This window comes from Stigmatopora argus, chromosome 13 (assembly GCF_051989625.1).
Source record: "Stigmatopora argus isolate UIUO_Sarg chromosome 13, RoL_Sarg_1.0, whole genome shotgun sequence".
Classification (NCBI taxonomy): domain Eukaryota; kingdom Metazoa; phylum Chordata; class Actinopteri; order Syngnathiformes; family Syngnathidae; genus Stigmatopora; species Stigmatopora argus.
Window position 1 is genome coordinate 11,211,678 of NC_135399.1, and position 143,402 is coordinate 11,355,079.

Here is a 143,402-nt window from a genome sequence, read left to right on the forward strand (position 1 = left end):
CGTTTAATTATTGGGATGGTTATAGCTAACTTTAAGTTTTTTTCCCCATCAAGTCTTATTACAGTCTTCCAGGATCATAAAATAAAGGTATGATGCAATGTATATCCTACATTTTGAACCATGACACGTCTTATGTTTTATCACTTTTGCTACTATTTCCACGTACTCTCTCGTTTCATTCCTGTTTCAGGTCCAATTCTCGTTGTGATGACTTTACAACCACGGATTGTCATTTTGAATACAGAGAAGCTATAGAAATTGAAAAAAAGATTGCATGAATGTAGCTTTCTGATGCTCCAAATGATTGGAATTCGGCTCACAAATCTTTCTAGGCCTTATAGTACAATATGGCCACTCATTTACAGCCGATATTGCAGCATTGACTTTATATTTATTTATTTTGTCAAATCTTACCAGGTTCTTTGTCTGCAAAATGATATGACTCAAGTACTCAAGAGTCCATTATTACTCTTAAAGTTGTTGCTGATGAACATATCGATCTTATGAAAATACTCCTTTTCTTGCCATTGGTTAACACGTAAAGAACCACAGCTCCCTCTAGTGCCCCGTGGCTTCTCTATTTTTCAACATCATGTCGTGTAAATCTGCACAAATGTTACTCAAAAGTTAGTTTTGTCTCGTCATTCACCATCCGGTCCTGACAATTTGACACAGAGCCAAAAAAAGTGCACGTACAAGTGGAGTTTAGTTTCCCATCAGTGGGAAGCAGTTGATGAATTAACATGAGCGTCAAGATGTGGGGGTGATTTCCTGTCCAACAATCCATCGGCCAGACACCCCTGTGTCCACATTTTGATGGTCAGCAACACGCGCACAAAGACAAGAAGGGCCCGGAGAGGAAAAAGGAACTTTCAAAGGGACTCGCTGTAATTACTGACTGCGAGGGCCTATAAACTCATTTAGGCCAGACGTCTAGCCATCTCCTGCATAGCTTTGTTTCTTCCTGCTCTCAAGTCATTAGAAGCCCACGACCTGGACAATGATATCGCCCAATCATAAACACCCCCACATCACCAAAAAGTCACTGATAAAAGTTTACAGGCCTGCCACTTTCTAACATACCTTGTTTGGGATTTTGTGGAAATATTTTTGCCTTTTTAAGACCCATATTGGAATACTTTAACTCAATCAGCACCTTATAGGTATTTGGTACCTTTTTTTTACATGTGTATATGGTATGGTATATATATATATATATATATATATATATATATATATATACATATACATACATACATATATATACATACATATATATATATATATATATATATATATATATATATATATATATATATATATATATATATATATATATATGGTTGAAGTTTGTTCAATTTGTTGTTTTCTTTCATTCTTTCACAGATCAATGCTATATTAGTAGCATCGTATATAAACAGTACATAATATTCCCACACCTGTGTTTTCTTTTTAAATTAGCGAATCAGCATAAGGAAAAGATAATCAAGGACATCCAGTGTAAATATATTAATATATATTGAACAACCACATACATATAAATATTATATATATACATGGGCGTGTGAGTGAGTATGATTTTTTATTTTTATTATAGTCACTAAAAGTACTTTTTGTTGACTAGCCAAATGCCCTCTTCTATTTTATGCATGCACTCCTGTCTCCAAATAAACGTGTGAATTCCAACACAAAGGTCAAACGAATAAATTGTGAAAATTCTTTATATACACACTAAAAGCAACACATACAAAACACACACACGTATGCAGAGGCACACTCCCTTTTGTGATCTTAATCCAGGTGTGGAAAAAATGAGAACATGTTCACTTGGCATGTAAAGTATTCCTTACTGTCGCTCAATATTAGCCTGCTTGAAAAAAAATCAAATAAGAGTGCTTGAAATGTGTCAAGAGGAGTCCTCAGTGCTGCTCCTTGATGCCCCTGTCTCGATTCATCTTCTTCATTTTCATCCTGCGGTTCTGGAACCAGATTTTCACTTGCCTCTCGCTTAGGCTGAGGATCCGGGCCACCTCATAGCGACGGTCCCGGCTCAGGTACATATTGTAGAGGAATTCCTTCTCCAGCTCCAGAGTCTGATACTTGGTGTAAGGGCAGCGTTTCTTCCTACTGGAGCGCGCGTAGATCCAGCTAGCTGCCGGGTTGCCTGCGTGCACAACATGACAAAGAGCAAGAGTCAGGGTGGCTTTTTGGGGTAAACACATCTTTGGCTTTGGGGATAGTATACAAATTCAATCCAGGTGTATGCCCAAAGGCCTTTATTTCACCAGTAGTGTGACTCTGTGACCCCCACGTGCACAGAAAAGTGTAGAATTCTTGTGTAGTATCTCCCAAAAAAACAAGGGCGGTTTCTGTCCCTACTGGAGCAGTGGACTCCAGGACACTTTTATGGGTCAGTAAAACATGGCGTTTTACACAGTCAGCTCACACGGTTATAAATCAGCACCAGGGGCTATTTGCATGCATGCGTTTATACTTACTCGGGTCAACTTGTTTCTCGTCTTTGGACTCGCTGGGGCTGGAAAGATCACTTCCACTCTGCGCCCTTTCCGGGCCCTCGGAGAGCTCCGCCACCGGAGCCCGAGTCCGGAGCTCCTGGGCCGGCTTGCTGTCGCGGATCTTGGCCGGAGAGAGCTCCGGCTTCGGGTCGAACGGCGCCGCGCGTCGAATCGGCGGGAATCCGGCAAAGCGAGAGACGTGGTGGGGAACCGGCTCGATCCAGGGTCGCGTCCCGACGCATCTCGCCTCTGAATGGTGCGCGTAGGGGTTCTGGTAGAGTCCTTGCGGCTGGACCGGCGGCCACGACGGGGAGAAGACGGCCGATTTGGGGCCGAAATTGCAAGAGGCGAAGTCGGCGTGGTGCTCCACGGAGCCTGCGGGCGGCCTGCCCGGGGCTATCGTGTGCGGGGGAGGCGGCATGAAGCGAGCGCCGTACACGTCCTCCGCGTCCGGAACGAGGACGGAATCCGTATAGCAGCTGGCGAGGGCGCCGCTGGAAGACATATTTTTTTGTTGTTGTTTTTATTTTTTTTGTCTTCTTTGGATGGGCCAACTCGAAATAAAAACGACTTGCACTGTTAGGGGAAGCTCCCCTCTATGAACAATCATAGTATTTTTTGCTGGCCTGCGTCTGCACTCATTGGTTAGGCGGATCACGTGATCATATTTACCAATACTGCCAGTAAATCAAGCCTGCCCCCGCGCAAACCCTTTGCTATTTTCTTTTGATTTTTTTTCCCTCCCCGATTCGGATGAAGAAAAAAATGGAGAGGATATGTTAGGGTGTCAACAAATAACACCCCCTCACCCCACCCCATCGCATCCCACATCAGCCCCTCTCACACAGTCACTCACTTGCAATTTCAAGAGCTCGTTTCGTTGCTCATGCACTCAGTAAAAGAGGTTTACAGACTTGGAGAATTCTCGTAAAATAGATGCAATAAATTGTTGTAAAAATATAATAACAAAGGCCATTCTTCCTTTTTGACCCAGGAAACATTCTTTTTTCCCCCCATTTTTAAATTTTCAAACCTACTTGGAAAAAATGGCAATGAAATATTCATTGGAAAGAGAGTACAATAATAATGGCACATCCAGCTTAATATATACATGTATTTATGTGTATCAATAAATGTTTTACGAGGGTGCGTGTGATTATACATAACACCTATAAAATGGCTCGAGGAAGTTCACGGCACGCTCCGGTTTAAATATAGTCCTGATTTTTGTTTGTTTTGAAACTTTTATATTATGTTTGCAAGAAAGGTAAAGGAAACTGAATTCCTCGATAAAAGAGAGCAACAATTTTTGAGATTAAAAATTCCACATTTGCTGTATACATATATACTGTTTGTATTAAAAATAATCTCCCGATTAAAGAAGCAATGTTGATACTTTTATTGCCAAAGGCTTGCCACACACATGCAACATGAATCTTGATTGGATACCCAACAGCAGGCAAGTGGTGAGCTAATGTTTCACACCCAAACACATGGAGTACGATGACTCACCAAAATACACTGACAACTATAAAACAGCTCAAAACTTGGGCCTTTTATCTATACTCACCATCATGTGTGCTGTATTGAAACTTTATTTTTTTAAATACTACATACATGTGCCATGGTAAACAATGTGGTGGAGTGCACAAGTGTACCTAAAAAGGGACCGGCGAGTGTGCAATAATTTAGGCCCCGAAAGTTTGACAAATAACAACACTGGATGTCCAAAAAGATGAACATGAACATAGAAAAGATAATAACGCTCACATTATTTAACAATAGGCGTGATGGTTCAAGAGAAGGTAAGGTTGCAGTTGAGTTCCCGCGCTCGACATTCTCGGTTCATCTTCTTGAGCTTCATCCTGCGGTTCTGGAACCAGATCTTGACCTGTCTGTCGCTCAAGTTGACGCTCCTGCTGATCTCCAGGCGGCGCTCTCGGCTCAGGTACATGTTGAACAGGAACTCCTTCTCCAGCTCCAAAGTCTGGTGCTTGGTGTAGGGGCAGCGCTTCTTCCGGCCGCTCTTGGCCGTCAACCAGCTGCCGCATTGGGGGTTGGCTTTGAGCTCTGTGTGGGAAAACAACCACATCCTGGGTTTTAGACCTGAGGTCACGCCAATCAAGGAGGAACTGCACAAGCTCAAATAGGGCTAAAGTCCAAGTTGGCTACTGTCCTGTACTGAATGATGAAATACAACGATATTGGACAGAATAAATGAATGTTTTCTACATCCATAGTGTCGGAATGCATGCTGGGCGAGGCACGAGTAGCATCGTTTGTTGGACGACAACAGTATTGACAGCAGACTGCAGCAGAGATTACACAGAAATTGCCAAAATTAAGCTTCTAGAAGCAATGAAGCCTTGCAATCAGTTGGTTCGAAGCTTTATATGGTGGTTCATTTGCTCTATGGCGCTATCAAGTGGTCTTGAAGAGCAACAGTGTTGAGAATTCTATAGCTATTTGTTTAAGAACATTAGGAGCTTTTAATGCTAACTGGCTAAACAAAATGCAACAAGTACGATAAGAGTACTTTGTTATTCATTTTTACATTTAAAAAAAATAGCTATCCCAAAGAGTTTGGCTTTAAACTGTAGCTTTTTTTGGCAAAGTAAATCCACAAAACGCTTTTTGTGTTTCACAATGTCAATCATCTTTGTAGGTCTGGAATTAGTTTAAAGGCTTTGCTTGTCTGAACACAGTATATTTATTAAGCCTGTGGCATAATATCTCTTGAACAGTAGCATATTTTTTCAAACATACTATTTTGAAAATAGCATTTGTGATTTTCTCCTCCCCCCCTTAATAACAAAGTATTTGGGGTAAAAGTTTCAAATTGCATTGAAATTAATTTGATCCAATCGGATTGAATATGTTCCATTGGTAACTATTTTTTTCATTACTACAACCGTACACTGAAATTAATTTTGAATCGAATTGTCTTTTGAATGAAAGATTCACACACCTAATATTTATATATAATATCTTCTGTGATACCAGTCTTGGAACATTTCTTCCATTTCCTATATTTGAAGGGCAAATATGTACATGGTTAATACCTATGAGGCGGTTCTACAATGCATAGAGACAACCACTTCTAAATATATGCCTGCTCAATGTACTTGGATGAAAATAGATGGGCAGTATACGTCGTAAACAAGTCCATTTATGTGCTTCATCTTAGCTGTCTAACAATCTTTAGGATTATTTATACCTTTTTCCAAGGCCACAAAGTTATAGTCACATGGTGTGTGTGTCATGGTGTGTAGTATATTTTCTAATAAATTACAATGTTAACTACTAATTGAATATTAGTAAGAAGGGAAGTCAGTATTGTACTGCTTATTCCTCAAACTGCACTATACTTGAGAAGCTAGTGCATAACACACACACACACACACACACACACACACACTCACACACACACACACACTCACACACACACACACACATGCACAAACTCAAGTAGTTAAATAACACTGTGTTAAAATGTGCATTTGATAATAGACAAATAATTTGTCTAATTTCAAGTCCGTGCAAAGGAATTTGAAGATGAATACGATTTTTTTTGTCAAGACCTGAAATGAGTCAAGAGTCCCATAAATAAATCTTTCATAATAGCAAGCCATTTCAATTAGTGTCTTCTAGACTAATTAGAGCAAGTTTGGGAATTAGGTGCCCCCTTTCAAGGCCAAACTGCTGTAAAAATAAAGTGTGAAGGGTTTTTAAAAAAGACGTTTGAGTCTACAAGTGACAATCCACACCCTCAAACTCGTACATTTTGGCCTTTTAAAACAGTATTACCTCAAGCAAAGCCATATAAGCAGTTGTTTTTCTTTCTCATATAAGTCAATGTATTCTGGCACCAAAAAAGAAGAAAATATTTTTCTGGACAAAATACACAAATGGGATGGCACCATGAAAACAAATTTAACCCTATAAACACTCCCTGGGAATTAAGTATAGCTTACTGGTTTGATGAATGAAACGAGAGAAAAAAAAAAAATAATTGGGGCTCTGACTGAGTTTATTTGTTTTGAACCTGATTATGCAGTACTTGTTAAGTGCTGAAATTACACTATTTCAGGTCACATACAATTCACATGAGTAAATTGAATAAGGTATACAATCATATAGATATAGATATAAAAGGTTACAGGCCATGTGTAGGTGTGTGTTGATATATAGAGACACATACACGCATACATATGTACACCTTTTCCATTGAGAGCACATGTTCCCTGTCCAAATGGATCCATGCACGATTTACTATAGGAAAAGTGTAAACATGTGGCAGGATTTTAGTGAAATGATGAATAGTTCCTTGTGGGCCAATAGCCAATTTCACCTAACACTGCATGGACAATAAATAAAAACGTGCATTTGTTCAAAGCAAAATAGGCACCTTTGCCAATATATTGCAACCACCACAACTTAAAAAAAAAAACTTTCAGTGACTGTCCACGTTGATCACTTTTTCCAAGCGAAAATAAAAGTTCAACTGGCCTCTAACCATGCAGAGGCGCCCTGTACATATATTTACCATTTCATCCAACGTCCAGTCATCAAATTTGTAATGTAGGGACTAAAAAAGTCTCGCGAACGTGCACGCAGGCCTTTGTGTGAGCGCGAGAGCGCGCTTTTGCAAAGCCTCTCATCAAACATTACGAGTGCGGAGGCTTGTTTGTGTTTTATTCGCGATTTTACGACACTGGAGGCCAAACCCACCTTTCCCATCCGACGGCTCTCGCAGGGACTCGGGGCTGCAGGACGGTCGCCTCTTCTTTTCTTCCTCCTCCTCCTTCTGTTCTTCTGCTTCTTCCTCCTCCTCCTCCTCCTCGTCCGAGGTGGACGTGCAGCGTTCCGGGCTCCCAGCGGGCAAGGGGCTCCGCGGTGGGGCGTCAGTTCGGGGTTCCAGCCGCATGAGCGTTGAGCCGGGCTGCTGCCGGTAGAGCTCCTCCTCGCGCCCGCCGTCGACGTACGTCTGCCCCAGCCGGAAGTAGCCCGGCACCGGCACCGGGACTTCGGCTCGGTTGGGTTCGGCAGCGAGGGGCGAGTACGCGCGGAGGTCTTTGGTCGCTCCTTTCTCGGAGAACATGCAGCAATTCCCCTCCTCCTTGATGCCTTGCGCGTACGTGCAGTCGGGACTGACGGGAGCCTCGGCTCTGCACGGCCGGCTCGATGGCCCCCACTGCGGGGCGAAATAGGAGGGGACGCCCGGGTGGCCCGGCTCGGCTCTCCTGGCCAAAGATGGCGCGAGTCCAGCACACCTTTGCATGGCGTAGCCGCCGTGGGCGTCCGGGTATGTGCCGAAAGCGTCCGAGAAGAAGGGGCTCGCCGCGGCGGGGGCGGCGTGGAAGGACATTTTGGCCGTCCTGGAAGCGGACATGTCTGGGTTCGGAGGCGGCGTACGCGAGGACCACATGATGAACCCACCAATGAGCGTTGGAAGTGGCCTTGACACGCAGGCTCGCGCGCACTGCGGCGCAGCACAAAAGGCGCAGTCTGCAGCGACACCTAGAACCAGCACTTGAAATTGGTTGGCAGAGAACAACTGGAGGGAGGGGGGGGTGGACAGGGATCTGCCAGTACACGCTGCATGTGCTACATTGCCGTTTAGGGAAGAAAAAAAACCCTAAATGCAGCTGCAAAATGTCATTACACATTACCAGACAATCCCCAGTTTTATATATTTAATGCACTTACCTGCATTTCAAAAGCAACCATCAATTCACTCAATTTGAATCGTTTTTTAGTCATTAACTCTGCAGATTTTCCCTTTTCTGTCGTTTTTCGTGTTCCACTTGGCATTGAGTTAAACACGTATCACGTTTGCATGGAAGGATTTTGATACCTTTTATTTCTGTTCTTGATATAGCGAAAATGACAAGAGGAACACTACTTTTTTGTTCACTTTCCTCCCCCAATAAAATAATCAAATACATACAGCAGGGTACAATAGCATTTTTGTGTGAACTTGTGGCAATTAAAAACCAAGTCAAAAATTGAAAATGGGGTAAAAATGGTAGTGTGTAGCAGTCGTCAAAAAAGTAAGCAAATGCCATTCAAAAAGAAATGGTGTCATTGTTGTATAATAGGTTACATTTACGCACGTCACTATTTCCTAACATTTGAATTAAACAATGATTATTTAATTTGGTACGTTGTGGATATGTTCCTTTTAATTTTCCAAATACCAAATTGTAAAGAACTATTTTCATTTTCCTTTTAATGGGTGGCCAACCGGCCCACCACCCCCAAGACACACACTCAAACACAGTCAGTCGCTCTCTCTCTCACACACAACCTACAACGTCTAAATGACAAAAAAAAAAAAAAAAAAAGAATACACCAAAGTAAATAATTGTATTTGTGGAAGCCACATTTTAAATATGTTTTAAAGCAAAATACAAATGGACACCATTTACCATTTGGTGCATCCATTTTCAGAATGAAATGAGCCCAGCATGAGAAAAAAATGTGCATTCAAGTAAAAATATGATTGCATCACTTTTTTGCACAAGCCCAAAATTAAGCTGAAATGTTTAAATAAAATCATGTTTTTTTAAATACATTTTCTGTACCGAGTTGAAACCCCAAAGCGAAGACGTGTAGAAAGCATCAAGCGCTTTTGTTCTTTGGCTGTCCTCTCCCCTTTCCAAAACTACAAGGCTGCCCTCATGTGGACGTGTTGGACAACATGATATCATTTCACTGCTGGACTTTGACGGGACGGCCACGCAATTAAACGCCTTATGAAACGTGTTATTTAATACCGTTTCCCTGCAGATAGTGGATGTGGTGCTCGGCTTCAATTAAAAATGCATGATTACAAATTACCTCAGGATCATATCTGACCACATGGATGATCACAACGAAGCACTCACGCGCAAGTCCATTGACAAAGCACAGTCCAAGTCCACATTGGTCCACGTTGAACATCCAACAGCAACAACAGAAAAGATGTCTCCAGCTCCCCAGATTTTGCAACTGTACTTTGAGGCGGGGGAAAAAAGGGGTTGACTTGGATGATGGGGGGCTCCAAAGTCCAATAGCCCCTATTTAGACATTTACAGCTGCTTTTATGATTGTGTCTAGACGGTTCAAGGTTTAGTAAACAATCCAGTGTTTGAAAGAAGAGGAACTAAAGGCCTGAAGACGCATACTCGCACACATACACACTGTGTCAGCTGCGTGTTATTTATACAATTTTTTGTCTGACACACTGAAACCACATGACATGCGTCCTTGAAATGCACATAGAATAAATAATATTGTTTGTTCCTGATCAGGTGAGGATTAATTTATAAATACATGCAGTCGACACGTCGGCGACTGATAGATTACGCGAGAAGAGCAGTCTTTGGCGTGTTTACATAGTGATATATAAGGAATATATATATTTATATGCATACTAGATGTGTATCAGAAGAGCGGATTGCCAGTGAAGTACTGTAGACGGTCACGATTGAGCTTCTTCTCCTTCATCCTCCTATTCTGGAACCAAATTTTTACCTGGCGGTCGGACAGGTTGAGCATCCTTGACAGCTGCAGGCGTTTCTCCTTGTTGATGTACACGTTGAAAAAGAACTCGCGTTCAAGTTCGCGGATCTGGTACTTGGAATACGGACACCTTTTCTTCCGGGACTTGCTTGATGTAGCTGGTGTCAAAAATGAGAAAGAAAAATCAATTTCATTATCATCAAGTAGAAGGTAAACTAAAAACATATCAATACAAATATTTTTAAGTACGTGTGCGTGTGTATCTATTGTGTAATGCGGTGAAAACTAATATTTTATTTTTTTGGTTTGGCGCCATTAACATTAGGAATTGTACTTCATAAAAAGAAAATAGCATTATAAACTAGTTTAAATTATACTACACTACCAGCAACCATCTTCCATTGAAATAATTCCTTAAAGCGATATTTCCCACATTGGCTACTTCTCCAAACTGTGTTTTGGTACGTAAAGTGGCCTTTATCTAAAATGGCTGCCGAATGCTACATGTTTTCAAATAAAAAATCCACTTATTTTCTATTTTTTTTCGAAATTTGAAGCAATAGTTAACCTAGGCAAAATATTACACTTACTGGGATTTATATCTATTAAAATCAAAAGGTGCATTTAAATTGGGAAATATTTTTTGCAGAAATCATTATTTCATATCACATTGCAAATAAACCCCTCAAAACATATACTTAGCATTGATTTTTTTAAATAAAAAGTACACTTCAATGAAATTTATACCAAGATATACGGAAGCCAGTTTTCTATGTTTTTGCAAAAAAATAAAGCTTCTTTGCTCCTCGCAATTGAGTTTCTATCTCAAAAGTCATATAAAAGCCACTTATTATGGGCACTGTTTGTTGGATATACACTTAACAGAACACCATCATGGAAGTCTGCCACAGGGAATGAGGAGAAAATGCAATTGTGCTCAGACTAATACACAATTTGGAAAATAAAAATGAGCACAGCGTGTATTTTAAAAATGAAAAAAAAAAGAATACAAATTGGGGAAAAACGTGATGAGATAACAGTAATCATGAAAATGTAGACGTTTTTTTATGTGCCACTAAAATAGTTATTTGACCTCATATTTATTCTTTTCAATTTATCAGAAATGTGGCAAACTGGCATTTTGGCGTCCTTTTTTGGAGGAGTACTAAATCGTCATGGTGGAAATAAACTTTTTGAATTGGATAATAATACTTTCAGAGGGAATTGCAATTAATCTTGAATTTTAAGGTGGAAACTAAGCCGTCGGTTTAAGAGAAAAAGTTAAGTGTGTAAAAGTTGTCTTTAAATCCACGAGGCTTGTTTAGCTCTTTTGCATGCGGACCTGCCACTGTAAGCCACTTGAACACTTTCCTATTGTAAATACCTTTACAGCCGTAAAGGACATCTTATTGGGATATAAAACCCGTTTGCATGCTTATAAAGCGGCAGGCGAGTGCAGGCGGCCACGGCGAAGGACACGCCATTGTTCTCCACGGCAGACCCCCCATTTACATTTAAAAAAAAAGTGACAAAACAACCCACTTTGCTGTTGACTGCTCTTGTCCCCGCAGTTGGACGACGAGTCGTCGTCCGCACCGGCCGCCATCGTCGTGGTTGTCGTCGTGGTGGTGGTGGCGTTGGTGGACGCCGCCGCCGGGTCGCCATTTCCGGCTTCTTCCGCCTTGGCGTCGGCGTCGTCGTCCCTGTTCCTCGCAGTGTCGGCCGCGGCTTTCTCCGAGTTAGAGCCGTCGAAAAACTGGTCGAAGCCCTGCGGCAGGACACCGTTGCGTCCCACCCCGGGGAAAAGGTTGCAGGCCGGCGATCCGGCGCCTGCCCCGGCGTGGGGACCGCCGTACAGCGGCTCGCTCTTGAAGGACGACTGCAGCAAATCCCGGTGCTGCATGAGCTCCTCCGACGAGTAGTAGGAGGCGTAGTTGCCCCGGTAGTGCCATTTGCTGGGGTGCTCCAGCCCGTAGTCCCGGAAGGAGACCTCCCGGACGGGTTGGCCGAGGTTGGCCGAGTAGGGGAAATTCACCTGGCACGAAGTGCTTTGCGGCAGGAAGGACGAGACGGAGGTGAAATCGGGCGTGGACACGTAATAAGTGCAGCTAGGCAGATACATGTTGGACGCGCGCTCGTCGTAGTCCGTCATGACTGCTGGCGGCCGGACAGCCGACTCCGTGGGGGGAGGAGGGCGACCACACTCGGGCTCGGGCTCCGGATCGGGCTCCGGCTCGGGCTCGGGCTCCGACTCGGGCTCCGACTCCGGCGTGTGCTCGCGGGCTCCAGCGCGGTCAAACTTGGACCAGAAAACCGCGAAGGGGCTCGCCGCTATACATCTTGATCGATTCCGGAGGTAATTGTGTCATGTGATCCCCGGCCAAGAAATTACCATACATCAATATCGGCCATTAAAAAAAAGAAAGAAAAAAGTCGTCCTGAGGAAACTCATGTGAGGCCATGGGAGAGCCTCCATTGGCTCCTCGGAAGCTGGGGGTTGGGGGGGGGAACTCCCTAACAAGCAAGAGCATGCGCCACCACCATCACAAGAACAAGAACAAGAAGAAAAAAAGGAGAGCAAGAGAAAGAAAAAGCACGTAAAGGTGATATTTTCCCTCACTTGCTCATTGACAAGCAGCCGGTCAGCGAGCGTCCGTCACGGACGTCCGAGCATTGACGTTGACCTCCAGCCTTCTTAACGAAGGGCGAGTCAGACGGGAGGGGGGGAAAACGCCAAGGCCACATGCACGTCCATGTTAGGACAGCAAGCGGCACAAAGAGCCACATGTGATTACGCACTTGAAGCCTCATTGCGCCGACGCGATGATATGATGCTTGGCGCAGTTAAACCGACGCACGATGGCTTCTAATTCGACATTCTTTATTGTCCCCGGCGCAGTAAAAGTGACGCCCGCATAAATACAAGGCGAGCTTCCCCGCGCGCCTCGCGTTCCTTCCCCACAGGAGCCAAAAGACATAAGCAATCATACAAGAAATTAACTCCAGCAATGTGCACTTAAAGCGCAATTAAGATGCTTGATCATCTTCAAATAAGGAGACGCACAAATGACCGTGAACGACAGGGCTTGCTAAACATATTCCCAAAATGGAATGGGGATGATGTAAGAGCAACTGTTTGCATCTAAAAATAAACGAGGAGATCAACAAAACGAATAAAAATCTTATTTTTTACATTATTTTTGTTGCAGAGGTGAGGGTCATAAGTTGCCACAAAGAGAAATTATTCATCAAGGTAGTATTTCAAAAGTATTGTAACCTGAATGCCATATATTTGTTGTTTTTTATTGAACACTTTAGGACAGCAATGTGAGTATATTTGGTGTCTCTGGTCACCGTGTGAGTTTTGGACAAAAATGTACTTGAATGGATTTAATTGGAGTATTTCCTTTGTGTGGAAAAGTGACCTAATTTTCGGCGAGAAATAACTATGACGTCACTCGACCACACGCCTAAATCATGAGCAGCCGCCTTTTAAAGTAAGTAAATACAAAAGACCTTTTCCGTGTAAGGTTACGTTGTAAAAGGGAAAAACAACACTTTTTAAAAGTGAAAATTGAAAGCACGTTTAGAGGAGAAATGTGTGTTCGACTATGTGTGAAGGCCTTTATTGTTATTGGGGGGACATCAGCTCTGCGTTCACCCTTCACTGCACCACACACACACACACACACTCTCACACACCCAAACACACAAACCCAAACACACACACTTAAATGCATCATGCACCTTTAAAGCTTGAATTACAACAGATTATTAAAAGATGGTTGGAAGAGCATTGTTGCTGATAAATGTTCGAATTCTATTATTAAAATGTAAAAACACAATCAATGCATTTCATTTAGCCCCTTTAATGCATTTGCTCTGTTTTTTAAAATCTATTTCTGACCCTTTGGTGGATAAGTAAAAACAATAACAAATGCATAAACTCTTGTATTTTGGTGGTTTTGGTTTTTTATTCTGTTAAAATATATGCAGTCAATCTTGTAAATTATTTCCTATCATTCCATGTTTATTTAGATGATAACCATTTTTAATGTGTGTTAAACCATTAGGCCATGTGCTTGGATGGACTCTATTAAAGTGCATTGGAATAATAATAATAACATTTCGCCTCCAAATGACAATAATTAATTTTGTCTGTAGTGTGTGAGAAAATATTTAATAGATGAAGAAACAATGCATTCTAATAAAATCATCTTCAAAATAAAGGCAGTCTATAGCGAAATGAGTCATTGTTTCCAACCCTGTTGTATTTAATTTTATTTACTGCAATGGGTTACTGTGTTTAGACATCCTCTGCTTTATTTATCGACTTATAATTTTGTTATTTATTCGTTATAAACCCTGCAATGACGTCTGAAGAAATATAGAGTGCATGCAGTGCAAAAAAAGCTACTTTGCTCCTCTTTTCAAGCATGAACTGGCGATATTTGGGCAAAATATAGTAATGTACATTAGTATTTTTTTTCAATGAAACTATGTCGTGTGTTTATATCATTCTAAGGTTTAAACAAAAAAAGGAGGATGCATTGTAACTAGAAATGTATTTTCGACTGACTTCTCTCATTACCCAAACGATATGCTTCATATTTCAGCCATATTTTGTATATTGAACAACATCGGAATGTTAGGACATGACCATCATTTGAATGCGTGGGAAGCGATAGCAAAGCACTGTCCACTAACTTGACCTTAACTTTGTTTTGGCACCCCCTCTGTCTTTAGGGCCCAGAGCTAAATGACGCTGTCTGGCCGCGTTTTGCCGCAATAAAGCAATAAAGTCACAAAATGGGGGGCAGAAAAACGTCGCACAGAGGAAGCGAGCCTTTGCCGCAGCAGTAAAAAGTCCAAACACACACACTGACAAAAAGATGCCTGCTCTAGCGTCTTCTTTGACATGGGGAAGGCATGCTAAGAAAGGTGCATGTGACCTCTTTTAATATCAGATATCAAGCACGAGATTCAATTCATTGAAAAAGTGAAAGATGTGTACTTATCCACACCAAACTTGCATTGAAACTTAGTAAAGGAAAACCACGAGAAGCTAATTTGTGCTCACGAATTAGTATAGTTCCTGTATTTTCCTTTAAGAGCATTTTTTAAATCATATTTTGGTCTAAATATATTAATTGTGAATTTCATTTGACTAAAATGCAGCTGCAGTCACCTTGAAGTGACTTTGCAACAGTGCAGCTGCAAAGCAAGCAGGAATGTGCTACAAGACAAAAGGTCTCAGTTTGCAGTATTTTGTCTATGAAAAGCCTATTTGTGCACTAGCCTGTTGTACTGTGCTTTGAAAGTTATCCCAATTATTCTTTTATTTTTGTTTTAGGGATACTTCAAACGTGGCTGGTGGAATTCAAAGACTGAAAAAAGTAGAAGTGCATTTTATCCATCAAAAATACACTGAAAAGCGAATACATGATGAGCAACAGTATTTATTATAAACAACATGTCACCCTGTTCCACACAGTTGTATTTTGTTCGACATGGGAACAGATTGACCAAATTGAAAATGAAAGGGCAAAAGTAGGGAGGAGCCATTCCTTAAAATCTGGTATTGAAGTATTGCGTAAATATAATATTCATTTTCAAATCTACAAATATCATTGACATATACTAATTATGGATTTTCATTTAAAAAAAAGTTCACTGTTTATTTACACATTTCCTTTTGTCAGGCAATTTCGGGTTGCTTTAGAATTTCTTGAATCTTTATTGTCATGACGAATTAGCTAAAATTCTTCACCAGAATGGAAAACATTTTAGCAAGCAAATTGCTATCAATTGTTCTCGTTATTCTAGAATTATTGCTGAAGGTATTTTGGACTTCAAAATAACCAACGCGTAAGAATGATTGGCAGGATTCTCTGTGCGTGTGTGTGTATGTGTGTGTGAGTGTGTGTGTGTGTGTATGTGTGTGTGAGTGAGTGTGTGTGTGAGTGTGTGTGTGTGCGTGTGTGTGTTTAGATTCTCAATCGTAAAAACTATGGACTCGTTTTACGAAAACGTTCAAAATCGTCTTAATTTTAACTATGTCCATCCAACTGCAAAATAAACATTTTAGCAGCAATTCTGACATTGCCATCAGAATTTTTCACATCACAGAGCGTGTTTTCACGCAAAATAAACCCACCCCACCATCATTTATTTACAATAAAAGGCGTACAAACAAATGGTAAACAAGCATGCATAAGTGTACTATGGGCGTCAACGTGAACTTGAGATCACGCGAGACAATAGAGGGGGGGAAAAGCACGACGTGTGCATGGTCAAAATAGTCATTGCAGAGGCTGACGGGCCTCTGGGACGAATCTGGCTCGCCTTAAGACTCCCAACGCCAAGTACGAAATGGCTGCCGGGACGGGGATTGGAAGCATTTCACAAGTGTTTATAAATAAAAGCCACAATGCGCTGTCATCGTGGCACATCGGCTGCTTCTATCCACAACAACCCCCCACACCACCCCTGTCTCGCAACCCAGGTCAATCAGTACGGAGCGAAGACTTGCTCTCGCATCATGAGTCGCTTCTTCTTCATCCTTCGGTTCTGGAACCAGATTTTGACCTGTTGGTCGCTCAGGTCTAGTCTGTCCGATAGCTCTTTGCGTTTCTGCCTGTTGATGAACTCGTTGAGCAGGAATTCACTCTCCAGCTCAGCCAGCTGAGGCTTGGAGTAGGGCTTCCTCTTTTTTCGGTTCCTCACCTGCTGCAGGGACGAGCACCATGGACTACCTGCACCAACACACACACACATATTCAACAACCCTGAAAGACGATGATGCACATTTTCGCTACAAAAAAAACATGTAGCTAATATCATTTGAAAAATAAAAAAGCACGTTAAAGGATGCAAAATACTACAATTTGGGCTTTAAGAATAACCATGACTATTATCAACAATGTATTCAATCAAAGAGATGGAGTAGTAGTATTCCTTTTTAGTTAGAATGAAACTTTATTTGGAAAGAAATAGCAAGGTTTTAATCGAATTGAAATAGTTTGATTTAAACAATTGCAATTGATGACAATTGCACAAGGGGGGCTAAAAGGAACTTTAAAATAAAATTGAAGGGCAATTGTGGATAGCGTTTGGAAGACTTTCTATGTGAAGTGAATCAAAGAAAAGCAAAAGTAAAACATGGTGTTCAATTAAATTACGACGTGGAATATTTCTAATACCACGAAAGACTCATCAAAATGTCCCTATGATGGGATTTGAGTGTCTTCTATGATCTGCTCATCAATGAATGGTAATGACAAACATATGGTGAGTGAGAACTATAGCTGTTCCATCTATGGCAGAAAGTATTTAAACAAAGAACACGCGATGCACTAAAAGGAGATGATTTTTAGAGGCTACAATTATGATAATGCTGATTTGACATTCCTAAAAATAAGTGGTGTTTTTTTTTTAAACCTACGTTTGACTATTGCTTCGCTATAAAGCGCTTGCAAAACTGCCTTTAAAAAATCCATTGATCCGTGTGAAATAAAGGGAACAAAGGACTTTAGGGTCGCCCACATCAATATCTTTACGTCTATATCTGCCGTCCGTGACCTTGAAAGGTCTTTAAAAGAGCTTGAATTTGATCTTGAAAAGGGTGTCCGTGTACTGAAAGTGCAGCCCCATCGCATCTGAGTCACCGGATGTAGGAAAGCGGTCATAAAAGGTTGTAAATAGAGCGAATTGCGGGCGCTATTTCCAAAAGAGCGAACAATAATAATCCAAAAATAAAAGGGAGGGGTGATGGTGTAGGTGGTCGGCTACTTGACCTTCAGCGAAACAGGCGAGAGTAGACGGCGGCCGAACTGTCTCGAGATGCTTGCTGTTGACGTGCAGTCGTCGCGCGCACTCTGGATCCAGATGTCCGGGGGCCGAACCGAGCCCGTCTGGGAAGCCCCGCGGACCCCCGACCTGGCCTTGCAGCTCCTCGGCGGCGGCGTATAGCTCGTGAGCGGCGGCGATGGTGGCGAGGCTCGCCTGCGGCGGCGCCTTGTCCTCCCGCCGGGGGGACTTGGCCGCCTCGGCCGGCTCGGCGGCCGAGTTGGAGCGGAAGCTCGGGCAGAAACCCCCGAAGGCACGGCTCTGCTGGGCGGGCGGCGCCGAGGTGGACGAGGGCCACGGGAGCGAGCACAGCTCGGCCCTCCTGTTGTAAGGGAGGTGGTGGTGATGGTGGTGGTGGTGGTGCAGCGGGGCCATGTGAGCACCGCCGTTGCCACCCCGCAAGTTGGACAAGTAGAGCGTCTCAGGGGTCGGCGCCAGATTCAAGAGGGGTCCCACGTAGCCCGGCGGGCTCAGAGGGTTCCGTTCGCACATTGCCATGGAGCTCGCCGCGCGCACGCTGCCCCGGGAGCTCCTTAAGCAACTTCTCAAGACGGACGGCTAGCTAATTGGTGATTTGTCAACGGCCGCTCACGTGATATGCAAAGTGCGCACGGCGGACCCACCCTGCGTACCCGCGTGCGTGCGTGCGCGCGTGCGTGCGTGCCTGGGCTCCAAAATAGTGCTCGACCTGTGGGCCGCCGCCGCCGTGATGTTCACACTCTATGTGTGTGTGTATATGAATATGCGTGTGTGAGTGTGTGTGTGTGTGCATAGTGTGTGTGCATGGTGTGTGCGTGTGTGCGTGTGTATTCATCTCTTTTAACCTTTCGTCTGATTTATAAGCATAAAAGAACCGTAAAGCCGCCATGACAGGAGCAAGGGCTTTTGCTGCGTGCACATGCAGATGGAGAGCACAAGGCATTCTTGTTGGGTCAACCCCCCCACCCCCAAATAAAGAAAATACTCAAAGTCGTCATACCACGACCAAAACAACACATTTCTTCACACTTTTATTTTTCCACCACATATTAATAGTACACTAATTGCATTGCAGTATATGAGATTGTTCAGAAATGTATCAATCTGAGTGGTTTTTGCTTTAACATGTCAAATGTTTTCTTCCAACTTAGGTGGAAAAACTTCACACCCCCCACAATTTTTCCTATATAGAGACTTCTTAAAATCACATACTTTCTGATTCGTCATGTAAAAATTGGATCCATCTACGATTTCAGCTCTTAACATGTCAAATGTTCCACGTTTTTACCTTGTGTGAAAAAAACACACCCTCATAATTTCCCTGTAGAAACCACTTAAGTGGACAACTTTCTGACTCGTTTTTGTGAAAACTGGATCAACATATGTTTCAGTATCTATTAAGAGGAAATATTATTCATTCTGGGGGAACGAGTAATCTACAAATCTTAATGAAGCCAAATCCAATTGCTATATGAATAAAAATACGTCTTTAAACAAAATGTTCACGTTAAAAGGACGCCCTGCACCCAAATTTCGTAGGTATTGAGCCTCCAATTTTCGTTTTCTGTTACGTGCATGTGTGAAGCGTTTTGTCTGGCAGACATTTGAAATATTAAAGTAAAAAGGCAATAATACAAATTCTGATTTGAAAATGTGTCATTCATGTTAATAATAACGGCAAATGTTCCCAAAAATACACACGTCTTGAGCACGTAATGTGTGCACATCTAAAGTCAAGGTTAAAAAGAATAGCATTTGTTGTCCAAAAGCCTGAATCGATGTGTGTGTTGCATATGAAACGATGACTTTGATATTTTTTAACCTGAACGAAAATAAAACACAGTGCTTAAAAAATGTTAATAACGCCCAAATCATTTTACAGCACTTTTCTTATCATTGCAATATAACAACATATACATGAGACTATGAATAGATTTCAGTCTAAATACAGTTTCATTTAGGCACAAAAACATGCAAGCACTATACTATATAATACGTTCAATAGATTAAAAATAAAATTCACAATATAAAACAGAACCTCCATGAAAAATACTTATCCAAAACGCTGGAGCAATTCAAATATTTTGGGAATGTCATCAATTTTGTTGTGTCCATTTTGTTTGCACCATCTCGTCACTCAACCTATATTATCTTTATTCATTTTATTTTTTGTTAGCTTCAACAATGAAGCCATTCTGCACAAATTCTACACTTTCGGCCTTGAGACGGCCACACACCTTTTAAATGACGCCCAACAGAATAAAATAAATGGAACAATAGGTTCATTTGTTTTATTTTTGTGTTGGCAAACACTGGATCAAGTCAAGGAAATGTGCATAAATTCAAAATCAAACCAGAATATAGAAAACAAGAGGTGCAGGACAAGCAATTGTTATGCTCACGTAAATAGGATGATCGTCTCAAGTTATCATTATTAATATCAATATTCGTGTTTTGGAAGCAAATTTGCTTTCGGTGCAAAGTTAAAAACTTAGCGTGCTTCATCCAACATCCTGGTTAAAGCCATAAAAGTCTTTATAGGTCCAAGAAAGACGGAAAAAAAGGTTAATCAGAAAAACAGATGCACACGTTGTTTTTCTTTGAAACTAATGCCAAATCAATGATCATCTCGCCATTTCAGTTTAAGCAAGCATATGATGAAAATTGCAATTTGGAAAAAAGGGGTGCGGGGGCTTCTCACAAAGGAATTTTAAGCCACAGATGTGGATTTTCCAGGCACTTTACCCTCGTTCACTTGCCTTGTTGTGTATTTGTACTGCTTTTTTCCTCTTTTTTGAAATGAACGTGTCAACTTGGTATTCGTCTGCAAGTAAAATGGGTGAAAAAGTGTTGGTGTTGTTTACTGCTCTTTGTGTGGGGGTGCTTGACTGTTTCCTATCCGCCGCACTATTGTCCTTGGTAATAAACTTGCTTGCCTGTGCTGCATGCATGCTGCTTCTCTCGTTCAAGTTCTCTGCTGCTCTGCACGTCTGTCTGCAGCACACACACACACAATGCATACACACACATATACACACTACACACACACTGCACACAGACTTCACAAATGCATGATAAGTTTAGAGTGAATTTCTGTTTCTTATCAATAAAAGAAATTCAATGACTCACTTTTTGTGTCATAACAATTTAATGGGACTGCTTTCTAAGGGTTTACAGACACTTTTTACAGACTTGGGTGTGTAGCAGTTGGGTGGGGGGCGTAAGGGTTTAAAACAACAACAAGTTGAATCGTGTTTAAAGGGTTAACCTTACGAGGTTTAACTGAGTTAAATGTGCTTTTGGATTTGGAAGCCAAACAAACGTTTTGTCGTCGTTGTCACGTTTGGTTTCCAAAGGGAGGAAATGACAGATTTGGGGTTATTAATTTCGAGTTGAACAACAAATTCAACTAAATTACCTTTTTTTCATTCAGTGCAGATTACGTGAACCAACAAATAAACACATTTACTAGAAAGCTGGTAATATTTATGTTGCTAGAGTAAAAAAATAGACTCTAATACGCAAAAAACGTCAGTGTTATTAGAGTCAGGATTTTGAGGACTGGATGGAATGTTTTTTTAAATTATTTTTTTCATTTATTTTGGTTCCAGAACGAAGGCAAGTGCTGTTCAAGTTGTTACGGTAATATTAATCTTTTCTTGTATGACTAGCCTTTCTGAAAAGCATGTGTAAAAGGTGCAATCGCGTTTGCTCGTTTCGGCCTGTTTTGTGAAGTTGAAATAATGATAAATTCAAGAACCATAATATCACTAATTTCTTTTCGTTCCTTTTTTAGTTCTTAAATTAGTTCTAATCTCAAAGGCCAAATGAATTATTTTAAACCCAAGGCTCAAAAGAAGTACAATTATTGTTAAGGTGTTAATAAAATACTGCAAGGCTCATACCATTTACCATTCCTTTAAAAATAATACAGCACTAATTATTTACCTTATGTATCTTATACCTTTATTTATATGTTATTATTAAAATGGTTCGTTTGTATTTTGGATTTTAAATCCATTAACCATTTGGTTCTTATTTAGCCTTCTAAATTAAATGAAGATGAATTCTTTCTAAATAAAGAACATTTGTTGTTGTTGCATATATACAATGCAAAATACATTTTCGAAACCAATACAGCTGCAACGTATGAGTACCATGAATGAGTGTGGTGACCAACAAATGAGTGCATCACGATAGATGGTTACATTTTAAAATGAAACACACACCAAAACATTTCTAACGAACCTTCAAAACAATATAATGAACACTGAATATAACAAGGAGAACACAGCAGAGACGATTCAACAATTGCATGTTTTTAAATGATGAAATGGGAGGAAAAAAGCATGGCAAGTCTATGCAATTTCTTGCCATTTCCCTTTAAATCTGAGTCCTGTAACATTGACGATTTACAATATTGTAGTGTCCACCTGTGCCACTGCATTGCAAGAATGCAGAGGAGGAAGCCGACTGTGGCCCAGTTAAAACAATTACTAATTGGCTCCTAAACTGACCTGTCAGCAACTCGAATAGAAGCAAAGGGCAGCCTTTAATTCTCCCACTGCCGATCATTTGTATTCCGCAAAGTACAGTGTCATCCGCGAGGAACCACTGCGCATATTAATAACACTTTAGCACCCCCCCAAGCCCATTCCATTAAAAAGTGCTACTGATTCACACTTTTAGTAGTCAATCAAGAAGAAAGCTGGAGCTGGATAATGACCAATGCTCACCATTATTGCCAAGTGTGTACAATACCTATGAAGCTATTCATCCATCATTCCCATTAGAACTCATTCCTGGTGCATTTGCAACCACCAGTTAAGCATGCTTGAACCCTTAATGGGGAAAACAACTAGAACTGGGTTCCAGTTGGGTGTACTAATTGTAACGTGGGACCATTTGTTGAAACCATTAAGGGTGCTGTTTCTTTTAATGTGATGGCTGTGGACTGTAGAAGCAGAAAACCTCCACGAGATGGTAGTCTAATGCAAGAAAATGTGACCACAGACGCCATGCTATCATAAACAATGTCATGTTTGAATTGGACGGATGTCATGTGGTTAGTTAGTATAGGAGTAAGAATAAAGTGGGGATTTTGAGACTTTTCTGCTATTTATTGATGGTGGTAGATGTCAAAACCATTCAAACCAGGGTTTTCACCTTGTATGAAAAAAAATCAAAGCAGATGAGTTAGATGAGCTGAAAGCAGTCACAATGTGGACACAGACGCCACAGAGGTACAAGTTTAAAGCCCTCCAACTTGCAACCCAAATGTCAGCCAGAATGGTGAGGTCATCTGGTATTTGCAACTCTCCAAATATGCGCTAGGTGACGCTGAGTCCACAGATATCCAGCTCGTCAACGTTAATGGATGTGACTCAGTGCCACTGTTGTGAATTTTTAGGGGTGTCGAAGTCGAGTTAGACTGCTAAAATAGGCTAATGACCTGGTAGGATGTTTTTTTGTAATTTTTTGTCAGAATTTGCCCAAATCCATTTTGGAGCATCTTAATTGCAAATAATCTCTTGTATTTATATATACTGCACCTGAATTTTACATCTCTCGAATCTTCAATCAGCTACCCGATGGTGAAGTGGTTCTTCTACCTGATTTTGGTCTGGTTAGTCTGGGTTCGAATCCTACTCGGTGGCTGTGTGATTGGTTGTCTGTCTTTCTGTGTGCCCTATAACTGACTGGCGACCAGTCTAGGGTGTAGTTTGCATTTTGCCCGAAGACAGTTGGGCAATTTCCAACACAACACGAACTAACCGTTTTCCAATAAAACAATGGGATTTATTGGAAGAAGAAAAAAACTAAAATGCTGGCCACCACAGCAAAGAAACTAAATGGATGAATAGGCTACCTTTCCTACATCACTTATTGTAACTAATGCTGGCTGACTGGTAAATTGTGAAATGGAATTAAAATGGTGTTTTGTGCTTTCTTGGGTTTGTTTTACAAATAAAACAGGTGCCAAAACCCCAATGTGTCAGAGGAAAAACTGCAGTCAGAGATAAAATAAAGAAAATCGTGTACCCCTATGTTAGATGACCAATGAGCAGTCAGGGGAGTTTACATGCACTGTATGATAAAACCCGTAGAGGGCGCCAAATGACGTGTTCTAATGATAACTTCACGGTCCTATGGTGAAACAAGAGCCCAAGGATGCACGTATTCCAAATATACTACCAGACTGTTAAAAATATTCCAAATATTTAAATGTTTTTTAAAGATACATGAGTGAAAAATAACAATTTCTAAACATATAAGATCCGTCAAAAGGGTGTAGCAGTATAGAACTTAAAAAAAGGAAATGAGTGCTATAAATGTGATGCAAGATCATTGGCCCTCTCCAAAAATCAAGTCAAAATGGAAGCAATAAAATGTGAGGAAGAGGAGGGGAGGGCCAAGTGGGCTGCGAGGGGAGGAAACAATGGAGAATCAAAGCATAATAATATTCCTAAATGAAGAGGGAAATGTTGCAGAGCTCATTTGACGAATCCGACTGTCAACGTGAGGCAGCAGGCAACCAAGAGGCCAAAGAGCTGGCGAGGGGCGCCCCCCACTCACTCACTCGCTCCTCTTCTCTCCTCTCCTCTCCTCTCCTCTCCACTTGGATATTATTCGTCTGACCGAAGGCCGGCTCCATCATCAACTGACAACCCTCTCCTATTTATTTGCTTATAAACCTGTTACAATAAATGATCATTGGAGCCGCGTCTGGCCGCAGAAAGCTCTTTTCGGGGGGGATGAATGACACATTGCCGGCGTGCAAGCGAGGATGCGAGGCACATTTTGAGCGCTCTCTCCTCCATTTCTTCCATTTATTGCGTCTTGCTTATAAAAAGCTTTAGAGACATTGCAGAGACACTTGCATGCGGATTGAGCTCCCGCATCCAGTCAGTGCTGTGCAGGAGCACTTTTCTTTTTCTTCTTCTTCTTATATCACATCCTCCTGCCCCTCCTTTTCTCCATCCTTGCACGCCTCGATGATGGAGAGGATAAGAAAGGAGATGATTCTGATGGAGAGGGGGCTGCACAGTCCGGTGGCCGCCAAGAGGCTGGCGGATTCGGCCGGGAATTCCGTTCTGGAGGCCCTGGAGAACTCCCAGCACGGGGGAGGGCGCCTGAGTCCGAGGATCACTTCGGCTTCCCTGCATGGGAGCCTGGCGGACATGCCGAGTAAAGGCAAGTTCGAGATCGACAGTCTCTTCGGGTCACACCAGGGCAGCGACCATAGCCCCCCGGCGGACATTTCGTCGTCGGAGAGCCGGAAGAAGATGAGCCTCTACTCGGAAGTTTCCCAGGAATCGGACATCAACAGTGATGTGGAAGTGGGATGCCCTGCGCATCGCTCCCCAAGCCAGCACAAGGAAAACAACAAAGGTATATCCTAATAATACTAAGAAAAAAAATACTATTATGGAAATTCCTTTAAAAACAAAACAAAAAATCTGAGCTCGTAAGAGAGGCCCTGGTTTTATATTTGATTCACTACAAGTGCTGCATTTTCCTCATTTCTAGGTTATTCCGATTCTGGCTCATCCAATACAAGTTCGAGCTCCCTGTCAGGTATGAACGGAAACTCTACGGGGATGTCCAATAACAACAACTCCAATGCGGATCAAGTGAGGAGGTACCGCACTGCCTTCACCAGGGAGCAAATCGGCCGGCTGGAGAAGGAGTTTTACCGGGAAAATTACGTCTCTCGACCGAGAAGATGTGAATTGGCTGCTGCTTTAAATCTGCCTGAAACTACCATAAAGGTAAGCAAAATGACGAATATGGAGAAACTGTTGCATTTTTCCTTCCTCAGATTACTTTGTTACTCACCTGATGAATTTTGAAATTATTTTTGTCTATTAGTAAATTCAAAAGGATATTTCAAACAATCCAGCTCTCAGACTATTCTTTTTTTGCCCCAAATATTTTAATCGATTACATTAAAAGTAACGGTTTCTTTCTATTTTTTTGCAATAATTCAAGAAATGCATGTAAAAGAAAACAATGCACGAATTTGACCCTATTTAACCAGTTTAAAAATATTTCTCCAGCAGGCATCATGAATATCATATAGTTTTTTTCTTGAATGCACACATAATAATTTTCTACTCGTGCAATATTTTCTTCATTTTCAACATATACACTCAGTGTTATCTACAAATGAACGTGTCGAAACATTGATTTACTATTTTATGTCGTTCTTGCTTCAACGTGCAGTCTAATTTTTTTAAAGTATATTGATATATTAATTATTATATTATTGACGGTGGTGCTATTGGTCTCCTGGTTGCAGGTCTGGTTCCAAAACAGGCGTATGAAAGACAAGAGACAGAGGCTAGCCATGTCGTGGCCCCACCCGGCGGACCCGAGCTTCTATACCTACATGATGACCCATGCGGCGGCCACGGGTAGCCTCCCGTACCCGTTCCACTCCCACATGCCGCTGCACTACTACCCACACGTGGGCGTGACGGCAGCCGCGGCTGCCGCCGCCGCCTCGGGGGCCGCATCGTCGCCTTTCGCCACCTCCATCCGTCCCCTCGACACTTTCCGAGCCCTCTCGCATCCTTACTCCCGGCCGGAGCTCCTGTGCAGCTTCCGCCACCCGGGACTCTATCAGTCGCCGGCGGGGCTCAACAGCTCGGCGGCGGCGTCGGCTGCCGCAGCGGCAGCGGCTGCGGCGGCGGCGGCGGTGGGGTCGCCGTCGTCCGGGGCGCCCTGCTCCTGTCTCAGCTGCCACAGCAGCCAGGCGGCCGGCGCCTTGGGCTCCAGGGCCGCCGGTGCCGACTTCGCCTGCACGGCCTCGGGACAGAGGTCCGAGAGTGGATTTTTGCCCTACTCGGCAGCCGTGCTCAGCAAAACGTCCGTGCCGTCGCCGGACCAACGCGAGGAGACGTCACTCAACAGATAACTGTTAAAAAAAATTCCTTAGTGGAACCCCTCGACTTTTCGCCATTATTAACAAGAGCCTATCTGAATTATGTTTATTCCCTCTTTGTTAAAAAAATGATTGGAACTCGGCAAAAATTACACCACTGTTGAGGATTCATTTTTCTAAAAATACTAAATGCTTCTCCAATAATTTCTTACTCTCCAAATCAACGTGCTGTTTTGTAGGATTTTCATTTTTAAACACAGCCTTAAAGCACCCACATACACATCGTGTTCGTGGACCACAATTATTATTGCATTTCAATAATTCTCCACTATAATGTGTAATTTATTTTGAAATTCCCAAATTGTCTATGTTTTAAAAAAACATTTTTCTAAGCACCAATGTAAACTAGCAGTTAAAAAACATCTGTGGCTCATCTCATAAATTACAAACATTTCAGAATAGACTGTCTGAACAATTCATAAAATATTCAATATTTTTAAATTAATGATAAAACTACAAACATCCACATGCAGACTCAATTTATACTTAATTTTCATTTTGGGAAAGTCTGACTGATTGAAGCTGGAAGTCGTAAGAATAGTTCTATTGGATTAAGCACAGCCATATTCCATTGGTAGACATTTCTAACCATCACAACAACAACAAATATCTGACGTGTCATATTGTAGTCAATTTTATTATTTGAAGCAGAGCCTTTCAATCACACTCAAATTGTGTCTGCATCTAAAAAAAATCTACTTTTAAGAAGCCAATTTTATACAAGTCAATGTTAATTTTTATTTTTTTATCTAAAGGGTTACATGTTATTCCATGTAAACTAACATGATTGTTTAGCCTCAATCATTATGAACATTTTTTGAAATCCTGAAATTCTCAAACTTCTGTTTATATTACCTTCCAGTATGGTTATTATTATTTTTAAATGATAACCTAAAAAAAACACATGTCTACAAGCCTCAATCAACATTGACACATTTGTAGAATTTGGCCTATTTTTTAGGTAGATCCTTTTGGCCTAATTATGTATTATTAATATTTAGCTTAAAATAACCTTTTAAGCTATTATGATTGTTGACCTTTTTGTATTTAAATAATTCTAAATATGTCACCTATTGTGAAAGACCTATTTTCCATTTTAATTTATTTCCCCCATGCAATTCTCCAAATTGCAGCAACTGTGAATTACCTTCAATTTTTAAATTTTAGCTCATATTATAATTTAAAATGTAAAAAAACACGACCACTTTTCATCCTTTTGATTCTCCTATATTTTTGCACATTGAAAATTGCCACAACTGTGAATCACTTTGTGTACAATAACCTTCAATTCTCCATCCTATTCTTTTTAAGCTCACCATTTGCCTCCGATTCCCAATTTCAACCCAATTTCTGCATTTAGTCTGACGTAAACCCCATTTAGCTATGCTAAAAACAGTTCATATTTTGTACAACGGTTCAAATTTTAGCTCTATCTATTTCCCAAAACGTCTATTTAAAGAAACAATAATAATAAAAAAAGAAGCAAAAACCATCCGAAATGTTTGGCTGCTGCAGCAGACAGCATGCGTACTCTGTGGGGACCCTTCTAATCAGCTCGTAGGCTTGCATCATTTTGCATCACCTCTTTCTTGTCAATTCCTCTCTTAATAATGCGAGCATGATGACAAAAATTGCCAATCATGCACCCTCGATGCAGCTCCTTCTGAATAGGCGTCTGCGAGGCAACTGGCTCGTTTTGAGACCCGCTGTCAAGTCCTAACAACCCGCGCAGGGAAGTCATTAGACATACAAAAGAGCCAAGGCGAAGGAAGACAAAGAAAACTCTGTATATATGGTGAATACGTCAGTGGTGAAGGCTTGCAAATATGAGTGCGAGGACGAAGCCCTGCACCATTCTTTTTTTTTTTTCTTTTCTTTTGCTGTCTGCAAAATACCTCAAGAAAAGCCACTTAGTCCTGGTTTATTTACAGTCGAGTGAAGGCCGATGGATCAAGCACACTTTTCCATTTAAAAACACATGCACAACACAAAAGGAGAGACATTTGAATATAAATTCATCTTATTGATTCCTATGTGGGAAATCTGCGATATGTTTAAGATGAAAATTGTGGACTGTATAGTCCTCAAGATGGCTGACTAGGAGGAAATGCTTTATAAATGTGGATGTGTGATTTTTTTTTCATTTTTATTTTGTGTGACTTTCTGAATGTTGTCAATGTTGAAACACTGGATGTGAGCCAAACAAAACAATCGCCCCTCTTTGAAAAAAAAATTACAAAAGACTGATTTTTTTACAGTCCACCCAGTCTTTTTTAAAAAGAAAAAAAAAGTCTGATAAATGAGCACTGACATGACTGAAAATAATGTTGACCTTTTTACCTTCTGGGGTCTCTGTAACTATTGCTGTATTTAAAATATCGACGACTGTATGGATTTAAATATTTTAACTTGGAAAAAAATGTGCAATATGAAATGTAAATGCTGTTATTTATTGATCGTGTTTGTTCTTGGGCAGGGGGAAAAATAAATGGAAAATCTTGACAAATTTTCCATCTTTTTAGACTGCATGATACATTTTATTTGCATTGGCGTGACACAGTTGCACCACGTTGTTAATTAAAAATACATGCCTCGGATGAGGGGTCAGTCCAGCCCTATCATTTACCATTATTTGTACATTACCTTTAAATGATACTTGCTGATCCTGTCGTTAATAGCACTGGGTTCGAATATACGCGGCAGAATGGCCCCCGGGGACTTGAAGATAAGTTGCTTTTTTGAACGTGCCCATTAAAGAAGCAGGATTAGGGGGATCGTGCGAACATGGGCGTGATGTATCGCTGTGTTTCCTGGCGTTTTAAAGAGAGCCTAGCATTAAGATAGATGGGGGTGGTGGGGGGCTCCAAACATAACCCCACTGGCCACAATAACGCTATTAGTTTTGCATCCACCGAAGAAGAGAGTGGAGAAAAAAAATGCATCATAACACCGTCGAGCGGCTGTCACCTTCACTGAATGTTTTTTGACACGCGAATAAATCTTTCCCTTGTTTAATATTCTGCTATATTCTGCTTTATTTGGGCGCTAATAGAAAAGCCAAATTAAACGTCCACATGCAGACGGCGAGATAGAAAAGCGAGGATCGATGATGCGGCCCCTACTGTCCAATCAGGCCGGCGCTTAATTGACTGTATTTTCAGGGTAATTGAACTGCTTGTTGTAAATGGAGGGATTTTATAGAAACGACATGAAAAGTGCATTTACTGACATTCATCGCGTCTTTGACATTGATTATCTGATCAGCGCCGTGTCACGCTCACCTCCAATTCTTCATTACACACTGTTTATGAGCTGTTACTGCACAACTCGCTTGTTCCACCGTGATTGATTGCCTTATTAACGCGTGTTCTTGTAAGTGTGACCGGACTGATTACGATGCATATGTTTAGAATAATGTTTCATTTAGCTGACTGCGAGTAATGCGGGGTGACAGCTGCTGCGGGAGGACAAAAAGATAGAGAGGGGTGGGAGGAAACTACAGGGAGCAAGGGGGGCCAAAACGCCTTTAAGGTGGAACCGTCATCGCCAAGCGTGCAAGTGCCAGCTCGCTGTTATTGGGGCTCGACTCACAAATAGATAGATTTTTTTTGTTATATGTGCCCATGTCAGATGGAAATGGAAGGTCACACCTGTGGAAGCCAGCCAACCATCGTGGAGCCTCTGCATTACGGCAAAACTAAACATCCGTTTAAAAGACGCCACTTGTGGGGAATAAGAAAGAAACAGAATCCCTCATCATTTCAAGAAGCTGTCTTGTTAATTCGTCTGCGTCAAATCGCAGTTGAAAACTTCCTGCGATTGTCACGTGACCAAACAGATTCCCTAGATTCAACCCCCATTCTATTCATTTACAACACTGCGTAATCAGGTTCAGGGTCACGGACTGCTGGAGTTCATTCCAGTTGACATTAGGGGAAAGGTAGAATGTACCACTACACCATCGGTGACCTGCTTGAACCATGGCGTTTTAAATATCATGTCATCAATCTGCTGCAATGCAGGGAGTATGCTAATATTTTTACACTGCAACTGATAAAAATAAGGGAACAAAGCATGGGCCCCAATTTTTGCTATGTGTCATCTCTAGTATTTTTTAAGAGACTGCAGCTATAGCTAGTTGACAGCTACCTAACAATGACTTTCATAGCAAATTCAACATAAACCAAAAGGGATTGAGCGTCAACTGGCGAAACCCTAAAAGGCCTGGCTTCACAATACAGATTTGATGTGGAACATCAAAATAATCATGCCGGAAAAAGAGCTGGAGTTATCAGGGAGGTGGTAAGTACCATTCCTCAGTCAATGCTAAGCCTCAATAAATGTACAGAACTGAACGGTGGTCATCTTAAGCACCAGTGATTATATAACTTTTTAAAAAAGATCTGAACAAATGACCTACTTACATGTCCAGTCTCTTTTCATTCTTCTTATTATATATATTTGTACCTTTGTTTGTAGATTCATTTGCTCATTTTTTAAAAACTCAACTCAACTAGTTTTAATCAGAACGTTCCATTGTTCCACCCCCTCGTGTAGGTGCATAGTCAAGCAGAAAATGATGCTCCCGTCAATAAAAGTGGAAGTTGCACTAGAGGCAATAATCAGATCTTTTGCTCCTAAGAACACATACACTGGCAGATGATCCTTCAAATGGAGTAAATGAGACTTAAAAACAAATGAGTTTCTAAATACAGATGGTGAATGAGGACCAATTTTGCTGTGTAGTTCCTTATTATTACTTCCAAAGCCAATGAAAGCCTATAGTATTTCCCTCCCACTCGGTGCACTATTTGCATCACCCAGCGCAGCTGTTACATGGAGCCTCACACCATCAGGTAGCTTCCAACACCTATAAGATCCCATTTAATGCTTTCCAATGTTCCCCAAACGTGAATGGAAGACGAGAGCTTAATGAGATTTATGCCGCCATTACGCTTCTAAAGTAGTTTCTGCTCTGTTTGTCTCCAATCATTGCCTCTGTTCAAATGTTACCTTCATATATTACATGGCATTAATTCAACTATAGCTCATTAAGACAGAGCGAAATGGTTAAATTAGCTTATCAAGTCATAATCATGATGAATGGGCTTTTAATTCTGATACAAGCTGGGCAAATTGCAATTTTGTGCGTTTTGATGGTTCGCAAATAACATTTAATATAACGGGTCATCCCCTCAATCAATTACTGGAAGCTGCGAGCGGGTTTTATACGGGCTTTTTTTCCTCATGCATATGTATTGAAATGTGTTCTCAATTATCTTTAGAAATTGCTTTTATTGGGTTAACGATTAATTCTTCCAGAGGTGCTTTTTCTGTGCATATGGTTAGGGTGGGGTAACAAATTAATATTACGAAATTATCTTCAACGCTTTTGAGTTGGTACATTTTGGGGAATTTGCAAAGAATTGAATGAAGAGTCAATCTCTTGTTGAAGAAAAAGAGCTAAATAGTGTCTCTTCACATATAACAGATGTGGTATATTCATAGTGTACACTGACAGATGGAGTACATATTACAAACAAATAAAGAGTAATGAGTACTTCAAATACCAAATGTATCACAGCAACTCCCAATATTATAGAAAATAAACAAAATTATTCTACATGTAAAATGCATGTAAATACCTTTGATGAAAGTGTTACCCATATATTTTGCATGACTTAGTTGAGAACCTGGCATCATTAACCATGTGATATGGAATTAACCAACAGATGAAACAAGTCAAACTGGAGGCTTAAAAAAGTCAGAACAGTTGTTTTATTAAAATACATGAACAATGTACATAAACAAACAAGGATCAATCATGGTCCAGCAGAACAAAGATGGAGAAAAATATTCGCCTCAATAATTGGAAGAAATGAATATCTGTGCAGAAAAAAAGCTGCAAAAACAAAGTATTTATACAGCAATATGGATTATACTCACCATGTCAACAAGAGGGAAATTGTCATTTAATCTCAATAAGATAAGAGATTAAAGATAAAAACTTTAAAGTGCACTTGTTATGTAGTTGTTAGTCTTACCTGGAGGTCCCAAATACAGCGCCATTTCTTTTCTTGATTGTTCAAACTTGAAAATGTAATAATGTCAACCGTTTTAATCCAGCGTGAATAAATCTTTGGAGCGCATATTTAAAAGCCAAAACATCATTCTTAAAATATGACCCAGATTACACGGCAAAAAAAACATATAATCGGACAATAAATTCTACATCAACACAACTAGAGGCTAAGCAGAGAGATGCTCTACACAATGGAAATATTAGTTTGTTGAAAACACACTAATATTTCCATCCGATGGTGCAGTGGTTCTTCCGCCTGATTTAGATGTGGGCAGTCTGGGTTCGATTCCCACTCGGTGGCAGTGTGAGTAGTTGTCTGTCTCTCTGTGTGCCCTACAACTGACTAGCGACCCATCTAGGGTGTCGTCTACCTTTTTCCCAAAGACAGTTGGGTTAGGCTCCAGCAACCCCTGCAACCCTTTCCAGGATGGGCAGTATGCAAGATGAATGAATGAAAACACATCAATATATATAATTAAGGCCAAATTGTAAAGAAAGGAAGACAGTACTTACTGTAGATAACCTATTGAAAGTTGATGTTTTAAATAAGGAACATTGCAGCAGTGGATGTCGAAAAGTACAGTTTGTCCATTTTCATGTGCCTGGTTGTAGTAAGGGAGGACACACCCCCAACACCAGACTTGAGCCCATCAAAGAAAGCCCAAGGAGGGCTGCACACAGTCAGACACAGCAACAGGCAGTTCAAATCAGCCGGATCCATCCAAGGTATGTTCTTCATCACCATCAAATTTGACTGGTTGAAAATCCCTCACACGCATGCTAACGTAGGTACTCTATTAGGAGCTTTTAAAGACACCTCGCTTACTTGTGAAAGTTAGCTCGTCAAGCTATGACTAGTTGGAAAAGTGGATCTACCTTATTAATAACTAATTCTACCACATCACTCGATGTTAGCACTCTGATAGAAAGAATCCGACTTTGTGTGTATCGTTTTGAGCCGCGAAAGAGCTCGCAATGTCCTCTTTTTCGGGATGGTAGCCCTAGTTAGCTAGCAGCTAATCGGCGGCTAACGAGCAAAGTTGTCACTTCCCTTTCTAAGTTTTTCCCCCCAATAAACGACGTTTTCAGTACATGTAAGTGTCACTGCATTCAAAACCATTTCTTACGAATGGTAGGCCTACCTGATCTGTCATCCCGTTTTGGCAATTTGAGTGACAAACGATTTTTGTCCACAGGTGGAAGACGTCAAACAGCATAGAAGGACGGAGACGCACTGAACTGCTTTCAGCACTATGGGGGCTGTCATCTCACGGTGGAAGGTGTGTTTTTTTTAAACCACATTGCTTTAAAAAATCAGCCAAATGAGTAGCTTCTACGTCACTGTACAAACAACTATTTGTTCAAATAATCCCCCACGGAATTGACATTAATCTGCCAAATTTCGTACCACCATGTCGCTGCACATGCGCAGATTCATGACTTCGAGATAAACAGCAAGTTCTATGTTTACTAATTTTATGACTGTAATGTATTCATTTTCCCCCCTTGCAGGCCAAACCTTCCACTGTGGCGATTTTGGAGGGTATAGATAAGGTATGCATCATATTTGGCACACTTTGCATTTTAATTAAATGCTTTGAGGTACTTGTTTTCCAAGTGGTAATAGATGATACGCTAAATCCTGACGTGTAATTGGCTCTATGGGACCCATGCACTATGAGGCAGGCCATCAGGTGTGACAGTTTTAATGGCAATTGCAAAGCTTAAGGTACTGTCAAACTCAGCTCACATTGGTAAAAGACATGTAGTCAAAATTAATCGTGGACTGAAAAACACTTCCTCATTTGATGTGTGCTGGGGCTTTACTGCTCTACTACAGTTAAGCTTGCAGGCTATTTTCAGACCGCCCTTCTTGGAGTACTTAACACTGCTTGGGTCAAGTAGCAGCAACAATTTCCACTTAAAAGCATCTGATTTCTCACAGTGAAATTTTATTTTGACTTTGTTTTGTCTATTCTAACATCATGTTACCTCATTGGCATGATATGACTTTATGTACTTGTTCTGGAGCGACATATCTGCATGGTAATCGGGACATTGTAGTTGGAGACATTGACCTTATTGGCTATTTTTGGATTGGGTAACCAATACTTTAAAGAAATACTATATCATTCTATAAAGGCCTGCAGTGACTTCCAAGATGCTATTTTACAAAGTGTCTAATGAATAGTTACCTTCCATGTACATGCTTTAAACAAAAACAAAACAAAATATTTGTTTGCTGCAATCCTATGTTTTGGATTTGATGTCAGGTTTTTTTTTTAACTTTCAGGACATTCAGCTTTATGAGGAACACAGCGAAAAATACCAAAGGCAGCTGAAAATTTGGCTCGGCCGACTGCTTTTGTACTCTGCTCTTCTCTACCTGATCACCTGTGTAGTGGTGTATTGCTGGTACCTCCCAGAACGACTCATAGGACGCTTCATTCTCGCTCTTCCCTTTCTTATATTTCCTCTTTTGTAAGTAGAACACTGTAGTCCGCATGGCGAAAGACATTGCAATAATGAAACTAATATTTGTCTTTTTATTCTGTGCCATTTTAGAGTCTGGTTGCTTCGGAAACTCCTGATTGTAATATTTTTGCGAAGAACTGAAAAGAATAGTAGGACGATTATTGATTAAGTTTTTTAAGTAAAAGTTGTTATGAAATTGATTATGTTTTTGTCTCTTTCAGATGAAAAACTTGAGAATCTTAACATTCAAAAGAAGAAAATAGTAAGTTTAATACAATTGATTGAAATGCTTTGCATTGTTGATTTAAATTCAAAAACATGGTAGCTTTTTTTAAGACTTACATTTTCAGTGGCTATAAATGTCAAAAACGGTCTTAGCCATGAGTTATTCAAAACTTTAATGTCGTTATTGTATGTTGCCTTGCAAAATACATGATCATTTAAAGTTACAGTAGTCATAGGTGACGAGACCATCTCACCACAAATCATGCCAGAACTTGACAGTATGGCTCCTATTGATCCTATCAGTAGTTTATATTTGTTAATCAAGGTTCTATGCAGATGGTATTTGATTGGTGTGAAGACTTAACCCAGTAAACTACTCCACTAATGTCACAGTAATTAATAGCTCGTGGTGCCTCCATGAAATAAATCTGAGAAATGACTTGTCATCCTCTGTCAGGTCTAATAACTTTCAATAATTAGGGCTGATGGATTTTCACCATCTCCATTATCGAAGTCGTGTATGTAATTATTCTTCATATTACATGTACACATGTAGAAATGTTTGGTATTTACCGTAAATGAAGATATGCACTTTCTGTCACTTCTAATGTCACGCTAGGTGTTTTTAAAGCTGTTTATTACAGCTCCATAATGAGACATTAGAAGATCATTATTTGAGTGTATTTTCGTTTCAGCTTGAAGAAGTTATGGAAACGGAGACCTATAAAAATGCAAAAATGATTCTGGAAAGATTTGATCCTGATTCCAAGAAAATGGTGAGCATGGACGGCAATCCATTTGAACTGGAAGGACTGTCTTAATTAAATATAAGTTTTTGTATTGTCTGTATAGGCATTTATGTAGTGCAGTTACTCACATTTTATTTATTCACCTTCTTTAGCTGGAGTCGACTCCACTCAGACCTGAGATGACTCAAAAACAGGGCCAAGGTACTAATGAATAATAACAGCTCAGTTTTCTTCCTGTAAACCTGCAATTGTTTTTTTTTCTTTCTCTTTTTTTTATCCATCCAGAGCTTCGCCAGCGCCATGTCATCTCGAAAACACCCGCGGCGGCAAATCCTTCGAGCGGCGTGGTGGTCCTCCCTCCTCCTTCCGGCGGGCCCTCCTACCCCGGACGAGCTCCCCACTCCGCTCCGGGAGGACCCCCAGAGAGGGGCCTGTCGGCTGCGGCTGCTCAGCAGAGCCTGATGAGGAAGTCTATGACCCTCGGAACACCTGCTCCAGGATTTGGTGAGTTACACGCACACAGGGGGACCGCATCATAATGTAGCCGATTAAGGTGTTATTTACCCTTCCATTGTTTTCTCCCTCTTGTTGCACAGGTGTGTACAGTTCTATGCTTTTAAACTAAACAATGAGGCAGCAATATAAATTACATTAAATTAATTAAAGCTTATACTTTTTTTAAATGACATTGAATTTTATTCAGGCAATAAAAATCCCAAACAAACTTTCCATCAAACATTTGTCCTGTATAGAAGACATCTGTGTATATAGAGGCAGTGACTATTCAATATAAATTATTTCTGGACTATGAGTGCTGAATAGAAGATGCAAATGGGTGCAAACAGTAAAGGAAATGCGCTCCTAAAGGAAGCCGCGAGCTGTAATTGCCATGTGGAATGCCAACTGTGAGCAACGCACGAAGCAGGATTACATTAACTATGATTAATTAGCCAGAGCGCCATTTGTTCTCTGGGCGATGGTGGTGGAATCTCGGTAAATGTCTTCTTGGCAAAATTGCCTTTGGCATTGGCAGCACCTCGCAAATGGTTTACACGACTTGATATCACCTGCTTCTGCTGAAAATTGAAAGTGAAAAGCAATTTGATACACACAGTCGCCGCAGAGTTTCCATATGTCGACGAATTAATATCCAGCAGGGTACTGAGACGGTGCCAGGCCTCACAGAAATGACCAGTCATCTTCCTATGATTGCTCTTGATGTTAGATTATATTAATTACTACTCTCCGACGCCGTGGGGGATCTGGACGTGCTTTGAAAGAGATGCGAGTCATTAACGGCAAGGTTTTTTTCTCAAATTCATCTTAGTTTGCGCAGAAATGATCGTGAACTTCTTATTTTTTAAGTTGCTCGCTCATGTTTTATATTCTCAACACCATAAATGATTTGTTTTAAAAGGGATGCACCCTCCAGGCCCACCCTTGGCCAGACCAGTACTTCCAAGGCACCGAGGGGCCATGGACAGAGTCATTGAGTACCTTGTTGGAGATGGCCCACAGAACAGGTAAATTACATTAGTGTATTAAAATTTACTCTGGCTTTCCTCATAATGAGCTAAATTCTTTCGCAGGTGACTGATTTATTATTTATTTTTTTCATACCGTTAAATGCATATTTATTTTTGGTATATGTCTTGACTTTTTTTACAGAGCTTGGTTACGCAAGCAGATTCAAATTGTCTACTACGTGTAGTATACAACAAAAACTTACGTATCGTCCTAAATTGGCCTTCTGTAAACATTTCAACACACAGTTTCAATACTTTTGGCTCAACCTGGTCTTATTTTACGAGGAGCCAAGATAACATTATTAATAGGGGAAATACCTTGTTTAGATGTTTGTAAACTATAAACTTTTCATATATATTTGGCGGATACAAGCAACGATGTGATTAATCTGCGGCAGTTGAGCCGCAAAGTGGCGAGGTATTACTGTACTGTTCAACATTGTTTTTGGCTGTAAGCGCGAATCAATATCCAAGCTTGATATGAAAATGCCCCTCTGGACAAAATGGTCAAATCCAGTTTTCTAGCCCAGATCACGCGCAAAATACTACTAGCAACCGTTAGTCCCAATCTGCCTGGTAGATTTGACGCATTCCCCGTCAAAAGTGAGCTACAAGAGCTTCGGGCCCAAAGTGTGGCTTCACTCGAGAGGCTTTCACACACTTCCTTATTATTTATTCCATTCACGACTCCATCCATCCCTTGAGGCTTTTTTTTCACGAGTGATTGGGTCAGATTTTACCTGTTAGTCCTTGTTTTGTTCATTCAGAAATTCCACTCAGATCAGTTTGTTGGTACTACTTTATCTAATGGTGTTCAAATATAAAGCAGCATGGTGTAGAAAGTGTTTATTTAATGTATTCTTTCTCTGCTTCCTTCCTCAGATTCGCTCTCATATGCCAACAGTGTTTGTCCCACAATGGCATGGCATTAAAAGAGGAATTTGAATATGTCGGTAAGACTCTGAGAAGCACTCTGCTCTTTGTCATTCTGCCTCAAAGCTGCAGCTCCATTTGCCCTCTAGCACTTGGCAGCACACTATATCATGTGGCTTTTAAATGCCTCCATCACCGCCGACCCCTGTGAGCAAATTCACACCAAGATTGAATATGCAAAACAATGTTACACATCCATCTTGCATGTTTATGCATCTCGGGCTTTAAAAAAAAACTCAAGTGGCTTATATTCATGTATATTTGTTTGTCAGATGATATTTAAGCATTATTTGATGTTTTTCAGCCTTCCGATGCGCCTATTGTTATTTCCTCAACCCTGCCAGAAAAACCAGACCTCAAGCTCCCGTACTCCCCGAGGTCAACGATGAGCTGAAGAGCTCGTCTGAGGCACCTTTCTCACCGTCCAGTGCCGAAGAAGACTCCCCGCAAACTTCCAAAGGTGAGAACAATGCATAGTGGATTTAGAAATCTGGGATAGTTCTCTTTTTCTAACTTTCTGGGGAGCATTAAAATTATCGTGTGCGGTCGATTGGTCGCCGTCTTTTGGTCGCCCCGACCGCGACAACGGGCGACCAAAAGACCGGCGACAAAACTAGGCAAAACAACACGGTCTACACATCAATAAAAGCCAACAATGGCCATGAGCAGTTTCACTGAGCTGGCTCGTATATGTACATGCGTTGTCCCTTTAAGAAGCTACGTCAGTCAGGGTCTTAACAAGTTCTTCAACAAAAAACAATAAAAGTCTGGGAAATTTGGAGCTTTTCTTTAGCCTAATAATTACTAGGGCATTAAGTATGACTAAATAGTAATTCACAGTTTGTATTTATGGAATTTGAGCAACGATTTAAATGGTAATTATCAATAACCTTCCGGGCGACCAAAAGATCGGCGACCATAAGACCGTGTACCGCTAAAATGGCCTACATCCTCAGTTAAACAGATTGTGCCTACCGTTTTGATTAAAATTGCTTGTAAATATCATATATTGAACAAATGGTTCCGTTTTTTTGTGTTTCCCCCCCCCAAAATGACTTGTCGATGTTTTGTCAGCAGAGGACATCCAGGATGTAGCACCCCCAACCCCTCCGGAGTCCAGTCCAGAATCTGACCACCAAAGCACTCACGATTCACCAGGTGAGCCCTCCGAGAAATCGGATGGAGAGCAGGATTTGTCTGTCATGGAGGTGGAGTAAAGAAGGCGCATTTCACACCCTCTGAAACTTGGATGGGAAAGATATGCTCAAGATTTTGGAATGGCGTAGTTATCACCGCATTTCACGGTGCTTTTCAATGCAATGCACAAAGCCCTTTGCTCTGGTAAGCGCGTTTTATATCATAGAGATAAATAGTTGGCACCGGCATCTGGGAAACTCCTCATCAACCTGCTTTCAAAACGGAGCACTGAGTGATGATATTCTATAGAACATGTTTACATCTGTATTTTGACTGATTGTCTTAAGAGGAAACTTCATGAATGGCATTTTTATTTATAAGGTCAGTTTACTGCTGTGCTTTTACATACAGAGTGTGCTGTTTAGCAAAATTGTGAAACCAGCATGTTTACACATGACGGTACGTAAAGCAGAACGCACTTACAATGTGTATTTATTTCTTCAAACAGAATGGAGATTATTGTTGGTACTGTGCACCTGCTGGAAGTGCCTTTTACATTTTAAATGGCTTCCTCACCAGTATTTTTGATGCAACCTATTTATATTCGGACAATCTCTTTAACCGTTTTCACCCGCATCAATGAATGTCTGTTTGCTGTGAATGTGTCAGTTTGGTCATTGTTAATAATAAAATACGATTTTGAAAGAATGTGTTTTATTTTGATAAAACGCACTACCTGATCTGATGATGAAGAAATATAAAATCTGTCACAGTGCAATTAGGTGATGCTTCTAGTTAGCAACAGTTATTGGCCTCAGAGAAACTAAAAAATCTTAAATGGGAAATAGAAAAAGGTACAGCATGTAAATGGCCGTGATGACATTACCTGGTGTGTATTCCCGATGCCTGTTAGGCTTTACAAATTGCCGCACCGTTTCAGGTCCTCACAGCCAATGTTTAAACAGTCTGTTTTCATTAGCTTGCCAATTTTAGCTTGTGATCATTTTATTTTAGCTCATTGATCATTTCAGACAGCGTAACATAATGGTGTTGACACCAAACCCGACCAGTCTTGATTGCTTGACCCTCTTCATTTGCAAGCAGAAAGTCATTGCGGCTACAAAGTTGCTTCGCCGCCACCGTCTGACCCCCCTCGCCTCAACGTGCACTGTAAACTATAAGGGAGGTCAACGTGCCACATCTTCTATGGGTTTTGATAATGTATGTTTACAGAGACATGACCTCCGGGTCCTTGTAATGCATCAATGTGACATCCACAGTAACGCCTGATTCCACCGCATGCTGTTTGGGGTTGACCTCTGACAAGAGTCGAACGGGGGGGAAAGATGGGACATCAATAGGACAATGTTTGGATGTTTTCGCACCACTGGGAGCTTGTTCTGCCATACACGAGCCGCGCATGTGCATGCGTGTCATCTGTAGTCCTCCGTGACAGTGACTGATATATAAAGTCTTGTTTCGCCCTCTTACATTTACGTCTAAGATTATGTCCAACGATCACTTTTCAAATGAAAATAGATTCATGGAAAAAAAACCTTTTGAAAAGGCAAAAATGCAGTGTTTCTTATACTAAAGACCAATTATAATATGTTGACAAACATTTGTGGATGAGACAATCGCCATTGTCCAGACTAGAGAAGTGATAACTCAAACTCAAACTTCTTTAATCAGGTTTGCTGTCATGGCAACAGTAAAAGATTCTCAGACACGAAACAAATGATGAAATCCAAAGCCCCAGTGTCGAGGTAATTTTGTGCTGGCGCCGAAAAGGCACAGTGGAGCTGTCCCAAGGTTCATAGTTCTATCTGGCTCCCATCTCTCACACCCGCATTGGAGGCCACTTGACTGAAATTTATACTGATCTTTTATTTATACCCAGAAAAAATGGCAGATAAGAAACATAAGCGTTCTTGATATTGTGTTCTGTCATATCTCGCAGCCAAAGATTGAAATCCTGCGAAACAATTTTCTGTAGAAATGAAAGAGCGTGCCCTCCTGAACCCCGGAGGAAAATAAGCCCGCCGTGCGAAGCGGAATATGAAACAGAGGCTCCGAATAAGTAAAATAGACAAGTGCACCAGGCTTGTCACTTTTCCATTTGCTGCCCCCGAGTGAGAGCACTTCAAAAATTCCCCCCTCATCTCGGCAGAGACCTTTATCGTTATGCTCTATCTACTGTACTGAATACGAAGAAAGAGCATATCGGGCGAAGGAGGCTTTTAAAGATTTGCCTTGATTCTCCCAATCATTAAGAGGCAAACAACAACAAAATGTCATGATGGAGGCGATGTGCTAAACGCTGAGATGAGCGTCACAGCCGCAGTTATCGCGCCGGCGATATTAGACCTAACGACGGGCTCTCGACAACGGCATCATTACACCGTAATAAGAGCAGCATCTCCTTGAGAGTGGCATTAAAATCGCATTAGAGTACACAAGAGCCGGCCTTGATGAGCACTGAAGGGGTGACGCTCGCGAGCAGCCGGGCCCATTATTGTGCTAACTCTCACTCGCCTGCTTCTCGATTGCCACTTGACAAAAAGCTCGGCACAAAAGGTCATCAGCCTCTTCCGAGAAATTAGCTGGGGAACGTCGAGCCATTTAAATGCTCCGCGCGCACATTGGATTGGAATCGTTTTGTTGGGGGAACGAAAAAAAAAAGTCCTTCTATCCTGTCAATGACAAATGCGTGACAAAATGCTGTTTATATAGCAGAATGACATTCAGGGTTCAGGGAGCATTGTCATTGTCCGCTCCATCTTGAGGTCATTACAACGCAAGAGCGATGTCATCGCTGTTATTACTGTCGACAATATGTCACTGCATTGTAATTATGAACTCAACTCTGAGGATACGCTTGTATTACAAACTCGATGATCTGATGAAGAGTGCACGCAGTTTGGATAGCACAGAATGCGACGTTGAATATGCTCACTGAGTTTTGTTGTGAAAGGTTTAGTGTTGTGGCCTTTAGTATTGGTTATTGACGGTGCTGGTGAACAATTAGGGCAAGTCGCATCCTATCTCAGCTGACTTTTGGCCAAAGGCACCCACTCGTTTTCCATCTCAGAGCCTTCGTACAAGGGCCAGTTTTTGCTATGGGCAATGTGGGCAACTGCCCAAGGCGCAATTTATTTGTGGGCGTCTATAAAGTGTCACTGCATCCAGTCTAAAAATGGCACAATATTTTTCTAATGAGTTAGTTAGTTGATGATTTGACAGTACATTGAGACCATCTCATCATTATCGCTGCCTTCATTGATTTTCCTGGGAGAAATCCCATGAAAACTGTTCTATAGCAGTGAGATATTTAGCGGCCTTTTCAATTTAGCGTTATTCAAGATGGTTGCATGCTCTATGAAGGGTTACAGAAGAGAGGAATAAGGAGGAGAAGAGCCGGCGCTGCATAAGTAGCTCATGTGGAAATCATACAAAGTGTCCTGCAGGCAGCAGCTTCATTTTATGGCTCCATCTATTACCACTCTGTCATTGTTAATTGTCTTCTTTTTACCTCGGCAGGATTCTCCAAATTGGTCCTATCGAATGTGACAGGAGGAAGAGCATTAAGCATCTGACAAGATGATATCTAAGTTCAATTTCCTACTCCTCACCTGATTTATACCTGCAGCACATCATTTTCCTTTCTGTCATAAAGACCTCGATAAATCAGCGGTGCTCATGGAAGCGCTCCACCAACAGCCTTTCTTGGATTTGTGTCCCCAGCGTTTGCTATTAGGAAGCCATTACAAGCACATTTTGCTCTCTCAAACAAAAATGATCAAATCTAATGCAGGCGAGATTAAAGAGATAAAAGGAAAAAGAAGGTGCAGGTGGAGATCCTCTAAACAGCCTAAACAATATGTTCTAAACTCAATCTAAAAAAAGAAAGGAAGAAAAAACGCCCTCTTTTTTCCTCTCCTTTTTTTTGCCAGTGACACCATTATCCATCTGTTTGGACAAAATTGCTGTATCATGGTATAAATCTGGCATACAAGTGACATATCCTCTAAAATAAAAGGCAACATTAACTGCTCTATCTTCTAGAGGCCATGGGACGAGCGGGCCATAAGCTCAGTCAAGTGTGATGGCAGTTATACTGTGTTTTTACTAGACTGCAGACAATTATACTTTGCTCCTTTCGCCATAAGAAGACAAAGTGCCCGGGCTTCAGCTGAAATGATTTCAAATAGATTTTCCAAAATGTCTCTTGGCAGATTGCTTCCATACATTATTTCACTTAAATGGAAAGGGGAGGGAAAAGAGAGGCAGTCTGAAACACAAATCAATCGTAACACTTGGAGACGATGTGTGTGTGTGTGTGTGTGAGTGTGTCAATATACATATAAATATAAGGCTGCCGGGCGGACGCGTCAACCTCACAGTTCTGGGTTCGATCACACGTCGGTCCAGACTGTGTGGCTCTCCGGGCTTTTATGGGTTTCCTCCGGGTACTCCAGTTTCCTCCCACATCCTAAAAACATGCAGGGTATGCTTATTGAATATTCTATATTGCCCCTAGAGCACATGTGTCAAAGTGGCGGCCTGGGGGCCAAATCTGGCCCGCCGCATCATTTTGTGTGGCCCGGGAAAGTAAATCATGAGTGCCGACTTTCTGTTTTAGGATCAAATTAAAATGAAGAGTATAGATGTATATTAAATTTCCTGTTTTCCACCCTTTTAAATCAATAATTGTAATTTTTTAATCATTTTTTTTCTGTGTTTTTAGTTCAAAAATCATTTTTTAAAATCTAAAAATATATTTAAAAAAAGCTAAAATAAACATTGTTTTAGATCTATAAAAAACTGAATATTCAGGGCTTTAAATCCAGTTCTTTTAATCCATTTATATAAAAAAAATCTAAATATTATATCTAAAATGGTCCGGCCCACGTGAAATCAAGTTGACGTTAAAGCGGCCCGCGAACCAACCCGAGTCTGACACTCTTGCCCTATGTGCATGGATGGTTGCCCATTGGCTGACCACCAATTCAGAGTGTCCCCTTCCTGGTGAGCGACGTCAAATGGGATACGCTCCAGCACCCCCTGCGACCCTTGTGAGCATAAGTGGTTCAGAAAATCAATGAATGAATATATAAACTCAAAGATATGCATACAACGATGCTGATAGTCACATCTTTGCCGAATTATTTGTTTGTATTTTTTATTTTTTCCCCCTCTGTGTCATTGCGATTGTCCATTGTTTTCACCTGTTGTCCCCATGTGTCTCAGCCAATCAGCTGCCTTGCGTGTCACCCACCTGTTTACCTGTCTCGTTACACCAACTCTGTGTATTTAAATTCCCTTCCCTGCCCTTCTTTGCTTGATTATCCAGCTTTTGGTTCACACTGGCTAGCCGCACGATGAAGGTGAGCTCAAATATTTCCTCCAATATTTCATTATGACACTAAGAGGCCCACAATATTAGGAATACGTGAACAAGGTAGTGCATAAACTCGTGCCCTAACAGTCAAGGTGTCTTTTCCCGTCGATGGCAACCATGAGACAATGATCAATATTAGCTTTATGGTTTACCATGTAGCAGACAATCCACTTAGTACATTATTTTTTCGATTGCAAGGAGAAATTCTTCAGAAACCTTACAAATGGCAATTTTGCTAGTGTCCTTGATGTTTTAACGTGTGATACTCGTCACATAAAAGTCAAAGCGAGTGTATAGTATTGAGGATTTATAGCTATATTTTGCCCGTAACTGCTCTCTGGGTCCTCTTTCACTTTGCAAAGTCAAAAATCTAGGACCATTAATCAGTGAACAAAAGGGGGGCGGTCAAACGGAACCTAAAAAATGACATTAGGAAAAATGTAGAAGGATGTCCTACCGCAGACAACAAAATTGAATGTAATTATCTCTGTAAAAGGTACAAAAACAGTCCAAATCCTCAACTTTGTGGAAAATATTAGCTCGTTGGTATTGCAACTCCGAGCCAGATAGTTCTTTACTGGACTATTCCCCATTGCCAAGCATAATTAATTGCTTTACAGTTTTCAAGGCCATAATGCTCATCAGTTATTAATTAGAAATTCATTTCACTGAATAAATAATGCTCATGATTGATGATGAAAGTGGTAATTAGCTTCTTGGAGCAATGCACTGGGGGAAAAGACTTTCACACTCAAATCTAGGCTGTTAAGTAGTTGCCCGTTTACGGTACTACCGCTCGTCATAAACCATTGCCGAAGCATTTGGATTAAGGGAGCACTAACCAAAGTTGGAACCTGCTGAGGTTACATTTGGCAACCTGCACAACTTGTTCTCACGCCCTTTGTTCCAGAAAACTGCCAAATATAATAATATATACGTATAGTATCCCGGTATTCCGCATATGCCCTAATGTCAACTTGCATTAAGGTGATGTGAATTGAGAGAGCAAAAATGCCCAATAATCTCACGGGCCTATCATAGGCATCTTAGTGCCTATAATAGTCCTTTTTTAAATGACGAGAGAGAAGTGTGAAAACTCAAGCCAGCTATGGCTCAGTATTGATTTTACACCCAAGATCCAAGCATTGTTGATAGTCTCTTTGATATATTTTCCAGCAAGCGCCGGTCCCTTCGGAGTTTTGTGGAAAATAAACCAGTCAATATACACCTATTAGGATTTCTTGATCTGAGCCCATAAAGCTGTGCGTTACAGTGTTTCCGATGCTCATTGCATCATAATAGCAACAAGAGCAGCGGCTATTACTTTTAGAAGATGAACCACCAACATTTGAGCGGCTTGTTGAAATAGTGTTGTTTTAAAACAATCGATGCAATTGGCCTCTATTACAGTGGGAATACAGAAGAACCTTAAAAGTCGAATGCAAACTGTAAGATGGCCGACCAGCGATATGCTGCAAGGTTTCCAATCATGATCAATATGTTGATGTGAATAGTTTCACGATCAACTGTCAACATTTTGACAGTTCATGCCATTGATCCCAGAAGCAAGAACACACATAGCATAAGCAAGGTTAAGACTTTTAATATACATTTAGCATATACTAGTTTGTGTATGGTGGGATAATTTTGGGTTGGTCATTTAAAAAGGACGTGTAAAAAATAATTACAGTAGACGCGTTATGCTATTAGGGATCCAGAATTGCTTGCATTGTATCGTAAATGTACAGTATCAGGTAAGATTTATTTCCACAAACCAGATAAAGGGATTTCCTTTGTTTTTTGGGCAGCATGGACAATCAGTAATGGCCAGTTGGGGTTGTCTTTGGTTGTGTTTATTTAGTTTGAAGTCAAACATTGATTAAAAGAGCCGAATTCCCTTAGCAGGAAAGATGCTGGAGCATCGGAACAATAAATGTTTTTCTGGCTGTATTGAAATCAAAAATTCTATTCTGCGGTCATGTGTCACGGGTGGACACATTGAGCTCTTGTCAGAGCACAAAGCTCCCCTCAGAAGTCCACGTTGGCCTGTCTGTTGTTTGGACGTGCGGGTCCACATGGGGCCACATTTGATTGGAAAGCCCAGAGGGAGGCGTTCCACCAGTCACAAGGGCATTGTTAGCGCCTGCAAAATGGCCAGAGAAGAATGACTGATTATGCATCCACAGCCAGGGTTACTAATAGGAATTCTATTTGAATTTCTAACATAACAGATGTTTGCTGGGCACCTCCATGGAGCGAGCATACACAGTTATGCTAATTCTCCAGTGTTTCCCCTCAAGTTAGCTCACAGTCATTAGAGCACACAACTAGCTGGGATCCCTCTGTCAAACTAATAATTGGCCATTATTGATATTAATTAACATTTTTGCTCTCCGTGTCCTTTTTGACCCGCTATCTGTTAGTAAATCCAGTTACTGAGGCCTATTAGGGCAATAAAAACCACAGGACTGTGTGGTAGTGGCAAGCCATTTATCAGAAACAGAACATAAAGCCAATTAGGAAAGGGTGCTGACAGTTGTCTTCATTCTGCACTGACTACTTCTTGATCTCCATTATAAATTGCTAATAGGACAGATACTGGTTTGCAAGGGAGGATGCGTGAAGGGGGTGTTACCATTGCTCAGTCCCCCTGTGATGACAGGCGAAAGAGACCAGTAATAGTAGTATCTTTGTTTGATGAGGCTAAAACCATCATCTGCAGCTGCTTTTACCCCTTTTAGTCTTTTGTGTTTGGGAGTGTACAGCCTCAATTGGTAAAAAAAAGGACCAGAAACGACTAGGTTGTCTATCCCTTAGTTGGCTGAGATAGTCTCGGGCATCCCTCACGACCCTTGTGAGGATGAGCGGTAGGGAAAATGAATGAGAAAAAAAAGAAGGTACTGTATTTCCTCCAAAGTTTATGCAGTAAGTCCCTTTTTAATGAGAATTTGCATTGTCCTATCTGTCTCTAAGTCATGTCAGCGCATTCGGTGAGTGTAAAGTGTAAGACGTCCATTGTGATTTACAAGTCTAGGCGTGACCTTCTCTTTTTATAATGTAAGCGTGTAATTCTCTGGAGTGTAACGTCGTGTTTGATCAAAGGAGCTACTCGTGTCCTTATCTCAAAAGTGCAGGAGCAGAAGCAACTTTGACAAGCCGAACAGGTTACTCCTAATTGTCATGAACTGCAAGTATTTTAGACAAAATGGTAAAATGGTTATGGTTAAGGTTTTAGTTTGATCATAACAATAAATGATCAAACTAATCTGATATTGCTCCATGTACATATTTTTTTTCTTTAGATAGAATAATGTTTTTGTAGTAACTTCAAATGTTTTGCACTTGTTTTTTTTCTCTTCATTTCTCTGATGTAGTCATTCTCGCGCATTAATGTTTTTTGACAATGTATTTTAACTCGATTTTTTTTCTTTTTCTTTTTTGCAAAATATTCCAAATAGGAAGTCATGGCATTTCATAGTGTGCATAGTTAGGTCTTTGATGGATACTTCAAATTTTGCTGTTGACAAATACTAATCCATATCCATTTTCAGGGTAAAATGAAAAGTTTCTACTACATTTACTCTATGTATACTGAAGAAGCAACCCCCCACCCCCCTACACACACACACAGACACAGACTTCTGAATTAATATGATTCTCTTGAATTAATCTGAAGTTTATTATTGGAAAAGCAACATATGTCTGGTGCACAGTGCTGCATCCAACAGATTTGGGTGCAGTATACATGACTGGGCGACTCCATGCTCGTACGTATGAAGTGGCTCCGGCTTCACGCTCCTCTCCGTTCCGTGGCCTCGGGTGTATAAATTTGCTTGATTGTTTTTCTTTGGCTTTTTTAATTCATTGCAGTCGGATTGCTCTTTGATGCACTTCTGTTGTCCCTCAAACAATTGAAGTGGAGACAATGGAGGCATAATGATAGATCCGTGTAGCCGCCATCTGTAAGAGCATCTGCTCCCGTGCATCTGTACAACATACTGGAGCGGGGAGCCTCAGTAATCTGCATAATAAGGAGAAGGTTTATCTCCGTCTAGTTAATAATCACAAGCAATCGATGCACTTCATTCCCTCAGTCCTGACTGTTGGGATGAAGAAAATTTGAGAAGCAGCAAAAGTTTGGCTATGTCGGAATTATCCTCCAGATAGTCATGGGTCAGGAGCTGTTGATTTTGCCCGGAGCTATGGATTTAGTCGGCGCTCATCTCGTCTTTTCATGAATACCATAATTATAGAAGGACACTTCTGAGATATCATACTGCTTCTTCTTTTATTAATACTGTTGTGAGATTTCTCGACGCTGTGGCCTCGTTTCAGAATTGGATGTGAAGCATACCAAGGTTGGGCTGTTAACAGAATGGAGAAGAAATAGTCTCTTTTGTTTTTGATTGTCTGACATTCGGGTTAGAAACACTGACAAAAAAAGAAGCAGTAAACATGACCTTCATTTAAAGGCCTTTATTTTGACGCCACACAGGTGTCTGTAGGGTATTAATGATCTTATGAAGAAGGGCGGACAATTTGGTGTACTCAAATTATTCGAATTTGGTTGGCTTAAAATAGTACCCGCATTGAGAAAATATCTGCATGCATGTTGTTGGGCCACTTTCTGGAAATATTGGCTTTTAATTGGGTTCTTTTCTACTATTACACACACCAGAAAAATTAAGTTCTGCTGGGATATACACAGTAAAGGTGTTGTCTTTCCCTCTAAGAGGGTGCTGGATTTTTAATCCAACCGTAAAAGTTTATTCCAACCATAAAGTCTGGGTGAATATCTCGTTTGCCAATTTCAAAGTTTCACGGTAATTGGTTGTGTTGTGTGTCGCTGTTATGGGTTTTTGTTGAAACCGGTTGGTTGTCATTGGTGGTGATAGATGAAACAAATTTGCACTAAAAATGAACACTTTTTACATTGACCACAAAGTAACTGGCATATTTCTGCTTATAATTTTGAAATTAAGGTAAGCACAGGTTGCTTTCACATCTCAGATGACACATCTGTATATAATCCCAAAAAATATCCCCCTATGATCTTTGTTATTAAACATTTCTTTAGGAGTTTGCCATCTTTTTTCAATTAATAACTAGCTATAGTGATGCAGAGTCGCAAAAGCAATAATATAGATTTAAACAACGTGCACTAAAATGAACACTTTAGAAAAAAGGCTCTCAAAATATGCTGACTTTGAACTATCTGGAGTCCTTTTCTTGCTATCATTTAATAAATTCCTTTGGGTTTTGAGAATCAGTATATGATTATATATTTTAAACAAAAACACTTGACAGTGGCTCATAGGAATATAACCCACTGATTGAATGGAAAGTGTACGATATTGACTGAAAATATATTTTTCCTCTCACCAGCCTCTTGTTAAACATGCTCATTAAATCAAGCAGATGATGCATTGCAGTATGAAGAAAGTGGCCAGCAAATCCAAATGAAAACACTTAAAACGGCCTAAAAAGTTGGAGGTTTCATATTAAATCACATTTTTGTACACTCGTTTGTATACAATTCAGTGTAATAAACCTCACTGAGTACTGACATGCATAGTTCTGGCTCATCCCAATTAAACACGCATGATCCTCCTTTCCCAGCTGTTAGGCCTCTGAAAGCCACCAAGCAGGTGTAGCAAGCCCCCAAGTGAAGACGAGGAAGATGCTTTTCCAAGAAGTGCAGGTGTGACATGTTACGGGGAGTGCAGGTGCTTATTGAGTTATCAGGAGCAGCTCCTGCTTGTTTGATTTATCACCAGGGATTTACCATTGCCATAAATGAATTCCTCTATATCTGAGCAAACAAAAAGGTTTTGAAAACTACTTGCTGCTCTCCTAAAGCTACAAAAACTTACATCAAAACCACTACCGGATGTCACCTGAACACCCATTGCTAACAATTCTAAGTATCGTATTTACTGAACAATAAGTAGTACATTTTTGGCCGGGCCTGCAACTAATACTCAAGTGCGATTTATATATTTGTTTTGTTTTCCTTTCTGACCACCGAATGCCTTTTTTAAGCTAGAGTTTTCCGAAAAACTGTAAATTTAGTTTCATAACCAGGTGGATATTCAGCATATTGTTCTCAATTTATATATTTTTACTTTAAAGTATTTTTGTTTGTCCGTATCAGAAGAGAAATCTGACTAATTTGAACTATCTGTCAACCGAATATTATGAGATGTAGACATTGTTGATTATCTTTCCCATTGAGATGCAAAAACCTTTATTGTAAAGGGTTGTAAATTGTAAATTTTGTATTTTGTCACATTGTAAATATGTAAACACAAAGTAAAATACCTTGTCTATTTGAAACAACCATATACATGTTAAACAAAACCCCCAAGATATAAATATATACGATCTTTAAATATCCACTTTATTGCTTCCCTCCTGGAAGGTTCTCATTTCCACCAAAATAAAAGCAAAAATCCTGCCCTGTTTTGGCATTTGAGCAAAAATCCCGAACCGTCCGGGTAGCGCCAATGCATCTACTTTACGCCTTGTAATCTTGTGTTTATGGGGTTGCGAGGAGGCCGTGACATTGTTGGGTCGTGTTTGACACATTAATTGGATAAAGTGTTTTTCATCACAGCTGCTGGGAAATGAAGAGGAGATTGAAAGCCCCTGATGTCTTGTAATTAAGTGTTTCATATTGTGTAGCCTCACTTCCACCAGCGCCGTTGGCTGATGAATGGGCCGTAAAGGCAATCGTAGCATACGCGACCATACAAAGGAGGCCAAAGGGTCTGTTACGTCAAAAGCTAAGGTCAGGAGAAAGCAATTCAGTCAGCCGGTTACATGTTAACACGGGCAGCATTTGGAGAACACTGCTGCGTCTACAATAGGAATGAAGACGTCAATACAATTTTGGCCGGGTAGCGGCGTGCTTAGAAAAGCAAATGTTCCGCCCAGTGTGTTCCAGCAGAAAAAAAGGGGCGTCTGTTTCCCAAACAAACTGCTGTCCTTGATATCAGCTGGTTAATCCTCCCCTTTTAGTGGCTTTATTGGCTCATTCAAGAGGGTCTTTTGACATTCCCCCTGCTCTGTTAAAAGGTGACTGCATCTCAAGTGAAATCTGGAGTGTTCTTTACACAAGCGCCGAGCCCCATGTGGCTCTTGCCTCCCAGTGGGCCTGTGATTTTCCCGCTTTAAGTGTCTACTGTCAACACTAATTTGTCCCACTTCTCCTCCGCCACCACCCCTCCGCTGGGGAGGAAGGGCTGGGTGACGCTCTCCTAAAGTTTTAATAAAAAGATCTGCTGTTTTCTCGGAGTGAAACAAGGGTTTTAAAAGCCACAGAGGCAATAAGATGCCGGGTAATGATTACAAGGCTTGAACGGAGGCTGTTAGGGGCGCCGTGTACTGTTTTATAAAGTGAGCTGCGACTGTGTACTCGGGCAAATAAAAAAGCTAAAGTAGGAGATGCACCAACAGCGTTGAATTATTGCCAAGGAAAAACAAAATGTTCTGTTTCCTCATTTTTGAGAACTGCTTGAATACTTTTTAAGGCAAATTGAAGTGTGTTTTTTCCTTTAAAATTTCAAAAACTTTTCCATCATTAAAGTGGCCTACGATCAATACAACCTAATTAATATAAACAGTGTTTTTCATCTTTTTTTAAGAGAGAAATTGAAAATAAAACATGAAATATTGTTGAACAAGTCAACACTATTGCTGCTATTTGGTTTCTCAGTGTGCAAACATGAAGATGCACATCAATTTTCAAGTTAGATTTCAAACTTTATCTTAAATTTGGAGTTCTGTTTTCCCCCCCTCCATCTGATTGTGTCACTGACTCAATCCAAAGTGACAAATTGAAAAACTGTGTTCTTGCACCATTAAAATTTCATCCATCGGATTTCCGCGGGATTGATAAAAGCAGCATGATTGCAAATAATAGTTTCTGACATGTTTTGCTTGAGCACAATTTCACCGGCCGACAGAGTAAATTGCCTCATTTCATTTATGTGCCTTTTAATGTTTGAAGGGAAATCAATGGAAAAAGTAATTCCTTGCCTTCCATTTAAGCTAATTCCCATCTATTTGAATGATAGGTCCAAAGGAAAGCAGTCAAGAGACTTTCTTTTCAATTATCGCTGACTTGTTTACATAGCGTTATAGCCGGACATACAAATCTCGTATGGACTCTGCCACTGCTTAAGAAGGTAAACACAATCTCACTACCAAGGTAGGCAAGAACATGTAGGAAATTGTTCAATATCTCAGTCCAAGTCCAATTTATACCGCATTGTTTAGCTGCACTGTGTATAGTAGGGTTATGGTAATGTAATATGCATAATTCATACACCTAGGGCCCCCTCCTCATTTGTGATTCGGCCTACCCTGCGTGTTCATCTGAGGCTGAATTAATGCTACATTGTCCATTAGGCAACCATAACACTGGCCAATGCTGTCACACACTCTGTTTGGACTGAAATTCCATCGAGGCTAATTTTCCATTTTGGTCAATGTTGCCAATTGCTTTTCAAAAATACTACATTTCTCAATTTGAATGAATGTTGATGACATCGATCCTTCTTTGTAATTGGAAATGGCGTTTTCTTGCTTTTTTTTTGTATGTGTGTGTAAGGGGAATGTGCCTTTTGGGATTCTGAGTTTAAGCTGGTTCTGTTCGGCGGCTCGGTCTGTGGCCGTGGTGATGGCGGCACAAAGAGAGTGTTGGATGGTGGCTTGTTATTCTCTCCAGAGTTCACTTAGAGAGCCCGGACTGCCGCAGTTGTGACCTTCAGAAGACACGGTCTCCCTGCTGGGAACACATACACCGAGCACGTCCACTCCACAGCCGGCACTCATTGGGTCATGATGGGGCTAAGCAGTCCCATTAAAGCACGCTCATCTAGGCAAGCATCACGTGCACATGGCATCGAGATGGACTCGAGCCAAGAGGCCCTTTTTATTTATTTATTTTTATTCTGGTTCTCCGGCCTGCTACTAAGAGACACTGAATGAATGTTGTACTTATAAAAGCCACATCTGCGCCCCCTTCTCCTTGGGATACTATTCTCGTGATGTTTCAAGCTGAGCTCAGTGTATTAGAAATCCATTTTTTGGACATGCTGCGGTCAGTTTAATGATCATTATGTGGCTCAGATGGAAAAACAAGGGAATAAGGTGAATCAATGTTCGATTTTACGGCGCCACTTGATTCATGGCTCGCGCTATGATAAATGGCCGTCTTCCCGCTCTGAGACTAACTGTTGTGAAATGAATTTGTATGTTGTGTAGCAAAACTCACGAGAGGTGCCTTCTGGCTTGGCTTTCAGCGTTTCATCCGTTGATTAGTCCTGAAAGGCCAAAACATTATTTAGCACGCGCCGTTAACTAATGCTGACAGATGTCGAATACTTCAAGGCAAGAAGAAAACATTGCAAATATTCATCATGCAATTATACATTCAGCGTTCTTGTAGATTTTAAATCCTCAAGTGCGTGTGTGTGGTTTTTTTTTCATGCAGTTAGTCAAATGAGATGCGGAATTGACTGCATAGCTCCTGTGCCAGTTCGTCAGCAGGTCCATTGGCATGTATAATATCAAGCAGGTGATCTGATCTCTCTTTGAGTCTCGCTGATGGGAAGGCAAACTTCACCTAAAGGTAGTCAAGCAAAGAATTAATGGTTTTCCAAACTGCACGCCAAAGGCAATGAAAGAACGCAGGGGGGTTCGTTCCTCGAAGTAGCTGACATGACGCGACCAGTCACACGTAAACGACTAAAATGTAAGTGACAGACGGAAACTATCATGAGATCTGTGAAGCATCCTTATGCTGTTATCATTTTCTGTCCTACTGCTTTCAAAAGCAGTCTAACGATCCCTGCAAGGCCCAAACACACCTCACCTGGATTAGCATTATGTATTTATCTGCCCAACCACGTTCCAAACACCCTTATTCAAATTCATCATCATTTTCAACATATATTATGACACTTTATTTTGAAGGTGTTTTTAGATGAGGCACACTGGTAATGTGCTGAATAAATAGTTACGTATCTCTAATTGACTGCTGAACATTGCTGAAATATTTGATTTGGTTTATATTATTTGTAGTTTTATTATGCACTTTACATGGTCGTTAAAAAGTGTTCAAAAAATTTAGTTCCACACAAGTTAGCCAATTAGAAGTGTTCTAATGCAAATCAAATGAGCCTGAAATTGGCTCAACCTATATAAACTGTAATTAGAATATAATTTGGGAAAAATGACTTCAAAGGGTATTTTTGTACTAATCAGGTATTGCTCAAAAACATTTTTTTTCTACACACAATTAAAGATGATTAAAAACGAAGTTTTATTTAACATGGATGTAGTTTTCTTCAAAAACAGCACTTTTATGCATGATCGAATAACAAACAGAAATATCATTTGAACATGGAATCCATTGTGTGGTGATATCATGAAACTATGTGCTTAAACATTAAGTCCCTGAATGAGGATTGATTCAGAATCATGAACCCATGCACATCACGTCTAAAATTAATATTCATGACAAGGTCTCTATTGCAGGACTTGGACAAGTTGGGAGGTTTATTTGCTGCGTTTAATTGAGCAATTTAGATACCTGCAAAGAAGCTTTGCTTATTGTGCCAGATCGCTCATTCCTCAGCTCCACGCAATAACAAAATAAGCACACTGCATTATGTAATTAAACTCATGTTTAGGGACTTTATTTTGCTCTGCACACAAAATTTGAAACTTGAAAAATGCCATGGTAATGTATTTGTATTAGATAATAACGAGTCCCGCGCAGCAAATTTATTAGTCTGCATTCTGAAAAAGGCCCGGCAAAGCAACTTGCGTATAACATAATTGGCATCTTGTGGTTTGCTTTCCTGAGGAGAAAGTGAATTTTTATATGCCTTCGTAATAAATAGCATATTTAAGCACCCAGGAAATCACTGTGAGACATCCATCCCACATCGTTTCATTTATTCTGGTGTGTTTAATTAAAGCTCGGAAACTACACGCAATTTGCGTCTGAACGCTGTCTAATGCCTGAGACTGGTTATTAGATATTAAATTGATGCATAATTCAGGCAATTAAGAAAGTAATCACACAAAGTAATGTAATGTGAGTTAATTATTACAGCATAAGCAAACAGTTCATCAATGCTATTTAAAGCTGTGACTCTCTAATATGCTCACCAAGCATGGACATTTCTCCTGCATCAAGGTTTTGACGTGCTTATTAAACATTGTAGAGGCAGATTAGCATCTACCTACCTACCTACCTACCCAGCTACCTTTCCAGTCTACCCACCGACCTACCTATACAGTTAACTCACCTACCTACCTATCCAGTCTACCCACCTATCCAGTCTACCCACCTACCCACCTATCCAGTCTACCCACCTACCCACCTATCCACCTATCCAGTCTACCCACCTACCCACCTACCCACCTATCCAGTCTACCCACCTACCCACCTATCCAGTCTACCCACCTACCCACCTATCCAGTCTACCCACCTACCCACCTATCCAGTCTACCCACCTACCCACCTATCCAGTCTACCCACCTACCCACCTATCCAGTCTACCCACCTACCCACCTATCCAGTCTACGCACCTAGCCACCTATCCAGTCTACCCACCTATCCAGTCAACTCACCTACCTACCTATTCACCTACCCACCTACCTAACCATCTACCTACTCACCTACCCACCTACCTACCCACCGAGCAACCTACATACCAAACCACCCACCCACCCACATTGTATATGAGGACACCCGTCAAAACAAGACCTTCCAGCCCCGGTTTTGTTTTCTTGGGGTAAACAAGCGTGTCACAGTTGACCTTTGTCGGGGTCAGGCTGCTTTTATATTGGCTGACATGTTTCCAACTTAATAGAACAGTTTAGGCGCGGTCCCCAGGGCTCCTATATTTATTAAGCCACAATGAGTTGCATCTGCCTGCTCGAATCAAGAGGAGCAATCAGCCGGGGTCACACACGTAGTAATGGAGAAATATAGACACAGAGGGACGTGCTAACAGAGCCACACATGCACACGCCGCACTTTTGCAGCAGATAAATGCCCTCACATCTCAACAAGGCTTCATTTACAGCCGGCACTATTAGCTCCTGTTCTAATCCTAAATGATTACCGTTCTCATTATAGGCCCTCTTTGTATGTTGTATGATGTTTACAATCAACTGTGCATTTTATTGGCAGAGCACCATGAGGTCCAATGTGTCCTGTTTTACTTGTTTTTTTTCTTCTTCTTCTTTTCTGAGGTTTATTGATTTATCTTTGTTCAGCCATTGTACAACAGCCCTTAATGTTGGTCATTTTCTTAAACTGATTTTAGGCCCCTGCATGGCAATCAGGGATAATTGTCAATTATCACAAGGAGCCATCAGATCAATTACTGCAGAATCAATGCAGCCACACTGGGCGTGCTTTCTGTCCTTTCCCTTCAACACCTCCTTGAAATCGTTTAACGCTGTGGTTCTCAAACATTTTAGATCAAGAAACACTTCAAAATATACTTAATATGCCCTCAGTGTATGCCACCTTAATAAATAACATTAGCTCATTTGCTGCCATTTTGGGCAGGAAATGTCAAATCCATTTGAGCTGGGAGGGCTGGCAGTGATCCTTGGATTCGGATCACCTTTATTTTACTTTAGAAAATAAACACAACCATTAGCAGAATTTTAAGATTTAAAGGTTTTTTTTGTCATTCCTATTGATTGCTTCATTTCATTGGACACTGTCCTGCTCCTGGTGTGTGCCTATGCCGCCAGGGGGCAGTATAAAACTGACATATGGATATGCATAACTCACGTGATTCACATATTTGGATTAGTTTACATATGTTGCTTCACCATTTTTGCTCATAGAGCCGTTCCTTGAAAAGTTGTAACATCAGGACACGAATGTTGCTCATCATCCTGTTTTGCATTGTTTGTTAGCACAAGGCTAGTAAAGCTATGTTGGATTTTTTAAATACACCTGTAATTTTTTTTCAATTTATATTCAGGTTAGGAGTACATTTCAAGTGCGACCAGCAATAATCAAAATGATGGCTGTTTTTATTCTATATTTTATACCTAGTAAAGCACTCTAAGTTTATTGCCTGACTTTGTATCTTTTATAAAAAATCTAAATGTTTTGCACACAAAAGATGGACCAAATCTGTATCTAAATTGATTAAAAACAAACTATACAAAATATTAAACATAAATATACTTTAAAGTTAAATTCAATTGTTAAGTAACACATGTACTGCATTCAAGGAAATTAATTCATTGTGTCATGCACAGTTTGATCATTTATAATTTAGAAATTCTTTGTTGTACTCCAAAAGAAACACCATTTACCGCTTATTCAATATGATATGTTTTAATGGTTGTGTCTAGCTAGAAAATCAATGAAGCCTTTTTTACTCTTCTTGTGTCTGGAATTGTGAGGATCCTATTATTGCTATAGTTTTATCGCACCATAATGAAGACACTATTTTTTCTTACCTGCACAGGGTTCTGTATTAGAGTATATTTCTGTTTATCAGCAAAGAGAGCAGAGACACGTTTTTTTTTGTCTGGCAGGTGAGATGACTTTTGTAATGAAAGTTAATGTCACACAGTCCTTATTTTCTTCAAGACACTTCCACTTGCACCTCATGAAGGAAAGGCACCATTTGCCCAATGGCTTCCAGCGTGTATGGAAACAAATGTGCTGCTGTAATGGAAAAGCCCGGTCAGCAGCCTGATGTATTATCTCCTCCTCAGCGTATTTATTTACACTCAGCTACTCCACAAATTGTCTTGTCATCCTAATGGCTGACAATTAATCTGTTTCCAAGCAGGCCGAGGTGAATGAAAGAGATGGACTTTATTCTCCAAACTTTGTTTCTTGGCCTTATAGAGCTTCATACTTAAAGGCACCACGCTGGTGTTTATTTCTTATAAAAACAAATAATTCATCTGAGGGAAGCACTATTTATCAAATTACGATTAGCATGCATTCTTTTCTCTCTGTAGCGTTGGCTTTTTTTTGCGGTTGCTACTGGATAACTTGTTCAAGGGCAAACCTTCCCTTCATTTTCAAGGAAGGACACACTAAATCAAGACAAATGGTCAGGTCATCATTAAATCTATTGTAGCATCTGTAATGTTTAATACGCAGCATATTGTGCCGACATATTAGATACCGCATCCTTGTTTAAGACCAGCCTGAGTGTGTTGTTGTCTGTTTCCATCTACGTGAAATGTACCATAATCATTTTCAGTAAGTCTAGGAGAGATTGACATTTAACCAGTGTCCAAACTCCTCATATTTCATCCTCACCTGAAAGAGGTCTCCATAGACTACAATCACACACGCGCGCACAAACACACAATCACACAATCACACACACACGCGCGCACACACACGCCTTCGGCATCAGACCAAGAGAAAACAGAGTGTGCACTTTGTGCACAGCTATTTATATCAATAAGTCCCGTGCTGAGAGGCACAAAATGAGCGTTTAAGCTGCATGGCCCAGAGAGCTTGGTAGCAGGTGGGCAGGCTGTCTGGGCAGAAAGGGTATTCACTCCTTTTTTACAGGTGTTGCCCACCTTGCCGCACGTCCACAGCTCGGCGTAAGCTTCGGGAGGGAACGGGGCAGCTGGAACAGCGGGCATTGGGGAGCCAGAACCAGCCTCCTTTTCTACCGAGGCCTCCGCAGGTCAGCGCCTCTACCCAAAGGGACGGTGGAGCGAAACGCTATCAATTCCCAAACAAAGGAGCCACTTCAGCCGCCACAAAGGAAACATATGTGATAGAGCTGACTCGTGAGCAGCCGCTCACTTGAACATGTCAGCCTCTCCTAATTAGCTTGGTTAAGTCCCTCTGCTGTCTGCCCAACTGAGGCCTCTCCCTTTCACATGAGGGCTTTGTGTTTACGAGGGCAAAGGCTTGGGCTTGCTCCCAAAACACACGTTTTGTTGTGGCTTGAAAGGATGGCTGATTTAATTCTTCCTGAAATGAGAGCTGACAAACATTTGCCCAAATACAGATGGATTGACGCAGTAATGTCCTATTGATTTGACATGTGCAACCAAGCAGCATTTTATAGCCTTTATAAGGTTTTACCGCACAGCTTAACGCCCTGTTACATCCACAGTGTTTATGTGACACCTGCCCCTCCATCACCGGGATGTTTGGGAGTCGTTACATACGAGGCACCCTGCATGGTGTAGACGTGCATGTGTTCCATGTTGGAGTACATGCAGAATTTCATTTGAACCCTGCTGCTTGGCCATAGTTGATGTAATCTAAACAAAGTGATGACATTCAGCGTGGTGCATCTTTGCAAGTATGCCAGAAAGACAAAAATGATGCAATCACTTATTTTTATGTAAAAAAATCACAAACATTTATAACATCTTCCCTCAGCAATGCATTTTTGCACACAGAACTGCCATTCACTGGATTTTTTTCCTCATTTTTGCACCATTTTTGTGAATTTTTGGTTGTGCTCAGAAATCACTAAGGCATTTTCACACAATTAAAATTTTAACTTCATAAATCATAGACACACCTATTTGCATTTTCTTTTCACTATTACGTTTTGGTGTACTATTAAGAAAGAAAGAAAAAACGTTTGCTACTATGTCGCTTTCATATGTTTTGTATGGTCCCTGAACGCAACACACCGGTGCGCTCAATTCACTATGATTTTAGTATACGGGTAAGTTTTTGTTCCCCATCACCATGGACAAGAGCAAACAAAAGTATTAAAAGCCGAAAAGACAACCTGGACATCATCAAAGGAGAGAAAATAAAATGTTAAAAGATGGGAAGTGACTGTCCTCCTGCTCTTCCACTGTAAGTAACTATAAACTATAATAATATTTACTATATCGAGCGTATATACACACTTGCGCAACTCTGTCGTAGCAAGAGAAGCTACCGAGCAATTCCTTACGTCGAAACATCTTTTTGATTTCGGTAAAAATAATTTGGGTGTAAAAAAAAGGAATCAATGCAAAAGAAATGGAGATTTATTTGGTGATTTTAGCCACCAACAAGTGTTCTGTTACATTTTGCGGCCCATCGCTTGCTCGGCAATCAGTTTTGCGCGTGCGCGCTTTTGTTAGTATTTGTGTCTTAAATCCATATTTTTTTGCTCCGTTTGTCAAGAAGCTGTCAATCATCACTCACAATATCACTCAACACGATTTAGTTTGGTTAATAGGGTGCGATAGAACCATCAAATTGCTTAGATTCGTGTTACAGTAATTATTGAAGTGACTATCATAGCTATTTTAATGCATTGAGAAGATTTTTTTTAACTGAGGAGGAAGCGTCAAAATACACTTCTCCATAAACAGAACATTGGCGTTTTCTTTTGGATATAAATTGCATTTTCATCACCTTCTTACAGTTTGATCACAAATGGTGTTTCCAGTTTCTGCTTATTTGTTCCTCATTATTTTTGTGCTTTTTGAGCAATAACATACCGGTGATGATATAGTTTATTATATATTTATTTTTGATGCCATTTTTCTCCCCTTGATTCTTTGGTTACATTTGTATGATTTTCAAAGGGGAACTTTGAAGACTTACAAACCTGGTCTCGGAACCAATGAAGGAGAAGGTAACGCTTTATTTCAGGTCATATGAAGTTGCAGCTCAATGAATCCTTTCAACCCTAGCAAACAATTTTAAAGCAGACCTTAGCTCAACATTAGAGCGTTCCTATTTGCAGTTGCTGAAAAGTGCCACATTGTGCACGTTGATGAATTCGTGTCATTTCACGTGTGCTTGCCTACAGAGAGGGTTTGTACTTAAGCGTGTCTGGTGGAATTCAGCCTCTGGCCCCGTTGGCCACCAGACAGCGCCGCACTTGAGAAACATCAGGCCCAGAGCGCGGTGACTGCTGTGTGTCATGATCCCGAGAGCTTTGCTTTTTCTTTGACAGGAGGGCTTGAAAATGCTGTGAGATGATATCTCAGAAGCCGTTTATGATGACACGTCATGACAGGCAATGCTTCCAGCGGCCGAAGTATCTCTGAGGACAAGTAAGATTTTTTTTCTCTAAAATGTTTAACGATAATTAATATTTGTTTCGGCCATGTTGGATTCCCTGATTGATTCAACCCTGGGTTTATTTTGTCATAAACTGTTTAGACACATGACTGAACAAATAAATGTCAAGGTATTTGTCCTGGGGAAAACTCATTTGAATAAAGATTGTGCAGCTCTTGAGGAACATCTCATTAGGTCAGCTATACGTGTGCAATCAGGAGTGAAACATCACCTTCTTTACTAAGAGTCCATTTACGCCATGCCATTTAAACAGGCAATTTTCAATTGTAAGTGGTCATGTAAGATTTAGCAAATATTTACATATAAAGCACACTATAAAACCCAAATAGGACCCTCATAAGATGTATTGACACAATACTACTACCAGTACTTTTTCCAGGTTGCTGATTCCCTAATTTGAAATAAGAGCAATGTGTTAGTCAAGCAAATATTAAACCAATATTTTATTTTTTATTTTTTGATGGATGAAGCATGCGTACATGCCTCAATGAATTTTCTGCCATTATTCTACTGTGACAGCAGTGTGGCTTTTTTAAAATTTCTTTTCCACCCCCTTCCGAACACAAAGTCTAAAAAGCCAAGAGCCGTTGTGGAGGAATAGCCAGGTAACAGTCTGGAGATGTCTGGCCAAAAGGGATTTGTCCCTTCAGGTACACGGGAGAGGGCGCTTTGCCTCGCTATTTTACATTTATGATTTGCTCAGCTGCCCAAGCATGCTTTATGCGAGTCAGGCCCTTGAAGTGTGTCATGGTGTCACACGAGCGCTGCACGGGGAGGCTTGCCGCAGACTTTATCCAACAAATATGGATTATGTTAAAGTGGCCTGTGAATTGATGAGGATATGCTAATTTGTCCCAGATGGTTACGTGAAATGCGGGCGGCGGGGACACGCGGCCAGCAGAAAGCAGAAGCAGTGTTTGGCAGGTCCATCATTCCGTCATTAAAGGCCACATTATTACTTACAACAAGGCTTGCATGACAATTGCTGGAATGAATGCAGTCCCTCTGAGAGTAGGCCGGCGTGTCCTTCAGCTTCCCTTCCTTTTGCCTCCTCTCTGCAAAGCTGCTCCGTCTCAGCTGCCGCCGCCGCCGCCACCGCGGAAGGGGCTATTGGCTCGCCGCTTTCACACATCAATAAGACGGGCTATTACAAGCCGAAGCCATTCGTTAATATAATGAGATGCTTTTGCTTTAATTGATAACCGATCAGTGCTGATGAGACATTATGCACTTGTGGATACAAGGTTGTTGCAGCATATGAACTGGAAGGTGAACTGAAGCACCTGCAAATTTGTTTAAGAGAGACAAGAGTCCTTTGACGCTATTATTCTCTCGTAGCACTGGGCTACCATTCAGCTGGCCCCTGCGTTATTATTGAGCTAAGCTGTTTGCTTTCTAGCTGCACAAGCAGAAAGTTAACAGCGGCTTATGCTGATGTGCACATGCGGGACAGTCTTTAGAATCAACGCCTGGATAAATGGCAGGATTAAAAAGAAGCATTTGAATTTATGGTTCAATCTTACCATCAGGAAAAAGTAAATATATATATATTTTTTAGTTTAATAGTTTGATAGGGTGGCCTGGTGGTCCGGTGTTTAGAGTGTCTGCCTTACAGTTCTGGCGTCGAGTGTTCGATCCCAAGTGCGTCCTTACTGTGTGGAGTTTGCATGTTCTCCCTGGGCTTGCGTTGGTTTTCTCCATAGATGGTACTCGGCCGTTTGGTCGCCGGACTTTTGGTCGCCGGACTTTAGGTCGCCGGACGTTTGGTCACGGGTTGTTTGGGTCCGGGCGACCAAACGTCCGCGACCAAACGTCCGCGACCAAACGTCCGACGACCAAACGTCCGGTCACGATATAGATTGCCCCTCCTACCCCCACCTTTTTTCTTGACTTTAGGTTAATTAACGTTAGTTGTATTCTTAATTGCATGACATCATTAGTTTTTTTCCCCCCGCTGACTGTTAGGCATTTTCCATAACTTCCAAACACTTTGACAGAACTTATTTGGCATAATAAAAAACAGTCCATGTTGTGGCATTTTTACAAGACTCAACTTATGACACATTTCAATAAGATTTTGTCATTGATTCAGCTTGAGTGAAGCTGTACTTGTGTGGGGGGAAAATAACTACTGACACCACATCTGAACATATTAAGGATTATCATCCCAAAAATGACAGGATTAAAGTTGTCAAGCTTAGCTTTCTGCATTTCCCAGGAGACCTGGCTAATAACGGAGTTGGGAACGAGGAGGGTGGAGATGGGTGTTAACATTTGTCATGGACTTTTCTGCCTTCTATTTGCTGCGGGCATTGTTAGCACACACCGCCTCCAGCTCAGGATTTGCTCTGGCCCCCAGCAGATGTAGAGCTGTCTACACACACATACACACACTTCCGTGTCTCCTCTCCACCCTTCGAGGAGGAAGAATAAGATGCCTTGGGGCAATTCAGTGAGTGTGCATCAGTTCAGATGAGGCCCGTTAAGTGGCTAGAGATAAATTTGGCACGACAATTGCAAACACCATCGCTTTTGTCTGTAATTAATTCCAGTGGTGCCTGAGGCCTTCCTGGTGTTGCGACTGGTGCGGGCCAGCAGTGCTTTGCTAACAAGGACACATTACAGCCAGGATTATAGCCCAGATAATGGTACTCTTAACGGTCGGTTTGTGGGAGGCATTTGGGTGGTAGGTAGATCTCAAAATATATTTTGGCCTGAAAATAAGGAGCAGAATAATAAAAAGAAAGGAGGGAAGGAAAATAAGGGCTACTACACACATTTCACCTGTATGTAAAGTGCCATTGGTCTTATTCCAAATAATTATGTTTGGATTCAGCCATGAATTATTGGCAATAATATTCAGTTGCTGTAATGATTCAAAGTTGTAGTTCATTGTACACTGAATTAGATATTATTATATAATATCATACATTTGAACAGTTGTACAATGACCTACAGTCATTTAAATTTGCACCATAACATATGAATACATAGTGTCTCTTATTCTGCAATGAGAGAAAAGTTCAAAATGGCCACCTTCCCCACTGTTGAATTTTACTATCAGGTTATGCTATGAGTAGACAGGATGTTATGAGCCAACAGACTGCACTTTAATATTTGGTCCAATGGGTCCAACAACTCAGTTTTTCTCATTCGCTGGTAATGCGGATGCATTAATTAACGGCTTGTACTTCTGAGTAGTTTTATGGCGGCTAATGTCCCTCATTAAGTGAGATATAGTTACTCCAAGACATAAAAGAACCCCTCGGCAGTACCATTCATCCTGATTTCACTTGCGAGAGTACTTGGGTATCCACCTTAACCTTTTTGCTAATGTTGGATCTCTGGGCCTCGCCGTCTCTGGTGTTTACCACCTTCACTGTAGCCTCCAGCAGGGAGAAGTTGAACACGCCACCAATCTGTGTCATTACTCTGTCATTGCATCAAATCACATGATTAGCTTCAGGGGCAGCGGAGGAGGCGGGCTTTGGCGCTGCTTGCTATTGCCATCCCCGGGTAATGGTCCGGTAGCATTGTGATGGAGGATTGTGTGCCGTCCTCCGAGCGGGGCCAAGGATGCGCCATCATTCAGCCTGCCGCGGATGGCCTCCGCGTGAATCACGCTCCACTCGCGTCTTCACGTATGCGTGCGTGCGTGTAGTGGCGTTGTGTCCGCCTGAAAATATTCTCGGTTCTCTTCTGGCTCCTTTTACCATCCTCGTTGTAGACAGAGTTAGTTGCGATGGTTTTGTTGCAATTTCACATTTTTAAATTGAGGGCGAAGTGTCATGGCCTGTTTAGTTATGTTTTTGGTTTGTTCCACTGTGTGTGTGTGAAAGTCATGTCACCTGTTGTAAGGCTCCTCCTTGTGTATCTGACCAATCAGCTGCTTACCCTCAGCCTATGATGTTAATCGACACTTGCTCATTGTGTTGGGACCCTTGCACAAAAGAAGACACTGATCAAGTGCATCCCAATAACACATTGCACCGAAGGAAAAAGTATAGAGAAAGTTTGCCTATTTTTTTAAAGCCACTTCTTACTACATTCTGGTGCAGGGGTTTTACCTCAGAAGTTAATGGAGAGCCATTTGCACCCATCAAAAGAGCCACATATGGCTCCTGAGCCATAGGTTCTCTACCTCAGTTCTAGTTCAGGTGCTGTACACATGTGTGGCTTAACTGACATCACATTTGTGACACAATGCTCCAACACTGACATTCACACCTTGTATTATTATTATTATTTTCATCAGTTTAGCCATTTTACTTCTACAGCTGTATGTTTTGGCACTTTTCATCATTCAATGGAATGAGGGAGTCTCAAAACGTTTGACCGAGGGCGTAAACACCTTGCTTCTCTATAACCGTAAAGAAATAGAATGCTTTCACGTCGAAAGAATTAGTAAACCATTAAATGTGATGAAAGGAGCACATGAAGGAGGAGTGTCTAGCTTTGCGGACAGGTTGTCGATGCCGCCTTTTATAATGCAAAGGCTAGTAATTATTTCACGCCTGCTCATTTCAGACTGACATATCGCTTTCCTAAATGTCAGTAGCACGCTTTTCTTGGCCCAGCTCAGGAGGGCCCTCGGTGCACCATACACACAGCTATGATGATGGCAGAGCTTTAGCCCTGAACATGGAAACACCCCCGCCCACCCTCACCGGAGGGAATAGTGGTTCAGGCATCACCGATCGTTGACCTGGCTATTGTTGTTTGTGATACTTACTGGTAAACTTTTGCAATCAATACGACATCAGCCAGCGGAGCCCCAGGGAATGAAAACCTGAAACAGCGCACTTAATCTTGGAGCCGGCCCCTGCTCCCTGCTCTGCCACTAAACTAGGTAGTTGGCCTACTTGATGCGGCATTATTGCCGCAGAGGTCAGATGTGAGCTGTCTTGCGCGGCGCCTGATGAATGGCTGTTTTTGATAAAGCGTTTCTCCCATCCAGCGAGAGACATTTAATAATGATGGACCATAACTGCACACAAAAAAATCCTTGTTGAAGAAAGGTGGGTGGGGTGGGGGGATCACTCCAGCCTGCCCTTTCCTATCTCAGACAATGAGCAGGTAGCCCACTCGGTGCACCTCTGGCTTTGCGTTCATGCAGTATAACCCACAATAGTACTGTTCATGCGCATTCCTGGTGGCATTTATCCTATTGTGTCACTTGAATACTTAGTAAATGTTAATGCAAAAGCGGGTAAATATGGGTTGTGGGCAATTACACCATTAGTCAAATGTTTAGGGTCTTTCTCATTCAACTGAATGGTGAAAATTCGGTATGATCGCAGATGTAGTAAAATGTTATATAGTCCCTTCGTTTTGGGTTTTGATGCTATATGCTACCAATTTTTGTAATATGTATTAGAGTGGTGCTCAGACATTTTACCAAAGTCGCACCCCTACTTTGGCATCACTCTATTAAGCAAATAAGAAGCTAATTGGGGAAATAGCTTGTCCAAAAAGCTTTAACAATCAGGAAATTACTCTCTTCAAAAACAGACGAGTTTAAAATGACATCACTATACTACAAAGTATTATATTTTGTGTATAACAGTGTTGAACGTTGAATTTTAGATCTTTGCTCAGCATCCTGCCACCTCATAATGTTCGTAAACTTACATCCAATCTAAAATTGTGGCCGGTCACAATGCTCGGTGACCAAAACACATTATCTAATAACACAAAGGATGATATCCACAGTAATACAATATTATATTTACTCGGACTCCATCTCATTGTTTTTGTGCACACCTCTCAGGAACACATCAGTGAATTGAAAGTGCGGATGATCGTTTAGCCGCGTCTCTGATCGAGGCAACAGACATGAAATGCATATTTATCTTAAGTGTCTCTAAATAAAATGCAACCATTTTAAATTGCTCTAGTTATCAAAGTACGCCACAAAAAATTAAATGCCATTCTTGGAAAAACAATGCCCCGAGCTCCGTGACAGTTTTGACATAAACACCGCCTTTAGTGACAGGAAAAACAGATTAATTGGTACCATAACACATTCCTTTAAAGGTGAGGTAAACACACCCGACTGTGTATTTTTCACCATCAGTTAAATCTCAATTTGATCTAAAAATAAATCCCAAGACAGTCAACAGTTAAATGGATTTTGACATCTCTGCATTATGCTGTCACTCCAGTATAAATGAATCCTAACTTTGCTCTGCAGCAAGGCATTACTATGCGTTTTGAGAAAATGCATTGCGCGCCACGCTATGAATTATGATAGCAGATCAAAATAAATGTGTGATGACTTTAGAGATGCCCAGAATAATTGATTGGATGGCAGTGTGGTTCCATATTGAAAACGCAGCCTCGGTGGGCTACAGAGTCTCCGAGCACCGAGTGCCCTCAATGTGTTTGAATTCTGAAATGTCAGCGTTAGATAGGCGGAGGATGGAGCCTGTTTACTGAAGCTTGCTAAATGAGGGCTTCATTTGGGATGCAGCAGTATTCAATTATATGGTTATTTATTGATCAGAAACAATGCGTGTCTGTTTGGAGCGTGTAAAGATGAATTTGGTGGGCAAAAAGAAAGTGTCAGGGAAATTGGCTGATGAAGGATTGCATTTGATCTGAGTGGGAATTCAAGAATGGAGACGGAATACCCTTGTGTTAAAAGGATGGACCAGAGGTGAATTTGCAATTAAAGATTTCCACAAAGAACTGTCAAGTGGGGTTGAGAATAAAAAGAGAAAATGCGTAACAATGCAAGCATGAACCCCTGGAAAGAATTTATTTATTTTTTTGGTGGGGGGAATGTCACTTTCACAGTTGTTAAAGTGGAAAGACATTTGAAATTGTTGGATGCAATTTTCAACACTGAGGTGGAATGTTTGATGCATCCAAATGCTCTTGAATGTAGTAATTAGTGAGTTTCAACAGGTTTTATGAATATATTTGTTTTTTTCAACCTTTTTAGACCATTTGCCTGGAAATATAGTTGGCTCTTTCCCAGCAGGGTACTTAGTTAATCAAAATTCACTCCTCTAGTTACTCATTTTAAGAAGTGCATGTATTTTTGCATATTTAAGAAATTTCCATTGGAAGGATCAATTTAAATGTGACTATGAATGCTGGTAAAATAGAATTTGTCACTTGTCTGAAATTGAGTATCTTAAATATTTCTTGACCAACATTGCTTTAATTTCGTGGTGTGAGCAAAATATTTTTCAAGGTAATTAGCAGAGGAGTTGATAGTTTGGTTGTTTCATCACATCAACATATTAGCAATAATGTTTGTATTGCTAAATGAATATCTATCTTTTCTTTGTTCAGTTACTTGTTAGTCTACGAATAACATTGTCCAAATCATTGTCTGTCAACTTTGTTCCTTAAAATGTACGCAATATTTTCACATCTAATCTTAATAATGAGTGGAACTTTCTTGATCCTTGCCCAATGACGCATATATGAAATAATAATTGATTGAGCTTGCTAAATCTCAGTGATGGGAGTGGGGGAACAATCACTGCCTTAAAAATATTGAACACTCCCTTGTAATTCTTTGACTTCCATCAAGTACTAGTCCTCGCCCACCACTTTTGGGGGTCCCTGGGGCGAAATCATGGCAAAACTTTTCATCTGTCGCTCCTCGTTCGCTCATTTAGCGGGCTCAGCTGACGTGACGCACCAGCGCGCTCGCTTTACATCCCTCCTGTAAACACCGCCGTCTATTCTATTATTCACACCGGGGTCCTCCAGAGAGAGGGCTCCCTGCGAGACCCTGGTGAATATGGAACGCCAGCCACCGCGCTTACCTGCTGCCCGGTTTCAGCCGTGGCCCGCAGCGGCCCTATTTGGACGCTTCCCGCTCAGATCTCTTTAGCCGGCCTGTGGGGGTAATCCCTGGGTAGCCAGGGCGTCTCTGTTGTCTCCCGGTTGTTTTCTGTGTAGTTCATAAATTATAGATGGGCCATGTCGAGGGCCATCATGCTGCCTGATCCCTGTCTGTGCTGACAGCTGTATGATGCGCACTGAGTGCAGCAGATTGGGAGCTCAGAGTTTCATCAATAAATATCACTCTGACCCTCGCACTTGGCCTTGTGTCAGTGGTCAAGGTAATGGCTTTTTATTATCGTGAAGGGCAGCCCAGCGTGGGGTAGTCTTAAGGTTGCTCGTCCATCTCAGGTCCGGAGACGGCGAGGCGGGCAGACGGAGACGGGGAGAGGGAGGGCGAGCGAGTGAGAGATGAGACGCGTGAGCCGGCCGGCTTCAACTTTAAATGGACTGCCTTGTTATTATGTGAAGCCCGAGGATGTTTGACAGGGAACAGCGGGGAGCTTTTGTGCCGCGCTGCGGAGGAAGTAGCGATTTCCACGCCCGCGATATCGGATTAAATTAACCTTATTAACCAGCTGCGATGAATTCTATTGAGATCTGCGAAGAAACACCCCGCGTATTTGTTTGATTGTCCAGCCTTTTTGTACGAGCGTGCGTTTGGCCCGCCCTCGCTTTTGATGGTTAGCTCTAACGGGCCGGCTCGTGGATGACAGGGCTTGAAATGCCATGATTGTGTAATGAAGGCTCGGGCAGCTGTACATGCGGCATGATGTCTTCAGAATGCAGGTTTTTAGACAAAACAATAAAGAACAGAGCAGCGTTTTGTTGAAAGTTCATTCATCAGAAGCTGCATATTTTTTTTGTTTTTTTTTGTTGAAAAGGGTAAAAGCTCCGCACTGTCAGGGAGGCGCAAAGGCTAGATGCTATAGATTACTTTAATCCCCTGCCAGATATAAAAAGGATAATTACATATTTGTGGTGGAGGCTGTGTGGTGAAAAAAAATCAATACAGCCTCTTTGTATGACACTTCATTAGTGTGAAAAAATCTCGATGCTGAGAAGAACTGCACTGCAATTAAATGGTTCTGCTACCTTGGATGCTGTAATGGCTCTCTATTATTATATTATTATCCAGTTTATTTGAAATAGTGGTTGCGCTCATGGAGTAATTGGAAACCATTGATTATGTACTTTTATGTCTACACTCTTGCACATCATTACGGAGAGAAGCAATACTTAGTTAGCCCCTCTAATGAAGCACTAATTGCACTAAGTAGGTTAAGATGTTAGTCAAACTGTACTCAACTGAATTCGCGGCACACAGACTTCCAATTAATCTGCATAAAGTGGCTCCCAAACACTGTGTGGGCAGCAGCTTTTGTTTGCCCAGTGCACAAATAAGTCTGGTTTGGGTCCCACCATCAGTAAAAGCCCCATTTGATTTAAAATAGGGGGAGGCGTCGCGACAGGGAGAATGGGAAGTCACTTTACTGCTCTTTCGCGTGGAGAAACATTTTGGAATGTCGCTTTCCTCCTGATAATGTCAGCGGTGCACCACCGACTGGTAATTGTACCGCAGTGTTTGCTCACTCTTACAAGTGTGTTAACATTTATGCAAGAGTCCGAAGGCCTTCAACCTATTTTCGCCTTGTGTGACATAACACCACTAGGGCCCCCTTTGGATGCCATTTTAGAAGAAAATATCACCCGTTACGGTCCGGAGGGAGATGAAAATGAGGGCTTACAACATGAGAGCAGGCCACAAGCTAGGCCAGAAACCACAATAACATCACAGCGTGTCCCCTCATAGCCACTAACCCATGAAAACGTCTTGTGTTTTCCACCATGAAACAATATTTTACATCCTTGGGTACTTTAACTACAGTGGAAGCTTTAAGGTCGACTACAAACCTTTCCAGGATTCTGCTCGTCTTTGAATGGCTTCATGTTTGGAAATATATATTGCCAAAGGGTGTCATAGAAATAACAAATGATTTTTCCCTGTGTAACTGCAATTCAAGTTTTAAAAGTTAGCAAAAACATTTTTTTCTTTATAAAATGTTGTCTAACACCACAAATCTTGAAAGTTTCGTTGAGTGCCAAGTCTAGAATTACCGCATTAAGTAACAGACAATTTAAAAGTATTTAAATTATAACCCTTTAACATTGAAATGTCATTTGAAATCCTGTCCAGATTTGTCAAAAATTGACGTTTACAATAAGGACAATACAATTTTTTGGGGATCATTCTAAACAATAACAAATCCAAACTTGGAGGTTGCTCCGTATTTTCATATGTTGAATCAATATTTTACATTACATGGTAATGCACAATGTTAGCGTATCTGCCGTTGACTCTCAGGTTGGGTCGTTGAGTCTCGAGTTGAGCAGTCCAAGATAAATGGATACATATTAATTTCGGTCCAGGAAAAAATGCCACAATAATTCTCATTTGTTTCCTCTCCTCCAATGAACTCCCCAATCTTAAATACAGTAATTAAATGCAGGAAATATGTTAACCATGTCCTTGTTCGCTTTCCCTTGCTCAAATTATACTGCAATTCTATCGATTCAAACACAAAAATCCCCATTTTATTTTTCAAGCATATATTGGAAATTTAATACGGTATCGGCGCAGAATGTGTTGTCACAATAATATGATGGATTATCCATTTGTGCAAATGAATTATCCCGTCTCGGTATTACAGTAACCCATTAGTCACTGAGGTCATTTCACGTAGAGGCCACGGGATTGTTCCTAGATTGCCCCCCTTGCACACCATCACGGTCCTCCGCGGAGAGAACGATGCTGACAGTACACTCCTGGCAATCAGTCAGCTCGCCACCCACCACTATGCGCCATCCCAGATGTGGAGTGTCGGTTACAGCTTAAGCCCGGCGGTGGCGGGAGGACTTGCCGCATTTGATCTTTTTCTTTCAAAGGGCTCAAGCGCTCCCGCGATGGCACGCTTGAGAAGCACTTCACTCTTCACTAGCCAGGATGAAAAGAACGTAAAAAAAGCGCTGTCTGCTTGTTAAAAACAAGGGACCGGCTCCAATTCAAAACGTATTGATTTTGGCGGCCTGATAGTAGCTATCGATTTGATCAGCTTGTTAAAGGGCCGCACGTTCGAGGTGATACGAAATATTGCCAGAGGGGACCTTTTTGGGGACTTTTTTATTATGAGAAACGATGAGATCGCCAAAGATCTGGTATGGCTGGGGAGCGGGTCAAACCTTGTAAGCTGTCATTGCACATGAAAGGATTAATGTCATCTTATAAGAAGCAAGGGCGGGAAGCCGTCTTATAGTTATTTATTCCGTTTCATTCACATTCTGCTGGCTCTGTAAAAGAAAAAAGAGGGCTAATATCAGGCCTAATTTGTGGACCTTTAAATTCCAGACAGAGATTCCTTAACATATCTCTGGAGCTCCGGGCTCCTCTCGGCAGAGCCCCTCTCCTACTGGGATTCCTCTTAAACCCGACCAATTTACTATCTGAGGCAAAGTGAAGATTTACATGAGTTTGTACTTGAATGCTTCCAACTCTGGCTTCATGCACTAAACACTGGCTGTGTAATTACCATTGGAAAATCCTGCTTTTTGATACCTCCCATCGTCTGCCCTGCACCTTGGCGAAAAAAGAAGAAAATACTTATTCCCCAATGCCGATTCTTAGTGCTCCTTGTTCAGGATCTGTAATTGGATCTGTGTTTTCCACTCCTTGCTAATAAGCAGCTTACTTTAGCTCCCTCTAGACCTGACCCGCTACATTTTTGTTTTATGAATTTTACAAGGGGATTTTAATAGATGCTTTAGGCTATGCAAAACATAGGCTTGAAGGGAGCCATAATACGGGAGTCTCCACACGGAGCGCGTCTGAGTTGCTTCTTATTATTGCCGACGGGTCTCATGACTTGTGAGATTGATGTCGGACAAAAGGGAAACGGGCGGGAAGAAGTACATGAGAGAATATTTAACCTGTGCTCCTCTAACTAACTATAATTGTTTAGCGTTCGCTCGTACCTCGGCAGACACTCTCATTATCTTTACCCGAACATGACGGCACAGCTGATTTTTAGTAGCCGGCCTTGTTAGGGGAGATTGGAGGTCAGGGCAAAAATGTAATCTGCCTTCAGTAACTTCTTTGGTACAATTTCAAGGCCAATGGAAGCGTTTCCATTTGAAAAATAACACACAAATTCTACCCACATGTACTGTATTGATCACCAGATGAAGGCTTTTGGCAAAACATTAGTTTGCAGTCCAAATAGAGTTCAATTCAAAGCTGTAAAGAACTGTTAGAGTTTTTTTTGGGTGGGGGGGGTCTTGTGAAACTACGATAAGTACACTTCAGGTTTGATATTGTTTTTTACTCTATACATTGACAAAATAATATACAGTATATGAAGTCCACTAAAGATTTATTCTATAAATGCAGTCAGTTGAATTTACTGTTGTTCGGGGAGGGGTATTTTTGAGAGACACTATGAGTGCACTTTGGTGTTAGGGACCTCGATTCATTTAAAAATGTGTTAAATATTGAAAAGAAACGTCAAGGTCTTTATCACTAAAAACTGACAGTTGAAGAAAAAAGACATTGTTTAAAACCACCACTTTGCTTATAGAATTGAAAGAACATCCCCAATAATTGGATGAAAATAGAAAAGTGTAGTGAGCCTCCGCAATACCTGACAAGTTAAGATATTTAATCATATTTCCAGGAAAATCCATGCTGTTATTGGAGAACCCATGCGAACACGGCACATCACCTCTCCCATCCGTGTTCATCTCTCCCTCTAATACGAGAACTCGCTGATGGTCCGGTGCTCATTTAGAAAGCGCAGAATGACAGTGTCACCCATCTAGGGTCGCCAAAAGGAGACGAACGGGAAAAATGTAAAGACCGGTGCTGACCCGTAGCACGCCTGCAGCTTCCTCAATCATTAAATACCGCCAGATATCCATGGGTGGTTCCGTTCTCCATAATAGGTTATAAGATCTAACTGATTTTTATCATGCTTGTCTACATATCCGCATTAAAGCACTTCATTTGTCTTGAAAAGAAAGACATATTAAAGAACACCTCCAACATTTCTCCAGATGAACCAGACGGGTGCAGTCGTAGAAGGTGAATATTCAATGAAAACCAAGGCTTCCACATAGCTACTAACTAAGACGGTCCGTTGGGGACAGGAACACTAATGACCAACACAATCACCTATCTTGACACGAATACCAAAGATAACAAGGAGAGGTGGGAATAGGTCTAATGCTCTTTTTCCCCCCCCTACTCTTCCATTTTTACCGTTCTTCCTTCCCTCACTACGGGAAGCTCCTTCTCTTCCTTCATGGCCAAGCTAACGTGACATAGAACTTTTAAAACCCACCTCCCGCGCTCCTTCCCATCACTCTCTTGCTCTCTCTCTCTTGTGGTAATTCTCCCATCTGGAGGATGTTTGAGAGAAACAAAGAAACAATAAGAGGAAGTTGGGAGAGGGGGCGTCAGGCTGTCAGTAATCTGACAGCTATGGTAACTACCCTCTAATCCAGACGGCTCCAGCCACGCTCCGGCCTGACACCCGCGCCTCTGACTGACAGCTGAAGACCAGGCACATTCCACAGGCAGAAGTGACATCCATTCTATTAAGGCAGACAAGCACAAAGCCCAGATTTGCCCTGACTGCCTGCTATTGAAGGCGAATATGAGGGTGATTGGAGAGGTCCTGGAGAAGGTGTCAGACTCCAGCTCAGATGATAACCATATTGTAATGATGCTGCTGGACAATGAAGTGCCATGATTGCCCGTGCTGTCAGCAGAGGTTTATGTCTGGATAGCGACCCCACCCGCCCCTACCCCCTCCTTCTCTCGGCTCCATTTACAGGCAGCTCACAACACAGCCTCTAGGTTCCAACTGCCAATCAAAAGCCTTAAACGGCCGCGCTTCATATTCCGACGCCGGCCAGCACGGTACAGTGATGGACTGACCCGAGACGCACTGCGGTGACCGGGAGCGTCGTGTACTGTAATTGTTGTTTATCTTGGTCCTCTTTAGATATCATACAGAGCAGAAAAATATATAAAAATAGTGGGTTCTCAGTATCTTTTTGCCCGCAGGCCTGTTATTGTACTTCCTTTTATCAGGACAAGGCTGCCTATGGTTGTTTTTTTTTTGGCAGGAAAGCATGTAATTGGTTTCATTTGGGGTTAATTATTTGCACTGGCAGGTCGCATTGTTGTAAGCCGTTCATTAGAGTACACATCCAACACAGGGAGCAAATGAGATTTGCTGGCTGTGCTTTATGCTGGTTTTGCTTGAAAAGAGTCTCCGGATTTGGACAACCCTTAACGATGCTCTTAGCAGCCTATATAATGAAACAAGTTTACATAAATTTACCCACGCAGCAGCCTTAGCATCGGACAGGCTCGACCGCTCGTGTCTGGATACGTCGGCTCATTAGAAGCTCTAAAAAGTGGGCCCAAAACTATTCGTGCTGCTTTGCATTCACTTCTGACTCTGCATTGGCCTTGTGTGAGGAAACCCTCCTATTGTGATTATCCAGAGAAATAATCATTTGAAGTGTAAACTCTATAGCAGAAAATATTGAGTCTTAATAATTGTGAGAATTTGTTAACAACAATTCAAATGAATTGTGCTGTAAAAGTTAGACGCTGAAAATAAAAGTTTAACTATTATGCACTGTAATGTATGTTGTATACAAACACGTATAATAAGAATGTGTGCAATGAATGGGTATCCAAGAAGTAGCTGCCAGTTTCAAAAGTACAACAGCAAGATATCTGCTATGTGGAAGCAAGAGCAACTATATCCCCTTTCCCTTAGCCAATGTTGAAATGAGTAAAGAGACATTTAGATCCTGGGCGAGCTCACCACGGGTGACATTTCGTCGTCTCTTCTTCGGCCAAAGCCCTGCTCGTCTTCCATCTTACTTAGCTCGTCTTGATGGAGACTCAGGGTGCATGCCTGCCTTAAGTGACAGGGAGTTAAGTATACATTCACGCCACCTCGCCTGCTAGTTAAGTTGACAGAGAGAGCGTCTACGGGGCTCGGTCAGCACGCTCGTTCACTCCCATGATTTAGAACCAGTCGGCTCCCAGATTTGGATTTAGGCAGCCCTCGTATTAAAGTCTTCATTTGTTCCCGGTACACGTGGACACATCATACCTCACCTAAGAGGTCATTTACAATGTATGACGTATGTATATTTCCTTCCAATGTGTTCATGTGTGTTCTTGGGGAAAAAAGTCAAATTAAAAAAATAATTATTATTATAATTAAAACTGTTAGAGGAAAATATTCATTTGATATCATTATTAAACCGAACAAATATTTTAATGCATTAATATTAAAAATGTTCAACCTTTTTTGCTATTACGAAACTGTGTTTTATACAATTTCACTAATGTTGTTCAATATATTTCGGTGGGGGGACCAATCAGTGAGTGGATGAATGGTTGTCCGCTTCTACTGTTGACCGCCATTTTTTCCTAGTCATCTAGGAAGAGTCGGACTGCAGACGGAATACTAAGAGAGTCTATCAATATGCCGATTTTAGAAGAACGCTAGCTCTCATTAGCTTAAGCAAGTAAACATGATGTTGTGGCCATTGAGTGTAATTTAACAATAGAAAGCTGGTACAGTTTGTCCTCTTTGCACTTTCTGCATGCGGGCCAGCAAAGCCATAATGAGACAGATAATTACAGATTTTTATTTTGCACTGAATGGATAGTTAATTAGTTGCCATCAGAGTCCATGAGAAAGGTTACATTTACAGTTGCGTGTCGCCAATTTTTTAGCTCGGCAGGCTTTGTTTGTCTGGAAATATTGATGCTAAAAAGCCAATGTTTTGGCGACCAACGACAGGCATCGCAAAAGGGGGAGACGCGCATTACACGCTGTGCATAATCGCTCCCTTTGGAATCGATGCGTGCATAATCAAATTGCTATTGACAGCTCTCACCCCCTTTTCTTTCCACCGTGGCGGAAAAGCAGATCTTGAAGCGGGAACGGATGAATGCATTAAACATACTTGCCGTCAGTCTAGCACGTAACAAAGCTCCTTGACGCAATGTTAACACTGCAGATTAGGTCAAGTTTTTTTCCCCCCCTCAGAGTTTCTCTCTTGTAAATGACGACTTTTGATGTGAAACAAGCAACATGTCAGGGCGAGTTGAAAGACGTAGGCTTTTTCTGCCATGTCACAATGACAGGGCCCTGAATATTTGCGCCATTAGGGGCTTATTAGTGAATAAATGACCAGATGGTTCAGTGATGCACAGAGATGGACAGAAGTGGATGCTACTAATCAGCAGCGTCTGTAGCTGGGTGTCAAATCATGCGACATGGTAACCCATGGCAACAGAATCAAAGTTAAGATTAGCAAGTCAATTTGGGATCGGCTGCTGTAAACAGGGCTTCCACTAGTGCAGCTTTGCTCATTTAAAAGAAAAAAAAGGGGGGAGAATGCCTGTGTGCGTGCGTCCAGAGAGCAATTGATTTTCAAAAGCTGTAAATTTATGGTTTTCCATTTGCACTTTTACTTGACTCTTGTACGATATTCACAAATACTTGGTCTTGCTGGTTTTCAGGCAGTTTGCTAGTTTTATTATTCAATGGGAACAAAAACATAGCTCGCATTTGTTACTTTCCAATACACATACCCCTTGTACCAGTCAATACATGAGTTTGATTTTTAACTTTTGGCTGCTTTGATTAGTTTGATTCCGACTTTGCAGTGTTAAAAAAATAACAAGGATTTGGCATCTGGGTAATTGGTGATGTGATTTATGATACATTTGAAGAGGTGTATTTTATTTCCCAAATAACAGTCTAATTAAAGATATAAACATACTCGGCTTTAATTGTTGATGTTTTTTCAGTTATACAGCTTCTAATTTAAGAGGTAAAATAATTAATAGTTAAATTGATGAAATTGAATTGATTCAGGTATTTCTTTAAGTTAGAATAATCAACCTAAACCTTAAAAAAAAACCTTGAAGTCATAATTGCATTATAAAATATGGCTGAAAATGTATAATAGGAGGACAATGATAAATATGAATTTTATAAGCCTCCATACAGGTAAATTGTTCCATTTACAATTTTAGTTGATTTTTTTTTCAAAGTAGCAATCCACATAGTATTAGTAATAGTGAAACTATAACTAATTGAAATATATTACCTCCTCAATGTGATTTTTGCTCCTTCACAAATAATTGTAAGCTGTCATCCATTCTATTCAATATAACTCGATTAGCATGTAACATTAAACACATTTTTTTGTTCTTGAGGCTATTTCACAATCACCATCATCAAGCCAATCAAAGTTGAAACTTGTTTGGAAAACAAACAAAAATAAATGAGTCTTAAGTCTTTCTGGGTAAAAATCGAACAAGCCCAAATGCCTGTATGAGCACTGGTACAATTTACAAAAATGTCAGTTACGCTTGAAAATAATTAAACTACGCTTGCAGCCGTTTAGGCACTTTGACTCATTGATGAATTGTAGTGATGACATTTCTTGATAAACAAATTCATTTGAATAATTGATGCACATAGCCTGCATTCCATTCTGTCATACCTTTTGAACAACAGGGCAGGCAATAAAAGAGAGAGATGGTGAACTTGATGTAGGCTGGAAACAGTGGGACACCATGTTATTACCCGGCCCCCATTCCATTGAGCGGAAGTGCATTGTTATTATTTGTCATCATATGCTAATTACACATCATTAATGTTAGACCTTAATGGCCCCAGGAGTGGGTAATAGGCTGCAAAGCCGAGCTCCATGCTTGCAGGGAATCGCAGTCTAGGGGAGAAAACACATGCTAATGAAGCTTAGACCTTTTATCTTGGCAGATTAAATGGGGGGAGAAAAAGATCACAACCCGTAAAATAAGCGTTTTGACGAGTGTAATTGGAAGAGACAACAAACTTTTGTTCTCTTATCAGCAAGAGGCATCAGACGCGGCGTTTGAATCTCTCCGGCAAGCTTCTCTGTCACTTTGGTTAAATGAAAGCTCACTGCTGCTTTCAATTTAAGATGGAGTACTGCTTTGGAACGCGTACGCCATTGAAGCTTGTGATCTGTGTGCATATTTGCGAGCGTGTTTGCAACCCACGCCATATTAAAGGAGTGCTTTGATTCTGAAAAGGATGGAAAGAGACTCGCACTTTGAAAGTACTACAAGCTGTAGTCTAAAGGCAAACACCTCTAAGGTCGTATGGTAGAAGCCTGAGCAAACATTTGATTACCTTTGAGAACACTTAGCTTAAAATCAGAACAATCTGAAGGCTGGGCCTCCTGTCCATAACCGCATTTGACCTCGTGAGTTCCACCGTTAACTACATTTCCGCTGACATGGTGGCAATCATCTTTGCAAGATAGCGCCAAAGCATTCAAGTCAGATATTGGCACCTCCTAAGTAGTGCCGAGCGCCATTAGGAATGACTAAGTATGCGCATCTGGCCCTCGTTCTTACAGGCCTGGCTCGCTCCTCAGGTGAGACGGCGATGCGACAGCTGGTCCAGCATCGCCCCATGTTTGACCCCCAACTCCATGTGTAGTCGTGGGTGCGCCGGCAGCACTCTATACTCTAAAGACATGCACGGCGGTCTGAACACCTGGTGAGAAGAAGCCCACCTTAGAGCCTAGGGTCTAGTTATGCTTACACAGGGTCACAGGAAGAGTGTTGAGGTGTGTTCTTAGGGTCTTGGACTGAATCGAAGCTTTTGAGAGCTTTAAAACTGCCAAATGCTGCTGAATGCACTTTTTTGCCCTTGACTTTGAGGTCTGAGCCTTTAGGTCCATTTTAGGTCATTTCAAAGATCGATAAATTGTAGTTAAGATTTTAGGGGAACAAATGCATACTCTTTTCATAATAGATATGATCGCTTCCTATTATGACATACACACCACAAATTGAATTATATCATGTTAGAATATGGTTAGAATCTGATAACCAAAGGCATTTTCAAGTCATTTTCTCGTAAAAATGTATAGACCCTTGCTTATCACAGAAGAACAAAAAAAGAGTAGAAACAACACTTTTTGTAAGTTCGGTGTTCATGCAGTTAAAATTCTTTATTTTCATTCAAATGAAAGGGAATTTCTTGTGAAGAAAATGACTGGGAGTGACAGGATTTTTCTTATAAGTATCTCGTTCTGCTTCGTATAGAATGGGATACGATTTCCTTCAGGCCGGCAACGGCAGAATCGAAGCAATAGGTAGAATTTTGGTACTAAAGTGTCAGTTTGTTTAATTATTCCTAGTTATCACAATTACCTTCTCTTTGACTTTTGCATGTCGGCAATGAGAATCTTCCGGCGCGCCTGGGAGAAATGTGAAAGGTCAGATGTCAGTTTCCAGATGACGAGCGGCCCTCTTTTGAAACGTGCTTGAAAATAGGTGTTGAATATGAATGCCTTAATTCCTTAAATGTCTTTCATATTTGCGTGCGCCTCCGCCTTTTTAACTGGGATAATTTGACAGCAGCCCTCCGCCTCTCTCTGACAGCTCCGAGGAGCTCGCGCTCAGCACCTGCGTCCACCCAAGCATTAAACCTCAGATCCTGAACCCTTCTCACAAATGAACCGTCAGATCATTACGGTGCGTGATGCAATATAATCTGTCTCCGAATTAGCATTTGGCCGGGTCCGCGCAGACCCCCATGCCCCTAGCCCCCCCTTTTGATCGCTTTACCGTACACGTAGCTCCCTCAAAAGGCCCGAGTTTGAATATGCATCTCTTCACATTTCCATGAAAGACCCGTGGGGAGCACAGGCAGAGTGCAGCTTTCAGCATTAGCATGTCAGGAGGGAAGGGTCCTTTTTCCGTGCAGGGTCCCACTGCAGATGCTCTGGCTCACTTGTTCATTACAATTGCATTTCATCAGCTTGATGATGTCCACATGTCAATTGACTGTGAGGTTTTTGCACACAAAAGAGCCTCTGGGAAAAGGACCTCACTGGCTAATCAGCTGATTATCATACCTCAAATGGGGCTGTAGCGCCACGCCGCAAACGCCCGACAGAAGCAATGAGGTGGAGGAGACGGGACGGATGAATCCAGATCGTCAGGCTGCGGCAAAGTTGATTAAACAAGCAAGAATATAAAGTTGCCAGGGACAATATAATTAGAACAGATAAAGGCTGTGGCTTTTTAAATATATGTGTGTGTGTATATATATATATATATATATATATATATATATATATATATATATATATATATATATATATATATATATATATATATATATATATATATATATATATCTATATCTATATATATATATATATATATATCTATATCTATATATATATATATATATATATATCTATATCTATATATATATAGATATATATATATTTTAGCACTCTACAATTCTAAACTGGAGTGTCATAATGCACACAAAGTATCACTGCAATTTTAATATTTAGCATTATTTACAGTTGAATTTTACCTGTCCCAGTTTATTTCAAGTTGTTTAGGTCAGTGTTTCAGGTCTTTTGTTTTGGTTTGGGTTAGTTAGGTCTTTTGCACTTTAAACTCTAACATATATATATCCTTTCATAAGCTGAGTTTTACCATTGGTGGCCACCATTTGATGGTATGCAGGATTTTGACACTCAATTGTGTGAGCAACACAGGAATGCATTGTTATTGTTTTGGCTTACTTTTCAGTATTCTCATTGGTTTGAATGAAATTGTCTGCCACACCTAACAGTATTGAGGTCACAAGTGACCTGTACGTCCAATTATACAGTCTTGCATTGTTCTTGGAGTGGGAAATAAAAAAATAAAATAAAAAACAATACAAAAAAGAATCAACGTGCTGAAAGCATATCCCCATCAGAAGACCTAATGATGTCTTTCTGGACCACAGCCTCGCGCACTGCATAGTAATCTTCTGCTAATTAGCTTTATAATGCCTTGGCAGGCCTCCGCATCAGCACAATTCCCAGAGAGGACAGTCAACTTATTTATTCATCTCACTGTAGCTCATTGTTATGGCTCTTATAATTGAAGTGGAATTATCCAGATAGGATTTTCTTTTATTGGAATTAGTGTTGCACAGTGTGTCAAATTTGTTTTCACAATGCTCTTTGAATTTTACTCATTTGCTGCCAGGTTTTTGACATCCATGGCTGTTGGTGTATTCCACTCTTTAATGGCATTGAGCATTTTATCGCCTATTTCAAACCAGGAATTCTTAACATCTCGTCGCAAACTTTCTACTCGTGACCAACTTTTCTTTCATAGTTACTTGTTCATTTTCCGAGAGCTTAGCAGGGTGTCCACCTTTTGCCTGTCAGGGTGCTAACTGACAAGTCTGGAGAATTTGGTGAGATGTTATACTGCAGCAGAACTCCTCTCCACCTCTGACAGCATACAGCACCTGCCAAACGATGTTCTCACCTTTGCTATCAGCTACGAGTGCACAATGCTAAGGGAACCATTTCACTCTCCCTGAAGGTGGAATTTCTCCCCTTTTTTCCTGTATTTTTCTCTTATATCAGCCAGGGCAAGCAGATGAGATAGTTTGATGGATAATAAGACACTAGACAGAAGTATGACTCGATTCCCAAGATGACTTCTTTATTGGTCTGCGGGCAGATCAACCGGATTCACAACGTCAATCACGCTCTCATTATTTCGTTTTTTAGCCAGTAATTTCTAACTTGATGAATGACCACAAGACAGGATTAGATTTGTGGTACCACATAATAGAAAACATCATATATAATCTATTTGGTGGTTTAACAACATTTTAGGAACTGCTAAGTGAACCAACATTGACACTTGACCAATTCTCAGAGACCATCTTTATTTTCTATTAAAAAAATGACTAATATTGCCACAGATTCCTTTGTCACTACTCATTTTTTCACTTCTCAGACATGGGAACAGATTAATGGCATTTTACTTATTTCAGTAGGGAACAATGATTTGAAATACGATTAAGTTGAGCCATCTTAAACTTTCCAGTAAAGGTATAATCGTATATTAAAAACCTTGCTCTCTACAGGCCCTTTCGGAATAAGTAAATGGTTATCTCATTCACTACAGGAATCCTGCCAGTGAAATGACTGATTCACAAACAACAAATTTACCCATGATTGTATTTTTTTTCATGATGCTTCGCTTCATTCTTTTGAGCTCAGGCTTAAAGAACTGACTTAAAACGGCTTTCTTTGAGCAGAGTACAAAGTGTTTTTTTTTGTTTAATACTGACGCAATTTGCACTCATCGGAGAAAGTTGGTGACAAGTGTTTAATTTGCTCTCTTTTCAACTCCAACAAACTTGAGGTCTTCTACTAACATACCTTGATGAATACGCCAGTCTCAGCCCACAAAGCCAGCTTCAATGCTTCCGAGATTAGCACATTTCCTTTTATGTGGAACTTCTTCAGCCGTGCTGATGACCCCAGGCTTGGCGACAGGACGGCCGGACTTGAAAGTCTTCGGGAAGCTGGGCATTTCCTCACATGAGCATGTGCCATAATTAGAGCCATAATGGTGTCTGAATGGAGTGCAGTTTAATGAAAGTCTGCGAGGGAACTGGGGGCTTTTGGGTAAAGAAAACAGCAGGGTTCTGCCAGGAGCCCGATGATAGCAATTTGCAGAGTGAGTTATGTCCTATAACGTCCACGCAGCGAGTTCTTTGAGTGTGTTTCGCACTTAAATGGGGTCTAGTGATACACTCCCATTTATTAAAATGCATAGAGCAGCTAATGAGGCTGAACCATCTTAGATAATAGGATTTCGAGGCTGCAGGAACGCTGACTGCATTAATGGTGTATGACTTTGTTGTAAGGCATTTGTCTCTGGATGCCTCCGCACATGGACGCAAAATGGAACTTTGGAGTATCTGTGTTTCAAGGCAAACAAAAATGGAATTCGTCTTTGTCCGATTTTCTAGTTATTGCCCTTTTGAATGGCTTCAGAAGTACTCATCAGTAAGATTAATGGGTATTAAAGGGCTCATTTACATATAATTATCTTCTTTTATACATTCTCACTTGGGCATTCCTCACCCTGTAATCATCAATTAAAACAATTATCATTAAAAACTTCACGAGTGGCTCCATCTAGTATGTCTTCAGCATCTACTACTTGATGCAGAAAGTGAGACAAGAAAGTGGTGTGTTGGCAGACTGTGACATTCTTCAACTTTAACTATAAATATAGCCAAGCATAACCTCCTCCAGGAGGCAAAACCTCTGATTTTTTTTGTTTTTGCTCTCTTCCTGTCAGCACTTTTCTGCAGCACCGTATTAGCATTGTCTCATCTCAGTAAATAATGTGTCCTCATTCAGTCACCGTGAAGAGGAAGAACATTTGACTACAATGGGCTATTATTGGCTATAATAGGGATGAAACAGACTCTCAGGAGAGACTAGGAGACTTGTGAACTGGAAATGTCTGCTGTTCATCACGCCACTTTACAGGCAACATTTTCTGTGTGAGAGGAGCATCGTCGCCCCAGGGTAACTTGCACTGATGCCCCTCTTCATTTCCGCATTGCAGTTTTTGCTTGGGCTTGAGAAGAAGCTGCTGCGAAGTGTTGCAGAAACTAGACCAACCGTTCATTGGAGACCTGTCTCCAAATGTCAAGAAGCTGTTGAATAGATTTTTACTAGAAAGGGACATTAACACATTCACTGCCATTGGTGGAAATGGACATTTGGACTGTTCAGATGAATTGGACCAATGCATATAATGAGGATATCGTGGCTTACCAGAATTGATTCATGGAGTTGTCTGGGCTGTGTCAAAAACAATTGTTTGTGAAATGTGTTCTTAACGCATTCAATCCGATCGGAACAGAATTGTGTTCGAATTTGTAATATCAGCAAATATTGTATTGATGGCCAAACACTCATTGTGTCGTCATCAAATTGGCGATATACGTACACCCTTAGTCTAGTGTAATGTGGTTTCCTATATATATAAGACTTCTGTCAAATGCCATTATTGTTTACAATCAAAACGAGCATCTTCCTGTCACTTTATCTAAAGTTGGTATTACTTTCTTCCCATTCATTTCACTTTGACTTCACACAGTTCATCGCGAACATCCTCTATGTCCTCTTTAGACATTAACCCCACCACGCATCCCCTTATGCTGACCCTCCACATTTCCACCCCCCCTCCGACTGGACCCCTCTCTCTGGTACAGGGCCTGGCTGTCAGGCCCTCTCCTGTGAGTGCGGCTGCTGTGATTTCCTCTGGGCCATCAGGTGGGCTGCTGCTAACTAGCCAAGCCTGAGACAGGGTGACCTCAAACCTCAACATGATGGGTCTGAATCAACAATGTGTTCGCCTAAACAGAGGGAGAGACCAAACAACAGAGGCTGTCTCCAAGTAAACTAGCAACGCCGCAACTCAAAGTTGGCATCAGTGGCGGATGCAACCGTTTTTTTTCCCCATTTTTTTAAGAAAGTTGTGCTTACACAGTGCTAATTGAGTGTAACCTTTTGCTTTTGGACATAGTGTTCTCACTCGGTCTGTTTGCTGCCATGTTTGTCACAAGGGTTCCTTGCAGTAGGCGTGTTGTAAATCAACAGTGTGTGGTGTGAACTGTCATTATAGTGATCATTAACGCTCGTGATATCATCAGCACATGGCACATAATTACCGTCTTTTCTCCTCCGTTTCAGCAGGCGGAACCTTGTGTGTGTGCGTGTTTTTCTCGTTCACCATATTACCCAATGTCTTTTGAAATGATTTTGAGGTGGTCTAATGAGAACAAACGGTGTTTAATGATCTTTCCCAATGCCAACATTTCAGATGTTTCTTTTGAGGGCTAATTATTTTTTCATCTTGGCTTTAAAATTGATTATACCTCTCTGTAGTATTGGCTGTAACAGGTGAGATCCTGTCAGTTAGGGAACATTGTCACCAAATATTGATCAGGTACGCACCGCTCCTCTGTGCAGAGGCCGTATTTGTTAGCATTTAGCCGGTGATAAAATGTATCGACGGCAGCCGCGACTATCTGCCGCTGTCTCTTTTCTCTCCTGGGTTTTCTTGGGCTTTTCAAAATGTTTCAAACTTTCCTCTCTGTCTATTCCCCTGCGCTGGCCTCCCATCATATGTGAAATGTGCTTACAGCAGTGGCCGTCTTTTGCTTGAGAGCTCTTTGCCTTATGCTTCCATCAGAGGAGAGCGAGTCTCACAGATGCACTGCTTAACAATGCCATCCCCTGCTCCCATCAGAGGGGGGAAGGTTGTGGAGCTGCGCCCCGCAGAATAAGGGGGGCAGGTCCCCTGCGATTGGCGAGAGCTGAACATCGATGCCAGCTTCCATCTGCCATGATAGCCTATCTCTGAACCTTCAATCTGTCAAAAGCTCGGTGCCTAGTTGAAGGCTCCAGGAGATTTGGCGTGCTAAACAGATTTGACAACAGGCATTATCACTGCGAGGGGCCCGGCGAAAAACACCAATGTGTTAATTGTGGCTGGAGATGTAAACTGTCACTTCCCATCTCATTTAACACTTGCGTGGCCAAATTGGTCTCACGCCATTTTGCCAGCTCTAGAAAACATATGTAAATATTTAGGGCTGCAGGCTAATACTCTATTAACAGCATGTACATGCTTTGGGACCAACCTCAGCACTTCTTACTAAGAAGCCAAATAAAAAGAGGGGAAATATGTAGTGTGAATGAGTTTTCACTAAGATTTTTGACTTCACTAACATCACGAGTGTAGATGAAATTGTTTTTGACCCGGTCAAATTTTGAGTCCAAACTAACTCTTGTTACTGTGACAACGAAATTTCCCGAATACGGGATTAATAAAGTTATCCAATCCAATCCAATCCAAATGAACTGGAAAACATATGATAGGATATGTTCATTATGCATGGAGTCCTCAGGTTAGGAGGTCCTCCATCTACACTGTTTTGAATTTACTCATTTCATTCGCCATTTAGTCCCCGACACCCCTGTTTCTGCTTAGCTAGTGCTTACGTGCTGGTTATTCTCTGCCAAAATTTTCTGTCATATATATCAATAGTCACTGTCCCTAGTTTACTCACAATGGCATGTGCAAACGTCACCATTAAATGTTATGGCCCACTTATTGTAAATGTGTAACTTTATTTTAAAATGCCAAAACATTTTTTTGCAAATGGTGCAGCAATTTCATGACCATTCTCGCTTGTCCTTTTGTTGTGTTTTTCTCTCTTCCTCGGAATGCCCAGGATCTTTTCTGAACTAATTGATTATCCTCTATCAAAGCAGCTTATTATTTGTGAGTTGTAGCAATCAGCCCTATTATTTGCAGGCTTTCCCTTGACAGGCTTTTAATGGTGATGGTTGGTTTAACCCCCAGGCCTTGCTAATAGGATTTAGCAGCAGGTGACTAGTAACACATACACACACACCCCTATAACCCCTCCACCCCGGGGAATATCCGGCCCTCCCACTGCCTGTTTGGAGTAAAAGCCATCCAAACGCTGCTCTACTAATGCAGCCTCTCTGAGCAAAGTGGAAATAACTGTAGCCTCGCTCTCTCCCGGTTCTCCTCTATTGTTTGGATTTAGTGGCAACCTATTGCACGTAGCGGCAGCCATGGCGTATGCAAATAAAAAGCCTGCACAGACACCGCGCCGCCTTGGACGTGACAGACGACGACCAGACGAAAAGGCCGTGGCCCCTTTACTCTGCTTGCTTCGTGACAGAAACATTATTATACTCGCCATACGCTTTGTAGTGTCTCGCAGTGTATGTTTCCAGATTTACTCTTTAAAAACACACACACACACACACACACACACACATACGCTAGGGCCTTGACACACCATTTTAATCTGTTCCTTGCCCACGTTCTTATCCATTGTGTCTAAAACCACAGAGTTAGGAGGAAATGCCATTAAACAGTTACTTGGGCATGCAACTGTTTAATGGCATTTCCAAAAAATGTGGTCTGTATTTTTAGTATGTCTTAAAGACTGGATGATTTAACGCCCTCTGGAGGGAGGCAATGTATTTTATTCCCGAAATTGCTTTTACATTTTCTAAAAGTTTGAGGAAATAACTCCGACCTCAGAAACATTCACTTAGTCATGCTTTGGTGTACGTTTGCTAGTAGACAATCCGAAGCACTGATGCAACAAATATTACAATTTGTCAATATTTTTAGCAGCTTGTTCAATTTTTCACCCTGTTAAAAATGAAGGTCACATTCATGGCTTCTTAGATTTTGCCATATTGAATTTCCTCACAGTTGGAGGAAAAATGTTGATTACTTTGCCAATTCTAATAAAATTTCTAATACTTACAATTTTGGAAAGGTAATCCAAATCACAGAGAAACAGAAAAATCAAATTTTTCAGTTTCTACAGCATTTCTCAAATATGTCTGTTAACCTTTTTAGCAAACGTAGTGCCATACAGCTCTTGTAGTTCAGGTTTGTGCTTATCAGTCTTTGGTAAGAAAGGCCAAATAATAGCCTGTATTTTGAAAAACTCACAAGATGACTACTTAACCATCCCCAAAAAATAAAAAAAAGTTTTACCCTTTAAAGCGTTATTTCCCTTATAAGGCATGGAGCAATAGTTCTAAAGGACTAATCAGCAGATTTCCGCAGTAATGGTATCATTAGCTGCACCGTCGGTGGTAGAGGGCAAGTCTCAAGTGTACATGGCTGTCAGGTGATGCCTCGTGTCATTAAAGTCCCCCTGTCCATCAAGATGAGAGTCGTTAAGTGAGGCAGGGCCATTCTCTCCGCTTTTATCACTTTATTTGGTGTCCATCGTTCCACTGTCTGCGGGCGGCGGTGGAGGCCATCCATATCCTCCCGCAGACATTGATGGGAGGAGGAGTGCGGGAAGCCCAGGCGGTGGCAACATAGGCTGGGTGGGAAGCCAGTCTCCACACCAAAAAGAGCAGGGAGGGGATGTGTTTGTTAGCCTGGTAATTAAGGATGGAGTGGCTTCCATGTGGTGTGCGCAGACAGGATAAGGCAAATTACTGGAGTCTTTGTGAGGAAATGCTCCTTCCTTTCTCTCTCTCTCCCTGTTCATTCTCAAGGGAGCTCATCATCTTCTCTAACAGTCAGAATGGGATTTTGTACCCTCTATTCTCTCCACCTTCTCCTTGCTCTTCTGTCTAGGCTTTTATATCCTTTCACCTCCCTTTGACATTGTTCCTGGAGGCGTCTCATAATTGACCAACTCTTGGATATTTACTAGAGCTGGGCAATGCTTACTCGTTTTAATCGGCGTTTATGGCGTGAGACGGAATGCGGTTGATCACGTTCTGTATAAAGAATTCAAAAGTGGTAGTTGGCGCAGTCTTGTTTTAGATGTATTGCGTTATTGATTAAATAGTACGCGATGTTAACTCATTCGCTGCCATCAGTTAGGATAGATGTCCAATTCATTTGAACTGGGAGATGGTGCATCACAGTTGAAATTTGCTAACAAGTCAGACAATGACACGTGTAATCAAAATAACCATAATAGCTCTACCTCTAATCTACTTGTTTATTATTGTTCATATTATATAGCATTTTCGTTGCTGTAATATAAGCTTATTCCTAATGAATTGATTAAAAATGGTGCCACAATACCTCTTGCGAGATAGCTAATGATACTCAATTATTATATTTTTTTGATTGATTTGATTAATGTGAGCATTGGAACACCCTTCCCTTTTTTTGATATATATATTTTTAATCCTGATAAATAAAATGACAAATACGAGTGCTGCAATTCAAAGCTGACCCATCACTGAATGATATATCTGTATACTGCCTACAGGTGGCTATGGTGGGTACATCAGAAAAAAATAGCACTATGGCCATTCAGTTGATGCAAAATGACAAAGCCGTTATGTTCTTTGTCATTCTATTAAATTATGCTATAACTGTATCGTTTTATCAAGTACAATCTTATTTATAGCTATTTTCTTCTCTAAAATACACATTATAAAGCCATTTCCCTTAATTCTGTTTGGAAAAGACGTTTTGAAACAAGACAGTATGTATTATTATCATTTGGTATATTTGGAAGGCAAATGGATTCCACGGCATCAGGAAATTACCCAAGGAGAAGGAAATACTTTTCCCAGATTATAAGTAAAATGCAAATTTTCAGAAGCATAAATCCAAAGGGTTAAACTCTGATCTTAATGCTCGCTAGCATGTTTCAATGCAAATTCTTGCCTTCTCCTCAACCTTAGTAGAGAAGACTGGCAAAATGACTGCCAGAGGATACCGCGAGACCCTTAAAGCGCGGTACTCAGGTGTGGCTGAAGAAAGCGGAGGCCCTCCAAGCGTCAAGCGTCAGCAGCCTTATGGCGAAGGCGGCAAGAGAACACTCTGGGGTTTAAAAGTACCCAAAGCATCCTGGGTAATTAGCCATTACGGCGCTGTCACAGAGGGTTCTGCAGTCAATACAGAGATAATTTGGGCAATGGTGAATGACAGTGCTGTCCAGGCTTTTGGGATGATCAAGGACAGATCCAGCTGCACCAGGCATCTGTCAGGCCCATGAATCACTCCCGCAGCCGGCAGCAGAGAGAATCGGCGGCGAGGCATGTGCAGACGCACAAATAAACACGTTCCCCACTTCTCTTTCCTCGCCACGCCGGGAAATGGCTATTAAAGGTCTGCCGTTACAGAGCGGCCCGTGGAAAAGGCTTGTTACCTTCAGTGGCAAATGAATGACATTGGGAATGAGGTGAGGAATAAAAGTCAGAGCAAGAGGACATTTCTCACCGTTGTTTTAGCCAGCCGGCTGAAATTGAGCAATGCGCCGACCAGCCCAATTTGGATCATCTGGAATTTAATGTTCGCCAACAAATGAGCTTTTGACTAAAATGTCCTTCCACAACATTTCTTCCCACTGACTTATTGGCATGTTAAAGGCATAACTCTGTTATGATCCCAGAAGGTTTTTATGTCAGTAACATGGCATTTATGTCGAAGGACGAGCACTTTACGGGGATATGTTGGGGGGGAAGCTGTGAGGTGGGGAGGCCCAAAGCAATATACCAGGATAGTGTTTTTCTGTCAAAACGGCTTTTTCTTAACTGTCACTGTAGTGTTCTCTCGTGCATTTAGTTCACATTTAGCGATGCTACATCATTCATTTTACAACATTTGGAGCCAACAAACAGATTATATGCTTGTAAAAGTCTAATTTCTAATGTCATGCACGATTATGATACTCTGTAATAGAAATAAGTTCTCGTACAGGCTGTGATACTGAATTTTGTTTTTTGGCCATTATTCTTGAATTCCCAAAACGTCATACTTTTCAAGAATATCATAACAATATAAGCATGATGACCTCTTGTTTAGGACCATATTTTCTACAGATGTAGTCCCCCTTCTAATAACATGATGATTATTCCGTTCTGTATGTATGTTAATTATTTGTTTAAACTCTTGTTTCACTTAGCATGAAAATAAAAATAGTACTATTGAATCTTATTAGAAAAATAAGTCCAACAAACATTGCAATTTTTCCCCCCAGGTCGTATATTTAGCGCATTTTTGTTCCCCCATGTCATATATTTAGCGCAAATGCATTCTATTAAGTCCTAAAACCTTTCAGTTTGCTGTTAAAAACAAATCAATATTTCTTGTAACCTTTCAAGCATTAGGCTTGATTTCAGGCCAATAATTATTGTTTTTCTCATAAGCCACTTTTCCATGTTAGTCAAATGTTGTCTGGAAGGATTATATACAGTAAACCCGTCATCTGTTTCCAGCAATATTTTTTATTGAGATGTTTGAGATATTAATAAAACACATCCTATAAATTAATTTCCAACATTGTCAGGCTGTGACAGGTTTTTCATTCCAGAGTAAATATATGTTGCCATACTTAACAGAGAGGGCTTCGTTCCTTGCTGAGAAATACTATAGGTCTTAACATTGCTGCAACAGATTTAATCATGGAGGCTCTGCCTTGGGACTGGAGCTTCCTCGTATCATTCTTAAATCAATATTTTTCCCTCCTTGTTAACACAAAGCACACTTTCAGTGCTGGGGGGGCGCGGCCCTGTTCTGTGGATGAGCAGTATTAGTTGGTGAATACACAGAAAATGGAACATTTCTTTATTTCTTTACATGATGCATACATCATTCTGTATTTGTGCTTTTATCATATAGAGTAGAATGTTTTATATTAAAATTTTACACTACATATGCTATCTTTTAAACAAAACAACAACAAAAAGAGCAATATTTGGATAGGTTCATTTTTCCACACATGTTCCCTTATCAGACCAAGTAAAATAATAATATAGACATGAGAAACAATTTCTGCATAATTGTCTCTTCTTAAGTGTTTATAAAATTCAAGCACATAACATCCGAATATTTACCTGAATTTCCAGCAAACTGCGAGCAGCTTGGCGCTTCTTGCGAGAACACATTTTAGTATTCCTCCGGGTTCCATTCCCATATATACGCCTATAAAGGGAATTTGCAGAGAGCAAAGTGAACATGTTATGTCGGTCGTTTGCTGTGCAAGGAGATTTTCCCGCAAACGGCATTTTAAATGTGCCATTTCTCTCCTTTACTCTTCCCACAGAAGCATCTAAATGCCCTTTAATTAGTGTGTCCTTCCACGCTATCGATAGGCCACTGTTAATCACTCAAGAGGACTAATGGCTCCTAATTGAATTGCTTTACAATCAAACACAACACAGTCAAGCCGACCGCGACATTTAGGAAAAAAAATCCCAAAATGTTGAGGCGCTAGGCTCCGTAATTGAGGCTATATTATATTTGCGAAGAGTAGCGGAGAAAGGCCTTGTGTTGCGATGAATGCCGCTGTCAGATTGCGGCGGAGGAGGGGCGCGCCGGAAGGATTGCGCGGATCATTAAAATCTCAGTAGATATTGATTTGATCTTTTCATATTGTCAAGGAGAAATCTAATCATAATAGAGCAACTTGGAGTGATATCTCCCTCAAACGCAGCTCATTATTCGGCGGACTAAAACTGGATGAACTTCTTAAAGCGAGCGCTGTCCTTAACTCTTGCGGTGCCAAGATACTTGATCGGATTGGACGTCTAGACGCACAGAAAAAAAATGATAATAAGAATAAAGAGAATTTTTAGTAAAAAATGAAGCATGATCATTTTCCGCGCCCCACCTGCTGCCCATTGTTCGCTAGGACGGGCTCCAGCACCCCCTGCGGCCCCAAAAAAGACATTAAAACCCAAAAAAGTCTTTGGCATTGAATTTGTTAGCAAATCCACTTTCATTGACCTTTAAAGATTTCAAATCATTTTTGACTCCCATTCAGAGCGGATTGGACGTCTGTTGTTGAATTAGTTCAGAATACAAAGATTGGAAAAGTGATTTTTAAAAAGACTGCCTCTACAAAAGTGGATTTGATTAAAGACCTTAATAGTCCAATAGTCTCATGTGGAGTGCCACTGGCCTTGCAGAAATGTCCTGTCCTAATTATGCGTTTCAGCCTGTCCGTATCACATTCCTGCCGTCCCTCGTTATTCCCAGCAGCCACCTCGCCATCTAACATTAGTAGCATTGAACCTTTGATTTGCGTTCAAGAACGCCAAGGTTTGACCAACTAAAGAAGAGTAAGAAAACAAATCACAATAACAAAGCATTAGACCTAACACGACGTCGTTTGTTCAAATATATTGACATTGTCATGCTCCGTTTTATCAAAGCCACATGAGGGAATTCAATTATCCCAGACATAATTGGGTGTGTTTTCGGTTTCTCTCTGAAGTTGAAGGTTTTAGGGTGTGAGAACAGCTGGAGGGGATTTTTGCAACCAAAAAAATATAGCCGTCCGCACTAGTGTGACTAATACTCATGTGCGACATGTATATATGTTTTCCTCTTTATTGCGCATTCTTTGGCTTGTGCGACTTATAGTCTGAAAAACATGGCATTTATGGTACTCTGAATTTAAATGTTCATCATCTCACTGTGTTTATGAACACCGGAAATGCAGCACAAGAACATATCGGGGCTACATATTCTTATTAAAGCACTGGCCCAAGCTCATTGGCTGTATTTGAGCATCTCCCCCCTCCCCAAAATGACAGCGATAAGAACCTGATCATGTTGGGTCACTGTTTGAAAGCGGCTTCTGCCTCTGCTTCCCTTAATTAAACACACACAGTGCTCTCTCATTCGGCATGCCTGGGACATCGCTACTCATTATTTCTTAAGTCTCAACACCAAGACTCTGTCAAGAATGCATCCATCACTAGCACGCTGCTCGTAGTCAGCACAATCCTCCCCCTCGCTGTCAGCATATTTGCCAATTTGCAATCTCCATACTAGGGGGGGAGGCACGAGGGGGGGACTCTGACATATTTTTATCACCAGAGATGATGTTCAAATGCAGAGATCATGAGCACGGTGGCTTGTTAGTCTTCTAATGGCTGTAATTAACAGGACCGCATTGGAGCGCCTCTTCAGGAGGCGTCCGCTGCTTCATTTGCATGACGTTACGGCGAGAGGATGGCGTGCCGTGAAGACTCGCTCGGTGTGCAGCGGTGCAGTGCCGGAGCCCTTTCTCCCATTCATTATGTGCCTAAAGCTTGAGTTATCCTCTCCTTGGTGCGGGGATGAATGTTATTAAAGGCATAGCTGTCTGACACAACTCTAATGAAAAATAGGATGTTTCTGAAGGTTATGTTGCCAGCCAGCTCAGAAATGCCTGCTTCATTTTTCCCAACCCAGCGCGGGCCAATGTAATTCCCACCTCTTGATAGATCTTTTTTTCTTAAGCTTTTTTTTTTTGGGGTGTGTGGCTTTGTGTGCAGGAGCCTCATCATAAAGAGACCTTTATTATCCGTGTTTCTAGATGCTCAACAAAGGGCGAGACTGGACTTTTTGGCAGATCGTACAATTGTGAAAAACTGCTTCCACGAGTTGTAAAGCTGGCTGCTGCAACGCAGATTTAATTGGTGGGTTTGCAATGGGGACATGGGGTCCTGCATTTTTTTTTTTTAGGTAGGTCACACGGGTTTGGTGTGATTACACCAGTGTATCGGGTTTGAGTCCACAGCTCGGTAGTGACAGTGAGGGACGAATGCTCAGACTTGGAATCGTATAGTGCTTTTCAGATCTCTGTCAGAGGTGGCAGGTCACGCTCGTCCCCCTTCCCCTCCCCTCGCAACACTGACGGTTTCCAGCTCTGGTCAGCCCAATGCGAGCGAGCGTTCCCTCCCCCTCGCCGCCTGCCAGTTTGGCCCCTTCAGTCCCTAACAGCCCGATCAGTGCCACATGGGAGGCCCGTGACAGGCCCGCCAGATAGCGGCTCAACTTTTACACTTGTATTCAAACACGCACTTCTCTGCAAAGTCACCATGTCAACATCTTTTTATAGGTTCATGACTGTTTCCATCAGCAGGGAGGACGGGGAGACGCATAGCCGCTCGCTTGACGCTGCAATATGGAAACGTCACCCAAAAAAACACATGCATCATCCACTTTTGAGAATTTATCACCACTCATCTAGTTTCTCTTTTGCGGAACGGCTACATAAACAACAAGAGTGCACTTTTATCAAAGTAATATTTGGCCAGTGTGGTTTTAGACTAAAATTTAAAAAGGAACACTTATCCTGAGTGATGCACTTAAGGCGAGACATTTAACTAAAATGAAATTTGCAAAAATTGCTGTCTGTGTTGGTTTATAACTGTGCTTCTCAAATAGTGGGTGTGTGTGAGGGAGGGGGGGGTTGACTTTAAGAAACATACTTTTTGCCAGACTAGAATACAAAGTGTCATTTACTTGGTGGATAGCAGTGTCATGCTTACTGTCAGAGTTTGCTCAGGGAGTTACTCAAAAAGTTAAATTCTTTTGGTTTTAGACTAAAAGCAACTGAAAATCAACGAGAAGCACTGACTTATAGCAACGTCAGCTAAAAAAATGCATGTTGAAAATTAATGATTTGATTATTTCTTAACTTTTTCACTGTTATTGATGATGACATTGTGAATTTAAATGAATTCATCACTTGTAGACGTCCAATTATTTGTGAGGGCACCAATGTGCTTCATTGACAAAAAGGGGCAGAGAAAATACTTAATACAAACATTGACATGACCAATTATCTAATCTATATATACAATATTTTGCATGACACAAATTGCATCAAATTTTCCTAAAACTAAAAATGTGGAAAACAAACATATCATTAAGAGCAAAATTGACATTTGTTTTAATTAAATGTTAAAATGAATGTCTGATTATTTGTTGACATGTTCAAATTAGCCTTTATCGGAAATTCCTAATGTGAAACTCAACTATTTTAAGCCAATAATCTAGTGTGTAGATATTTGCCTAGATAAGAATGACACTATTTGTTATCTTAAATATGCTCCAGAGTTGTAGCGTCATCTGGGCAGGCTGGCCCTCTGTGTGTAATAAGCAGCAGAGCCTAAACACAGATGTTTCCGGGTCAGCCAGCAAGACCTCAGACAATTGGTCACCACCTCTTAATGCTTGTAAATCACAGCCAGCATCAGCGCGCCTCGAATCCATGGCAATGTGGGTGTTCCCTCCCTCCAAAAAAATAAAAAATAAAAAAATAAAATAGTTACAAGCTGACAGGGGACCATGATACCTGATCTACCTGAAAACTTTGGCGTTAGGATTTATGTTATATATAACCCTAACCAGATCCAACTTAAGGGGCTGCATTCATAAAATGTACAGGTCTGCTCATAATAATTAAACAAAAAAGTAAAGAGAACTTATAAACACAAGTGTCCGGGTTCTTTCATTTGCTGACTTGTGAGCGCTTGATAGCTCGATCACTTGTGAGGGTTTCCCAAAAAAGAACAAAACAAAACATGCAAGTCGTGTCTCTGATGTGTGGCACGGTGGTTTGTTAGGGATGTTTTTGAAGCGGCGGATCTCTGTGTCAGATTATGCCACACCATCCATTTGACTTTCATAAGGTGTTTACGCTTCAGAAATTGTGGCAGTGGCTTCTCTCTTGTGCAAAGGCTTTTACATAATGTTGTGTGTTTCAGAATTTTGCCCCAGTTATAGCTATCATTCTTAAAAAAAAAAAGACAACAACCCTCCAAGGTGCTTGTCATTTAAAGTTTTGTTCTACTTGTACCTTTGGAAAAAAGACCAAATGGTAGTAAACAATTCGGGAATCTCATTTATAAGTCCTAGGTCGCCATGAGATTTGTTGTTTTGATCGCCTTTGTCTGAGCGCTCATTTATCTATAGGACACTTTTCAACTTTTTACTATTTGAGTCCATGGATCAGTTTACACCGAAAAACACAAGACCTTTGCGAGCAAATAATAGATATAACGAAATGGTTGAGCGCTTAGTTTTGCCACAGATATATCAAAATTTATTGATGCTAAAAAAAAGTCCATACCCAGCATGAGCATTAAAAACAGAAATCACAACAAATAATATGGCATATGTAGAAAATATAAGATTTTAAGAAAAAGTTTATTTAATAGAGTGAGCTATACCTTATATTTGTTATATGCAATACAGTTGAATGAAATCAACCAAGAATAATTAGATAAGTGCAAAAAAGAAAAAGAAAATGTAAGACAACTATAACAGTAATGAAGCTGCTGGGGTCAATTGAAAATGTTTGCCTGTTTGCATGCAATACAGTAAATATACAGCAGAATTGTTTTAAAAAACATAAATATTGTGGCTGAACTGCTACTGTAAAAGCTGATGATTCCAATTTTTAGGAGACCGAAGATGGTGGTAATTGATTTAAGTTTATTATCGTAACTCAAACACGTTTTAAAAATATTTCGTAGACTTAATATCTTCTGACAAATATTTCAGAATTTTATGGTTTAAGTAGAAGAAACCTAAATTTTTACCAAACTCGTTGACTTGCGTTGATAGGCGTCCAATCAATTCAATCTAGTCAAAATGGTACAAATGTATATTATATTATGAATAAAATTATAAATGGCCTTTTAGTTGTGACATTACATCAGGAGCAGCTGGAGTTTAATAACCATATTCATAATCTTATTTATAGTGAAGTGTTTTGCTTGGCCTTCATTTTGAGGATCCACTTAATAAAATAAATAGTAGTAGTTCCTTTTTTCAAGATTTTTCTCTACTTGTCCCTAAAAATATTTCTTTTTTGGCAAGCACGTTTATCACTTATGATTTCCACAAAGCCCGGTACTGATGTGTTCGATGTGGACACTATTACTTAACACCTGGGCTCTTGTTAGCGAGTGAAAATCTGGTGTCGGGATCACAGGCAGTATCCTTTAGGGATGGGAAGGATGAAACAAGTGCATGTGAGACGAAGACAAAAAAAAAAAAACACGGCGTGAGTCCTGTTCAAAGACACAGACGACCCCTGACTGGATTAACATTTATTGACAACTGTTCAAGCTTTCCTTTCTCCCGCTTTCCTTTCTTTTTCTTTGCTCCCGGACAAAGATTCCAACGTAATTGCTGTGGCAGTTCCGCCAAGTGATCAGCAACATGGCAAGAAAAGCCTCCCTAATAGGGGGTTCATTAAGGATTTGAAAGTCTCTATTATAAAACAAATTAAGCGTGCTCTGATCTCAACATATAGGTCGAACGGCGTTACAGTGAAGTTTAAGCCGTTAGATGGCTGAAAAACTTATTACGGCTTAGCGCTGAGGTAGCACTTTGCTATTGATTTTACGATAGCTAGGTATGATGATTTATGGAGTGCTTGTGTCAGTATAACAAGCTGAAGGACACACAATATCATCTCCGACATCATTAAAATTCAGAGGTCTCCAGAGCTTGCTCATCAAGTACTGTTCACCACCTTGGAATTTTTCGCACACACACACGCTTCCATAGTCAGGAATAACCAGATCAGGTGTGTATACTGCGTACTGTGAACCCCCCCTTTGTGGGTTCATCATTCCCTCACCTGCTTTATCGAGGATTATTGAGTGGATCTTTTTCCGTGGGTTTTTTTGCACTACGTAGCTGTATCATAACTTGCAAGTGACCTTTGTTTTTCTTTTCTTTTACAGTTGTGTTTTTTTGTTTTGATTGTGAACAAAATATTGATTTAAGATTGCATGTGGAAAACTAACATTTAAATTGTTATTGTTTTTTAGAGCGGCATCTGGCATGTTTCAACCAACAATGGTAGGCCTGCAAAATTAAAACATAATCAATGAGAGTTTATTATTTAATGCACTTTTGTAGTCTTGCCATTTTTTAAACATATATTTGGACTACTTGTAGCATCCGGTTGGACAATTTCCACCTAGTTTTGCAATTCCTATTGCGTGTTTATGTTGTGATTTGCGTATAGGTTTGGTTAATGTGTGCATCCATGGCACAGCAGTGCGGTTCAAAAGGTCTCCCGTTTACGGTGTCTAACATCCGTAGTCGCGGTGGCCAAAATCTGTGGTACACTAGAGCCCCCTGTGGGTGGTGTGTGGTACTGCTGGGTGCTTGTTAGCGAGACCTGCTTGGATGATTTGGAGAAATGCTTGTCATTATCTGACTGCTTTTCCTATTGTTTCTTAGCTGAAATTAGGCTCTGCTGGTCTTCACTTCATATAAAGTATTTAACAATGAAGGTGCCTGGTTTTAATTCACATTTGCTGTAGGTTCATAAAATTGTATTAAAATGAAGTCTTTTAAAGAGGTTAATTCATATTTTTTTAAACTACTTGCAGTCATTAAGATCGCAGGTGAGTGTGGGCCTAACCCCTCGCTGGTCACCAGCCAATCACAAGGCACTTGCGCCAATGTCGCTAGCATGCATTTTTTTAGGAGAATATGAGTGTCATTTTAAATACTAGAGATTTTATTCAAATGTTAAAATGACATTGCAAACATTGATATTATTGCACATTTCCCCTCCTGCTTCCGAAACGAGACATGAAGGATGATCTTACCAAGTTTTGACCTGTAGAACGCGTGTAAACTTCAGAATGCTGTTTTGCAGATTCCTCCGCATCGTCCTCTTCCTCAAGGATGCCAGATTCTCTCCATCATCTCCTCCAGCCGCGAGGTCTAACTGGCAGGGCACGGACGTGCGTGCGGACACACTGGGCGCTGGCAACATGTTCCATCTGCTTGTGAGTAATGCAAGTAAAGACAACCCCCACCGACCCGACGCGCACACACTCGCACAATGGTGGAAAAGATGGGCTGTAGATGGTGAGACAGGGGTACTCCTGCTGTGACTTGGCGCACCCCGCTGGACAGCTGGAGACTTGGGGAGAGGAGTCACTGCCAAAAGCCAGCTGACGGGGAAGGGGGCGGGGGGTGCAGGTGCGAGGCTAGGCTAGGCGAGGCCCGATGTGGCTCCCATACCTGCGGCAGATCACTGGCCCATCATCTGTAATTATCTGCAGCAGCAAGGTAGAGGGGAAACGGCTGCAGGACACACACACACTCACGTTTGAAAGCCCATTAAATGCATTGACTAATCGCTATAGAACATGTTGCATTTCCAAATTAATCCAAACAAGATGTTATTTTACAGAATTTTTCAGCCTTTGCATCTGTAGCTCAAAGTTTTCACATGAAAGGTATGGCAAACTACCCGGCAATTGATGCGAAATATTTTTGTTTTACCCTCCAAGTTTTAATTTAAACATTTGCGCCATTATTGCACAGTTAAATGTACAGAACACTGTTTTTTTCAAGAATTTCTTAGAGTAAGCAAAGCCGGTGTAAAATATTTGATCAGGTACTTTGTTGTTTTTAAATATTGAGGGCAATATGATATTAGAACTTGCAGTTCGGTTTAATGCTGCTTTTTATGTACTTCTGTTTCGTCATGTATCTCCCAAAACGCACGTGCTAGGTTTGAAAATTTGTGATTGTGCGTGAACGTTTGTTTTTTGAGTTTTGCCTGGATGATTGAACCAGTTTAGGATTTAGACCGTCACCTGCCCATATTAAATTGGGATAGGCTTCAGCACCCCTATGAAAAGTTTTTTTAAATTACATTTTTCACTTCCAATTTTCATAAAGTTCATTGATAAACTTCCTTTCAGCCCATTGGGCCCAAAAATTTACAATGGAGGATAATCTACGTCCATTTAATCCATTTTGTATACAAATGTTGTTAGACCGAAACCTGAGCTCTTGCCCGAATGAATATAACCAAAGAACTGACACCATTTTGAATTTAAGCCAAAAGCATCCCACGATCATCACATGCTTTCAAAACGCCGAGTGTCCAAAAGGTTTCAGCAAGCCGACAAATGCCAAATCTAGCTTCTGGAGGTTGAACAGCTTGCAGCTCGTATGCAGATTAGAGAGCAAAGTGTAGCAATTTAGCACCAGACTCTTCATCACAACGCTGTCGACCCGAAGCTGTTTTACAACCACAGCTTTGAGTGCTTGATGCGTCCACCCTGGTAAGAAATTACACCACTTTAATGTTATGAATATCAGGCCAAGCCCCTTTTCCTGCAATGTTGATACCGCCAAACCCCCTTCTACACACAGCCCTACAACCCTCATTCTCCGTCTATTTGCTTAATCTTGATTCATCAGTTACGGAGGCTTATTATGGAGCCCTGACAGCGCGCTCGGGCTCTTGATAAATGACGCCACGCAAGCCGCATTCAAAACGTGAGGCTCAAGTGCCAATTATCTTGGAAGACCCGGTTAATAAGGGGATCGCTTGTTAAATATCTGATCTCGGCGCGGGCGTCATTTGTCACAACGGGGCCGTGTTTACCTCCGAGACGGCGGTTCCCAATGCCGCCCCTGCCTAACATATGTAAAACCTGGATCTTTGTTCCTTTAATAACCTTTTATTAACAGCCTGACATGATGATTAAGTTGGGTCTAAACACACACACATACAATGGAGTACGCAATTACCCTCACACCCACGCAAGGCAGCGCTGCAAGCCGATCACAGTCAGAAGCGGAGAATAATGAATATTGAGCCGGCATTTGATCCATTCTATGCGGAGAGCCCAATTTGCTCAGGCACCTGGAGCCATGCCACCGTGTTCAGTTTTTGGACTTGATGATGGATACTCATGGGAGCTTATTTCCGTGAGCGCGTCTTCTACTGATTTGTAAAGATGATAAGTGCTTTGACCTTAACTCATTATTACAGCTCGTTAGCGCTTTTGTTTGCATCGCGTCGGATGGAGATGGGCTCATTGAAAACCAAGCTGTTTACCGCTAAGTCAAAAACGACAAGCAGTCGAGGTCGTGTTTGTTGTTGTGTTTTTTTTCCGTGGGTCTCGAGGTCTCAGAATAATCATCGGTCGCTGTGGTCGGAAGCGAGCCGTGGTCGAGGGACCTCTCTCTCGGGGTCTTCTCTCACTGTTGACGTTGCAGCGTGTCAGCCACATCTTGAGGGCTGGATCACAGGCGAACTGCTAGGACTTAATATGTAGCCTATTTTTCTTTCCTGGGAAACTAGCAAATAAAATATTTTGCAGGACTGTGTAGCCAAGGGACTTTGTCTTCCATCATGAAACACCTTGAGCTCGTAAGCGCAGACGTTGTAAAGTACTTCCAGACTACACTCAGAGCATTCCTTTCAAGCTTAGCAAAAGTGATGCGGTAGTGCCGTGCCGCGATGTCCGTGGCGCCCACTTAGTAGTTTTTTGAAATATGAGCCGTCATTGGTCTGATTTGATCCTTTTTCTGTGCAAACTTGTGGTAAAACGGTCAACTTAATTTAACCTAGTACTTTATAATCTGCAGTTTGGAAAATAATTAACAATTCCTCAAAATAAGACATTTAAAGCTGTTTCATGTGCATTGGAAATGCTGAAAATGTGAAAGCTGAGCACCAATAGTCACCGATTTAGAAGATCTAACTAAAATGTTAAAGAAACGATACGATTGATAATATAGAAATTTTCATAGGCACATTCTTTATCTGCTAAAAAGCTGATGTCTACAATCATTAGCAGTTAAATATAATCACCAAAAAAAAAAGGAGCCTGTAGGCGGTGGAGTGATCTCATCATCACAGCATTCTCACTTCCTGGTACCCCCACGCTTACACACCCACATCGAGAACGCACGACTGTCTCGGCAGCATCTGCTGTGGAAAATAAAGCCCCCTTTTCCTCACATGTAGTGAGCCTCATTTGCATAATATCCCCCTCCGTAAGGTGAAAACAGAATAATAATTGGCTTGCCCTTTTCTCTCTGTGTGTTGTAAAACAGTTAGGAATTAATTTGAGGATAACTGCGCAATTAATTCTAAATGCTAAAGATGGTATGAGGGCTCTGATACGAAGGAGGGTAAAGGATACACAGATGGAGGTCACGGTAAAAATCATGGAGAAGACTAAGCTGGATTTAAATATTGCTTGTTGGATTTTTTTTCCTTTAGATCTGTTGACGACAAGGGCAACTTGCAGGCTCATTTACTTTCCCACGTGTTTGGTTCCTTTACCAGTTTGGTAACAACTTTGTCCTTTTATTTGTTGGCTTCATCACCTTGTGACAGAACCTTTTGTTAAGTCCTCATTCAACATCTTTTTTTGTATTTCTGTCCCCTGTTGGCAAGTTTGCCATAACAGTCTTTCCAAGGGGGAAAACTGTGACTTGACCCAATGGCGGCCAGCTAGCGCCCATATAGGCCGATGCCGTGTTATTGGAATGTTGTGCCTGCAGGCTGTCCTACCAGGAATAGCAGCTCAGTCCACAGAGAAAAGAGGAACACACCTCGCCTTGAGTCCCAATTACACCTAATGATGGTGAGAGGATGGAGCACATGCAGATTGTGCTGCACTTCCTAAGTCACATCAGGCATATGCGCCATCATTTATCACTCCAGTCATATCCTGTGCCTCTCCCAGAGCAGCGAAGATGGCTCCCTGCGCATCATGCGCGCTGTTATTTTTGTTGAACTGCCAGGAAAAGGAAAATAAAAGCCAGAGTTTCAAGGCGTTGCACGGACGCGGCCACATCCTGCAAGCCAACTTTACCGGAACCAAACTCTCCTACTGGATCATAGTCTAAACAAATAGTTCCGTGGCCTTTGTCCTCCCCCTCAGATCATTCCAGTTCCGATCAATTTTGGCTTTGAAATCCAAATGAGGGATCTGCTTTACACGTGTCAAGGCGGGTGGGAGCTCAGGGTGAGATTTGTGAGGTGCGGCACGGACCGAGAGGCGGCCGACTGCTCGTCAGTGGCTTTCACTTAATCCGGGCCTGATCTTTGCGTTTGATCCGCTGCGTGGTCCTGAGACAGCATGAGCAGCAGCTATTGCTGTAATTTAAAGTCAATATTGTACTCATGATCCCTCTCTGTGGGCCAGCCAAACCGCCTCTCAGCAGGATGGAGAAAACAATCGTTGCCGCCTTCAGAGAAGCTATTTAGTAATTCTCCCTCATCTCTGAATGAAAACTGGTTGGAATGCAGTAACGTTGACGTCTCTCACAGAAATGCCAATATGAAGTGAATAGGCGACTGATAGTATATGACAAGGACATGGTGCCAAATATACTAATTTTGTGGATTGCTGGTTCAAAGACTGTAATTGTAACATAATTACACTGAAAATGTAGTGCTTTCCTTACTCGTTTTGTGTCTTTAAGTAAAATTATTTGGGCTTACCGTACTTCATTTATTCATCATTTACATCCCATAATTTTCATGAATCTTCTTTTTGCAGTACGGCATACAAAGTAAATGATTGTGACTTTTTTTTTTAATACTTTTCACAAATTGCTATTGACTCTGGGATGGGCCTAACAATACGGCATTGACATCAATAGTTGTGATGATTCATCCGAGGCGGTTTAATAGACTTAAGATTAGAAATGGCGGTCCGATCCACAAATCTCCACCCCCGAGTTATTACACTGGAAGCCGAGCTGTTTACCCCGTGAAAATGACATGGGATATATAAGGGGCTCGAGGACCCATTAAATCCATACGTGTCATAATCTGCAACGCGTTACACTAAAACCTTCGGCCAAATGTGTTTTTGTCAAATGTTTTGATGGAGGCTGTACATACAGTGCATGAAGCTACATTTATGGGCCAGGGTCACTGAACTCTCTATAGAGGTGACGTGTCAACAATTGATTCTTTTAGTGGATACAATTTGTTTTGATATTGTATGATGCCTTTAAGTGTGCCAGACTTGCTGTTCAGTGTACTGATTCCATAGGCTTTGCTTTGCTAAATTAAAAAGAAGGTATCCTTTAAGTCAGGGATGTCAAAGTCAGTTTAAAACCTACTAGATCTCACGTGGGTCGAACCCGTTTATTTTTGGCCCCAAAAAAGTTAACTTACTTACTAGCCAGTTTAAGTGAATTGAACTTCTATTATTGTCAATAGAAGGCAGTTAGTTTATTTTGCGTCACTTTTTTTTCCATTTTAGGGGTCACTGGATCATTTCCTACTGATTTTGAGGGTCTGTCTCGGATTGTTTGTCAGTTCCTGCCAATTCCTCGGACATTTCCAGCTTACTTCCTCTTGGTTTTGGGGCATTTTATTTTGGGACATCCCTAGTAATTGTCATTATCAGTTAACCATGAAGCAGAAGCTGTTGATACGAGTGCCGCAAAAAGACTGCTGACATCATTAGTCTACGCATCCGTTTTCTAATTCCAGGCTTTCCGTTAATTAGGAATGGAAATGTTGAAATGAGTTGAGTTGCCATATGAATAGTAGTGTGAAGACTTTTTCTACTTAATGGTGTTTGCCTGACTTTGCTTAGATAGAGATACACTTTGAGCTTTCCTGTACACCATTGGCCCAATTTTAATTTAAATGACTACTTTAGTTAACCTTCCTGATTAAGCCTAACACACTGTTATGACAACAAGAGCGCACTGCATAATTTCCACGGCATTAGCATCAGTCATGGCTCCACCTGCTATAAATATGCTCTGCTTGACAGCAGCCCTCTTTTTAGAAGTGTATTTTTTTTATACAAGAGTCCAGAGGTGAGGCACTTTGATAGAACAGCTCATGAAATGAAATATTTGCTGACTTCTATCACCTCTGGGACTGATGTTCTGATGGAGCCAATGATATGCGCCCCCATTATTCTCTGAGGAGATTCCTTAGCCCACTTCTCCCTGATCTGTGCCAATTAAGTAGCAGAATTATGTATATTAGTTAGAGCCACTTGCACTTCCACCAAAGCATACGGGGAGCGATGACACGAGATCCCGTTGAATAATTAGAGGGAATTTTCGGAGCCCAGTGAACTCAATCATATGCTGCCGTGTGCTAACTATTTTTAACCTGTTAGTTCTCCTTTTTCTCCGTTCTCCTCCTGCTCTTTCCTTAATGTAGTCTTCTGTTCCACTGCTGCTACATTGCCCGAGGTAATTGCTAAAAGTCGACATGACATCTAAGTCGGAGTGGAGTGCTACTTTTTTTTTTAAAAAGGCCTGAATATAAAAAATATATATATTCCTTCTTTTCTCAATATACTCTGTAGTAAGTTTCTCGTGTTATTACTGTGCTTCTGACAATACTACTTTTTAGACCCACTCAATATTTACTTTATTTTTTTACGGATAAAATGTAAAATACAACTTAAGTACAGTGGTACCTCGACATACGATCGTAATCCGTTCCGAGACTGAGATCGTATGTCGAGCTTTTCGTAACTCGAGCGAACGTTTCCCATTGAAATGAATTGAAAACAAATTAATTTGTTACAACTCTCTGAAAAAACACCAAAAACAGGATATTGGATTGGAAAAAATGTTTTATTTCTTCTAATTTGCCTTATATTGACAAAGTAATAAATAATGAGTGGTTTAATAGTAATAAAATGTGTTTAATAGATGTAAAATTAGACGCATTTCGCGGAGGGGAGAGACAACGACACACACTTTATCCACGGCAACAACGCACTTGTAAACGAACAAACAAATTTAAATTAACTTGGATAAATATATACAGACACACTCAAACATACGTTTAATGTAACTTTACACAAAACTGAATTCTAGTTTTGTCTTTTGTTACCTTCGTTTTCCGGGTTAGCGGTTTGCCACGCCTCCACCCTCACGTTCGCTATCGATGGACTGTTTGCTGTTGTATTGCCTTCAAAATATTCCGAAAATGATGCACACAAATGTCCTCACAATAGGATAACGCACGGCCACTTGCCAATGAGAAATAGTCTTTAAAAAACGATCGCGGGACCTTCTTTCCTTAGAAAAAATAACAGGAAATGCAATAGCTGAGCTTCCCACGTATTGATTGTGGGTAATAAAGTTTTATTCTGAGAAAGGGTGCCATTGGCTATTGGTGTTGTGTGCACGAGTATACTTCATTACCCAGAAAGCCCTCTTTTTGCCCGCGCATGCGCGTTGTGCGTTTCCTGGTCGAAACTAGTCTGAATAAATTGTTCAGTCCTCGTAGATATAGTAGTTATACACAAAAGAGATGCTGCAAAAACAGTGCGCTACAATGATAAACAGCCTCTCATTCGATCAAAATGTTCGTCGTAACATGAGCATGTTGTATCACGAGGTACCACTGTATGTGAATTTGAGTTAGGCAAAAAATAACAATAAAAATATGCAGTGGTTTGCTGAAGAGCAACTATGCCCGCCTCAATCAATTACAAAATTGCAAATATAAATAACTTGCATCCCTCTCGATAAACCCGTCACGCCATGTTCGTTTTCTCATCTGTACAACCCTCACAGCTGCGACTGGTCTTCTTTACAAGGCGGCTGCTGTGCGGAAATACGGAGCGTCAAGCGCAGTCCTCTTCTTCCCACAATCATCAGTATTCTAATGACTCGCCACCACCATCCCAGTGTGTTTATTTTGAGAGATGGAGAGATTGATGAGATGCTCATATCATCCTTAACCACCAACTAATTAACTAATTAGGACATTCAAATGAACACTTGCGGCGTGGCGTACGAATGGGCAAACAGCTCAGCGGCACGTAGCCTTTTTAAATTTGCATGTCGTAATGAGAGGAGTCGTACACGATAACGCAGAAATGCTAGACGCGGCTTGATTGGAAGTAGAGAGCTGTCCAACCTCTTATTTTTTGCCACCTCGGCAAAAGGCAGCGTTTCTGTGACACTGATCGCTTCAATGAGATTCATGAATTCAGCTACTAATCAGAGCATGTACTTGCTCTCATGCATGTGTTCACGCAGATCAATGAGGCGTCATCACGCTACGTCCATCTCGCTCCACGGCCAAAAACACATTGGTATTAGTCCCAGATCACGTCCCGCTTAGGTTGACTTTGACTCCTGATCTCAGCCTGCACCGAAGGTTAAAGGCCAATATTTATATTGGCAAATCTTTCATTCTCCGTATTCTAATTAGGCTGCTCGCCATTGATACTTTGGCCGATTCACCTTGTACTCCTCAGTTTGCTGGGCAGAGCTTAGTGATTTGTTAGCACGATAAGCATCTTTTGGCAGCAGGCTGTTGGCTTTAATTACAACAACAACATATGGAGTTTATGGATCTAGATGCCAATCTCATTTATGTATTTGTTCAAAGGGATTTTCACTATTTTTCAATAGACTTGACAGTGTAACGAACTAAACCAGAACCTCAATGAAATGTTTGAAGCGTCTCAAAGTTTTTATTCCAAGAAAAGCTTTTTATTAGTTTGATGAAACAAAATTGCATTCTTAAAATGTAGCAAAACCACTACACTATGAAATTCCTCCATTATATCAACAAACATACATGGCAAGAAATCAATTGATGTTCTTTTCACAATTGTGCCAGAGGAAAGACAAAAAAAATCCACCAGATTTGTCTAAAATTTGTCTGTTTTTGCTTTACTGTTCTTTCATATTTTTCTTGATGCTTGTCAAATGCCATTTTTATCTTCTCTTGCTATCTGCTGGGAGGAGTTATTCTATTATATATTGCAGATGTTCATTTAAAGCGAGTGGGTGTGGAATACACCCTAGCATTAAAAGGGTTCACGGTCCTGCTCTTAGCATGAAATGTGAGGATTGCATGATATAATGCTTTGCTGTATCAAGTAATTAGTTTCTTTCCATGGCATTTAGGCTTGCCAACAACATTCCTCAATAGCCAATTGCGTTTTCTAGTGCGCTTTAGGGAAAATGCAAACATATCGTACTACAGCTCTAAGCCAGCTGACAAGCGGAGGGTCTCTTTTCCAGCTAAAACATAAATTTTATACCTCATCCATTACTTTTTTTTGGAAGAGGAATACTCTGTTCTCTCGCGTGGTTGTGTTTTAAAGGTTAATAATCCTTTTAATTAAAGGATAAGCCTGCTATTGAACACAAAATGTTATTACCCAAGGACAGAGAGCTATAGAGAGGGAATATAGCCTTTGCAATTAGCCCAATGATTAAGCTTTTAGTGCCGGACAGAGATGAGGGAGTTTTCGTGATGTCATAAAATTCATAGAGATGTTGGGGCGCCGCGATGATTTCGCTTGCAGTTTTACAGCATGTGCACGCATGGCACGGGCGAAACACGGGTTCCCAAGCGCAAAGAGCCGCAACAGCTGTTCTTGCTTAAACCTGCAGTTTGGCACAGTATGATCTCTCCATCAGCGAGTCGCATCTGTATTCATCCGAAGATCTTATCAATAAACACGCCCGTGTGACAATAAATGATCTCTGAGAGGAAGCATAACGGCAAGCCCGGGTGGGGGGGTGGAGCGTCAGACGTTCACTTTAATCACCAACGCTGTTAATCAATAAAATGGCATCATATATTTTAATTAAAGTTTTAGTTGCTGCAAATGTTGGCCGAATCTATATGCGTGTGCTTTTGGTCTTTTATTAATGGAGCCAGTTTGGACGCAGGAACCTAGGCGGCAGCTGCTGATGACCAGTCACGCTAGGCCACTTGTGTTTGTAATTGTAATTTTTTTTTCCGTACAGAAGGTGTTGAGAATTCCCGTTAAAAAGCCCACCAAATTTCACAATGCCAATTATTGCCCAGCAAATGACCAGGTAGGCAATATCTAAGCTGTCAGCTAAGGTTAGGAGAAATGAGAGGAAGAAGATGGACTATTCAGACATTCATCATGGCCATAGTTGCCACTTCCAAATTGAAAATTGGAGGGAAAGCATCCTTCATTTTCTCTCAATTTGAATTACTTATGCTGATTATTGCTGTGAGTGACAGAAAGGCCCGGATAAATAAATAGGATGGTAATTTGTTGCTGTGTTGGATTCACCCTACATTGTTTTTTCTTTTTCTTTTTTTCCTTTTGCCGTGACAGTAAATGACGAATGAGATGACAATCAGAAATGAACTCGGCGTGCCTGTAAATGGGCAAATGGGCGCACGTGAACTCGGATTAATAGAGCTAATCTGGCCCTGGATGGTGTTGGTGGGCTTCTTCGTGGCTTGCACACTGTATGGCATTGCCACGTGAGAGCTTCAGTCCACCATCTGTCTTCCTCCCCGTGCCTGTGTATTACATTTATACTGCATGCGTGGAAATGTAGCTTCTCCCTTTTAATGGGATTTTGAGCCGTAAAGCGTAAAAGGAACACTCTCTTCTTCTGGACACCAGAACAAAGCTGGAGCCAAAAGCTTTGTCAATGGTCATTTCCAACTGCATTGTAATTCTTTTTACGGCGTGCTATAAATTCAAGTACTGTATTGAAAGAAATTGGACATTTTTGCATGGAATCAGCGATGTAGTAAAATGGGGTCAAGCCAACGAGTTGTAAAAACAATAAGTAAGAGTGTGAAAAAAAAGTTCTCTATTAATGCGATTGGCTTGATGTTTTATTTTAGAGCATGGGAAAGCGTTTAATAAAGTTGATTCAATTTAGTGTGTATTCATAGACCGTTTGGGCTCGATTGAGTCCAGCTTTTTTAACGTTTACTTTTTAGGGACACATTCTGGTTTGGCAGAAAAAGTAGACCACAATCTGGGGGGAAAAGAATTGTGTGTTCAGTGCAATTCAGTGCAATTCACACAAAAAAATAAGTATGTTGCAGTTTGAAAACAGCGGTGCCTTGAGATATAAGTTTAATTTGTGTGAGCATGCTCATATCTGAAATCATACATCTCCATGAATAGAAATAGAAAAAAAAATCCTGTCTCAAACAACAAAAAGTGTCTCTAAATAGCCCAGAAATCTACACGGATGACATTTAAAAAATCATGCCGTGGGCAGGACAGAACAGATTTAGATGTATGTAGATGGTATCAACTCCTCAGTAAGAGGCAGTACTAGTTATTCTTTGTAGAGGATAAAGATGATATCTCTGATTATTTTTCCATTATTTGTATAAATCTGTTACCTTTTGGTGGTCAAATATTGTTTTGCATTGTTTGTTAGCATTGAGCTATGTCGACTCTCCTAAACGAAACTTTTCTAGTTCTTTTAAACTGGCGGAAAATTGCCCGATCAAAAAAATAAAAAATAAAAATCTGGCTCATCATAAATTAGCTAATTTTCCTCTGACATTATCACGTTCCACATTTATAGTCTTTAAAGCGCCTGATTGTTTGATTTAACCCAATATACAATTTAAGTATGCTAATCCAATACTTATCCTGTTTTGCCTTCTTTTCAGACTACAGTCAGTGTTGACTCAAGGTGAGACGAGGTATAATCAGCGTCCGGGCTACAGTTTTTATTGTTATTTTCGAGAATGTACCCATTTTGTCATTTAATTGAGGCTCATGGGCTAGGAGCTGTAACGGCACACGAGGGAATAAGACGTCGAGCGGCTGGATTTCTACAGCCATTAACTGTTCCATACTCAATTAGAATGCATAGGATCCTGACATTTCATAACTTATGAGTCTCCGGGCTGATATAACAGTGCGCCATAAAAGAAGCCAGATTCTGAAGACACAGAGCCAGATCCTTGCCTCCTCATTTTTCCTCCGTGTCAATGAAATCCAAGATAAAAAGGTTGGCATGATGGGATATAAAGCAAACTGTGGTTATGGCCGTTGTTTGTTGGGTGTAAAAACACCCGATTACCTTTTTAGATGTTTTCTATGGCCATCAATTAAATGCCTTTTCATGGCAGCCTACCCCTGCTTCCATGTTAAATAAATCATACACGGGAGGATTAACGTGCACGCTTGAATGCCACTGTCATAATACGGTGAGAATGTGAAACGACAGCACATTGAGCCACTTAATAAAAACATGCAATTCTACTCTGAGGAAAGGTGATGCTGACAATTAGAATTATGATGATATAAATGCACTTTGATGGCTACTTGCTTTTCTTTGGCCATCCCTCACCACCACTTTGAGAACAGACAGTTCCCATTTACAAGGTAATTAATAGCAGGCCACAGAGGCAAGATTTAGCTATTATTTCAAATGAGTTGTGCGATTTCCCCCCCATTGCGACCGCAGCATTCAGTTAGTCCTAGTTATTTTGTAAATTCTTTCCTAGAGATGTAATTTTCTTTCTGCACGAGTAACTAAGTCATTTACGAAAGGAGTTTGACATGGTTGCTGTTGGCAATTATTCCACCTTGATTACTTGTATAATTTGGCATAATAGAAAGAGGAATGAAGAAAGGACTGCTTTGCCACTTGATTTCATTTTCTTTCCCTCACACCAGCAAAGAGGCGATGAGTTATACAAGAGAATCACATAGGATCATAAAGCACCTTACGTGGATTAGAAGCACGGAGAGGAATTGAAGTCGGGGGGGCGGGGGCTCGGTGATTGATCGCATTTTCTTTGGCTTCTCTGTTGGTGGCAAAGCGATAAACTTAACTAGGTGAGGCCCTCTTCCTTGAACAACAAAGCGCCTTCAAGGTGGAGCCTCCTATGGGTGACCGCTCCTGCGACTCCCCACAATATGACAGATTAACGACAGCAGGTTGAGCCCTGCACTTTCGGACGCCCACAATCTCAATTATGTCCGTCTTAATGTACACTGAACAGCCACAGCGGGCCGGGCCATGGACGGGGTAAACACACTTGCAGGAAACACACCAGTGACAGGATAATAAAGTGCCATGATTGATTCAGCTTGCCCGGGTGCCAGAACACTTTATTGTGCAGGAGAAGTGCTAGTCGATTGTGTGTGGGCTTCTGTTGTCTTGTTGCAGTGGCTAGATAGGAGCACGATGCCTTGTTTTGATTGGGACTATCAGCTATTATTGTTGATGTAGTTCACATGAGTGGTGGAAAATAATACTATATAAATGCTTATGCCGTTTTTTACGCTAATGTATGTTATTGAGGAAAGTATATTGTCGGATGTGGGCTTTTTATTTATTTATTTGTTCCTAAATGAAAGGGCAAAAGTCATAGAAAGCGAAAATCATCACCAATGTGACAGGTGTGTCTTGAGATATGAGGGACTTGACTTTATTTTCTGGAGATGCAGGACACATTTTTTAGAGATACAACTGTTGTGTAGAAGCTGTGAATTCACCCCACTAACCAAATAATACCAAAATGAAGAGGAGAAAAAAATATATATAAGTTGCAGTAAAGAATTAGTCACATTTTTGGGAGAGCATTTTTTTTATTTAATCAGAAACCAAGAACATGCATACGATAAAGGAACAAAAAAGAATAACATGCTAGATAGGCATCTGTTAACATAACCATTTTTCAGATATGTATAGCCTAAAGAAACGATATAATAATCATGTCATCTGTATTCATGTGCTCATTCCTTTTGCCGGCCAAAAAAGGAAACAATTAGGCTTACCTGGCCAATAAGTCACGTGCAACAATCCGTTTCTCTGCAACCACCACTGGAAAGAGACTTAATGTGTATTAATGGTGCCTATAAAAGCAACTAATTGAGCATTCCAGATCTTGCTGAGTCGGGCATCTGTGAGTGACATTGTGCAGCTCCAGGACCTCCACCAGACGGCTTTTACTGGCTCTCTGAACTGGGATGTAGGTCAGGCCATTAAAAGCAGGAAGGGCTCTCCCACTAAGAATTGTTGGGGCAGACTCCCTTTTGACACCCCGAATCTGTGGGATGTCCTCCAGAGACGTTTGCACTAAACATCTCAAGGGAAACACGGCCAATGTGAGTGTGAAAAAAGTTAATCCTCGCTTAAAGTGATTTAATTGAGCACAATAAACTGCAGCCATATGCTTCCCATAAAAAAAAAAATCAACAGCCCTCCATCTGAATGCTAAGTAAACACCTTTTCACATCAGTTTATGCTTCACATGCTGTGATTACACTATTTGTTTTTAAAAACTGGCTCCGTTCTGTTGTTTGGACTGTTGTAAAAATGGACATCAACTTCAAAATTGGAATAAGAGTCATACACATAAATACAGTCCATTGGGTTTCACTCTGATGGTAACAGTAGCTCAACAGAACTCTAAATCACAATCACCATTTAAGTATTGGCCAATAATATTTCAATCGGGAGCATGCACACTGGACTTAATATTTAATTGCTGTGTTTTTTTTTTGTTGAGACTAAGTGCCTTTTGACTGGAGATTGAAGCGCAGCATTCTCCTAATCTACTATCCAGCTTGCATCAGATTTATATATGTCAATCAAATACGTTCCCCATATGTCGACTTAATAACCTTCTGCGTGCTAAAACTGGCATGTATATCTTGGCTCGGCGCGCCATAAAAACAGACAACTGCACATGGCAGTAATGGCGCGCGCCACGAGGTCAAGAAGATTCCTCCGAAGGGCCGTGTTGTTTTCTTATTCTGTCATCAGCTTTTACTGAAGTGTCATAAGGCGTTTGATTGTAAATCTCAGTGACCTTGAAGACACCGGAGAAAGCACAGCTCCGTAAACCAATCATCGCACAGCTGCCCCTGTCAGCCACGCTCGTGTTCACACGGTTGCTGTCTACATTTCCTGATGTTGAACAGAAGAAGGAAGGAAAGGCTCTGTATGTTATGGAGAACAGTGATTGTGTTTTTTTAAGGTGCCATATTGCCATTAAAAGTTATTTTGATCATATACTATTTGGTTACAAGTCGTCCAAATGTGGAAGCATGAGTAGGTTATCCATGGGATGTGAATGAATATACTGTTTTAAGTGGGATTATTTGTGCCTATGTGTATGTGTGTGTGTATATGTATAGGTGTATGTACATGTATGTGTATATGTGTATATATCTGTGTGTGTATATATATATATATATATATATATATATATATATATATATATATATATATATATATATATATACTTCAGCAACACGCTTATTTATTTATATATTTGTTCATGTATTTATTTATTAACTTACTTATTACCTATCTATTTATGTCTAAAATGCCTTTCCTATTTCTGCATCCTCACCCTCTTGCTACTGTGACAATGAAATTTCCCGAATACGGCATGAATAAAGTTATCCAATCCAATCCAATACAGTGACTTCAGAAATTGATGAAGAGTGAATTAAAGCAGTACATCCCTAATTGAAACTCTTCAACTCACTCCAGCATACTTCCTTAAAACCAAGGGGTCCAAAGATGGCACCAAATTAATACTGACCTAAGGGAAAAAAATGCATGAGTCCATAATTAAAAACAGTTATAGCAAATACAATTTTCGATTTTTTTTTTACCCGATTCCGATTGGGCCCGATTTCCGATCACATGATCTGGGACATCTCTAACATGCTTCCCTTGAAGTCTATCTGGTTTGAACTTTTTTACTTGCATGCATTCAAACTTGGTAAAAGAAGCTGTTCCGGTAGGCAAAGCATGCGTAGCCTCACGGACAACGATACACTGGGTGTCGACTAAAGTGCGAGGCTGTGTGTATGTATTTCCGTGTAGCATCCAGGAATGGAGATTAGCATTGGTCCGTGCCCGACGCCGTTTGCGCTGTCAGGCCGCCGCCTCCCGGCTTGTCAGGAGCTCCGACGAGGAGCTGTAAAAACCTTTTCCCCTCTCCTTAACAACTGCAAAACAACACGCACACACCAACCCGAGCGAGGTGCCTGCTTTTTTGAGGCCTCTTGACAGGACGTGCGGCATGCACAAATTGTAATTCATAAAGGTTAAGGGGGTCAATGCCTTTTATTACCAGTCTGAGTGCATCCAGCTTGATGGGGCGGGCATGCAAATGGAATGTCTCGGAGTTTCTATGCAAGAAGTTAGACAGCGGGTGCGTGCTCGCTTCTGAATGGGAGGAAGTGGAAGGTGTCTAAAGGGTGGTGGGTTGTGTGCGGGGTGCATGGGGTGCGCGGGAGATGGCTGCCTCTCTCCACCTTCCGCAGCTGTGTAAGACCACACAGCCAGTGCCCGGTTAATTAGACAATGTGACATTGACCCGACGTAGTTAACGGCCGCTTTGAAATTCGCCGGCCTGCAATTAATTCATTGTAAAGTTCATGTTTTATCATATGGTTAGCTTTGACCTGTAAGGGGCTGCTTCTGACATGGAACTACTGGCACAGGCCTACATTACAGATTTGTATCCACAAGCGGAGAAAATGAGCAGCGACCTTTAAAAGGCACGGTGGTGCCTTGAGATATAAGTTCATTTTGTTAACTCACATCCCAAACGCTATTATTATCATTATTAATTGACAATCATTTTGTATTGTATAGCGTGTTTTTCGGGAAGGTGCATTAATTTAATACGCAAGTGGTTTTATTGCTAATCCCTGCCCTTAAATTTTCCATAAAACAAGGTTCCACTATTTATGGCTCTATTGGTTATATTGGCAGTATATAGTATGCTATAAGGTTGTTTTAAATACACAGTGTAATTGCCTTTGTTTTATATTTAATAAAACAGTAAAGTCATAGTTGTCAGCAAGTAGTGGCTGGCAATCTATTCAGGGTGTACCCATGGCTGAGATAGGCTCCAGCACCCCATCGGAGGATTCATTTTGGTAATTATTTCTATATAGCTACAACATAGGTATTTTAGAAAATATTTTAATTAGGCTTTTGTTCAAATGCCATTACAATGTTGCGCTAATTAGTCTTTTGCGGCCTCTACTGGGCATCCACTCGAATGGTCTTGTCTTTCCATGCCAGATTTTGAAGGCGCATGGCAATGCAATTAGTTTTTTTAGTCAAACTTTTATGAATTCATGAATTTGAAATCATGATTCAATATCAAATCAGGGAAACAAAGGTTTTCAACTCATGTCATGTCAAAAAATATCAAATTTAACTATATATTTCTGCGTGCTCATTAGGAACTCTTTCCTTTAAAAATATTTCTAACTATGTTATATATTCATAGTTTATGGTCAAACAATGCACCGATTTTAAGATTATTTTGTTGTCATTTTGAATGGTGTGTGTAAATAAAGTTATATTCAAACGACTTTCCGGTGTCTTCATCCGGGTCTCTGTATTAATCCTGCCGCGCATGCGTATTCTTCCACTGTGGTTCGTCCTCTGCAGTCGGTGAGTCGCTAGCTACCTTCCGCTTACTTTTCATAGCTCATATCCTTAATCATCCTTTAGTCAAACGTAGAATTACCGCGTGCAAAGTCTAATATTCTGTAGAATACACGTCTATGCGCATAAGAATTTCATTATTTTCTCTGTTAAGCATTTTGACAATCGTTTGACCTTAGTTCTCTGCTCTTCCCTCTTCAGAGAGACCCGGGCTTCAACCAGATTCGACCGAACCGGTTAGAAATTACTTAAATTAGAAGATGTACGCCTGTGCAAAGTTCGTTTCCACGCCGGCTCTGGTGAGTCTATTGTCATTTGTGCATTTTGTCGATTTAAATAACAAATCTTGCGTCTTGGATCTCGCCGTCAAACCAGGGCGGGCCTATCTATGAATGAACTTGACTAGGGCTTGAATGGCAAGGGTATCTGTAGCATTGCTAAATAGCTCATGCTAAAATAGAGTTTTGCTGTCGTTTTTATTACAAGATTCCCTTATTTTTGACGTGATGTTGTTCACAATACACCTAACTTGCATTACAGGGCGCAATTTGCTCTACTCCTTGTTTGCAGCTATTGCGCGCAATGGGGGCTACTTGCTAAGGTCATTTACTCAATGCTAATTCTTGTTTTATGAGCTCCAAACAGCCATTAAGCATCTTTTTACTTATCTGGTGCAATATCTTAAGCAAAAATGACATTACATTGATAAGATCGTCCTTTTTTAAACATTTTAGACGGATATCAATTGGTACACTCCTAAAGTAATGTTGCCTGTCATACATGGTGATTAAGATGGGCGGATTAATGATTCTTAGTACCTCTACCTATGTCTGAATTGCTAAATTATTGTAGAAAGGAAATTGTTAACATCCATACGCTGTTGCAGGTCCGTGCTGGTTCCCGGGCTCTTTACAGACCCCTGTCTGCCTCTGTCCTGTCCAGGCCTGAGGTCAAAACAGAGGTAAGGGCATAAATGTACAATGGATCTTGATTAGGGCCACATCTTTTTGGGCATTAATCATAAAATGTTTTGAATAGAAAAATATTTATATATTTAACCATCACCAGTAAAGTGTCATGACTTTTGAGCCAGAGTGCATATTTTCTATCACAAATGCAGAATGGTGGAAAAGCACGTTTTCTATTATACTTAGCAAGACTGCGCCAATCAATATTTTCTTTTTCTAGTCATAGCTTTGGTTTGAACACAAAAAGGGCAAATAACTAAAGATTTTGAAAGATCTGTGAATGCCTGCTTTTACAAATGAGTTTTGGTAAAATTGTGGATTTTTTGTGACTACTGATACTTATTCTTATTATTTTATTCCAGAACACTGCTGCTTTGATGCCACTTAGCCCCCTCACTCAGGTTGCACTGAGGAGCTTCCAAACAAGCGCGGTGAGCCGGGACATCGACACCGCCGCCAAGTTTATCGGTGCCGGAGCTGCCACAGTCGGTGTGGCTGGATCCGGTGCTGGAATCGGGACCGTGTTTGGCAGTCTGATTATTGGCTACGCCAGGTATGCTGCATTTTTATGGATCAACACTTAATGATTTTTTTTGTTTAGATCCTTGACTATTTTATACCATTTTGCAGGAACCCATCTCTGAAGCAGCAACTGTTCTCCTATGCTATCCTGGGATTTGCCCTGTCTGAAGCCATGGGACTGTTCTGTTTGATGGTTGCTTTCCTCATTCTGTTTGCTATGTAAAACTGCTGTCCAACTTTCATTACAAACGTGACTACACTTTGTGGCTTCCTGAATTCGTTCCGTGTTGGTGTCAAGGAAATGTTCACTTAAAGTCAATTCATTCAGGCACTGTCAAAATGGGCAAAAACATGTATTGTTTAAATGTAACAAATGACATGATTAAAATACATGTATTTGGCTATTTAACATTGTAATATCTGGAATATTTTTTGACAAACCTAAAGCAGCTTTCTGAATGTCCCCTATTCTGCAAAATACTTGCATTGCTTTCTGAGAGATCTCACTGAAGCTTATTTTGGAAGGGTCCACTATTAATGAGTCATTGGTAAAAATGCAGTTTGACACAGTAGTTCTGCTTTAAAGCTGCAGGTGAGTGTGGCTTCTGTAAATGGCATGAAATAAATTAGAAAGTTTAAAATAACTGAATGTAATGTTTACTTTTTATTTACCTGGGACTGGTTGATTTGACTACAAATCAGAACTACCTATAAACTAGAAACCTTGCAATCACAAAATAGCTTTAGTGGATTTACTAGGTGCAACAGAATAATTCTTTTGGCTGAAATAAAACCTAATGAGAAATTGGATGTAGTTGATTGCAAAAAAAAATCCCTTTTATGGGCGAAAAATAAAAATCATCTGTTAGCTACCTGAAAACCGTATTCTATGTAGTACTGCCATACTCCAGATTGGGCAATATTCTGTGGATGATGTCATTCTGTGACGTATACGGAAGCGCTCCAACACTTCTCGCGATACCTGAGCCTAGACGTGGGATTTTAGAAAAATCCAAGGAGGGCACTGGCTGGTGTAAGGGGTAAGTAAACCCACATAAACTCGGGGAATGCTTAAAACGCTCATCTGTGAAACGATCTTAACGAAACAAGTTAGCGTATTTGTTTCCGAGAAAGTCTTTCACTGCAAAAATGATGGCCGCTTTTGGTAAAACGCTAAATATGGCGACGATTGTAGTTCACGGACGCTGTTTCATGGAGGCGACGAGATGCTCGCTTACTACGCGACTTTTGTACCACATTCAATTACATTTATTGCAATTGAGATTAAATCATAAATCAAAGCGATAAGTGATAGTCGCTCAGTAGAACGATGCCATCAAAAGTGAAGACGTAATGTTAAAATCCATTGTCAACAACTGTAGTAAACGCCCATCTCCCTATTGCTTTGTCTACACTTCACCTGTTTTTGATTGCCTCCATGCCGTTTACCGTGGCCTTTTCCAATTTAAACGGTAGTTCTATTGAAACAACGGATAAAACATTAAGACACGATGATGAAGCCACAACATGCTCATATAAACCAGTTGTTTCCATCACCCATTTCAGGCTGACGCAACAGGAAACCCTTAATATGAGTGATGATAAACCTTTCCAATGCACTGCTCCTGGATGTGGACAGGTGACTGTGTCCTATATCTTTACTCTATTCTTCATTCAAACCATTATTTTCTGGTCCAAGCATCATGATGTTGTCCTGATGGTCTTCTTTTTCCCCCTCGCAGAGATTTACAAATGAAGACCACTTGGCTGTGCACAAGCACAAACATGAGATGACCCTCAAGTTTGGTCCGGCCAGGACCGATAGTGTCATTATTGCTGGTATAAGCTAACGGAGTTCTGACATTCGCTTGTTTTTCTCTTGGAATTGTGTTCTTCAGCATTGATTTCCTTGCAGACCAGACACCCACACCTACACGTTTTTTAAAGAACTGCGAGGAGGTTGGACTCTTTAATGAACTCACAAGCCCCTTCGATCATGACTTCAAAAAAGGGACTGACGATGACATGAAAAAGGTTGTAAACCAAGCAGTTAACAGGATGATATCTATGTTGTCCGAACATGCTCATTTACTTGACTTTACCGCAGTTACCCCTGGATTTGTCACCGCTGGCCACTCCTGTCATACGCAACAAAACCGAAGAACCTGCCACCCTGGAGGCCCATCGAGGTAGCCCTCTTCCTCACCCGGAGTCTACGACAAACGACGAGAAGGTGAAACACTGCTTTTGCTCTCTGCTAAATCAAATCTCAGAATTTTGCTTCTCGTTTGCTTCTTTAAATTCACTCCTACTAATATCCACATACTAGTTCATTAGGTGATAGTGGAACCTCCAAAGTCAAAATTCCCCAAATTGCATGCAGGCAAAAAGGTCATTTCAGTGTTTGAGAATGCATGGAACCTCAATTTAATGTGATTGGTATATTCGAAACCCACCCACAGTAGGGAAATAAATTGTGATATAGACTGAAATCATGATATCAAAAAGCGTTACACCATTCACATTCTTAAAACACATTAAAACGTATTAAAGACTAGCAACACATGTAAAACACCACTAGGTGACAATATCACTCTGTATATAGTACTTTCCAGCACTCTATTGCAAGACCTAAAATGTCCTTCATGGTAGTTTAAAAATGTCTTCTTACATTTAATAACAGCGGTATTCTAACGATGTAGTTTTGTGGTTAGAACAAATGAATTCAACTTTGGAGCTTCCACTGTATTGGACATCACGGCTTGAGGTTAAAGATAATGCACACTTTTTCTGACACGAAATAGGAAATTGTTATTTTCACCAAACTAATGCTTTCTCTTTTCTTCATCTCTTTCCTTGTTAAACACTGAGACAAAAAAAGACATGTCCGCTGTTGATGCAGCTGAGCTTGTGTGGTGTTTCCAGGACTTATCTTTGCAGCCAACCTCACTGCCAACATCCACTATAGTCCATCCTGCATCCCTCCAAGTTCCCAATGTACTCCTAGCCACCTCAGAGGCTAATGTTGTTATACAGCAAGCGCTCCCATCGCCAACATCTAGCTCTGTTATAACCCAGGTCCCATCCACTAGTAGGGCTATAGTGTAAGTAACTCAAAATTTCCCTTTTGGAAAGAGCAAAAAAAATAAATCAAGTTAATTTCTTCAATCGCCATTTCATTCTAAATTACTTTTGGTGCAGTTTTGTCATAGAGAGGCATGTGCTTGTTCTCTTTTTAATTTCAGTGAAATTTTCAGACTTTTTATTTTGGCTGTGATAGTTTTTATTTTTATTTTTTTTCAAGATGTACAATACCCCGGCCCGTAGAACAAATAGGTGTACAGTGGTGACTTGAGATATGACGGAAATGACTTGAAGGGTAGAATGATACAAGCTCTTATTTAAGCCTTTTTTTTCTTCCCACCCCGTAGTATTTTTGTATTTAGTGGTTAATTTATTAAATAACAGGCTTTAATTTCAACTAAACATAAAACCATTAACGTTAGTGATGCAAATAACAAACTACGCCGCCTTAAGAACGTCCCCCACTATCTTAACTCTGACTTAGTATTTCAAATGCAAATGCAACTAGAATGGATAATTGCCATACCATTCATTCCAATTGTGAAATGCGATTTAAGAAAAAAGTGCTTTGAGTCAAGAGTGGTCACGGGACAAATCCAATTTATCTGAAGGCACCACTATTTCTGTTAAACATACATTCTTATGTGATTGTCACACACAAGTTGGAATGGAGTCTTCATGTAATGGCAAACCAACCTTCCGTTAGTGCTTTTGCTGTTTGTCAATGTGATTTGTTTGTCAGGTAATACGCGGTGCAAGGTGGAAGCTATCTTGTAGCTATGTTGTTGGGTTTATTTATTTTATTTTTTGCCTCACAGAATCAAGACTTAATAGGGTGCATCAAGTCATATTGCTTGAGCTTGAGTGTTTCTTCAATTTGCCATCAGTTGTTGCTTGAATGTGGTAGAATATTGTTTTTATATTGCCATTCCCGTCACTTATGTGTCTTTTTCTTAAGATGTGAATATGTTTTGTATGAACAACTGACCTAACCGTGATGTCTTGTGTTTCCTGCTGTAGGCCAGTGTCTGGCACCTTCCCCGTCCTCTTACAGCTGCCCAACGGCCAGACCATGCCCATCGCCATTCCAGCGTCCATTACCAGTTCCAATGTACATATTCCCACTACAATCCCGGTAAGTAACAAGCCAGTAATACAGAACTGCAAATGTTCTTGATATTTCTGATGGCTAATTAAGTCTTGAATGTCCCAACTGAAAAACTAACTGAAATATAAAATATTACTATTGTGGTTGAAATTGGAAAGGTCACTCTCATTATTAAGCATTAGTCCCCTGCTGTACTGTGTTGCCTTAGCGCCCATAGCTGACTGATGTGGAAAAATACGCTCAACTAAAAGTCACAACATGCTCACCTGTGTGTTCTTCACGCCTTGAAAATGAAAACATTGAGTTTGAAGTCTCTTAATTGTGATTGGTCAGCGTGGCAGACGAGGGTCACGTGTCCATTCCACGTGCCAAGTAACCACAAGTGCTGCTCAAGCGATGTTCAGACAGCACTTAGTGATTGATTAATGCCACATTTTGTCCTTGCTCGTCTCTAGTTCTCTTGGACAGCAGGGACTATTTACGACTTTGGCACCAAAGATTTGGCAGTCAATTTGAATCTAGGGAGCGAGCGAGGGAAGTAATGGACTTTGTACGGCTGTGACGAATACGCGGGAATTGGCTGAAGCACAACAGGAGCCTTTCCAGAACACTTTGTCATTTGTCCTTGTTCAAGTCGAATCAACGTTGTTGATTTCTGGCAGAACACACGGATTAGCACTAATGTGTTTTGCGATCCCATTTATAAGCACGACTCGTGCTCGGGTTATGAATCTTGTGCGAGGTGGAGGATCTATAAAGTTGTGCTTTGACTTACGATTTTAGCTTGTACTGCTACCACGCTTGTAACTCAGTTTACACACTTACCAAGCCAATTTTCCCATTGAAATAACTGCGTGCCTTTGTACTAATTTAATAGGGAAAAAAAACACTCTCTTGTAAAATCTGAAATTATGTAATGAAAATTTATCTGAGAACGGACATTCTATCTCTGCCTCCACAACTGACCCATCCACATCTTAAGTCATGCTTGTGGACCTTCAACTTGCTCTCGTGCCTTTTTCAGCTTCCCTGCCCATATGCTCTCACACAGCCAGGCAGAGGTTCATTAGCAAGCACACACAGCATCACCATGTGGCGCCGCTTCCACAAAATAACGGGCCATCCGACATAATGAGGCTGAGATATGAGGGAAATCTGCTGCATATATGTGTGTGTGTGTTTTGTGGGGGTGGGAGCATGGGGCCACCCTTTCGGGGCGAAGACTAATTTTGAGCTGGTGTGTCTCTGCTGTCAGCTTGTCAGACCTGTCACCGTAGTGCCTAACGTCCCCGGCATCCCCGGACCCCCCTCGCCTCAGCCAGAGCCTGCCCAGTCCGAGGTAAAACTAGTATTTAATCGTTATTGTATTTTGACATCAAATATTTATGAGTTACTTGCTCAAATATAGCAGTTTATATACAGTATTAGACCTTTAAGTAGATTCGTCTATCACGTTACTTTGACAAAAGTGGTGCAGTCATGTTGTGATTGTTAGTTTATATTATGAAAGTATTATCCAAGGAATATTGATTGTATTTGTAATTTAATATCCACAATTATTCTCCCGCTTTGTCAGTACAGACATTTACATTTTGAAATGTACTGTTGAATAGAACTCACTCGATCCCTGAACAGTTTTTGAATAGCAGGGAAATTGTTTCATAAAATTGGATGTTCAAATAAAAATAAGGAAATGTTTACTTAGTATTTCTAATACAAATGTGTTGTCAACAAACAGGTGACACATCTTTCAAAAAAATGAAATTAGTTTGATGTCATCATAATTTTAAGAAACTATGTAAGTATTGGATCTCATCCTGAGAGTGCATACAATTATTTATTGAAAAAACTATCTCACCATATTTTACATTGTTGTGATTTTAAGTGTCCTTTGTATCCATGATGCGCTCTGATAAATCAATGGCAAAATGCTCCTACAATCTTGCAGCAAATTCCTCCATTGTTAAAAACTAAAAAAAAAAAATAACAGAATGAGGGTGTTTCAAAATGTGTGGCAACGTGATGGAGCACATATCAGAGAACCTATAAGTGTTCACAGCATGCGTTGCTGCTCGAAATTAACAGATAAACTGTGGACAGGAGCCGTTAGTGTTGGCACAGAGAGATTGATCCTGACCGGGTTGTACAAGGAGGACAGGGGGTGTTGTTTCGCTTTCGTGGGGCGCAGAGATGACAAACATGGAGATGGCGTACAGCACTTCACCGTAAGGGGGGTTTCTGGCCAGACCCAGCTGGGGGCATCCCGGCACATGCTCAGCGTGACACTTTGAGTCGGCCTCACCCGGCATGGAACCTTTTTGTTCAGCAGAATCCTTCCTGACCTGCATCCCCCCACTTCCTCTCTCTCTCTCTCTCTCTTTCCCGGCACCTCCCATTGCACTCAGCTCATCAGCAAACACCTAATGAGCCCACGTCAAGGAAACAGACCCCTGCTCAACCTGAGGGGAGGCGGGCGGTTGGGGGAGCGCCGCGCAGAGACGGCGCTTTACAAGGACTGATGATGCTGCAAAGACCACAATAATGATAATTAACTTGCTGAATTTAGAAGATTATACTGTTAATTAGTTGCAAAATAAAGATAAGTAATATAGTAGCAGATGGTTGGATAACACCCATGAGAGGGAGGGTTATTACACTGATGAGCTTTCCATGGCAGAGATGAAATATGAATCTGACTGGCTTCCCCCACTTTCTCGGGGCCATTCGGAGAGAATAATATCTTGTTTCCGCCAGAAGAGCTTCTGGAAGGGTATTACGCCATAAACTCATTTGGTAGATAGATTGGTCTGGCAAAGGTACTTGCTAGAATAATGTGCTCTTCTGTTTTCTCATGTAAATGTATCGCCTCTCACTTTGTTAGTGTTTCGAAGGGCTCATTGTCTTTCACCTTGTTGGCTGATGCGTGATGCATGTGTTATCATTGCTAGGAATCCCGTGTGTGCGCTTTCGCGGGTATTCTATCCTTGTGGTGTCAATCCAGTTAAGGAAGCTGCTATGGAATACTTTTAGAATCGAGTATTCTACTGGCCATCCCATTCATAGTCAAGTAGAAACAGTGCAATCATTTAATTATCATTCTGATAATGCGCGGTATCTTCCTTGGCAGAAAGTCAATGGCTTGCTAAACCAGCAGCTTCCGGCACTAACCAATGGTGATGGCAGCGAAGTCCAGAGCAGCGCCGTAACGCACACTGCCGCTCCTGCTTCTCCGGCCCCGATTCCCGCTCCGACCGCTTCTACATCCCTCGGCCTGGCCTCCAACCAGCCGTCTGCCAGTAAAGAATCCTCTGCACATTCGTTGCAACAGCCAGCAACCTCCACGACGGAGACATCTGTAAGTTTGTCCCCATAAGCAAACGCGATGCCGGTTTTACTATTGACTTGAATTTGTGGCAGGCTTCCCCGGTGCCCCCCGCAACAAACCCTCCAAGCACAAGCGGGCGGCGGCGCCGAACCACAAGTGACGACCCAGACGAGAAGCGGCGCAAGTTCCTGGAGCGCAACAGGGCGGCAGCCTCGCGCTGTAGACAGAAAAGGAAAGTGTGGGTGCAGTCCTTGGAGAAGAAGGCGGATGACTTCCACTCTGTAAACGGACAACTCCAGGTACTCCGCCACTGATAAGCGTATGCGGGCACTTTTCCTTCTCTTGCGATGAAGTCATTAAAACACATTAAGGAGGGACGCCGCATGACGGCAGAGGCGCTCGTGTGCCGGAGGCCTTCGTATCCATCGATACGTGGCTGTCAATAAAGATGTTTCCTCCAGATGTCGGCCGCGCACAAGCGTGTCCTCGCTTTTGTTTCAGCAGTTTGCTAAATAGCCTCCAAACTCTCAGCGGAAAAGGTGTCTGCTTGAACCGTCATTTCGCTGGAAGCAATTAGGGATGCCACGCTGACAAGTTCGACGCAGTTCACCTACCCGCCATCACTGTTGACATATTTTAGTCGGGGCTGCACATCAGTGTTCCAGACAATTAAATAAGATGTTGTGTTTATGTCGCATCATCTTGTTTCTTTATGTAGAGGCTGGAGGGAGGGGAAGGACATCGACAAGGTTGGGGTGGTTGATATTCAGGTAGACAGGTAGTCAGCAGAGGAAATGTGATTTGATATGAGCAAGATAAACCGATGTCTCTTTGGATGGAAAGGTTGCAGGAAAAGGGAATAATAGTGCACTGTGATACGGGCACGGGCCAGCTGATCCGAAAATTTGCGTCTAATAGCGCGCGATTATTTCAGCATGGTCCTTAACTGGCTTTTTAATGAGGCGTCTCTCAGGACACCCAACTTCATGCAAACGAAGAGTCTGAAGCAAAGTACGGTATTAACATAGCTCATTTCATTTATGTTTTTATTGGCTACATTCAAAAAAACTTTTTAAAGTAATTATTTAGCAATTTTAACCCAGGCCCTGTAAATTGGTCCACTTTGTATTGGGGTTGGTGAGTATATAACAAAATACAATACATATAGTCTCTCTATTTGTCTTTAAATCTGTTCTCCAATACTTTTATTCTGAAAAACTCATCTTAACTACACAGATGGAATCAAATACATTGGTGCCCCTTAGACTAATAGACTGTGCCAATTGCTTCCTCTTAAAGACGAGGAGAGGGATCTTAAATCTGCCAGCCATTGTTCCATGCGCCACGGTCGTACTAAATCCAGTTATAGTCACCTTCAGCCCAATGTTGCCTGTTTTTTTTTCTTTTTTCTTTTTAAATTACGTGTGGAAATCCTTGCCCCCATTGGGAACTCTTAACAATGCACGGATGTAAATCTCAGCAGCATCTTCAAAGTTTTTGCCCGCAATTACAGAGCTTACCCGATAGTGCATCGTGGATTGTCATTCATTGAGGCAATGGACGCCGAATCCATTTTGACTGAGATCCCACTCAAAAGGGATTGGATGTCTATCGAGCTTAACTTGGAAAAACTCATAAATTGGGGCACTTGCAAGTCTGTCTACCACCTTGTACTCTAGAGTGATTTTTTCTTCTTCCATTTCGCCATGTGCATATTGTGTCAGTTACCCACCATGACACCATTTAACACTGTCACCATGTGTCTCCTTTTTCCCCCCAAATAAGAGTGAAGTTACCCTGCTGAGAAGCGAAGTGGCTCAGCTGAAGCAGCTCCTCCTGGCTCATAAAGATTGTCCCGTTACCGCCATGCAGAAAAAGGCTGGCTATCACAGTGAGTAATGCGTTATTATTCTAAGATTTGGGATTCTGGCCGCCAACTTCTCTGAAATAAGCTCCAGAAAAACAAAGCGCTAGCGAATGAGCTATTGATGCGTCGCCCCACACCCCCAATTTCTGAAAACTTTGTCAAGTTGAGATAATATTAGACAGGTGTACTTTGAGACAAATCCTTGTTCCTATCATCCTTCTGAGGGACCACAGGTGGTAACTGTGAGAAAGAAATTGTTAAGCCACCCGTGTGACACCCAAACAAATATTTGATTGGTTTAACCAAATATACTCTGGAAAAACATTTTTCCCACCGACACTGAGCAAACCTGCCAAAATATGCTTTTTGATATAAGACAGATCTCATTATAACTAAACACAAATCAAGCTCAGATAATTCCTAACTTCCAATACTATTTGATTTTTTTTTACAATTAAATAAAAGTTTCCTCTCATACTATATATATATATATATATATATATATATATTAGTAAATATGTAATTTAAAGTAAGATATTATGAACTTTAAAAAATATTTCAAAGCAGTAACTTTGCAATATTGTAATCACAATTATATGAGTTAAGAGGAATAATCATGAGTCCAAGATTAATCAATATTTTATATCTTTTATTGTATTATAGTATTGTGTTTTTTTTCCTCAAAGAAATATGACTTCATTGTCTTAACCTTATTCATGCGATAAAACAATTTTATTTTTGGAAATATGAAGGCTCCCTAACATTACAACTTCATTAATATTTTCCTTTTCTCTTTCCTAATAACACTCCTTCATGTATGACTGCATTGACTTGATTTATTTTGCCTTTTTACCCTTCTATTTAATTGGCAAATTCATCATAAGTATACTTTCATTATAACATTAGGCCTGGCACCTACTTAAATTACAAATGCCCAATAAAGGCTTGAGAAGAGTTTGAGATTTGATGGATTTGTTCATAAGAGAACGGTTATTAAATGAGACCCAATCACTTTTCATTATACTGCATAATAAATCCAATTGGGCGAGCTGAAAATCTCAGTTGGAGTCCAGTCAAATGCTGACATGACTGATTCAGTAAAGTGCATCAATTCCTTCTGGCTGATCCAAGCTGCTTTGGTCTTCCCCACAAGACCCAAATACTTCTCCTCTGTGACCACACGGCCCAGCCATGGCTGAGGCAAGTGGGAAGAAAGTGCTCAAAACCGTCCCTCCGGTTAGCCAACTGGTGTTTGGCACACCGGATCGTCCATCTGTTTGCTGCTAAGCACTCCTTTCAAAGAATGGAGAGAGAGCGAGAGAGAGAGAGAGAGAAGGTTGAAGCTCCTCTAAGGGGTGTGACATCGTGTCTTTTTCAACAGATTATGCTCCCTTGAACTTGGCTCAAACAGGATCTATTGACAATTAATCCTGTGGTAGCCAAATAAACAGGTCAAAGTCAGAACATTTGCACTTTGATTTGCCATCTGCGCCCTCTTAAAATGGGTGCAAAAACAACCTGGCAATGAGCAGAATTAGCATTCATTGTCCTAATTCAGTAGTGTTGGAGTCTTTTAACAACTCGTACATGCCATTGACAGCAATTAAATGTCAAATTCTTTCTGCAGTGAATCATCACTGCAGTGAGAGATCAGTATTTGGACTACAACTGATATACAGTAATACCTCGTTTATTGTGGTTAAGAGGTTCCAAGACTAGCCACTATAGGTAAATAACTGCGATGTAGAGAAAGTGTTTGATAGTGTTTTATTTTATATAATTTGGCTTTTTAAAACATTCTCTGTGATATTAACTATCGAAAGTAGACACTGCCTCTCGGGGCCAGTGAAATAATCTCCACTTGTGACTTGCCTTTCCCCCCTCCATTTCATGTACTATTATTTAACTCCTGAAGATAGACACTGCCCTCTAGTAGCCAGTGAATTAATCTCTACTTGAAATTTGCCTTTTTTTTCCCTCCATTTCATGTACTATTATTTAACTGGTGAAGGTACACACTGCCCTGTAGTAGCCAGTGAATTCGTCGCCAATAGTGACATGCCTGACCACCCCCATAACACCCCCCCCCCCCTTCATATTTGTATCAGTTATCCTACACTATAAACTCTTCATATACATTTGGCAAATCCAAGCCACAATATGGTGAATCTGCGATAATCGATCTGAAAAGTGGTATTACTGTACTTCGCCGTTTGTTTTGCCATACTAAAGCACGCTGTGATGTTTCTTTTCTTTTTCGACACTGTTCCGCCTGGCGTTGCGCTTTTTAAATATTCGATTTAGATGTTAAAAATCCGCATCTGAGTAGCTCGCGTCATTCAGGCACAAAAACGGAGCGTAGGTCTAATCTGCCGACTTCCCCCTCCCCATCAGGATCCAATTAATTCAAGGCAAGTGCCTAACAGCTGGTGGCATTTTGACTCCAAGTCTTGCATACTCTCGAGCGGGAGCATCATTAAAATCAGGTGCTGTAATCATCTGTCGCCGCAGTTGTTGGCAAGGTAACCAAAAACAAATAGGAGTGAGGTGGGAGGGGGCGCCCTCATGATGTACAATTAAATTGACATTGGGAGCTTTAATTAAAGAAGGAGCAAAGGCCTCAGCATGCTAACGGCATCGCTTCGGGAAGCCGGTTCGAGTCGTTTTCTTTTTTTGCTCCTCGCCGCAGTCGCCGAAAAAGACGAGAGCTGCGAGGAAATGTCGGTCCCCGGCAGCCCTCAGAGCGAGGCCATCCAGCACAGCTCCGTCAGCACCTCCAACGGGGTCAGCTCCTCCTCGGCGCTCGCCACGTCCAACCGAAGCGCGGACGAGAACCGGCCGCCGGGCGACGCTGCCGAGTCTCGCCCTGCGGGGAGTTGATCGGACCCGTCCCGAGCAGGAATCGGTCACGAGGGCTCTTTTTGATGCCTCTCGGTGTCTCGCGCGCACACAGGGAAAATGGGGATTGTCCTCCGGATTCCCGCTGGGTCGTTCTCTTCTTTACCTTTTGGTTTGTTGGTCCATTTTTATTCTCTTAGGACAATAGTGATGTGAACAAGACAAAAAGGAATAGGCACTTTAGATGTAATGTATCGCTGTTCTTAATTTATTTACCTTATTGAGGATTTTTCTTAGTAGAGATGGGCACAATTCTTTTAATTTATTAAGTGATCATTATGCTGTCCATTGAGTGCAATTGAATTGATTGTTGATTACTCTTTTAAACTGAAATGAATTTAATATGCGGAAAAAAATAGATGTGAAATTATTTTAAGAAGATAATAATTTCTCTTTTCTGTCTATCTCAGTTAAAATTTCCATTCACTAATTTCACAATACAATTGAGAAAGTTATTTTTAGTTGTATATTTTATCAATACCATATTTTCTTTTACTTTGACCTTTTTAATAACTATTTCTAGCTGTTAATTTAAGAACTTGTTTGATTTTGGTTCACATTTTTTAGCTCTTATTTATTATTACACTATTTGTCCAAATATATGTACTTTTTCGTTTATGCAAAAGATGTAGAATGGAAAAGAAACTAATAGGAATAGGGTGGATTTATGGCACAACTTTGGCTGTTTGTTTAGTCTGACTGTGGCATAGAAAAAGCAGTTTAGATTATCCAGACTTGTTGTTATTCATGATTCATTGTAGAAAATTGCGTCAAATGCCCAGCCTTATTCAGGTTGGAATACCAAAGTGTATTCACACACTTATTTATTTATTAGACATGATTTATTTTCTGTATTTTGCACATTTAGAAAAACAACGGCTTTACCTTTTTTTTTCTTCAAAGCGGCAGCTTTTGTCACATCTTATTGTAAATGGCTGAATTCAATCTTACTTTTATTTTCTCGTCTGTGATGATGCTATAGTTGCATTGTGCAGTTTGAATGTTCACACGTAGACTGCCTGCTCAAATGAAGGGGGGGGCATATTGTATGAGTGAAAACCCACCAAAGTGTGCGTTGTTTCGGCAACATTCCATCCGTAGTTATTAATTCGCCATTGTAGGCCAGCAGAGCATCGTGTTGTCAAGGCGACGTCCTCGCCATTCAGCACCGTGTTTTTGTATCAGTAGTGAGCTGCAGGGTCGTGGTTGTTTTTCCTATTTAAATGTACAAATGGCTTTAAGCAGCACATTTTACAACATGATGCTCTTCTAATGGCTCATTTTTAACATTTCATGTGAGCAACATCACTGATTATACATTTGTATGTTCTCGGTGTTGTACTTTTTGAGCTTCAAATAGCTTTTAGAAAAGTTCCTCGAAAGAGCAGAAATAACGTCTCACGGCGATGTTAAAATACTTTATTGGCTTACTACTGTGTAGTCATCCAAGATGATTATTGAAATGAAATCTTTTCTTTTTTTTACCGTATTGTGCTCTGTGCATGACATGATTTCTCTGCGAGAATTCAACAATACTTCTCTCGACAGGCAGCATTGTTTTAGTTCAACTGCTTAAACCAGGGTGTGATACTGTGTTTAATGTGTACTCGTGACTTGTGAAAGTTCTCTAACAAATTGAAATTGGTTACTTGATGGAATAAACCTTTTAATAGCTATTTAGGGGTTGCTTCTCTTGTGTTTGAATAGTCATATCACAACTTTTTTTGTATATATAATGTATTTAGAATATCAGAAACACAAATCAAAACTCAGGATAACACAAAACAATTTCATTTTGGATATTTAGGTCAGTCCTCAGGGAATGTAATCTTTTTTGTGGTGCATACTGCCACCCAGAGGAATAACATAGTGGCTGATTTAGACCCTGTCGATATAAAGATGGTAAATAACACCCTGCAAAATTCATACAGAGACCCTAATAAACCTTCAAGCACATATAAAAATTAGATGCAATTATTATAGTATCATAGTATTCCATGCTGTAGATTTTATTTGATATTTTCAAATAAATGTATATTCTAATTGAAAGAGGTGTAAATGAAATGTTCTTTCAGAGCTTGATAAAAAGCCTCATTTTGTGTGTGGCATCCTCAATGGATAATTAACAAAAACTTGCTTTTTAAAAAAAAATCATTCAGCAATTTGCTTGTCCGTCCTATAAAACATGAAAAATATGATAAAAATAGGCACTAGCTACAAATTTCCAATAGGTAGCGCTGCATCCAAACCATAGGAGGACTGTGCCAGCAACCGTTTTGACATAATTTAACTTTTTTTTTTTTAAACGTCGTTACTATATGATCTTTCACTGCAGGAAATGTTTAATAGCTGCTCTCTAATAATTTCTAATTCACTGGTTCCCCCACTCCCTCAAAGTTTGCTTTAAATGTAGAGTTTTACCATAGCTGACTGTAACCATTTTCTTAAACATTAACTATTAGTAATCAAGATAAAAATGAATCATTTTGTTATTGATGATGATGTATTCATTTCTCAGAATTCTCCCTAGCAACATGGTACTTGTTGACAGTGCATAAGTAGGCCATGCTTGATTAGCTGCTGATCACACAGGGGAGAGTTGTAAACATTACAATGTAGGTCACGGCATTCACAAATAGCATGTTTACTTTTGGGGGTCGGGGGCTTTATATACACAAAGCCACAAGCAAAGACTACCACTGTGCCGTAAAATGGATCGTATGTGATGAGGAGTACAAAGCAAATCATTTCCCCCTAAAAATCAATCAGTAAGGTTGAATTATTTTCCCCCTTGTAGACTGCAAACATTTTAGTTTGACATCAAAAGATGAATTAGGGATTTGGCTTTTATTCAGAAATATTTACAGTGGATCATTTCTTTTCATTGATTCATTTTCCGTGACTCTTATCAGAGTCACGGGGGTGCTGAAGCCTATCCCGGCGAACTACAGACACGATACCAGCCAATCACAGGGGACAATGAGACAAACAACCATTTACAAACACTTTACTAATACCTGCAGGCACGTTAGAGCATTTAATTAGGCCACCGTGCATGTTTTTTGGGATGTGGGGAAAAAAACCTGGAGCACCCAGAGAAAACCCACGCAGGCATGGGCAGAACATGCAAAATCCACACAGGAAGATCCAAACCAGCCAAGGATTGAACTATTAGGCAGCTGTGCTAACCACTTTTTCACCCAACAAGTGAATGCAGCTTGATATTTCTTTGTAAACCATTGACATGAAAAGGTTAGAACCTTGGCTACATGTTTTAGAAAATAATAATTTAAAAAAAACGTAATCAATTAATGTTTTCGTATTATCCGTAGGCAGAGAATGAGTTAACTTAACTGTTCTGTTATTCTCTCTGGGGTTCAAGTCTGGAATTTGACTCAGCTAGCGAAAACTATCCAAGAAGGTTACACCATTGTGGCTTTGCCCATTGCGTTTACCCATGTTTTACAGCCTGATAGACTGACATGCAGGTTTATTTCCTAATGTGGCAAGCATTTGACCCTTAGTTGTGTGCCTGTATAAAGCAGCACTTTCAATTAAACAAGGATTAAGGCCAAACAGCCTCATTGACAGGCAAATTGTAGCATAAATACAAAGCCAGTGACACCCCAGTTGTTTTCTTCAGGGGGCATCAGGGGTAAATTTTCAAAAAAAAATGAAAAAAAAACGCCCAGGCTGCTGAATAAAAGATCGCCCCAGGACCACAAGTAAGAGGTGCTGAGTGGCGCTTTTTTTCAAGAGCAGGTTTTACCCCCTCAATTCTGGGGAGAGGGAGATGAAACAGCTTGATTTACATTTAATTCAGATTATGTAAATATGCTTCTTATGTCCCAAACCAAACGGGAACAAGCTGCCCGCAGCACCCACTCAAGATGGCCTCTATTATGATGCAAATTCTGTGGTGGAGAAGATTTAGTTCACACATATTTACAATGGTAGCATAATTAACCATAGCCATTTATTTTTGTTATTTAAGCAAACATCCCCGCAAAAGAGATTTTCTCAGTGGTCCTTGACATCTTTGAGATATGGTTTTGCATTGAGTTTCTGGCAAACAAAAATGTTATGAACCAATGAAAGTGTACACTGTATATACACAAAAAAAGCAGGGCATTACCAATTAAACTAGAATTCATTCTTAAAATGTTTAATTCTCTTTCATGATGATCACTGTGAGTTTTTATTCATCACAATTCGGTAATTGTATCATACAAAACAAAGCTACAAACGGATCTGGAAGAACGGGAAAAAAAATCAAAAACTTCTCTCTGAAATGCCCACCTTTAAACTTCTCTTTCCTAAACACTTGATTCTGTGTTCCGATAAATTCCCTGCCGAGTGTTAAATTTAGAATTCTCCCAGAATTTGAAAATGCAATACGATTCCCCAGTTTTTGATCACCTCGTTTGCGTTGCAGAAATGGCAAAGCCCCAGAGGGCATGTGCAGGCTTCTCTATCGCCCGTGCCAATCCTTCCCCTGAGCGTTGGCCTTTCACGGCAGCTCCGGGAGGTCTCCACCATTAGAGGCTCACATTAGTATTCATGCCAGACTGGCCTGGTCTAGTCGCTCTTGTGCTGCGTGTGCACATTATCTTCCCCGATGCAATTTACCAGCGTTCCTATCGTCGCCGTGCTGCGCTTGACAGTAACGTCCATGAAGCCTGACCTGTGTTCTCCTTAAGAACACTGCTCGAACAAAGAAGCTTTAAAAAATGGATTGGAACAACTGTGTGTGTGTGACTGGTGTATAAAGCCTGTAGAAAAAGAAAAAAACATGGAAATTGTGGGGAAATATGCTTTGTCACCATACCATAAGTGCGACGACCTCGGATTGGTTTTCTCCCTTGAGCTACGACTTGCAATGATGAGCATATTCCTATTAAGACATTTAATTAAAACACATCACCTGCTGCAGCTTCTTCCTCGGTTTCATATTCTGCATATAAAATGTTACGATGCTCTTTGAAAAGCTGTAAATATCTGCCGCGCGCTCGCTGACATTGAGCACATGACAATGTCAAGCCCTGCCACGTATGGCCCCTCTCTGTAAAGCCCCCGCCATTTCTCTCCGTGCACTGACCACTGATTGCACTTGTATCTTTGTAAGCACCGTTGTATTGATTTATTGGCTCTGTGACCGTCTTGATCTCCCTCATTAGCTCCTTCATTACACCGTCCATCATATCTGAGGCTGGCTTTTATTGAGCCGCTCATCCTCGTAACAGTGACACGGTCTTCTTATAAATAAGTCTTTCCACATAAAACATTTTCAGGCGGCTACTTTATTTTTTAATGCATGTTTGTTTGCCCTCGTATGGATAAACAATCATTTACACTCACGTTCCTCCCTTTCTTCAATGGACTTGACATAAACTTGTCGTCGTTAATTTATTGGATGCCAGCAGTTGACGTCCGATTCTGTTGCTGTTTTGGTTGTTGTTTGTGTAGGGAAAGGAATTCTTGTAACAAAGTAAACATGGAAAATTTTATGAAATGGGTGGGTAGCGCGTCGGCCTCACAGTGGGGGACCTGGGTTCAAATCCAGGTCGGTCCACCTGTGTGTAGTTTGCATGTTCTCCCACAACACGTTAGAGCAAGGGTGTCAGACTCGGGTTGGTTCGCGGGCCGCGTTAACGTCAACTCGATTTCATGTGGGCTGGACCATTTTAGATATAATATTAAGATTTACTTTTATAAATGGATTAAAAGAACTGGATTAAAAGCCCTGAATATTCAGTTTTTTATAGATCTAAAACAATGTTTATTTTAGCTTTTTTATATATTTTTAGATTTTACAAAATGATTTTTTAACTAAAAACAAAGAAAAAATGGATTCAAAAATTACAATTATTGATTTAAAAGGGGGAAAATCAGGAAATTTAATATACATCTATACTTTTCATTTTAATTTGATCCTAAAACAGAAAATCGGCACTCATGATTTACTTTCCCGGGCCACACAAAATGATGCGGCGGGCCAGATTTGGCCCCCGGGCCGCCACTTTTACACATGTGCGTTAGAAGATCCACACAGTTTGTCGCAATTAGTTCTGTCTGCTCGAGCCCCGGCGCGGCCCTGTGCTCGTTTTCTAATGCAAGCCCAGTTAATTTAACAGGATTACAGGCCCCGCTGAACTAGGATTTTCCTATAAAATGTCCCAGTGAAGCTACTGAGCGACGTAGCTGATAAAATTTGATCCAGACACATAAGGGTCTAGCAGGTCACTGCTTTAAAGAGACAGCGCTACACTAACTGGGCCCATAAAGTCTGTGACTGATGACGTGAGCCCAGAGAGTAGACTTGTTCCCCTTGCACACCAGCTGCTGATAAAACAGAAAAGGACGCTTAGAGTCGTGAAAGATAGTGTAACATGACAAGCACCCGTGTTTGTTTAGCCGAGAAAACCAGCTGTTGAGCGCATGACTTTACCAAATATGTAACAAAATACAGTTCTTTTTTATTTTTTTATTTTAACGGCACCTCAAGGGCTCAGTCAAGACACAAAGTGATAAAGGAAAAAAGAAGGCTAAAAAAGGCAGTAATATATGTTGGTTCCAGCACCAAAACAAAGAAATATTCCATGTTCAGTCGATGAAAAAGTGTTTTTGTTTCTGATTTCCATTCAATAATTACATATAGCAGTCGGTGCTTTTCTATAATTGGGTTTTAATCAGTTTTCAGCCTTAGGTATCAGATTTATGTTCAAGGGATTTCATTTACATAATGCCATTTTACGGAGATTCCCTTGATTCTCAATAGCAGCGGTATGGGGGGAAAGTCATCTTAATGTGTGTATTTATCGATTTGGTTATTAAGCATATGTGCAATGAATTGTCTACACTGACTATTTTTTGTACTATTTACAAGTTGTACTTCCTGAAACTGAGGGTTGACAAGGAACATAATAAGAAATAAATCCGACAATAGCTTACGTAAGACGCAAAAGACAACAAAGATTTATGCCAAGTTAGTTTTTTCTAATACTGCAGCGTTCCTTCATGCTTTCTTCCCAAATTATAAAAATCCCCCAAAAAGAACATCCTCTATTTTGTCAGCAAGGACAAAAGGGCGGGCTGTGACATTTCGTCCTGCAGCCTCAAGATGGCTGCCGTCCAGGGGCCGTTCAAGCATAGCTGCAAACGGTTCACAGCCATGTTTTTTTCTTGCACTGCTGCACTGAAACCAAAACAAACATGCTCGTTTTGTAAAAAAAAAAATCATCATATTGAGCTATAATTAAATATGAAAGAAACAGACGTATTTATGACGAGGTTTTTGGCTCCAAAAAAGAGCTCTCAGACTTCAAATAGATTTTCTTCTTCAATTGTTATCCAGTTTATCAAGTTTCTTTTTAAACAGGAGGCAAAACACGACACACATTGTCATATTTTTGCGCATGACTTTTTGCGAATATAATTATTTTATCCTAACTGTCTGAAATATTTCAGCAAAAAATCTATTACAAAATTGCGAATGAAATGTAACAGATTGTATAAAATGCATACATTTCATACTGAACTTTTTAAAGGACCTTTCAGTTGAAACGAATTGTGCCCAACTTTGTGATATTGCAAATATCGTACCATCCAAGGAAATGAAGTGAAATTGGTAACATACCACCCTTATAGTTTTTGATTAACTTTGTGGTGTGCTCTTTTGTCTTGTTTTATGAACATTTTTGTGGAAGCTGGGCTTTGCTTTCTGATCTGTTCACCCTGTTATTACCACGAATCTTATTAACTCCCTGAAGGGGGTCACATGTAAGAAGGCAACTCTCGTATTCCCAGGACAAATGAGCAATATTATGGGATTACGGAGACGTTATCTATTCATTCAAGACAAATCATAAACCTGCCCTGACAGATGCTCCCTGTTCTTTGTATATTGTGCAGCACTTCTCTGCTCTGGCCCCATTTGATCCCACCACAAATAACATTCTCTTTGCTGTTTGAATGATGCCGCGCAGCCCTAGTTCTGCTTTTCTTTGTCTAAAGTGGGTTGAGATGTTGCCTGATGTGCCAGACAGCCCGGAACTACTTTACTCTTAGATAACGGAGCGTCAGTGATCCATTATAGGTACAAGTTATGTATTTATCCAAGTGAGAAAGGCCATTAGAGGAAGTACAGGCGTGTGAAAGTGGACATTGAGCCAGAGGCCAGCCTGCATGTCAACAATAAGCAAGCTTTTTACTGCAGAGTACATTACGTCGTGCCTGCCAACGTTAGAATAAAGTGACACTATCGAGCGAGCTTGTGATCGTTGAATTTCCATTGACTGTGACAAATGATTCTGCCGAGTTGTGCGCCTGTGTTATCAAGTGCCGCAATGAAGGGAGCCCAAGAGCGATCATAGCAGGACAGTGGATGGCACAAAAATGATTAGAAACAAAGCTACCCTGTCTAACAGTTCTGGAAAATCATAATTATTATACCACTGGTTGTGTAAGACTGACTTCTGCATGTTATTTAAGGGGCTCTAGTTCCAGGGGGGCAGTTTTAGGGGGGTTCTGGGGGCAAGGGGACAGTCAAAAACAATGATCAGATTATGCTCAGAGCCATAATGCCGTTTTAAATGTTCAAATATCTCTGCTGGAACCCCCATTTGTTTGGCCATCGTGTGGTTTTATATCTTCAATCACACATTGGATGTTAAGTAATGCTTCCATGGAGGATTACCAATATGCTGTGATATAATATTTCAAGCACTGTAAAGTAACTGTTCTATTTTCTGCACGGATTAGTCATCTGTGAAGTATTTGTGATTCTCAGGCTGAAATTGAATACTTGAGAGTTGGTGAAGAATGCCTTCCCCTGTTTTTTTTTTTGTTGTGTAATCGTTGGCCAACAGAGTAAATATGGAGTTTTGACAAAAAGTAATTCACTAACCCTTTAAAATCTTGAGGGACAATGGGTGAACGTTATACTTTTGGGTGTTGACAAATCATTTAATAACCTCCTATATGGCTATATGTGCTCCTTAAAAATTTGCATGAATGTCAGTGTTTCATGAGGCAAAATAGTCCATTTGCTACCAGAAACATCATGAAAATGTTATTTTGTTCATAACGATATTCTGACATGACCTTGGCTGTTAATTCACCTGAGAAAATAACACAAAGAATCATTGGAAAAACACATGTCCTTGAGAGACCAAAAGCCTTTGAATAAAAATAGTTTATTGCGATTCCTCCTCCATCAACACATCTTAAATCTCAATTAACATCACGTGACCAGTCAGCTAATAAAATGAACCAGCGGCCTGATGAAAAATAAAAGAAGGCACATCGCTCAGATAACCTTCTCAAGGGAAATTGCAACCCGAAGCAGATGCTGTTTGTCTGCGGCTAGTGAAAACATAAGATGCAGTATGCTCAGCATTCCACATATTTGTGTCCTCCACAGCCAAGTTCAGACAGTGAGCAGATTACGATCACATAATCAAGCCCCCCTGCCAAATGTGAGGCGCCATTAGCGGTCCTCCATTTTTCATCATTGTCCATTTATGGCCAACAAATGCAGAATATAATCACCAAAGTGCATGTTTGCTGGTCCAAACAGTGTTTTGGTGTAAATACAAGGCTGTGTCCTTAAAAAAAATCACCCAACGTGAATTTCTCTAGCAGTTTATTATAGCCTTTAATTTTCAATAGAAATGGAATGTTGCCATTGAATGGGCACTGTTCATTTCTAATTTAATGTATTTGAGAATTTTGATGAATGTTAAGCCTATTGGGAACATGGTGTAATTGATTTCATGGGTGACCGTTGTGACCCAAACAGCTCCAACCTCGGGGCATATTTTTGTCCACAATTTTCATCTTCTCCTTCATTTGTCATTCATGCGGCTCGCTCTCTTCTCGAATAAATTCAATAAGCCCCCACGTCATAAGAAGCCCGATTAATTGATTTCAATCAACCGTGTGGATTGCTGGAATAATGAAAAAGCCCAGTGACATTCTGGCCGTGTTTGCGTGTCCAATTATGTAAAAAATGAAAAGAAAAATGAGATGACTTGTTTTATCTTTCATCTCGCAAAGCATGTGATTTTCAAGTTCCATTTAAGGCATCTTAGTCTTTTTCAAAGTGGTTTATCTCGTGTGCTGCTATTAATTTGCAATTCATTCGGAATGTGGAAGTGAATGATGTTTGGGTGCCATTGACGACAAAAGCTGTTTAATTCTATAGCCATTAAATAATTGCTATCGAGCCTCCTCTTCATTGTAAATCACGAATCAAGTGATTTTAAAGTGGACGTTAAATTCATTCTTGAAAATCTTCCATGTGGTTAATCACTTGTCACTCTTGATTATTATGTTACTTAGGCAAAACCAAAATAGCCAAGACACAAAGCGCCATTTGTCTCTGTCTGGGGGCTTTTTTCCGAGTATCACGGCAAGCATTTCTGCTGCCACCGAGAGATAAAATATTTTAATTATCATTTGCCAGCTTGTATATAACTACCTAGATAATTCCAAGATAGTATCTCTTTGTAAACCAAAAATGTTCCATCCAGCAAAATAGACTAAACCATTTCAAATGATAATTGTGAGTGTCCCTATAGAATCTGCCTTAGCGAAATTGTGACAAAAATGAATATTATAAATCCTATCATTTCTTTTATTAATCTTTGATACATTTTAGCTCAGGGGTCTCAAACGTGCGGCCCGCAGGCCAGAAGTGGTTCCGATCTTCACCGCAGGGTTGTTCTGCCTGACTTTATAGCTATTTCATACTGGCCCGCGAACCAAACTGAGTTGGACACCCATGTTCTAGTCACTCTCTGGCTGTCATTATCCTAAACAAACACTAGGATTTTATTTAACCGCGGCAGCTATTTATTCAGATAATTGCCTTCTGTCATAGTGGGTGAAATAACCCTCGGTTAAACTGCAGCTAATGGTTGTATCAAATCTCAATATTTCATTCACCTTATGTGATGCAAGCAGTTTGCGTCTCAGCCATGTTCTGACCTTGCTTATGAATAGCAAGTGACGATAGCAGGGCACCATACATCACTGTCGCGGCACAGGCTGTTCCAGGCACATGCTGGTAATTTATCTTTCCTGGTGAAATTGAGTTTAATTTGTTGCAGTTTTCTTGCAAGGCTAGCAAAAAAAAGCATTGTTGGTGCCACCATTTGCTATCTCTGAG

The 143,402-nt window shown here is 40.9% G+C and overlaps 8 protein-coding genes and 2 long non-coding RNA genes across 15 annotated transcripts; 5 read left to right on the plus strand and 5 right to left on the minus strand.

Moving 5' to 3' along the window:
• Positions 1-1,703: 1,703 nt before the first annotated feature.
• On the minus strand, positions 1,704-3,176 carry hoxd9a (homeobox D9a). The gene is made up of 2 exons (XM_077617221.1): positions 2,499-3,176; positions 1,704-2,164 (listed from the first exon to the last, which is right to left on the minus strand). Exons 1-2 carry the CDS (start codon positions 3,019-3,021, stop codon positions 1,920-1,922), a joined length of 768 nt encoding a protein of 255 aa, XP_077473347.1. The 5' UTR covers positions 3,022-3,176; the 3' UTR covers positions 1,704-1,919.
• Positions 3,177-3,900: 724 nt separating this feature from the next.
• Positions 3,901-7,987, minus strand: hoxd10a (homeobox D10a). The gene is made up of 2 exons (XM_077617701.1): positions 7,248-7,987; positions 3,901-4,586 (listed from the first exon to the last, which is right to left on the minus strand). The coding sequence occupies exons 1-2, from the start codon at positions 7,942-7,944 to the stop codon at positions 4,312-4,314; spliced, it is 972 nt and encodes a 323-aa protein (XP_077473827.1). The 5' UTR covers positions 7,945-7,987; the 3' UTR covers positions 3,901-4,311.
• Positions 7,988-8,864: 877 nt separating this feature from the next.
• hoxd11a (homeobox D11a) lies at positions 8,865-12,448 on the minus strand. 2 transcript variants are annotated; one of them, XM_077617699.1, is made up of 3 exons: positions 11,565-12,448; positions 10,035-10,180; positions 8,865-9,509 (listed from the first exon to the last, which is right to left on the minus strand). In XM_077617699.1, exons 1-3 carry the CDS (start codon positions 12,172-12,174, stop codon positions 9,285-9,287), a joined length of 981 nt encoding a protein of 326 aa, XP_077473825.1. In that variant the 5' UTR covers positions 12,175-12,448; the 3' UTR covers positions 8,865-9,284. The 2 variants fall into 2 exon arrangements, with proteins under 2 accessions (XP_077473825.1, XP_077473826.1); XM_077617700.1 differs by having other exon boundaries at positions 9,363-10,180.
• A 3,271-nt stretch (positions 12,449-15,719) lies between these two features.
• On the minus strand, positions 15,720-18,403 carry hoxd12a (homeobox D12a). The gene is made up of 2 exons (XM_077617395.1): positions 17,819-18,403; positions 15,720-16,777 (listed from the first exon to the last, which is right to left on the minus strand). Exons 1-2 carry the CDS (start codon positions 18,366-18,368, stop codon positions 16,533-16,535), a joined length of 795 nt encoding a protein of 264 aa, XP_077473521.1. The 5' UTR covers positions 18,369-18,403; the 3' UTR covers positions 15,720-16,532.
• Positions 18,404-24,715: 6,312 nt separating this feature from the next.
• On the plus strand, positions 24,716-26,769 carry evx2 (even-skipped homeobox 2). Its single transcript, XM_077617448.1, has 3 exons — positions 24,716-25,241; positions 25,380-25,621; positions 26,152-26,769. The coding sequence occupies exons 1-3, from the start codon at positions 24,731-24,733 to the stop codon at positions 26,767-26,769; spliced, it is 1,371 nt and encodes a 456-aa protein (XP_077473574.1). The 5' UTR covers positions 24,716-24,730.
• Positions 26,770-32,556: 5,787 nt separating this feature from the next.
• On the minus strand, positions 32,557-34,311 carry LOC144087350 (uncharacterized). Its single transcript, XR_013304701.1, has 3 exons — positions 34,021-34,311; positions 33,392-33,549; positions 32,557-33,296 (listed from the first exon to the last, which is right to left on the minus strand). It is a non-coding gene; the product is annotated as an uncharacterized LOC144087350 (long non-coding RNA).
• Positions 33,446-40,625, plus strand: lnpa (limb and neural patterns a). Of its 2 annotated transcripts, none has more exons than XM_077617787.1 (13): positions 33,446-33,604; positions 34,075-34,158; positions 34,391-34,432; positions 35,172-35,359; positions 35,444-35,502; positions 35,575-35,615; positions 36,274-36,354; positions 36,480-36,528; positions 36,613-36,831; positions 37,745-37,850; positions 38,736-38,806; positions 39,091-39,246; positions 39,861-40,625. In XM_077617787.1, exons 2-13 carry the CDS (start codon positions 34,132-34,134, stop codon positions 40,001-40,003), a joined length of 1,182 nt encoding a protein of 393 aa, XP_077473913.1. In that variant the 5' UTR covers positions 33,446-33,604; positions 34,075-34,131; the 3' UTR covers positions 40,004-40,625. The 2 variants fall into 2 exon arrangements, with proteins under 2 accessions (XP_077473913.1, XP_077473914.1); XM_077617788.1 differs by having other exon boundaries at positions 33,447-33,604; positions 39,864-40,625.
• A 20,373-nt stretch (positions 40,626-60,998) lies between these two features.
• LOC144087120 (uncharacterized) lies at positions 60,999-113,053 on the plus strand. Of its 2 annotated transcripts, XR_013304645.1 has the most exons (5): positions 60,999-61,180; positions 62,277-62,376; positions 101,155-101,287; positions 112,690-112,712; positions 112,795-113,053. It is a non-coding gene; the product is annotated as an uncharacterized LOC144087120 (long non-coding RNA). The 2 variants fall into 2 exon arrangements; XR_013304646.1 differs by lacking the exons at positions 112,690-112,712; positions 112,795-113,053 and adding an exon at positions 104,536-104,669.
• A 5,348-nt stretch (positions 113,054-118,401) lies between these two features.
• On the plus strand, positions 118,402-120,594 carry atp5mc3a (ATP synthase membrane subunit c locus 3a). Its single transcript, XM_077617586.1, has 5 exons — positions 118,402-118,466; positions 118,662-118,759; positions 119,347-119,421; positions 119,791-119,981; positions 120,059-120,594. Exons 2-5 carry the CDS (start codon positions 118,721-118,723, stop codon positions 120,171-120,173), a joined length of 420 nt encoding a protein of 139 aa, XP_077473712.1. The 5' UTR covers positions 118,402-118,466; positions 118,662-118,720; the 3' UTR covers positions 120,174-120,594.
• Positions 120,595-120,853: 259 nt separating this feature from the next.
• Positions 120,854-133,908, plus strand: atf2 (activating transcription factor 2). 3 transcript variants are annotated; one of them, XM_077616457.1, is made up of 12 exons: positions 120,854-120,990; positions 121,517-121,589; positions 121,693-121,789; positions 121,866-121,984; positions 122,058-122,183; positions 122,876-123,054; positions 124,055-124,169; positions 125,398-125,481; positions 127,270-127,497; positions 127,560-127,766; positions 129,253-129,358; positions 132,024-133,908. In XM_077616457.1, the coding sequence occupies exons 1-12, from the start codon at positions 120,881-120,883 to the stop codon at positions 132,212-132,214; spliced, it is 1,635 nt and encodes a 544-aa protein (XP_077472583.1). In that variant the 5' UTR covers positions 120,854-120,880; the 3' UTR covers positions 132,215-133,908. The 3 variants fall into 3 exon arrangements, with proteins under 3 accessions (XP_077472583.1, XP_077472582.1, XP_077472584.1); XM_077616456.1 differs by lacking the exon at positions 120,854-120,990 and adding an exon at positions 121,006-121,422; XM_077616458.1 differs by lacking the exons at positions 120,854-120,990; positions 125,398-125,481 and adding an exon at positions 121,006-121,422.
• Positions 133,909-143,402: the final 9,494 nt, after the last annotated feature.

What these genes read in the sequence shown, in the direction of transcription:
- hoxd9a (XM_077617221.1), bottom strand. Translation starts at nt 3,021, where the DNA reads ATGTCTTCCAGCGGCGCCCTCGCCAGCTGCTATACGGATTCCGTCCTC. An exon ending in CGAGAAACAAGTTGACCCGA is followed by an intron (nt 2,165 to 2,498) that starts GTAAGTATAAAC and finishes TTGTGCACGCAG; the next exon opens with GCAACCCGGCAGCTAGCTGG.
- hoxd10a (XM_077617701.1), bottom strand. Translation starts at nt 7,944, where the DNA reads ATGTGGTCCTCGCGTACGCCGCCTCCGAACCCAGACATGTCCGCTTCC. An exon ending in AGAGCCGTCGGATGGGAAAG is followed by an intron (nt 4,587 to 7,247) that starts GTGGGTTTGGCC and finishes TTTCCCACACAG; the next exon opens with AGCTCAAAGCCAACCCCCAA.
- hoxd11a (XM_077617699.1), bottom strand. Translation starts at nt 12,174, where the DNA reads ATGACGGACTACGACGAGCGCGCGTCCAACATGTATCTGCCTAGCTGC. An exon ending in CAAGAGCAGTCAACAGCAAA is followed by an intron (nt 10,181 to 11,564) that starts GTGGGTTGTTTT and finishes TTTTGACACCAG; the next exon opens with CTACATCAAGCAAGTCCCGG. An exon ending in TCAACCTGTCCGACCGCCAG is followed by an intron (nt 9,510 to 10,034) that starts GTAAAAATTTGG and finishes CTCAAAGTACAG; the next exon opens with TTGCAAAATCTGGGGAGCTG.
- hoxd12a (XM_077617395.1), bottom strand. Translation starts at nt 18,368, where the DNA reads ATGGCAATGTGCGAACGGAACCCTCTGAGCCCGCCGGGCTACGTGGGA. An exon ending in TCTCGCCTGTTTCGCTGAAG is followed by an intron (nt 16,778 to 17,818) that starts GTCAAGTAGCCG and finishes GTGTTGGTGCAG; the next exon opens with GTAGTCCATGGTGCTCGTCC.
- evx2 (XM_077617448.1), top strand. Translation starts at nt 24,731, where the DNA reads ATGCGGATTGAGCTCCCGCATCCAGTCAGTGCTGTGCAGGAGCACTTT. An exon ending in GCACAAGGAAAACAACAAAG is followed by an intron (nt 25,242 to 25,379) that starts GTATATCCTAAT and finishes CCTCATTTCTAG; the next exon opens with GTTATTCCGATTCTGGCTCA. An exon ending in TGCCTGAAACTACCATAAAG is followed by an intron (nt 25,622 to 26,151) that starts GTAAGCAAAATG and finishes TCCTGGTTGCAG; the next exon opens with GTCTGGTTCCAAAACAGGCG.
- lnpa (XM_077617787.1), top strand. Translation starts at nt 34,132, where the DNA reads ATGGGGGCTGTCATCTCACGGTGGAAG. An exon ending in GACTCAAAAACAGGGCCAAG is followed by an intron (nt 36,529 to 36,612) that starts GTACTAATGAAT and finishes TTATCCATCCAG; the next exon opens with AGCTTCGCCAGCGCCATGTC. An exon ending in AGAGGAATTTGAATATGTCG is followed by an intron (nt 38,807 to 39,090) that starts GTAAGACTCTGA and finishes GATGTTTTTCAG; the next exon opens with CCTTCCGATGCGCCTATTGT.
- atp5mc3a (XM_077617586.1), top strand. Translation starts at nt 118,721, where the DNA reads ATGTACGCCTGTGCAAAGTTCGTTTCCACGCCGGCTCTG. An exon ending in TCGTTTCCACGCCGGCTCTG is followed by an intron (nt 118,760 to 119,346) that starts GTGAGTCTATTG and finishes ACGCTGTTGCAG; the next exon opens with GTCCGTGCTGGTTCCCGGGC. An exon ending in GGCCTGAGGTCAAAACAGAG is followed by an intron (nt 119,422 to 119,790) that starts GTAAGGGCATAA and finishes ATTTTATTCCAG; the next exon opens with AACACTGCTGCTTTGATGCC.
- atf2 (XM_077616456.1), top strand. Translation starts at nt 121,304, where the DNA reads ATGTTAAAATCCATTGTCAACAACTGTAGTAAACGCCCATCTCCCTAT. An exon ending in CTGACGATGACATGAAAAAG is followed by an intron (nt 121,985 to 122,057) that starts GTTGTAAACCAA and finishes ACTTTACCGCAG; the next exon opens with TTACCCCTGGATTTGTCACC. An exon ending in ATATTCCCACTACAATCCCG is followed by an intron (nt 124,170 to 125,397) that starts GTAAGTAACAAG and finishes CTCTGCTGTCAG; the next exon opens with CTTGTCAGACCTGTCACCGT.